General features: G+C 45.7%; 7 protein-coding genes across 10 annotated transcripts; 4 read left to right on the top strand and 3 right to left on the bottom strand.

Annotated features, from left to right (window-relative positions):
- Positions 1-1143: 1143 nt before the first annotated feature.
- fadd (Fas (tnfrsf6)-associated via death domain) lies at positions 1144-5016 on the top strand. 2 transcript variants are annotated; one of them, XM_080489840.1, is made up of 2 exons: positions 1144-2216; positions 3908-5016. In XM_080489840.1, the coding sequence occupies exons 1-2, from the start codon at positions 1919-1921 to the stop codon at positions 4177-4179; spliced, it is 570 nt and encodes a 189-aa protein (XP_080345966.1). In that variant the 5' UTR covers positions 1144-1918; the 3' UTR covers positions 4180-5016. The 2 variants fall into 2 exon arrangements, with proteins under 2 accessions (XP_080345966.1, XP_080345965.1); XM_080489839.1 differs by having other exon boundaries at positions 3863-5016.
- A 121-nt stretch (positions 5017-5137) lies between these two features.
- LOC308125820 (hatching enzyme 1.2-like) lies at positions 5138-8113 on the bottom strand. The gene is made up of 9 exons (XM_080489821.1): positions 8102-8113; positions 7920-8001; positions 7752-7809; positions 6954-7109; positions 6599-6719; positions 6034-6212; positions 5872-5953; positions 5614-5738; positions 5138-5273 (listed from the first exon to the last, which is right to left on the bottom strand). Coding segments are annotated over exons 2-9 (792 nt in total). The 5' UTR covers positions 7989-8001; positions 8102-8113; the 3' UTR covers positions 5138-5271.
- An 11345-nt stretch (positions 8114-19458) lies between these two features.
- Positions 19459-28415, bottom strand: LOC308106397 (uncharacterized protein). Its single transcript, XM_080458095.1, has 18 exons — positions 28259-28415; positions 27107-27291; positions 26716-26749; positions 26572-26637; positions 26307-26471; positions 25873-25990; positions 25606-25784; positions 25078-25159; positions 24863-24987; positions 24385-24407; positions 22118-22267; positions 21724-21787; positions 21455-21610; positions 21109-21229; positions 20837-21015; positions 20122-20203; positions 19820-19944; positions 19459-19658 (listed from the first exon to the last, which is right to left on the bottom strand). Coding segments are annotated over exons 2-18 (1734 nt in total). The 5' UTR covers positions 27170-27291; positions 28259-28415; the 3' UTR covers positions 19459-19656.
- Positions 28416-39896: 11481 nt separating this feature from the next.
- Positions 39897-42633, top strand: LOC308128543 (hatching enzyme 1.2-like). The gene is made up of 8 exons (XM_080493564.1): positions 39897-39982; positions 40313-40375; positions 40478-40633; positions 40866-40986; positions 41080-41258; positions 41892-41973; positions 42139-42263; positions 42425-42633. Coding segments are annotated over exons 1-8 (804 nt in total). The 5' UTR covers positions 39897-39906; the 3' UTR covers positions 42427-42633.
- Positions 42634-45225: 2592 nt separating this feature from the next.
- On the bottom strand, positions 45226-103032 carry kif13ba (kinesin family member 13Ba; the record flags this gene model as incomplete). Its single annotated transcript, XM_080493388.1, has 38 exons — positions 45226-51984; positions 53845-54406; positions 55303-55362; positions 55479-55576; positions 56926-57079; positions 57551-57601; positions 57702-57779; positions 58236-58388; positions 58461-58736; positions 59295-59419; positions 59506-59561; positions 59737-59863; positions 60129-60228; positions 60303-60458; positions 60948-61080; positions 61184-61341; positions 61936-62109; positions 62785-62910; positions 62988-63137; positions 64543-64698; positions 64812-64974; positions 65059-65329; positions 65403-65593; positions 65881-65967; positions 66057-66187; positions 66723-66857; positions 67933-68043; positions 68116-68328; positions 68990-69101; positions 69960-70072; positions 74006-74140; positions 74263-74350; positions 75379-75559; positions 78012-78104; positions 78358-78418; positions 78825-78837; positions 87846-87939; positions 102963-103032. The coding sequence occupies 38 exons, from the start codon at positions 103030-103032 to the stop codon at positions 51794-51796; spliced, it is 5346 nt and encodes a 1781-aa protein (XP_080349514.1). The 3' UTR covers positions 45226-51793.
- Positions 103033-113366: 10334 nt separating this feature from the next.
- On the top strand, positions 113367-124921 carry tdp1 (tyrosyl-DNA phosphodiesterase 1). Of its 2 annotated transcripts, XM_080491716.1 has the most exons (16): positions 113375-113501; positions 114111-114731; positions 117637-117680; positions 117871-117926; positions 118057-118153; positions 118242-118276; positions 119594-119686; positions 119773-119943; positions 120014-120092; positions 120174-120350; positions 120687-120735; positions 121205-121271; positions 122467-122574; positions 122782-122884; positions 123755-123860; positions 124654-124921. In XM_080491716.1, exons 2-16 carry the CDS (start codon positions 114113-114115, stop codon positions 124725-124727), a joined length of 1878 nt encoding a protein of 625 aa, XP_080347842.1. In that variant the 5' UTR covers positions 113375-113501; positions 114111-114112; the 3' UTR covers positions 124728-124921. The 2 variants fall into 2 exon arrangements, 1 of the variants encoding a protein (XP_080347842.1); XR_013936474.1 differs by lacking the exon at positions 122782-122884 and having other exon boundaries at positions 113367-113501; positions 124654-124881.
- Positions 124922-126987: 2066 nt separating this feature from the next.
- On the top strand, positions 126988-140832 carry LOC308128220 (homeobox-containing protein 1-like). 2 transcript variants are annotated; one of them, XM_080493419.1, is made up of 10 exons: positions 126988-127183; positions 135202-135666; positions 137103-137188; positions 137474-137584; positions 137890-138046; positions 138117-138199; positions 138296-138391; positions 139579-139670; positions 140274-140357; positions 140448-140832. In XM_080493419.1, the coding sequence occupies exons 2-10, from the start codon at positions 135203-135205 to the stop codon at positions 140769-140771; spliced, it is 1497 nt and encodes a 498-aa protein (XP_080349545.1). In that variant the 5' UTR covers positions 126988-127183; position 135202; the 3' UTR covers positions 140772-140832. The 2 variants fall into 2 exon arrangements, with proteins under 2 accessions (XP_080349545.1, XP_080349544.1); XM_080493418.1 differs by having other exon boundaries at positions 139576-139670.
- The last annotated feature ends 2359 nt before the right edge of the window (positions 140833-143191 follow it).

Below are 143191 nucleotides of genomic sequence, written 5' to 3'. Positions count from 1 at the left end.
CCCAGTCAGACGAGCTGAACGGCTCTACATACTGACCCAGTCAGAGGAGCTGAACGACTCTACGTACTGACCCTGTCAGAGGAGCTGAACGGCTCTACGTACTGACCCTGTCAGAGGAGCTGAACGGCTCTACGTACTGACCCTGTCAGAGGAGCTGAACGACTCTACGTACTGACCCTGTCAGAGGAGCTGAACGGCTCTACGTACTGACCCTGTCAGAGGAGCTGAACGGCTCTATGTACTGACCCAGAGGAGCTGAACGACTCTACGTACTGACCCTGTCAGAGGAGCTGAACGGCTCTACATACTGACCCAGAGGAGCTGAACGGCTCTACGTACTGACCCAGTCAGAGGAGCTAAACGACTCTACGTACTGACTCTGTCAGAGGAGCTGAACGACTCTACGTACTGACCCAGTCAGAGGAGCTGAACGACTCTGTCCTGTTTCAAGCTGAGTCGGGCATCGTGCCAGACGCCTCACATGAGCTGAAGGAGCAGGTGGAGGTACCAGATCTGTCCAGGGTGGGGTTTGCGCCTACCGATGACGTTGCACATTATCATTGGCTGAAAGTTTCTCCAGTGACCGTCTGGAAAAAGTTAGGAAGCTCGCGTGAGCTTTCCCAGAGGGCTTCGTAGCTTGGTGGAAACCTGGCGTGGCGGTGTGAAGGTGAAGAGGACGATACGAGTGGTTTATACCTCTGAATGCCACGAAGCAGTTCTCTGTCTGGTGGAACTTCAGGAGAGTGTAGACACTGAAGGTGGCTGGTAGAGCTTCAGGAGGGTGTAGACACTGAAGGTGGCTGGTAGAGCTTCAGGAGGGTGTAGACACTGAACGTCTCTGGTGGAACTTCGTCTGGTTGTTATGAATTGTCCCATTTTGCCTTTTTACTTTTACTTTTTCTTTCTTGTACAATTTAAAAAAAATTTGGCCCACTGTGTATTTGAGTTTGACACCCCTGCCTTAACCCGACTCAAGGGTTTTTGAGTCGTTCATCCAAGTGAGCTGGGTGTCTGAGTCATTTGAGTCAGTTGCACATGCACACCATATATATATATATATATATATATATATATATATATATATAAAATCAGATTAAAGTTACGTCTCCAAGTCACTGTGTGTTTCTGTTGTTTCTTGTCTGGAAAGCCGCTTTATTATTATACACAAGCTCCCGCCCCCTTCTCCACTCTCAGCCAATCACAGACCAGCTCACTCTAATGGTGCGTTCAGGTGACACAAAAGTATAGGAACTGACAAAGATGATCACAAAACCATAGCATTGAAACAAAAACACAACTGCAGAGATGTAACACTATTTCTGTACTTTACCCGAGTAAAAAGATATATTGGCGGGAGGCCACGCCTCTTTTTTCAGAGTTTTTAGCAAAACCCGTTTCTTTTTTTATGTTGACACAGTGGGGGGTCGGCAGCTGCTGAAAGTAATAAAAAGTTACTTGGATTCCAACTTAATTACTTTTAAAAACAAGTAATCTGTAAAGGAAACAAGTTACTTTTTAAAGGAGCAACTAGTAATCAGTAATCGAAGTACTTTTCCAAGGTAACAGTGGCAACTATATTGCATACGGATTGTAAATATAAGTATTGAGTGCCCCAGTTAGCTCAGTTGGTAGAGCATGAGACTTGCAAACTCCAGGTAGAGGGTTCATGTTCATGGGCGCCACCTTCCCGTGGGCTCTCCAGGAAGGTTCTTAATCGGTGATGGTGCTCAGACTGCCACCCCCGCGACCCGGAAACGGATAAGCGGGAGAGGATGGATGGATGGCTGGATGGAAGCAGTGAGTGGGAGCACATCCAGCAGGTGGCGGTAGAGCAGCTTCATGGTGGCAAACTGCCGTTAAGCCGAACGGAGAAGAAGCGAAAGTAAAAGTGTGTCTGGGCTCGGGGTGCCGTTCCATCATGGGCTCCTCAAACTTTAACAAAGTGCTGCTGGACATTTCCGGCGAGCTTTCCGTGGATGAGCTGGACCGGCTGAAGTTCCTGGTCGGAGACCAGGTCGGGAAGCGAGACCACGAGAGGATCAGCAGCGGACTGGTCCTGTTCCGGGTCCTGACAGAGAGAGGCTGCCTGGCGGCCGCCAACACCGGCTACCTGTCCGGTCTGCTGCGGGACATCCACAGACCCGACCTGTCCGATAAGCTGGTCAGCGGAGGCAGCGAGCCGCCGGAGACACCGGAGCCCCCGGAGCCCGAGAGAGGTGAGTGGGGGAGCCGCCGTTGCTGCCGTTACTCCCGTTACTCTCGTGATAGTACTCCTCTGGAAGAACTTAAGAATTTTCACGCTTGTTTCTGTCGTTTCGTATGCTGTTCTCTGTAGTTTACAGTTGTTTTGTGTAGTTTAAAGTGCTTTCACTCTCGAGGCGGCTGTGACTCGGTTGGTTGTTTCTCAGTCGAGCGACTCCGGTCAAGCAAGCCGGCAGTTTGAAATACGAAGTCCAGTGAGCCTGTCGGCCGCTGTCAATAATCAACTATGTAGTGTACTACTTCCGCCAACGGATTGCAAAATAAAAGCTCCAATCACATCGCCAGGAATGCTTGAGAACCTTTATAAAGAATGATTTATTCAAGCTAAAACCTACTTATTAAAGGTTTCGAATAGATTATTTTTAATTGATTGAAAGTTTATTTCAGGCGTGTGGGCACAAATTTGATTATTCAAAACAATAACCACAAAATTAAATAAAAAAAAACACAAAGCAAATGTAATGGAGCAAAGCAAAGCCAAAAATAAGTAATTAAATAAATGATGCCCAGCCATATGAGAAAAAGAGGAGGACGAACGGTTGATTTATTCAATGTATATGTGGAATATCAAATATTATTAAGTAAAACTTTATTTTTATTTCTTTTTTTGACAATATGATGTTGCATTTCAAAATAAAATACATTTAAAAGTTTAAACATAAACAAACACTCCCTCATTTCAAGGTGAAATAACTCCAAAATTCCTAGTTGTCCTGCAGTCATTCCACGTCACAGTGATAGTTTTGTCCCATGTCTTATGCTTTGAAGACAAACAAACAAACAAGGCAGGGTCGACTAGAACGAGACAAACTTGTGGCAAAAAGGGATGTTTGGGTGAAGTGGTGAAACGTTTACCTCTGCTTTACAATCCACACGGTTCATTGTGTGAGAATCATGAACGTGCTTCCCAAATTAGAACAAATTTGGATGATATGTTTTCAAGACACACCAATCGTGAAACCAAATGTTTGACCTGATGGTGAGGCTAAAGAAAAGGTCACATCATCACCAAAATCGACAGCATTCATACTTTTGTGGTCACTAAAGTTGTCAGTAAATTTGAGAAGATTTGGATAAAAAAATCTTCGGGATACATTAATTCTAATTAAAAGATTTGACCTGATGGTGGCGCTCAAGGACAAATTCTCTTAAAATCAGGTGAGAAGATGTCACATTAAAATTTCCCAAGTTGTTTTATTTTGAAATGATATATCAGAATGCCTTCATACGGACTGAGAGGCATCCTGGGATGGTCTACTATCACTGTGACGTGGAATGACCCCGTGACAACAAGGGACGCACCGATCCACCTTTTTTTCACTTTCGATCCGATCCCGATACCTGCGTTGGGATACCTGCGTTGGGATACCTGCGTTCGGATACCTGCCGATACGATACTATTCCGATACGAGCTCACAAGCACCCGAACCAGTGCAGTGAAGGTGGAGATTTGTGGCGGGGGTGTCGATTAAAGAAGAAAAAAGAGAAATTTGAAGGGGCATTTAGGAAGGACAGCCCCGGGTCCTGGTGTTTCTCTGGGGGTTGATGTTGGTAGGAGGCTGCTTCCCGCCAGATTCACCATGTTTCCATGTGATCACAGGAGCTCTCACTGAAACAGAACGTTCTCCTGGTTCTCCCTCTCCAGCCAAGCTGGACGCCGCCGTGCTGGTAGTTGCTGAGAATGTCGGACGGTCGTGGCGTCGGCTGGGCCGCCGGCTGGGCGTGAGCGAGGTGAAGCTGGAGTCCATCGCCCGGATGCATCCGTCGGACCTGGAGGAGACGACCATTGAGCTGCTGAAGGAGTGGAGGAAGAGTCGAGCAGCCCAGGCCCGAACGGAGGAGCTGATGGAGGCTCTGAGATACTGCCAGCTCAACCTGACCGCTGATAAAGTGGAGGACAGACTCTCGGCCCTCTGACTGAGAGCTCTGTGGACCCCACCCTGGAAAATCAGACACAGAATCATGCAGCCACAAAAATGTGGTCAAATCTACACCGGAGCTCATGATTGATGTTTACATCTAAAAAAAGAAACATGTCGCCGTATCAGAAAGTTGCACAATATAATGTTTGTTAAAGACTATGAGTATAGAGAACAAATGTTTACAGTTCTGCTGCATTAAAATGTAAATGTACAAAGTTCCTTTGTTCTTCTGCTGGTCTGGACCGCAGAGCCACCGTGACCTGGTCCTGCAGACTGGACCAGGATCTGGACCTGTGGATTTCACCACAGCAGAGTCAGTCGGGTTCTTTTGGTTCCAGTTTGAATGCAGTCCTGGCGTGGGTCAGCAAGGTTTCCCATCAAAACATCCTTTTTCTCACTTTCTCCCCAAATAAAGTCCTTCTGGAGCCACAAAACACGTTTAATCATCAAAGAGCTCGTGAAGATAAATGAAGTCAGGAGGTTTCACCGCTACAATTTACAATTAATTAGTTTTAGCTGTTGAAGTCATTTTTAGCCGACGTCAACTGATTCAGCTCGTTTTGGTTTTATCCATTTTCACCATATTTTGTTTAAGTCATTTTAGCCATTTTAAATGCTTGACCTGTTTTTGGTGCATTCTGACTGTCAAATCAGTTTCTTTTCATCGCCAATCAAGCTTTTTTTTTCTTTTGCCAATCTCAATACATGTGTTTTTGTTTTATTTAATTTCAGCTGTTTGAACCTTTTTTGTTAAACAGCAAACTGAGCAGTTTTAGCCTTTTTAACCATTTTTGTCTGGGGAGTCTTTTTTTTGAAAATAAACCAGGTATGCAAATAAAAAAAAATAAGGATAATAGGATGAAACTGGTTGTACATGTAATTTCCAGAAAGCCTCAGAGAGCCACTGCAGAGGAGCTGGGGAGGGTAAGTGGACCGATCAATACCCAGGACCTCCAATAGGAACTTTTAATGAAGACCAAATTTTAAGACGCATTATTATTCATTGCCATTTTATTGATGTGGGTCAACAATCGGCTTTCCATCCTGTCGGGTCCAAACTGCTGCAGACGTTCTGAACCGCCACCGATCCTGAGGAGGAAACAAACTCTGACCATGAGATTCATGAGAGGTTTACATTCCTGTCAGCCTTCCTCATCTTCTTCACTGCAGAGCTTTTTCTCTCATGGCTGTCAGGTTTCTGTAGATTCACTTCAGTGGAGGCTGACGGAGGGTGTGTTTCTCTGGACTGACGGAGTGTGTGTTTCTCTGTCGGACTGACGTAGTGCTGACCTGGACCCTGCGTGCACCTGCACTATCGCACTCACACTAATGTACACACTCTAATGCCCTCACACACACACACACACACACACACTAATGTACACATGAACCCTCCAGCATGCCACTCTGGCCTCAGCAGACGTCTTACAGCACTTGTAGAGCCTGTTCAGCCTGTCGATGTCGTTCCTGCTCATCTGAGTGGCCTGGCCGAAGGACACGTTGCTGTTGGGGATGGGGAGCATGGTGGGCTGGTTGTTCTTGGAGAAGGCGTACCTGAGGAGAGCAGAACCACAAGGTGAGTCCACCCCTCGAACCACTGCGTCTCACCATGGACGGGCTGCTAATAAACACTGGGAACATCCGCAGTTCCAGGAGGAAGTCCATCATGTGAAGATGCTGTTCTTACTTCTCGTACTGCATGACGGAGTTGTAGTCGTAAGGAGTTCCCTGGTTCAGAGTGCTGATCTTATTGAAGTTGTACCTCATGTCTGCAGTGGCGAAAGAGCAAAGAAACATGAATCCAAACACTTTCAGTCGCTTCACACCGACATCCAGAGCCTGGTCTCACCATCGATGATGTTCTCCCAGTACACCCGGATGTGGTTGTCCCTGTCGGAGCGGGTCTGCTCGTGGTTGAAGCCGAGGGCATGGAGCAGCTCGTGCTGCACGGTGCTGTGGTACAGGCAGCCCTGACGGCTCAGAGACACCGTCTGGCCTCCACCCGTACGGCCCACGTAGGAGTAGCAGCTGTGTTCAGACATCCACATGCATTCAGAACTTTATCACAGATCTCCACCATGGACCTCCATCACAGAACTCCATCATGGACCTCCACCATGGACATCCATCATAGACCTCCATCATAGACCTCCATCATCGACCTCCATCATAGACCTCCATCATCGACCTCCATCATAGACCTCCATCATTGACCTCCACCATGTACCACTATCATGGACCTCCACCGTGGATCTCCTCCATCATGGACGGACCTCCATCATAGACCTCCCCATGAACCTCCATCATAGACCTCCACCATGAATCAAAGAGGATTCCCACTGCCAGCAGTGTGAACAGTCTTCATGATGAGCTCTGTTCATAAAAGGACTTTAAAGTGAGTCATGGAGTCTCACCCGCTTCTGGACTCGATGCTGATCCACTCGCGGTCACCCTGCTGGTAGGGCCGGAAGCGAATGCAGGAGATGGAGGAGAAGGACTCCAGGCCGCGGACAATGATGGACTTCTCTCGGGAGGCTGACGGGATGAGAACAGTATTTAAACATTTCTATCTGTAAGTCAGTGAGTCTAGCGCTCGGCCTCTGGATCCTCCCATGTTCTTCACACAAGGTCAGACATTTGAGGAAATCAGATATCAATGAAGTTCAGCTGGAGGTGAGACGACTCAGCAGCAAGAGACATGGAAGGACTGATGGTTTTAATGAGTAATGAGAGCACACCTCTGCAGGTAGGAGTGTTAAACAGACTCACAGTAGTGGTTAGCGATGTAGTAAGGGATGTAGACTTTTCCGTCGGAGTTCTTGAGCCACATGCAGCCTCTGGAGGTGCAGGGGTCGGCGTTTCTGTCGGCCTCAGACTGGATGGCGATGTCTCCTCCAATCAGTTCAGGCTCATCGAAGTCAGGGACTGCAACACAGGTTCTCGTTACTCAAACCCCCCCGGACATCCTCATGTTTTCACTTCACGTCACCACTGACCTGACGTCATGACGTCATGACTTCATGACTTCATGACGTCATGAGTTCATGAGTTCATGAGACCAGAACGGACCAAGGTTCCTATTGATACGTTTTAGGTTTTGATAAGTGAGATGATCTCATTCAACAATTCAACGCTCTGAGCTTGGTTTTTCACTCCTCATACATCCACGTGTCGTGATCACATTAACTCTTCAAAACAGAGATTCAACTAAATTTCAAGACTTTTAAAATTTAAACGGTCTTATTTGCCATATATTGCCAATTGTCATATAACTTGTCAAAAAGCATTAAACTGAACGCAATCCAGCATGTGTAGCTTCAAATTGACCTAAAATGGTGACATTTCTTCCCGTGGGTCAGTAAAATATTCTGTAGTTCATCACTGTAAAGCTCCATAATGGATTTTTTAAAATAAGGGACTTTCTGGAGGCGTCGACCTTCATATGAGAAGAACTAGGGTTTTATGTACTCAAGAATATCTGTTCAGTACGATGCATCAAACGGGTGCAGCGACTATCTACTATGACTATTTGGTCATTTTGTGTGATTGATTGATTGATTGACTCACTGCGGCCTCTGTTGGCTCTCTCCAGCAACTCTCCAACAGAAAGGTCCCTGGAGGTGTCCTGTTGAGATATGAGTCACGTTGGTAGATTTGCCAGGACTCACTGGTTTCTGCAGATATTTGTGAAAACATTTACTCTGGTTCTGTATATTCAGTCAGTGATGAATTTACCTCAGACACCTCAGCCCAGGAGGACGACACCAGCAGCAGAGCTGCAAAACTCCAGTAGAAAAGCTTCATGGCTGAAACGCACCTGGAAGAGGTTCACACAGTTAAAACGTCTTCACACAGTTAAAACGTGAATGTGACGTGCAGGAAGGACTGTGGATTCAGCAGCAGCTCTTTGGTTTTACCTGCAATCCAGAGGACTCGGTGAACGTCTGACACTTCTGTGTTTTTATAGAGGTCCAGTCAACGAATCCTCAAATACTGAATAACACGATAAGAGTTTATCTCTGTGTGACCAACCTGTGGGAAACTACATCTGGCACATGAGCTTTATTAACACACACACACACACAGAGCATTTCAGAGGAAATCTACAATTTTGATTCTTGTTATCAACACGGCTCATGTCAGTCTTTTTGTTCTCCCTGAGCCCTGCGATGGAAACCTGACGTGCGTGCGTGCGTGCGTGCGTGCGTGTGTGTGTGTGTGTGTGTGTGTGTGTGTGTGTGTGTGTGTGTGTGTGTGCGTGCGTGCGTGCGTGCGTGCGTGCGTGCGTGCGTGCGTGCGTGCGTGCGTGCGTGTGTGTGTGGGCGCGTGCGTGCGTGCGTGGAGGAACATCTTGTTCAGTTCTAATCAGTGTGGGACGTTGGACACGCCACTCAGCGTCTCACCATCGGTCAGAAGAGGTTCATTCCAGTCTGATGGAGGTCATGTCTGCCTGAACAGTAAAGTCCATGTTTACCTTAATCTCTGATCCATATTTGTATGAAAAGATGTTGACAAATCTGAACATATTGACATTAAAAAAAAAAAAAAAAAGAAGAAGTGAAATCTCACCATCATGGCCTCTTTAACAAGGCTTGAGTTGAATGTCTGAAAAGCTCCACTGACGGTGTGTATTTGTATTTCTTATTGTGATTATTGTCTTTATTGGAAACGTCAAGTAGGAAACAATGAAATATGATTTCTTTCCCCCCTTTTTTATCCTTCAAACACTCTTAACTCACACGTATATTGAGGGAGAATCTGAGCTTTTCCACTCCGATGGACAGTAAGTCACAGTCCACTGTTGGATCCAGACCAGAGTCTCTTCAACCACCTCCTAGGAAAGTAACTTCAGTCTGAACGCTCCTCTGAGCTCTGATCCAGATCTAGAACCCTGGTCCTCTTGGAAACCTGGGTCTCCGTTCTCATGCAAGGGGACTTTCCAGCCGGTGGGGTGAGAGGACGGGATGTAGTGAGGAGGAAGTAGAGATCAAGTAGTGAGGAGGGAGTAGAGAGGGGGAAATAGAGATGAAGTAGTAGAGTGGAGGATGTAGAGTGGAGGATGTAGAGAGGGGGGGGGGGGGGGGGGGGGGCATAATAATAAGAATGACAAGAACAACAGCAATTAAATATTAATAGTAATTATTATTGTTGTTATCATATTGTGTTGTTAAATGAACACAGTGCCTAACAAAGCTACAGAAGCTGTAATCAACAAACTGTTTTCCAGTCTGAGCATGTTGAGGCTCCATGAGGAACCGGCTGCTCCCACTGCCACAGGACTGACCTGAGTCCTCGGCTCTCAGCGGGACTGTAACTGTAACTGTAACTGTAACTTGCTTTAGAAAATACCAGCACCTTCAGGATGATTTTTTTCTCCACTGACATATTGTTTACATAAAAGTCGATACACCAAATAGTACATGTGACTGTGTCTTAAAACTGGGAATCCTCCCTCCTGTCTGGGTCGTATGTTACATCTGTGTTTGTCCTGGAAGCTTCACGTCCCAGACAGGACAGACGTAGAGCGAAAACACAGACTGACTCATCGTGTCGCTCTCTCATTGGCTGAGGCGGCAGGTGTGACCTGACACACCTTCCCTTCATCGTCAGCGAAGTTTTTTTTCCAGGGTATTGTTCACGGGGGGGTCTCGCTCAGGGGGAGCTGGCCGGTTGGTTGCAGGATCTAGTTTGCGGGTGGTTTGTCTAAAAGTTAAGACATTTTAGGATACATGGCAATTACATGTGCACTTTTTGGAAACCTGTTATCAGTGAAGAACTGGGGCACCAACCTGCAGCTCGCTTGCCCGTCAGGGCAGCTCTTCAGACCATTAATGCAGTAGGAGGATTCTGAGATTCCATGTCCATGTCCATGTCCCTCATTTTGTTCAAATGCATCAAACTTTGGCCCGAGTGGTGGCGTGTCGCCCTTTAATAACTCTAACAGGTGGAATTGGGGCGAGCAAGAGAGACTGCAGGGCAGGTGAGAGGACCCATGGTCCCGCAGGGCAGTACTGCAGTTTATCTATCCAAGTTGGTGTGTAATTTATGTGTGGACGCCTCAAACACTCCAATCAGTACTGCAGTTTATCTATCTGGGTTGGTGTGATAGTATAACACCTGCTCCTGATGTTTAAAACTAAGAATCTCTGGATAAAAGCTCAGATTGTCAAAAAGTGCTGACATAGAAGTTTTCAGTGCATACTGAAGAGTATTAAAAATAAAACACGCCTCTCTTCACTAATTTGTTTAATTTATTTAAAGTAAAAGTTAAAGCAACTGAAATACAATACAAACTAAAAATATAAAAATATGTATTTGTTTTTGGGCAAAGTGTTGTTCTCTGTTCTCTAATGTTCTCTATGGCAGTGGTCAGGTCCAGGTCCTGTAGTGGTCAGGTCCAGGTCTTGTAGTGGTCAGGTCCAGGTCCTGCAGTCTGAGTCTCCAATATCAAAATCTGATTGATTGAAGAAGTTTTCAAGAGATGCCAGTGGGGAAAACCAAGATGGCGGTGTTGCGGGCGCCGCCATATTTATTTCTTGGTTGCCGCCATCTTGAAATGGTGCTATGCGGAAGCATGGACGGAAAAGACACTAAATGACGCACCGGAAATGACGTATTTAGAAGCCGACCCACCAGAAGTGACGTAACCACCGAACATGCAGGAAGTTACGTAGACGACACGCACATGCAGGAAGTGACGTGGCGGGACCCACTCGCCGTAAATGAAATTGGCGCTGCGTTGTTCAAACACACATTTATTGTTTCCTCTTTGGTTTCTTCACACGTGTACTCGAAGCTCAACAGAGTAAAGGATTTTCTTCTGTTAAGGGAAACAATTACTTTCTTGTCTATGTAGAACATATCAGCCTGCACTGATAAGAATGAAATGGTAGCTGTAGTTATATCAGTATTAATGAGAGTAGGAATAGTTTTATAGTTATGTTAGGAGCAATGTAAGATCAGCTGGAAGTTTATGTTGCTCTTTCTATCTTTGTTCCATGTGTTGGTTTATTAAAAATGTGTAATTTATTGCCACAAGAAAACTTGCTAAAGTAAATGTGGGTTGAAAAGCTGTTTGTTGAAATTAAAAGAAGAGGCAAAAGGACCTTCTCACTCCTTCAACCGCATCACTCAGGCCTCCAGCATGGAGCCAGACTCTGCTCAGCCTTGTTGGCTTTTAGTTTGAACTAACAACATGTAACACACATGAACCATCACTCATCCACCTACATATCTACTGATAAAAAGATCACACCTAATCCATCTGATTCCTCAGCCTCTGCCTCGTGAAACGATGTTAGAGTATTGCTTTGTGTGTGTGTGTGTGTGTGTGTGTGTGTGTGTGTGTGTGTGTGTGTGTGTGTGTGTGTGTGTGTGTGTGTGTGTGTGTGTGTGTGTGTGTGTGTGTGTGTGTGTGTGTGTGTGTGTGTGGGATTCAGATCACTATAAAATTGTTCTTCTCTCCTTTTCATCCATTCATATTAAGTTGTTTTTTTTTTGTCTGTTTCTTTATCTATAAGACATAAAGAAAAAAAAATATATTTTTTAAATTACGTGAACACATCTTTTGTTTTGCAGGATTTTATATCCACATGTTGACATTCTGGAATGGGTGGAGAATGGGTGGAGAATGGGTGGAGGTCACAGTTTGCAGAGGCTGGCTGCATGTCGATTGTGCCGGAAAATCCACACATTTTCCCAATGCATCATTCAGCTGTGGATGCAACCCCCAAAAAGAGAGTACAGGTACTACAATAGTTGGTTCAGTGGTTCAATAGATGCAGGTGGTATGGCAGAAATGACTGAAACACCTGGCTGACATATTGAGCTGCACTCCTTTATGTTGAATAGAACAGTTTGATGATCACCTTGTGAAAGCAAAATGTCAGCTGATTCAACAGTGTGCTGATTCCTTTTGTTAAATGACAGGAACAAATAAAATCCAGTAGTTTTGACTTTAATCAAAGTGTAAATGTCACAGTTGGTGCTGCTTTTTTATCTCATTTTAATCTGCAGGATGATTGAGGTGTTGAAGGGGGGTGATCCTGACTGTATTCTCCAGAGAGCTGATCAAGGTGAGTGAAACAAACTGTGCTGTTAGTGGTTCTATTCTCTAGTGCTGCTATATGTTCTCTCTTTGCTCTTTGTCTTCAGATCTTACATGATGATCTCATGGAGTCGAGGGTCTGTTCAGACAGAATAAACCTCTGGAAGATGTCGTCAGCATCACTTTCCCTGAAGCAGCAGCTCAAACTGAGGATGTTTCCTTTCAGTGAGCAGCAGGTAAGAAAACATCTCATCAATCAAGTTTGAGAGTTTTTACATAACATAAGCTTGATTTGTTTACTTTTATTCCTCTGTATTGCAGAAGATCTTGGAGATGCTGAAGGAGATGGAGGAAGTTACAGGAATCCAGAAGGAGGACCTGAGACTCGTCCGTTACGTTTTGATGTTTTTCTCCCAGAAGTAAGACGATCAATGGAATGGAGGACATCATAGAAGTAGAGTGCTCAATATTTTGAGTTTTTGGAAAGCTATCTACATACACCTTGTCAATGTTTTTCAGATCATCATCAACATCCTGATGGCCGAAGGTCCTACAAGGCTTGAGGCAGAGGTCATCATAGCCAGAGGGAGAAAGTTCTAACATGCTCTCACAGGGGAACCAACCGGACATGATGAACAAGAGAGTCTGAACACATCCGGTGATGTAGTAGTAATCCTATATCTTCCTACTACATCCGGTGATATAGTAGTAATCCTATATCTTCCTACTACATCCGGTGATATAGTAGTAATCCTATATCTTCCTGTGTTCACCTGATAGTAGAGTGAAGCTGCACTGCTGTCGCTCATTACCATCTTATCTACTGGAATCTGTACATTATATTTGCATAATGTCTCTAAAATCAAGAATATATTGATAGAGTGACACTGAGAAGTTAATCCATGCATTTACTTCCAGAGTAACTATTGTACCTCCCTATTATCAGGGGGTCCAAGTCACTGCTTAAAAAGTCTTCAACTAATTCAAAAGATCTTAAAGAACTGCTGGTCCCATATCTCCCCAGAAGAACACTTGGTTCTCAGAGTGCAGGCTTACTGGAGGTTCCTAGGTTTTCTAAAAGTAGAATGGAGGCAGAGCTTTCAGCTTCCAGGTTCCTCTGATGTGGAACCAGATCCCAGTTTCAGTTAAAGAGTCTGACACAGCCTCTAATGTGAAGGTTAGGATGAAGACTTTTCTATTAAAGTTTACAGTGAGAGCTGCTTCAGGACACCTGAGACCATTTTCTAGTGAAGCTGCCAGAGATTCAGACTGCTGGAGGACCTAAACTGAGCTTCTTTCCTTTTTTATTCACCACTGTTACATGTCACTATTACATGTCACTAACATTTACCTTTCTCTCCTGTAGTCTGTCTCTCAACCTCCCTGCCGGATGTCTGACAGTGGAGCTGAAGGTGGATTGAAGCCTCCTGTCCTGATCAGTCTTCCGGGTGGATCTCTCTCTTATCTATCTGTCTGTCCTCTCCTCTGTCCTCTGTCCTCTCCTCTGTCCTCTGTCCCCTCACCCCACCCGGCCAGCAGGAAGCCTCCACCTCTGAGTCTGCTTTCTGCAGGTCTCTTACTGTTAGAGGGAGTTCTTCCTTTCCACAGTCGCTCACGCTTGCTCATGTGGATTTGTTGGGTTTTTTCTGTTAAAGTGCCCAGTGATTGTATATATAATAAAGAACAATGACATGATTTATGATAGTTTTATTCTTTTAAAGGTGTCATAGGTGTTTGTTGAAGGTTTGTCATGGACATTTCCTCCTTTCCTGCTGAAGAAACTTCAGTTATTCTCCATTCTTGTCGTTTGTTTTGCTTCATGCAGCCACACATTGTCACTGGATGAATGAAGGAGACAGATCAGTTTGGTAGCTGACCTCTGACCTCTGACCCTGAGCTTCACTGTGGTTACAGCTGCAGTGTGTTGCTGAAATAGGCTCAGAGAGAGTTAGACAACTTAGTCAATCATGTACGCAGCAGGTGCATACAGAATAAACTTATGTTACATGGCTCGCCGACAATTTGGGATATAAAATGACACAGGTGAAGTGAAATGTAAATGTAAAGCAGAATTTAGAATAGAGCAGAGTGGAGTTAGATGGGACACTTTTCTTATTTTGTACTGAAGGTAAGGAAATATGACAAATAGACATCCTGAAATAATTCTACCTTGTTTCATTGTCAATAATTCATTTCTAGTCATACATTATTGCCTCAAATAGCAATGTTTTCATTTCTTTTCAGAAAGTTTGTAGTTATTCCATCTGAGCCTGGAGATCAGAGGCTGTTTTCATGATGATACTTCAATTTAAATCCTCCTCACATAAAGGTTTCATCATTTACAGTAATAAATGATTTAAAGTAATTCAGCATTTTGTTTAGAATAAGAAGAATCATACAGGTATCTAAAGAAATTCAAGATCTCCTTCACTATACTTTTTGGTTCTAAGTATTCTTCCCCATTCATCATGAGACTGAATCTTTTCTTTCTAGGCTGTTTTTATAAATTGAATGTGGAATATGATGGTTTTTTCTCCTTCCACAATCCACTTGGCTCTGGACCTTATAAATACCCTCTGAGTTTTATTCAGATACAATCTACCTGGATGTACCTTCCAGTGTACTTGTGCTTCCCAGAACTGAACATGACCCATGAAGCCATGACGTAACTTTAGCCACTGACGTCATTCTGCCTTTTAAATATGGCGGTGACCACATACAAGTATGGCGGCACCCATACACCGCCATTATTTGATACCGCACTGGTGGGGTTTCAATTCTGAGAATAGTATAGCGCTGACCGTGAGCAATTTTGGCGGCGACCGCTAACAACTATGTCAGTGCCCGCAAACAAGTATGTCAGCGCCCGTAAGCCACCATCTTGATACCGCACTGGCGGGGTTTCAATTCTGGAGAAGCAAGGTCGCACTGCGGATCATGTACTCTTGCCTCCCACCGACGGTGGCGCTGTGATTGTGCTTTTGAACAAAATGGCGGCGACCTGCAGGAAGCAGCCATATTTCATGTACTACCGCCTCCCACCGAGAGTGGCGCTGTGGTGGTGATTCGGAACAAAATGGCGGAACAATATGGCGGCGATCGCAAGGGAGCAGCCATATTGTCGGCCATTTTGGATTCCCCACTGGCAGCCTCTCCTTGGTTTACACTGCCTCAGGTAGATTTCTTTACCCCCGGCAACAGGTGATGGCTGAACTGTGATTGGTTAAAAGCTTTAATATGGAAGCAGCGCAGCCGGCCGGGACAGAAGCTATGAGAAGAAGCGGACAGACAGTGTGGTATTATTTTATAAGTATTCATGGACAAAATATAATCAACATCAGTCTGTGATTCAGATCTTTTTCTGAGGCCTTCAGGCCCTGACGGCCCACCACTGACCATAACTCATTTAACTTCAGATCGATAGTAGGCCAGATCAGGATATGGACTATAGAAATAAGAGCCATCTGAAAGCACATCTGGGCTTGGATGGCTCTGATTTCAGAGTGATATTAAAAGGAAATTCCCTGTTATCATTCATCTATTCCGTATCAGACGGCTAGTATTGCACCTCGGGATGTCACTCACCAAGTATCCGCCCTATCTGATGTGGCATTACAAAATAAGAGCCCTTTGAAATAGCACCTCTGAGCTCCATTCACACTGACTTCATACTGATATTAAAAGGAATTTCCCTGTTATCGTTGAACCATTCCATGTCAGACTGATAGTAGGCCACCTCAGGATGTCTCCCACCAAGTATCAGCCCAATCTGATGTGGCATTTCAAAATAAGAGCCCTTTGAAATGGTACATCTGAGCACCTATCGCTCTAACTTTGAACTGATATTAAAAAGAAATTCCTTGTTATCATTGAACCATTCAATGTCAGACTGATAATAGGCCACCTCGGGATGTCACTCACCAAGTATCAACCCAATCTGATGTGGCATTTCAAAATAAAAGCCTTTTGAACTAGTACATCTGATCACCTATCGCTCTAACATTGAACGGATATTAAAAAGAAATTCCCTGTTATCATTTCACTATTCTATATCAAACTGATAGTACGCCACCTCAGGATCTCACTAACCAAGTATCAGCCCAATCCGAAGTGGCATATCAAAATAAGAGCCCACTGAACTAGCACATCTGAGCAACTATCACTATAAAATCAGACTGATAGTAAATGGAAATTCCCTGTTCTCATTGAACCATTCCATATCAGACTGACAGTAGGCCACCTCGGGATGTCACTCAACAAGTATCAGCCCAATCTGATGCGCCATATCAAAATAAGAGCCCTTTGAAAATCAGAATTCAATGATATTAACTGAGCGGTACCCTGAGATGGTTCTCTATCACTACCATGTGGAATTGTTTCATGATAACTAGGACATTTGGAGGTAATCCAATTTTAAATCAAAAGATGTTACGTTGAGTGTTTGGTTATATTGAAACTTTCAATTGGCTTTTATTTTGACATGACATATCAGGTTCAACTAGGACTTTGTGAGTAACATCCTGAAGTGGTCTACTAGTTATCTGACATGGAATGGTTCAATGATAAGAGGGAAATTGTTTTTAATATCAGTCTGAAGTTCGCGTGAATGGAGCTCAGCTGTGCTATTTTAAAGAGCTCTTATTTTGTAATGTTACATCAGATATGGTGTGACATCTACAAGTGACCTACTATCAGTCTCACGTTGAATGGTTCATTGATAACAGGGAAATTCTTTTTAATATCAGTCTGTAGTTAGAGCAATAGGTAATCAACTGTGCTAATTCAGTGGTCTCTAATTTTGAAATACCACATCAGATTGAGCTGATACTTGGTGAGTGACATTCTGAGGTGACCTAGTATCAGTCTGATGTAGAAAAACTGAATGATAACAGGGATATTCCTGTTATGAGTTTTAATTTATATCAATGAGAGCCCAGATGTGCTATTTCAGAGGGCTCTTATTTCAATATGACACATAATGAACAGCTCAATCCGTCTTAAATTAAATTGGTTTATGGCAGCAGAGGGATTTAATTTAATATTAATCAGATTTTTTTTCATAGATAGTCTGTTTTGTTGGGCTTTTAATTTGAAAGACGTCATCAGAATGGGCACATGGATATTGTATTATAGTAATAATAATACACCACAGACAGAAAATTTGTTTTCTATTTATCTTTATTTTTTTTGTTGCTTTTCCATGCCGCAAGTTGTATATGCATTGATCTATTGGCTTTTTTGTTTCCTATTATTAGCCATAGCATTAATTTATGTTTTATTAACTATCTTAATGAAGGCGAAATTTCGTTCATGGAAACGTCACTTTTATTTTGAAATCTATTTGCGTACGCTCTTACAGTAATGCATAGTGTATAGGCGCACCGCTAAACAGATTGTCGGGTTCAGAAAGGCTGGAATAACGAGAACTGATGCTGAGTCTGACGACAGCCTCGCAGAAGAAGAGACAGCTCTTCATCTTCCTCCCGAGTTGGCGGAATTGTTCAAAAGTGAAACAGAGGATGCAGATTTTGATGATTCATTAATGTGAGATGAGATCAGTAGCTTACGTATTGAATTTTGAAATACATTTCCACAATAAAAGCGACTTATAGTCCAGAATGATTTATGTGTTTTTTCCTCTTCATTCTTTGACTGATGCGACCTATACTCTGGAGCCACTTATAGGATGGAAAGTACAGTATGTTCTTTTTACATGGCAGCATTTTTCAAGTGACTGTCCAGAAGAAGTCAGAAGTAAACTACATTTTAGAATAAATGACTTTTAGAGTCATCACTCCCCCCCCCCCGTTCCGTGTGTGTGTGTGTGTGTGTGTGTGTGTGTGTGTGTGTGTGTGTGTGTGTGTGGGTGTGGGGGTGTGGGTGTGGGGGTGTGGGTGTGGGTGTGGGTGTGTGCGGGGTGGGTCATGGGTTGGGTTTCCCAATCAAGACCCGGGGGGAGGGGTTATAGGGCGGGTGGATTATGAGGCTCCTGGGGGTGTAGAGTTGACTGTTCTCCGACCGGGGCCTGCGCCGGGCTTCTCTTTCCTGGGTCTGGGGGCGGGGCTGGTCCGGGGCGCGGCGGCTGGGGCCGTCTCTGCCTTGCCGGGTTGGGGGGGGGCGGTGGGTGGGCCTGTTCCCGGGGGTGCGGTGGGACTCGCCGCCGGGGTTGGGGGGGCTCTCGGCCCGCTCGGCCCGGGGGCCCTGCTCCGGCCTTTTCTCGGCTTGGCAGCTTGGGTCGGGGCCTGGGGCCCTGTGCCCTTTGTCCTTCTCTTGTGGGCCCCTCTTGCCTGGGGGGGATTCCTCTCTGCATTCTCCGTCGGGTGCTTTTTGGGCGGGGGCGGGGCTCTCTGGGGTGGTTCGCTGGGGTCTCCCCGGGCCTGGGGGGCTTCTGTCTGCCGGGGTGGCGGTGTCCGGGCGCGGTGGCCTCGGACCCCGGGGTGTCACCACGGGTCCCCCCACAACAGTTCCGGCCACACCCAGTGGACAAGCCACACACACTCACATACACGCACACACACACACACACACTTTCACTCCTCACGAAAGGTGCTTCTGAAGTTGCTTGTTGTCTGTCATCATTTGCTCAAACTTTAAAAATCATGTTCCTCTTTTGTTGTTGCCTCTTTGTTATTTCATGTTCCTGCTTCACGTTACTGTCTAGATAGAGCTGCTCAGGCTGGTTAAATCTAGGAAATCATCTTACTGTCTAGATAGAGCTGCTCAGGCTGGTTAAATCTAGGAAATCATCTTACTGTCTAGATAGAGCTGCTCAGGCTGGTTCAATCTAATAACAGTTGGAAAGTATTTGGATGAGTGTGATTATTGCAAATAATATATGTAGCACAACAAGGACATTGTATGTTATCCCCTTCCCCCCACCCCCCTCCCCCCTCCCCCCTCGACTTTCTTCTCTCTCTTCTCTTCTCTCTCTCTTTGTGCGTTCCCCCCCGGTCGTGTACGGCAGCCATGCCAGCTTCTGACGGAGGAGGCAACAGGAGGAGACTCCAGGTCTCTCCCTGTTGCAAGACCAAAAACTGTTCTGACTCCGAAGGCTCTCAATCACATCATATTGTTGGCCCAAGCTGCCGAACAGGACAAGGGCGAAAAAGAAAAAAAAAAAAAAAAAAAAAAAAAAAAAAAAAAAAAAAGAATAAATGACTTTTCAGTTGGTGTGAAATTCCTGGTAAATGTTCTAGAGTGAACAGACAGACCGTGACGTAGTAGTGACACTGCTTTTATTAAACAAGTGAGTCCTTTTTGGTTCTCTAGGAAGGAAGCTCCAAGTCTTCTGGTAGGATGTAGATTTATATCAGGCTGCCAGTTTCCCATCAAGGTGATGCAACAATGATGAATCTTCTTGTTGTCAGAGAAACAATCTGTTGTTTCCTCTTCCTCTGCAGCACATCCAAGCACCCAACACCGCTCCTCTGGAACCCAGAAACAGTAGGTCAGAGCTGTGTGTGTGTGTGTGTGTGTGTGTGTGTGTGTGTGTGTGTGTGTGTGTGTGTGTGTGTGTGTGTGTGTGTGTGTGTGTGTGTGTGTGTGTGTGTGTGTGTGTGTGTGTGTGTGTGTGTGTGTGTGCACTCACAACACTTGTAGAGTGTGTTGAGTCTGGCGATGTCAGCGCGGCTCATCTCCTTAGCGTTGCCAAAAGAGACGTTGGAGTTGGGGATAGGAAGCATGGTGGGCTGGTTGTTCTTGGAGAAGGCGTACCTACCAAGGATAAAGAGAGCTTAGACTGAACACACACACAAACACACACACACACACACACACACACACACACACACACACACACACACACACACACACACACACACACACACACACACACACACACACACACACACACACACACACACACACACACACACACACACACTCACTCACTTGTGGTACTGCATGACAGAGTTGTAATCGTAGGAAGTGCCCTGGTTGAGGGTGGCGATCTTCCTGAAGTTGTGCTCCATTCCTGCAAATGAGAATCAAACATGAAAGTCTGCTGCTGTTCTGATCTGCTCCTCCTGGCGCTGTGCTGGTCACACTGGATCATCTGAACTCCTCCCACTGTTTCAGCTCCAAGAGATTACAGAGTAAAGTGCAGCTTGAAGGAATCCCTCAAGACGTCTGTTCCTAAAATCAGACCTGATGCAACAACACATCATCAGTAGGGTCAAACTAATCCGTCTCACAACGGTCTAACCCCAGCTCATGTTCCCTATCAGTGGGTGAACAATCCAACGCTTGGTGAATTCTGCTTCACAATGATAGGAAGATCCTACAATCAGCTGGATCACACTAAAAGAAGAGCAGGCTTCAGTTCAGGACAGATTTCCAGCTTCTTCATCAGCTCCACATCAGTCTCTGTTTCAACACTCCCTCTTCAGTGTCATGCAGACAGTTTAACAGAAGGAGATCCTACCAGCTGTGATGGTGGTGTGAATGTTCCTGTTCCTGCCAGGGCCTGGACTTTCATCTACACTGTGTTTCTTTAAAGGTCCGTCAAGACTTCAGGAGGAACCAATCTGCTCTGAACAGGACTGTGTGCAGACCACTTTGCTGCTTCTCTGGTGAGCGGCTGTGGATGTGTACGTGCTTCATTTACCAGACTGAACGTTCTGCAGCAGGACTCTGATGTGGTTGTCCCTGTCATTGCGGGTCTGCTCGTGGTTGAATCCCAGAGCGTGCAGCAGCTCGTGCTGCACGGTGCCGTGGTAAAGACATCCACTACGAGCCAGAGACACCACCTGCTTTCCACCGCGACGACCAACGTAGGAGTAACAGCTGGAGAGGAGCACAGAGAAGATGGAGACACTGAAGCATGAAGGCTGGATCACAGCTTGGAGCTCCTGCTCCTCCACAGTCTCAGCTTCTCACCCATTCTGGGACTCGATGCTCAGCCAGTCGCGGTCGCTGCTTCTGCTGGGCCTGAAGCGAATGCAGGAGAAGGAGGAGAAGGACTCCAGCCCACGAGTGATGATGGCCTTCTCACGAGAGGCTGGAACAGTGACAACAGCAACGTTGAGCTTCCTGCCATCCAGAAACTTTCAATGCTGCTCATGATCAGAGAACAGCAGCTCAAAGCTCTGATGTGGCTTCATTCAGGGCTTTGCTCATCTCCTGGAGTTTCTCTCTACACTTGCTGTCATTTCATTGTCAGAGCGAGCAGCAACTGTCTACGTAGAATCACGTCAACACGTTTCCGAGTCAAGCCGGAACTCACAGAAGTGGTTGGTGATGTAGTACGGAATGTAGACCTTCCCATCAGTCCACCTGCCCCACATGCAGCCTCTGCTGGTGCAGGGATCAGCGTTCCTCTCAGCGTCACCATCGATGGCGATGTCTCCTTCTATCAGGGTGGGCTCGTCCACAGAACGCACTGAAACACAGCAAACAGCAAACAGCCACTCAGACTTGGACCGACGTTTCTGCTCCGAGGAGAGCAGCCACTCAGCCTGGAGGGTGGCAGTGGAGTCAGCAGCTCCCACTTACCCAGATTCCTGTTGGCTCTCTCCAGAAGTTCAGAGACGGAAAGCTCCTCTGCACCATCCTCTGCTCAGGGACAAGAACAACAGGAGCGTTTCAGCTCAGAGCACAGCCTCATGACACTCTGATCCGCACACTACATACCTGCCTGCACCTTGAGCCGGCCACCAGGGGGCAGAAAGACACACGTTACCACTCCTTAGGAAATCACACACACACTCATCAAGTTAACACACGTCTTCAGTCACACTGACAAGCTGTAATGTTGAGGACACACTGAAGACACTACGGCACAAAACCTAACAGGACTGACTGTCCCACTCAGAGTGTGATGTAGAGTGGGGTGCAGTGAGAAGACATGGGAGATGTAGAAAGAGCGCCTGTCCCACTGGGACCCCACCTCACTATCAGCCCAACAGCTGACAGCCAGCAGCAGCAGCAGAGAGACAGCCCACAACCTGCAGATTACAGCCATGGCAGCAGACCTGCAGAACCAGACAGGAATCAGAGCCAGGCACCGAGCAGTGACAGACACCAGACTTCTCCACACCTGCAGCTCCACTCACCTTCAAGTCTTTGTGCACAAGTTTAGCAGACGCTGGACTTCAGTGTTTATACAGGTTCACCTGCATCAGTCCGCCCAAATCTGGATTATCTGAGGTTGAAGAAAAGCAGAGAATCAGCAGAACCTGCTGCCTTATCACTCACATGTGCTTCTCGGACATATGTGTGGGAAATATGCCATTTGTCACATTTACAGTGATACTACAGGAAACACAGAAACCTGACCTTGAGTGTGTTTCTCTGGATTGACAGTATGGTCTCAGGACTGTGCAGAGGATGAAGAGGGAACTTCATGACCAGCGTTGGGTTGGGAAACTGTTATTGAGTTTATAACGCTTCAGGGACTTTCATTCATATAAACCCTCTCTCTCTCTCTCTCTCTCTCTCTCTCTCTCTCTCTCTCTCTCTCTCTCTCTCTCTCTCTCACACACACACACACACACACACACACACACACACACACACACACACACACACACACACACACACACACACACACACACACACACACACACACACACACACACACACACACACACAGGTGGCTGAGTGAGTGAGAGTGAGAGAGAGTGTGTATATTCCAGTATATTATTGTCACTTTGTACATGTAATAAATTCACAACTTTGTTTCTAGAAATACTCAAATTGTCAAAGTAGTGGACCTGCACTCTAACAAAACTCAGACTTATGTTAGATGTTTATTAATTCATTTATTTGTTTTTATTATTTTGCTGATCTTAGAGAGAAACAGTTTCACGCCAAGCTAAAAGGACGTTATAAAAATAGTTTTTGCATTTAAATATTGTCTCTGTGTGTTGAGTCGACATTAATTCCGTGCTCCACCTGCTCCACCTGCTGAAACCGACCTTTACTCCATAGCCAGAGCAACCTGCTCCACCTGCATGCTCCACCTGCATGCTCCACCTACTGTAACCAACCTTTCCCCCCCAACCAGAGCAACCTGCTCCACCTGCATGCTCCACCTGCATGCTCCACCTACTGTAACCAACCTTTCCCCCCCAACCAGAGCAACCTGCTCCACGCTGCGGGGGAAAGGTGCAGAGATGTGGATCCCGTGTTTGCCGGTGACCTTCCTGACAAAACGCCTTCCGCTCACACAAACTCCAGCCCTTCCTCACTCCCAGCATACAATGAGAGAGATAGTGAGAGAGACAGAGAGAGACAGAGAGAGAGAGAGAGAGAGAGAGAGAGAGAGAGAGAGAGAGAGAGAGAGAGAGAGAGAGAGAGAGAGAGAGAGAGAGAGAGAGTGAGACAAAGACAGATAGAGCGAGACAGAGACAGAGACAGAGAGAGACAGAAAGAGACAGAGAAAGACAGAGAGAGAGAGAGAGAGAGAGAGAAAGAGAGATCGAGACACAGATAGAGACAGACAGAGACAGGGAGAGAGAGAGAGAGAGAGAGACAGACAGACAGACAGACAGACAGACAGACAGACAGACAGACAGATAGACAGATAGATAGAGGGAGACAGAAACAGAGAGAGAGACAGAGACAAAGAGAGAGAGAGAGAGAGAGAGACAGAGACAGAGAGACAGAGACAGAGACAGAGAGACAGAGACACACTCTGCTGTAAAGTCAGATAAAAGCATCTCTTTATTGAGATATTGATAAATGATGGAGATACGGTCAGACTTCAATAAGTCTTTATTTTATTTTTATTTTCATTTTGTTCAGCCAGAAAGCAATTAGTCATGACAACATCAGTAGACACTGCTCGTAACATCCATGTCTGTGTATCAGCACATCATTTGATCCAGACACATTTAAAAGTGGAGACAAACACAATCCAAAGATCCGGGTTCAGATTTGCATGTGGATTAAAAAAACAGCTTCAGCTGGTTTTCTGTGTGGAAACAAGAGGAAGGAATGAGCAGAGATACTGTTTTACATTCAGGTGACAACACTCAGACATAAATACATATTTTATTTCAAAAATCATACAGAGAGAAGAAATACTGTAAATATTGTAAATAATATATACTTTATATGAGCTAGGATAACGCTACAGCACATTTATGTAGAGCAAAACACAAACACTCACTTTGATATTCAGAGGATGTTGTTGTTCTTCATGAGCTTCACTTCAGGTGAGAAAGCAGTTGAGTCTGTAATTGATGAGAAAGCAAGTCCTGATTGTATTAAAGAAGCTGCTGAAGTGATCACTGCTCATCAGGAATGGCTGCAGAACATCAGAGGCCAGGCGGGACGGAAACAGGAAACAATCCTGAGATCACGTCTCCTGAACCAGCTCATGTTCTCAGTTCTCAGATAAATCTTCATCACAGTCCACTCGTCTTCATTAACATCTGCAGTAACTACTCTGTGCACAAATTGTTTAGTCTGTCAGACAAACTGCAGGAACCTTTAATAACTGGTGTCATGTTGAGGATTCATCAGCCGGCTAAAGTCCCCGACCAGGACTGAGCTGCTGCAGCTCACGACAGTCTACAAATACGCCAAGAAGACGTGATTAACAGTGAGGTGTGTGTCGTGTCTGCGTGATTTCTGGAACCGGAACCACTGCAGGTAAAAGGCTACAACCAGATAGAAGTGAACGTACTGCAACGATAAAGGCGATTGACGCGAAGGATGTCTATGCGACTCATCTCCGAGGCTCTGCCGATGACCGCGTTGGCGTCGGGGATGGGAATGATTGTTGGTTGCCTGTTTCTGGAGAAAGCAAACCTGTGGTGCAGACAGACCGCGGGAATGAGGAGTCTTCATCGGCTGCAGAAAACAATCTGCAGCTGATGAAGACGGACGATCTGGAGTCACCTTCCGTAGTGCATGACAGAGCTGTAGTCGTAGGGAGTTCCCAGGTTATTGGTCTGAATCTTCCTGAAGTTATGCTCCATTCCTGCGGGAGAAAAGTCACACCTCGGTCAAACCCTCCTTCTCAGTCACTACAAAGGTCAGAGGTTGTATATGTGCAGGTTCATCAGAGTGTGAACGACGAGCCGCTCTTCAAAGAACAACATCGGCTGCAGGTTTCATGAAAACGTGGCTATTGTTCCTGACCTGCACTGGCCGAGTGATAGAAGAGGCTTAATGCAGCAGCTGCACCCAGAACAGACCAGCGGCTGGTCGTCAAACAGCATTCACATCAAAGATGAGCTCGCTTGTGAAAACATCCGTCACATTTTGGTTATTGCGATCAAACTGAGCTGACATGACGCCTCTGTTCAAGCACATGAGCACTAATTCTCGGAGACCAACTGTGGCGCAGCACGTTTCTCCAGTCTCGGTCGGTGTGACGGCGGAAGCTGCTGGAAAAGCCTGGGAGTGGAGGACGCTGCTGCTCACCTCGCATGACGTTCTGCAGCAGGATGCGGACGTGCTGGTCCCTGTCGGAGCGGGTTTGCTCGTGGTTGAACCCCAGCGCATGGAGCAGCTCGTGCTGGATGACCTGTTTGAAAACACAGCCCTGGCGACTCAGCGACACCACCTGACCTCGGCCACGCCGCCCAACGAAGGAGAAACACCTGAGAGAGCGCGGGGAACCAAGAACTGAGCACAGAACAGGAACCGTTCATTCATTCATTCACAAGTACAGAGTGTGTAGCTTTTTACCCCGATCGAGACTGGATGTCAACAAAGTCCCTCTGTCCATTCAGCGGCATGAAGCGAATGCAGGTTGACTGGGCGAATGACTGCAGACCTTGGACAATGGTGTTTCTTTCTCTTTGGGCTGGACAGAGAAAAGTGAAGTAATTTATCTCCACATATTGACATTAATAAGTGTTATCACTATGAAACAAGAATGAATTGAGTCAAATCAGCATTTTATTGGATGGAATGTCCCAGATGGTTCAACACTGTGTCTCCGGCTGCAGCGGACAAAGCATAAAGACTGAACCTATTCAGCAGTAAGCACTACAGAAGTAGTTGTAGTATCCCTGCTCCTAGACGACGTGTCCATTGATGCTATAGGTATGAGTATTGGGTCTCCTACCACGGTTTCATGTGTCATGTCAGGGCACTGGAGAAGCTAGAAGAAGACTCACAGTACTGGTTGGCGATGCGAAAGGGGACATAGACGTTGCCATCTCTGGATTTGGGCCAGAGGCACCCTCTGTTCCCGGGTCGACTTGTGCAGGGATCAGCGTTCTGGAGGCCAGTGGGCACGGCTATGTCTCCAAACATCACCAGAGGGTCCTCAAAGTTCTTTCCTGCAAAGGCCACGTGGACAACATGCTTCTCTTTATCTGGTTGTAACGTTCGGAATATGAATGATGAATAAGTGAATCATTTCGGTGGAAAGGAACATACCGACATTAACATTGGCTTTCTCCAGCAGTGTAGAGACACTGAACTCATCGTCTTCAATATTGTTACCTGTGGACCAATAACAGGTTCAGGTTATAGGACGGACGGACGGACGGACAGACGGGTGGACGGACGGACGTTTCTTACCAGAGTTCTCCTCATCCTTTTCACCGTAGGTGTCCTGTAGTGAAAGAGGTGAAGTAATGAATGCTGAGATGATTACAAACTAGTATTTTCTTCAAAGCTTACACGTGATGAAAAAAAAAGACTTGATGATTGTAAACCAATGAAATTACAGTCATACCAACATTTTGTTGCACCAGAATCACATTCTGAATGATATTTAATGAAAACTTTAAATTTTTCCCATACAGTCAATTTTTGCTGGTGCAAAACTTCAAATCTTCAAACTTTAAATCTTTAAACTTTAAATCTGAATTCAGTTCAACCTGTATGTGAAAGTGTTGGCGGTTGTTATGTTGAAGTGAGGCGGAGTCCCTAACTGCTGCCGGAGCAGCTTGAAGAAGCGAGACTGTACCTGCAGAGTGAAGGCGTGAGCAGAGCAGAGCAGCACACTGAGCACAGCGGTCTGAAGCATCATGGCCACTTTCTGGACAGTCGCACGAGGGCTTGCCCACACAACACAAGTGTCCAAACTTATATAGGAGGGAAAGTCAACGGTCCTTCATCCTAATATGGCATTTTGCTCAAAAGACTGGGCACCTGAAGAGGAAGTGATGGTTATTACTCAAAACGACTGCTACATATGTCAACATCCCTGTGGGATTGGACTGGTAGGAAGTTACCACCCGTTACTCGTAGGTGTTAACATTTCTTAAGTAAATAATATTGTCATCATTTTTATTCAAAAGTAATGAAAAATGTAGAGGGATAGCATATCTCAACTTCAAGAAAGAACTAAAAACATTTCCATTTGCAAAGGCCTGTGATCTTTAACTGTTTAACTCTTTAACTGTTTAACTGTTTAACTGTTTAACTGTTTATCTGTTTAACTGTTTAACTGTTTAACTCTTTAACTGTTTATCTGTTTAACTGTTTAACTGTTTAACTCTTTAACTAACTCTTCTACCACTTTGTTGATGCCTGATTTTATCTCTCACACACACACACACACACACACACACACACACACACACACACACACACACACACACACACACACACACACACACACACACACACACACACATATTTGCATACATTATATGACATACATAGATATGTATTCATGTAATAATAATAAAAACATACATACACAGAGGCTAATGTCTTTTTGAAGAATGTGAATGTTTTGAAGTTCCCTGACCTCCGAGCATTACAGGACTAATTACTGTCATCAGCAGTTCAGTGATGCCCTGCCTGACTTCCTCTGTCTCTTCAACATTAAAACTCATCTAATTTGATCAGTTCAGAGTCATTAATATATACATTTTAATAACGATAAATCAAACTAGTACAGCCTTTTTTGGGGGGCACTCATAGACACTTTAATTAAAGAAACACAAATTGAAGAAAACTAAAATAAAGAGTTTATGGAAAAGCTCGTTGATGTATTTTGCCAACGACATGACAATAACTTCAATATGCTTCAATATAAAACCCTCGAATGAACAAATGTTATCAGTGGTACCTACAGGAATGTTTTACTGGTTATTTTTCATGTACTCACACATGAAACGTGATGGATGAACCTGCGAAAAGTGATTTGTTCTGCCAACTTCACTATCTTGTCCTGCCGAATGTTGTTTTGCCGCTGCGGACGAGCTCACTGAGCCTCTGGTCTGGAGTTATGAACACGTCTATGGGACTGATAGTCTTTAACAGATGACAGAGCGGCTTGTTGAAGGTTCTTGTACTAATGTGGTGTTTACATTACTTCTTCATTTTGTGGCCAGAGTTGCAGTTTGTTTTGTTTTGTCACACAGTCTTGGAAAACAGGAAGAAATGCGGTTAAAAGAAAAAAATACAATTCTAACTTGCATGACAAGATAGTTTTTATTGTTTTTCAGAGTAAAATTATACAGAATGTTTCCGTTTACATTTAAAATGTCTGAAGTGGTCCTGAGGAAACTATAACAGCTGGGATTCATTTCAGCCAAATTTAAACTGACCGCTTATCAGATGGATTCCTCCACACAGACCAGCAGACATGTCTGTGTATGCTCACAGAAATATTCTATCTAAGATCTGCTATCAACCTGTCGAGACCGAGTGACACCCCTACATATCAGTAGAGGCCCATAGTGTGAGTTTGAACGACTGTGACTATGATATTAAGGTTTTAGGACCCTCATTGTTATAATCATGTCAAGGTGGAACATTTACAGTCAGAAGTAACAGACATAGAACCGGACCACTCACCTGTACAACTAAACCTTGCACTCTCTCTTAAAACAATAATGATTGGACAAATCTTCACTTTAGGACGGCACCTTGTGGAATTTCATGTCTGAAAAATACATTTTATAGAAGTTAATTTAAAAAGGGAGAATAAACAGTGCGTGACCGGCTAGCTCAGTTGGTAGAGCATGAGACTCATAACCTCAAGGTAGAGAGTTCATGTCCTACGCTGAGCGCCACCTTCCCGTGGGCTCACCACCTGCAGGAAAGGTTCTTAATGCAATGTGATCTGGGTGACGGTGCTCAGACTGACACCCCCGGGAAATGCTAAGCGGGAGAAAATGGATGGATGAATCAACAGTTTGGTCAGTTTTTTGATATGTCTGCTGTGCGTTGACCATGACTATATAAGGTAATAAGTTTAAGCAAATGTGTTGCAGTGCCGCGTAAGCTTGCTTTACTAATAATTAAAGCTGCAAGACTTGATCTGGACCTCGCACTCTTGCCTCTGGCCTGTCGGTGTTGGCCCAATCATGGCCTCCAGCCCCTTTAAATATTGATCAAATATACGTACATTTTGAAGATTTTCACAAAAAAATTACTTTTATTTTGAAAGCCAATTTACCTCTAATGTAGCTAATCCCTAAAGATCAACTTTTTAGGGTTTCTGAATCATTTTTAATAAACAAGGACTTTTATTTCGAAAAAAATTGGAGGGCTATTATTTTGAAGGCCAGTTCATCCCTAGCTAATCACTTAATATCCAGTTTGAAGTCAAATTGTAATATTTTACCAACAAGTAATTTTGTTTGGGAAAGATTTGGGCTTTTATTTTGAAAGTCAGGACATGCAGCTTAAGTGGTCACAGTCTGACATGATATTACCGAATTCTTGGTGTGAATGATCAGCTGCAGTTAGTGATGTCATCAGAGGATGGATTTTATCCACATATTTTGGAAACAACTCCTCAGAATCCACAGTTTTCAGGCAAATATTTTCATAAAATTATCATTTCTTGGGAGGAAAATTTGTTGTCTTTCAGTCTGTGTGGGTTTTGAAGCAGTCAGATGTAAACTTTAGACACTAGGAGGCGCAGTTTGACGCAGATGCACGATTTTGCTCCATCTGACTCGATTAAAATCGCAGGAACAAAAAAAATGACAGCGTTGTTTTCTCTCGTCAAAAAGTCATGTTTTATGGAATTTCTCCCACGTGTGTTACATCGTCTTGTTCGGCAGGTTCCTGTCGCGCTTCTGATCTGCTCCTTTAGTCACTCGGAGTCACGGTTTAGCCACAGCCGCCACTTGTTCGAGGTGTTCTGTAACGGCTGTTTTTGAGGAGACATTCTGGTTTTTGTATTTGATGTATGTATTTGAATGAGCGGCGGGAGGCGGCGGGAGGCGGCGGGAGGCGGCGGGAGAGGCGGCGGGAGAGGCGGCTAATAAAAATGAAACCACTCGACTAATCAAAAAGTTGAACAGAATTATTGAGCAGAACCGTCTCCTCTGTCATTGAATCGTATTTTAAAGCCGATACAATATTCGCCCTCAGAGGAGATAGCGTTTGCCCTTTTTTTGGTGGAAAATCTCATTTTGAAAGGCAAATTGCAGACTTCCTGTTGAATTTAGGTCAGGGGTGTCAGCAGGTGAGTTTTTGGTCTTGATGAGATGAATAATTGAGTTATGGTTTGATCTCCCTACGACATTCCTAGGGGCCATGGTGGCTATTTTAGTGTTTCTAGGTGGCGATAGAGAGCACATTTTGGAACTCTGGGGGTTCATTTTTACATTTTCTTAAATTTTTCACCAGTCTTGATCAGTGATGTCGGTAACGCTTTACTCTCATATGAACACTTTTTTCAGTAACGAGTAATCCAACGTGTTACTATTTGTAATCCAGTAATCAGATTAAAGTCATTCTGCGTCACTATTGCAGCGTCCGGCAGGACCAGTTTCTTATCTGTAAAGCCGCTTTATTATTAAACAGAACCGGGCCGCTGCTCAGTTCTCCTCCAGACGGACACACACACACACACACACACACACACACACACACACACACACACACACACACACACACACACACACACACACACACGCACACACACACACACACACACACACACACACACACACACACGCACACACACACACACACACACACACACAGAGGTAGTTTCTGCCATAGACATATACACTAGACACCTCACCGACTGGCAGGAACATACGTCAGTGCGTCCGCCATCTTGGGAGGGGCATTTGTCAGGACTTCAGCAACGATACTGCATCACTGCTCTGCTTTTGGTTGTACAAACATACAAAATAAGGACAATGGACAGCGTGGGATTACCTCCCACAGGTAGAAAAAACATATTTATTGTTGTTGTCGTTGTGTTTAGCTCATATAACATTAACTTGGGACATAGATGAGCTGGAGCCGTGGGAAATGCTCTCTATTCCCTGGCTTAAGCTCGCCCTCAAACAACAACAACAATATCAACGTCTATTCAGTTCATCTAACGGAGACTATTTTAGTTGCAGTGGGTAGAATCATACATTTCAAAAGAAATGAGTTGCTTTCAACTGAACTGTGGTCATATATGACAGCTGTCTGGTTGTGCTCAAACAGCTGTGAGCAACATGTCACACCTCACTCCTTTTAGACATACTGACATGTACACAAACATTATTATTATATATATTGATTAGGATAGCAGATCAATTGATTGCACGTTGCACAAGCAGTGAATTAATGTGATAACAGAGGACTCTGAACATGTAAATCTTTTTTTTTTCCCCACTAGGACCTCTCCTATGCACTGCCCACATGTCCTGATGCTTTGACAGCCAGACTCAGTGAAGCCATGGCCGAGGTGGAGAGTCTGAGAAGAGAGAAGAGGAATGAAAAGATGGAGAACGGAGGGCAAAGAGCACAGTGGGGGGTCTTCTGGAGGAACTGAGAGAGAAAAATCTAATAAATGAAGTGCTGAAAGAGAATATGTCATATAATATGGAATAATAGATAAATGTGTAACAATAAATAAATATGTAATGGGTGAATATCTAACAATTATTTTCTATGTAATATTAAAGGTAAATATGTAAAAATAAATGAAATTATAATAGGTAAATATGTTATTGTGTGTAAATATGTTAAAAAAAATCTAAATTTGTTCCACAAAAAAGTTATAACTTGTGCCCTAATGTACATCTTCATTGTACATAAATGTCACACTGTGTCTAAATAAACGCTTTTGTATATTTTTGTCATGGGCTCCATCATGTTGCTGCTCTAAAAAGAGAGTACAGCGTCCCAATGTCCCATCTGCAAACTTCTTCCATTTCCTCTCAATACTTTCTATAAGTATGCTACATTAAATAAATAAATAAATAAATGAAATAACTTTTAATTTAATAAATAAAAATTAAAGCAGTGATTCTTCACAGTCATGTAAATGTATATTTGAGTGGTTTTCTTCAGAAAACACATCACAGTCACATAGACTTGTTTAGGCTGGTCAGACTTGCCCCTCACAAGATGGCCGCTGCTCTGACGTATCGGCACGGTGGGCGGAGACAGGCTGCGCGGCGTCGAGTGTATAAAGCCCCGTTTAAACAACAACGAATTTGAGTGCAAAACTTTCTTCACTTTTGGGGGGTCCGTTTACACGATCAGTCCACGCGGATGTCAGGTTCTCTCCATTTTCTTCACGTTTATAGTGTATTGTTCTCTGCACACATCTGTGTAGTTTCGTAACAAAATCATGCAACAGCGCCCTCCAGTGGCCCGGCATACTAACTACATCGTTGTCTCTGTGTCCGCTGCTGCAGTAAACGCCCCCACTTTTATTTTTGCTGATTAGGTGTTGTCACGTGAAACGTTGTCGTGTAAACAGGGTCTCAGTCTATGGTTTCCGCACCATGCTTTGCAAGCTCACCTGACCCGCCCCCTTCTCCACTCTCAGCCAATCAACTTGCTCTAATGGTGCATTCAGGTGACACAAAAGAATCGGAACTAACAAATATCATCAATAAAACTTGTCATTGCAACAAGAACACAACTGCAGAGATGTTACACTAGTTTTGTAATTTTCCTGAGTAAAAGGATATATTGTGGCAGGAAGCCCCCCCTTTTATCAATCAATCAATCAATCAATCAATCAATCAATCAATCAATCAATCAATCAATCAATCAATGACTTAATTTGTCCCCGGGGGAAATTAAATGGTAGCTGAGAGCAGGCAGTGCAAATAAATAAATAGACAAATAATGCAACAACAGACAACAACTACATCACCGGGTAAGTAAAAACCAATAATTGTATAAATCTGATAATAAAACCGTGAGTCAGATATAAATACAACAAAGAATGAAGGTCAAAAGTTAAAATAGGTATAAACATGGTGCAGAAGGCAGGGATCAGCAGAGGTTTTTAATTTTTATGTTCAGACGATGGAGGGTGTCGGAGGCAGCTGCTGAAAGTAACTTAAAAAGTAACTCAGAATCTAACTTAGTTACTTTTAAAAACAAGTAATCAGCAAAGTAACTAAGGTACTTTTTAGTAACTAGTATTCAGTAATCGGATTGCTTTTTTCAAGGTAACTGTGGCAACACTGGTCTTGATGAATTTGGTCAAATTTGGGCTCAATGCCACGTAAGTATGAGAAAAATGTGTAATGAGAAATATTACAAAAACAATAGGGTCCTTGTGTGTGTATGTGTGTGTGTGTGTGTGTGTGTGTGTGTGTGTGTGTGTGTGTGTGTGTGTGTGTGTGTGTGTGTGTGTGTGTGTGTGTGCTGAACACTGAATATACGTTACGTTCCACAGATGTACACAACCTCTGTTGCTTGGTATCTATTTCTCTAAACTGTGGCTGGATTGCAGCGAGTCGTTTCCACACCGTCTTACAAGAACAGAAACTTTGCTTTGTTTTCAACTTGTTTTGTTGCAACATGATTTTTTTGTATTTCGTGATACTATCAGGTCCATCTCCACCCTCAGTCAGTGAGTTTCTTCTGATGAGCTGGAATGACGCCGCAATCAGTTTGTGGCACGAGACTGATTCAACTTCAATAGGGATAGGGAACTTTAAAGTAGGTGAAAGTTTTGAGTTTAGTCTTCTGATGAAAAACACAAACAGCTGGTTTCACAAGCCTGGCGCCTTGTTTAGTAATCAGGTATTCAACCTCAACGACGCCTGCCTTCTTACGCGAATCTGAGGGAAACTGCAGAGGAAGTTCTGAAGAAGAATCAGTCTGACCGACGGCATGTTGAAAACACACATATTTCAGATAATCAGGGATGTTTTCTGTTTCTCCTCCTCTTCCTCTGGTTCTGTTGGTTTCTCCTCCTCCTCTTCCTCTGGTTCTGTAGATTTCTCCTCCTCCTCCTCTGGTTCTACAGGCTTCTCTTCCTCCCTCTGGTTCTGCAGGTTTCTCTTCCTCCCTCTGGTTCTGCAGGTTTCTCCTCCTCCTCCTCTGGTTCTGTAGGTTTCTCTTCCTCCCCTCTGGTACTGTAGGTTTCTCCTCCTCCCCTCTGGTTCTGTAGGTTTCTCCTCCTCCCCTCTGGTTCTGTAGATTTCTCCTCCTCCTCCTCTGGTTCTACAGGCTTCTCTTCCTCCCTCTGGTTCTGCAGGTTTCTCTTCCTCCCTCTGGTTCTGCAGGTTTCTCTTCCTCCCCTCTGGTACTGTAGGTTTCTCTTCCTCCCCTCTGGTTCTGTAGGTTTCTCCACCTCTCCTCTGGTTCTGCAGGTTTCTCTTCCTCCCCTCTGGTTCTGTAGGTTTCTCCTCCTGCCCTCTGGTTCTGTAGGTTTCTCATCCCCTACTCTGGTACTGTAGGTTTCTCCTCCTCTTCCTCTGGTTCTGCAGGTTTCTCTTCCTCCCCTCTGGTTCTGTAGGTTTCTCCTCCTGCCCTCTGGTTCTGTAGGTTTCTCATCCTCCTCCTCTGGTTCTGTAGGTTTATCCTCCTCTTCCTCTGATTCTGCAGGTTTCTCTTCTCCCCTCTGGTTCTGTAGGTTTCTCCTCCTCCCCTCTGGTTCTGTAGGTTTCCCACCCCCCCTCTGGTTCTGCAGGTTTCTCCTCCTCTCCTCTGGTTCTGCAGGTTTCTCCTCCTCTTCCTCTGGTTCTGTAGGTCAGTGATTTTCAACTAGTGTGCCGTGAGAGATCGTCAGGTGTGCCGTGGGAAATTATCTAATATCACCTAATTAACCATTGTCGTGTGTCTGTGCTGTAATAAAGTGTGGCAGATAATGTAATACTCTTCTATTTCAGTGGGTGGCAGCAGAGGGCGATACATGCCTGTAAAGACAATAGAGTTAGCGCTGCGCGACACGTGACAGTGACAGTGACAGTGACAGTTTGGGATCACAGCAAGACGAGGCGAGCAAGTGACAGTGATGGAGAAGTTTTTGAGAAGGGGAAATGCAAATGAACAGGGTCCTGGACAAAATTCTGACCCAGATGAAGGCCCTAGTATGAGTGGTCGACAAAAGAAAAAAGACAAGATGGTGAGCTCGAGGCAATACAGCAAAAGCTATCTTTCATTTGGATTTCCTTTCACCGGGGATGCGACAGCACCGACTCCGCTGTGCTTGGTGTGTGGTGAGAAGCTATCCAATAGCGCCATGGTGCCAAGCAAGCTCAAACGCCATCTCCAAACGAAACACCCTTCCGTTCAAAACAAGCCGATGGACTATTTTGTACGCTTACGTACAAACAACGAGAAACAGGCAACTTTTCTGAGAAAAACCACAAAGGTAAACGAGAGAGCCCTCAAAGCTAGCTACCTTGTTGCTGAACTCGTAGCTAAATCAAAAAAGTCGCACACTGTGGCAGAAACATTAATCCTGCCAGCTTGTAAAGCCATTGTAAATGAGATGCTCGGCCCTGACGCGGCCAAAGAGATAGCTAAAGTGCCTCTCTCAGATAACACAATTGCCAGACGTATTGATGGCATGTCTGCGGACATCGAAACTGTTGTTTTGGAAAAGATGCGCATCAGTAAGAAATTTGCTTTGCAACTTGATGAGTCGATGGATATTAGTGGACATTGTCAGCTCTTGGCCAACGTGCGTTTTGTGGATGGAGAAGCCATTAGAGAAAACTTCCTATTTTGGCAAGGCACTGCCAGAAAAATCAACAGGAGAGGAAATATTCCGGGTCACGTCGGAATATCTTGACAAAAGCGGGCTTACGTGGGAGAACTGCACACAGTTGTCTGCACTGATGGAGCCGCAGCCACGGTCGGGCGCATCAAAGGCTTCGTAAGTAGAGTCAAAGAAAGAAACCCAGATGTGATTGTTACGCACTGTTTTTTGCACCGTGAGGCCCTCGTTGCAAAGACCTTACCAGCAGATCTAGCTCCTGTGTTGGATGATGTTGTGTGCATAGTGAACTTTGTGAAGACGCGACCCTTTGAAATGTCGCTTATTTGCGTCTTTGTGTGAGGAAATGGGAGCGGTCCGGTGGCTGTCACGCGGCAAAGTGCTGGCCCGTGTGCACGAGCTGCGAGAGGAACTTAAAGTATTTCTGACGAATGAGAGGTCTGATTACTCAAAGCTGCTTGCAAGTAATGAGTGGTGTGCAAAGCTGGCATACCTGGCTGATATATTTCATCATCTGAATGAACTAAACACACGGATGCAAGGCCGAAATGAAAACCTGCTGACAAGCACTGATAAAATGAATGGATTCCGTTTAAAGGTGCAGCTCTGGCAAGAACATGTGCAGCGTGGCAACCTGGAGATGTTCCCACTCACCGAGAAACTGCATGATGGCAACACTGCTGCAATGTGCCAGGTGATTGGCACACATTTGAAAACTCTTGAGGAGAAGTTGTCATTTTATTTCTCTTCAGCCTTCACAGAATGCCTTGACTGGGTTAGGGACCCGTTGACTGGGTTAGGGACCCGTACAGCTCAGCACCCCTTGCTGGGAAAGGACATGACTTTAAAGGAGCAAGAGGAACCCATTGAACTGAAACAAGATCGTGGTTTAAAGCTAAACTTTGCTGATCTTCCTTTGGACAGTTTTTGGTTATCTGTTGCCAAGGAGTTCCCCATTCTGGCCAACAAAGCCATTTTGATATTGCTGCCGTTTTCAACCACCATGTGAGCTGAGCTTCTCAAGCTTGACTGCGATAAAAACTAAAAACAGAGAGAGACTGAGAGCTGTTGAGGAAGAGCTTCGTGTGTGTCTTTCTACCATTCCTGCCAGGATATCCATTTTGTGTTCATCGAAACAGGCCCAGGTTTCACACTGAGTATAAATACATTTAGAAACTATATCATTAACTATATGTATTATATGTACTGTGTTAGAGTGTCATTTTGGTTGGTGGTGTGCCCCAGGATTTTGTAAATGTAAAAAATGTGCCGCGGCTCAAAAAAGGTTGAAAATCACTGCTGTAGGTTTCTCCTCCTCCTCCTCTGATTCTGCAGGTTTCTCTTCCAATCATCTGGTTCTGTAGATATCGCCACCTCCTCCTCTGGTTCTGCCAGTTTCTCTTCCTCCCCTCTGGTTCTGTAGGTTTCTTTTCCTCTCCTCTGGTTCTGTAGGTTTCTCCTCCTCTTTCTCTGGTTCTGCAGGTTTCTGCTCCTCTTCCTCTGGTTCTGCAAGCTTCTCCCCCTCCCCTCTGGTTCTGCAGGATTTGGGTTTTTCTCTGGTTGATCAACACAATTCAAAATGAGTTCACTGTAATGAGCTGAACATGAGTGGCTGCTCCAGCCTGAATATCTTGTTGGGATTTATGGTCGGTTATTAACATTAAATTACTGTAAGTAATAGATTACTGAAAGTAATAAATCACTGGAAGTAATTTATGAAAAATTGAAATCATTAATGGAAGTAAACGGTCATTTACTCATTAACAACCCCTGAAGTAATTGAGTAATTACTTAAAATAAATAAATAAATAAATAAATTATCAAAAATAATTTATTAATAAAAAAAATTGTAATTTGCATAAATTTGTTATTTATGTATTACTAATAAATTGGGGCACCACCAGATAAACTGGAAATAGCTAATACCAAAATATCAGTCTCGTTTGTAAAAAGTTTATTTAAGTTAGTTAATATTTCTGCATAAAATATAACAATCTTAACTAAAATGGAAGGTGTGAGATTCGAGCACAGACTGTTACAAACCAGTGAATTATCAACAATAAATACACAATAATCACCAAGAAGCGTACAATTCAGCTAACAGGCGTTTATTAATAAAAATGCATTAATTCATAAATAATTCTAGATAAATAATTCTGAAATCATTTCATAAATCAACACATTCAAATAGCAAACGACATCTAACATGGAGATCTAATCTATTAAACAGCAAACACTATGTACAAAGAGTGTGTGTGTGTGTGTGTGTGTGTGTGTGTGTGTGTGTGTGTGTGTGTGTGTGTGTGTGTGTGTGTGTGTGTGTGTGTGTGTGTGTGTGTGTGTGTGTGTGTGACCTTATCTGATCTGATAAGGGGGGCGCATGGCTGCGAGCAGATCACAGGCAGATCCGGGTTAGTAGGAGGAGGGGGGTGAATGAGAGAGAAAGACAGAGAATTCTGGCGACGCTCGGTTCTGAACCCTGGTTCCTCCACACAGAACTTCCAGTGGACTGGAGCTCACTTGGACCTCTGGTTCTGAGTTGGAAAACCCGATTCCTGGACTTGGTTGGTGCGCGTGAACGCACGTACACAAACATACGAGATGCTGCGGCCTTCTGAGCGGCACATTGAAACACATTGCTTGTTAGCTTCACGCTAATCTAACAATATATCTTCTACCTATTCTGCCCAGACAAAAGCTCTCACCGTCCGGTTCTGCTGTTGTTGGACAGCACCGTCCGTGGTGCTGTTGGTTCTGTGAGGCTGTGGTAACTGGTTGTTACCGGGTCTGAATTCAGCGTCCTGAATCCAGAGGTCTGGCTTCAGCTGCAGGAGTGGACAGCGAGGCAGATGATTTTGGAGAGGAGACGCTGGCTCTGGTCTCCAGAATCCCCCCAAAAAAAGGAAAAATAGAGGAAACAGAAGAAGTAGTCCAAACTGGGTCCTGCTCGTCCAGCGGGCTGGTGTTGGTGTTTCTTTTGTTCCTACTTGATGCTCTCTATACCATCCTGAGGCAGAGACGTGTGTCTCCCTTGATGGTCAGATTGTGAAGCAGAGAGAGTTGGTAGGAAAAGTTTCACCAAGCTTGAATTTCGGACACCTGTGGTGTTCAGGTCGGGTTCGAACATCCCCATTGGTCGTCAGCCTGGGGGGGTTGTAAAACTTCCTCGGTCTCTGGCTCGCTCCCCTGCTGCTTTATGGCCTGTTCATTGTTGCTGGTGATTCTCCTCTGGGGGAGAATCTCTGGAGGAGTTCAGTGGAATCTTCAGCCCAACACTCTCAACTAGAATAGTGTCAAGTAAAGTCGCCACGTTGGAAGTGCAGAGATGAAACTTCATAGACGTTTGTGAACGTGTGTCTTCATGTCCTGACGGACTGGGGCCTGTACCCTGCAGGAAAATGTGATCAACAAAACAGACATGGAAACGTTCAGAGAAGCAGAATGACTTGAAACAGTCAGGCTCATCTCTACAATTTACACAGTAGGTTAGTAACTTTGAATTGATCCTGGATTATCTGACAGTGGCACAGAGTTCGTCGGTCGCTCTACTGTTGTGGGAAATAGTCCAGTGGAAGTATTTACACACCCAACAACTGGTTATTTCCCACCAGCACATCAGTTCTTGCTCGTTGTGAAGCACATGTGAGCGATAAGGCAGCAGGTTCTGCTGATTCTCTGCTTTTCTTCAACCTCAGATAATCCAGATTTGGGCGGACTGATGCAGGTGAAGCTATATAAACACTGAAGTCCAGCGTCTGCTAAACTTGTGCACAAAGACTTGAAGGTGAGTGGAGCTGCAGGTGTGGAGAAGTCTGGTGTCTGTCACTGCTCGGTGCCTGGCTCTGATTCCTGTCTGGTTCTGCAGGTCTGCTGCCATGGCTGTAATCTGCAGGTTGTGGGCTGTCTCTCTGCTGCTGCTGCTGGCTGTCAGCTGTTGGGCTGATAGTGAGGTGGGGTCCCAGTGGGACAGGCGCTCTTTCTACATCTCCCATGTCTTCTCACTGCACCCCACTCTACATCACACTCTGAGTGGGACAGTCAGTCCTGTTAGGTTTTGTGCCGTAGTGTCTTCAGTGTGTCCTCAACATTACAGCTTGTCAGTGTGACTGAAGACGTGTGTTAACTTGATGAGTGTGTGTGTGATTTCCTAAGAAGTGGTAACGTGTGTCTTTCTGCCCCCTGGTGGCCGGCTCAAGGTGCAGGCAGGTATGTAGTGTGCGGATCAGAGTGTCATGAGGCTGTGCTCTGAGCTGAAACGCTCCTGTTGTTCTTGTCACTGAGCAGAGGATGGTGCAGAGGAGCTTTCCGTCTCTGAACTTCTGGAGAGAGCCAACAGGAATCTGGGTGAGTGGGAGCTGCTGACTCCACTGCCACCCTCCAGGCTGAGTGGCTGCTCTCCTCGGAGCAGCACGTCTGAGTGGCTGTTTGCTGTTTGCTGTGTTTCAGTGCGTTCTGTGGACGAGCCCACCCTGATAGAAGGAGACATCGCCATCGATGGTGACGCTGAGAGGAACGCTGATCCCTGCACCAGCAGAGGCTGCATGTGGGGCAGGTGGACTGATGGGAAGGTCTACATTCCGTACTACATCACCAACCACTTCTGTGAGTTCCGGCTTGACTCGGAAACGTGTAGACGTGATTCTACGTAGACAGAGGCCTGTTGCTGCTCGCTCTGACAATGAAATGACAGCAAGTGTAGAGAGAAACTCCAGGAGATGAGCAAAGCCCTGAATGAAGCCACATCAGAGCTTTGAGCTGCTGTTCTCTGATCATGAGCAGCATTGAAAGTTTCTGGATGGCAGGAAGCTCAACGTTGCTGTTGTCACTGTTCCAGCCTCTCGTGAGAAGGCCATCATCACTCGTGGGCTGGAGTCCTTCTCCTCCTTCTCCTGCATTCGCTTCAGGCCCAGCAGAAGCAGCGACCGCGACTGGCTGAGCATCGAGTCCCAGAATGGGTGAGAAGCTGAGACTGTGGAGGAGCAGGAGCTCCAAGCTGTGATCCAGCCTTCATGCTTCAGTGTCTCCATCTTCTCTGTGCTCCTCTCCAGCTGTTACTCCTACGTTGGTCGTCGCGGTGGAAAGCAGGTGGTGTCTCTGGCTCGTAGTGGATGTCTTTACCACGGCACCGTGCAGCACGAGCTGCTGCACGCTCTGGGATTCAACCACGAGCAGACCCGCAATGACAGGGACAACCACATCAGAGTCCTGCTGCAGAACGTTCAGTCTGGTAAATGAAGCACGTACACATCCACAGCCGCTCACCAGAGAAGCAGCAAAGTGGTCTGCACACAGTCCTGTTCAGAGCAGATTGGTTCCTCCTGAAGTCTTGACGGACCTTTAAAGAAACACAGTGTAGATGAAAGTCCAGGCCCTGGCAGGAACAGGAACATTCACACCACCATCACAGCTGGTAGGATCTCCTTCTGTTAAACTGTCTGCATGACACTGAGGAGGGAGTGTTGAAACAGTGATTGATGTGGAGCTGATGAAGAAGCTGGAAATCTGTCCTGAACTGAAGCCTGCTCTTCTTTTAGTGTGATCCAGCTGATTGTAGGATCTTCCTATCATTGTGAAGCAGAATTCACCAAGCGTTGGATTGTTCACCCACTGATAGGGAACATGAGCTGGGGTTAGACCGTTGTGAGACGGATTAGTTTGACCCTACTGATGTTGTGTTGTTGCATCAGGTCTGATTTTAGGAACAGACGTCTCGAGGGATTCCTTCAAGCTGCACTTTACTCTGTAATCTCTTGGAGCTGAAACAGTGGGAGGAGTTCAGATGATCCAGTGTGACCAGCACAGCGCCAGGAGGAGCAGATCAGAACAGCAGCAGACTTTCATGTTTGATTCTCATTTGCAGGAATGGAGCACAACTTCAGGAAGATCGCCACCCTCAACCAGGGCACTTCCTACGATTACAACTCTGTCATGCAGTACCACAAGTGAGTGTGTGTGTGTGTGTGTGTGTGTGTGTGTGTGTGTGTGTGTGTGTGTGTGTGTGTGTGTGTGTGTGTGTGTGTGTGTGTGTGTGTGTGTGTGTGTGTGTGTGTGTGTGTGTGTGTGTGTGTGTGTGTGTGTTCAGTCTAAGCTCTCTTTATCCTTGGTAGGTACGCCTTCTCCAAGAACAACCAGCCCACCATGCTTCCTATCCCCAACTCCAACGTCTCTTTTGGCAACGCTAAGGAGATGAGCCGCGCTGACATCGCCAGACTCAACACACTCTACAAGTGTTGTGAGTGCACACACACACACACACACACACACACACACACACACACACACACACACACACACACACACACACACACACACACACACACACACACACACACACACACACACACACACACACACACACACACACAGCTCTGACCTACTGTTTCTGGGTTCCAGAGGAGCGGTGTTGGGTGCTTGGATGTGCTGCAGAGGAAGAGGAAACAACAGATTGTTTCTCTGACAACAAGATGACTCATCATTGTTGCATCACCTTGATGGGAAACTGGCAGCCTGATATAAATCTACATCCTACCAGAAGACTTGGAGCTTCCTTCCTAGAGAACCAAAAAGGACTCACTTGTTTAATAAAAGCAGTGTCACTACTACGTCACGGTCTGTCTGTTCACTCTAGAACATTTACCAGGAATTTCACACCAACTGAAAAGTCATTTATTCTAAAATGTAGTTTACTTCTGACTTCTTCTGGACAGTCACTTGAAAAATGCTGCCATGTAAAAAGAACATACTGTACTTTCCATACTATAAGTGGCTCCAGAGTATAGGTCGCATCAGTCAAAGAATGAAGAGGAAAAAACACATAAATCATTCTGGACTATAAGTCGCTTTTATTGTGGAAATGTATTTCACAATTCAATCCATTACTCAGCAACACAACAGCACACAGAGCTTGAATGGTTGACTTTCACCGTTCATGAGGTGTTTCTTATCACACAGAACAGCTGGTTGAATACATACGTGTATGGTACGTTAACGTAACACAGTCACCATGAACCAGCCGCACGACAGAACACAGAACAACAGGCTGAAGACGTAAGCTACTGATCTCATCTCACATTAATGAATCATCAAAATCTGCGTCCTCCGTTTCACTTTTGAACAATTCCGCCAACTCGGGAGGAAGATGAAGAGGTGTCTCTTCTTCTGCGAGGCTGTCGTCAGACTCACTGTTCCCTGACATGGTGCTTTCACCAACTAAAAAAGAGTGTGGGAAAAGACGACAGTGGCTCAGTGTGTGGATTTCAATCCTGGTTACACGAACATCTAAAACCAGATGTTTCCCCACATGTCAGTTTCTGAGCCGGCTGAGCGCTCGAGAGGAGATCCTCCATCACAGTTTAAGACAAAGTAAAGATCCAGACGGCCCAGGAGTGAAACAGAAACGACTTCCGGAAAGGAAGAGAACGCTGCCACCAGAAGTGGAGATGTTTTTGGGATCGTTCCGTTATGGAAAGCACGGGGAAGTGAAGCAGCAGCAGCTCCTTTCTCTTCCTCTCAGGCGTTTCTTCAGCTATCCTGTTTGAGATGATTTGAGCGCTGGTGAGTTGGAGGGTGAACACCATGCTGAGATAAGACCAGCTTCTGAAGGCTCCTCTTCTACATCCACGGCGTTCTGCTTCAGCTCCATCAGCGTCACAGACGACTCCGTCACCTGGGGCCTCGTTTATTAAAGGGGGCTTACTCACAAAACAGGTCCTGAAAGGTGCGTACGCCACTTCTCACGCAAAGTTTGTGATTAAAAAAAAACAAACTCTGCAGCAGAATGTGCCGGTACGCCAACTTTGGACCTTGCGCACGCACAGTTTGGAGACGGGGATCCTGGCGGCGCTGATGGTGAGGTGGAGCATTGAAGCGAGATTCATCTCATATATTTAGTATCTTCGCATATCAGACTTATTGATCCACGTGATCATAAACAGCCAAGCTGCAGTGGTATAGATGTTTTAGTGAGCCGTTACTGCTGAATCAGCAGCACCATGATCATATGTCACATTTTCACCCTCAAACGATGCAGAGCGACGGACTGAACTGATTATCGATTGTGACCAGGGTTGCCACAGTTACCTTGAAAAAGTAATCTGATGACTAGTTACTTCCTTAAACGTAACTGAGTTACTTTACTAATTAATAAAAGTAGTTACTCTAGAAGTAACTAAGTTAGATTACAAGTAACTTTTTGCTGTAAATCTTCAACATAAAAATGACAACCGGTTTTACCAAGAACTCAGTTCTGATCCTGCCTGGCCTCCTGCTGATCCCTATTTAACCTTTGACCTTCATTCTTTCTTCTATTTATATCTGACTCATGGTTTTATTATCAGACTTTTACTATTACTGGTATTTATTTACCCAGAGATGTAGTTGTAGTCTGTTGTTGCACTATTTATCTATTTATTTATTTGCACTACCTACCTGCTCCATGCAACCTTTCTCTGGCCTCCACCTTCAGATCAGACTCTTCTTCTCCACCTCTGCAGTCACTGATCTCTCTGAGACTCTCGCACTATTTTCAGCGGCGACGACGCGCTGCTGATCACTTTGTTTTTCTTTTATTCGTGATTCCACCACTGTGACACCAAATAATATCATTTTCCTGACCTCCACCTCCTCCATGACTGTTGCACTCTCCGTAAAGTTCCTTTTCCTCGTCTTTTCAGTCAGGATTTAGCATCAAATGCTATCGATCAAAAAGCTGATTGAGAATCAAAAATATTGACGAAACACTTTGCATTGACCATTTATGGTAGAAAGTCGGCGTGTTGAGGGCGGGATCTGAACCGCCAACCTTCAAGGTGGACTGGGATCTATAAAGGGAAAGTACGTGCAGATGTGCGTACGCACCGTTTTACCGATCCGAATTTTGTTTGGTACACGTACATTTTCAGTAAGAATCCCAACAAAGTTTTATAGATGAGTCTGGATGAAGCGTTTCTCTTAAAGAAAGTTCGACAGTTTGAGACTCCATGATGTCTACACGCTGGCCCGGTTCATCCAGGAGCTCCGGGACGGCGTCTGGACATTCGGTCCAAACCAACGCTTTCCACAGAGGACTAATGAACTGCGAACATAAAAGAAACCGTCAATCAATAAACCTGCTTCTTCGGCTGCACGACGGCCTGGAAAGTCATCGAATTACTTCCATTAATGTCTGGACACATTAAGAGATCAGATTGTGAGATTTAATTATTTATTGCACAATAATTCACAACTATGAAATCATTTTGTAGGACTTGAAATATGTTGCCGTTAATAAATCGTCCAAAATGTAAATTTGTCCGACTGAACTTTTCCACCACAAACCGCTGAGCTCAGCACATTCACAACATTTATGTACATGATGCTTGTGGTTCTTGTCAAATAAATTAAATTCAACTGGTTTGGCATTGACAAACAAAACCTCCCATAATGTTCCTCATCATTTTCCTTTCACAACCGTTGAGACACTCAAACAATGAAATGATGAATGAACGGTTACACACATTTATTCTTTGGATTGCAGCATCGAATTACAGGATGAAAACAAATACTTCAGTCATCAAACCCAAACTTGTGCTCAGATCTGGTTTTTAAGTTTGAACACACACACACACACACACACACACACACACACACACACACACACACACACACACACACACACACACACACACACACACACACACACACACACACACACACACACACACACACACACACACACACACACACACACACACACACACACACACAGAGAGGGTGCTATATGTGGGGACCCTCTCTTAGGTCTTTTCCACCAAAAGGAACCAGGTGCTAGTTCAGGCCCGGTGCCATTGCCAGTTCTTAAACGAGCACCTCCAAAGAACTGGTTGTTCTTCCATTGTCAAGGGAGCCGAGTGAGAGCCACGTCATTGCATCACTCCAAGACGTCGTGCGTCACTGCATATGTAGCCCCAAGCACTTCTGTGGAAAACCTCAGAGGCAGCAATGTACCGACAGTCATCCGAACTGCCGGGAAAGAACGCGGAATACGAAGAAGCAGCTCCCGCTTCTTGGTCCCGGTACTCCCTTTTTAATTGTTTAAGTTGATTCCGGAGCTGCTTGACGGTCCTAACGTTCCCCGCCACTGCCATGTCCCGATGTCTTCCCAGATACATCGGTTTAGTTGGATGCAGACCAAAGAGCGAGAAAACACTGCGCCTCCTCGTCGCTCTATTGTTGGTTTTTTCACCTGCATCTTGCTTTGGCAACGTTCGCTGTAGATTTCAGAAAGCCAGTACAGCGTCTCGTCCGCCTCGTAGGTGGCGACGACTCCAGCGATAACTCCGCCCCCAGCTGATGACGTGTCTGGCCCCGCTCTGGCCCAGCAACCATTGTGGGGCCAGATTTAGCACCTGGCCCTGGCTCCGAACTAGCACCTGGTTCTTACTGGTGGAAAAGATCTGTGTCTTGTCTCGTCAGCTGAAGATGTCAGGACTTCGGGGGGGGGGGGGGGGGGGGGGGTATCTGGAGGGCTGCAATTGTGGGGGGGGGGACCTCTTGGATCTGGGTGGTTTCAACAGGTGACTGATCAGCAGAGCGGGTGTGACTCCAACCAGGTGTAGAAAACAGCCTCCAGCAGCAGGGTGGAGGACAGAGAACACCTTCCAGCAGCAGGGTGGACAGAGAAAAGCACTGTCATGCTGCTGACAACGGCCCTGATGAGGACCCAAGGGCCCTGATGAGGATCCAACGGCCCTGATGAGGACCCAAGGGCCCTGATGAGGATCCAACGGCCCTGATGAGGACCCAACGGCCCTGATGACGTCTTCATGCTGAGTCACTCAGATGAAAATCATTTTCACTCAGCGCTTCTCCACACTTTCTGAAGATGTTTGTCATTTTGAACCAGAAGCTAGCTGAAGCAGTGGACTCCTCCTCCTCCACCTGCAGCTGAGACGAGTTAGTGGAGTTGAGCAAAGCGGACAACTTGTGGTTGTAATAATGTAGTTTCCGCTCCAGTTCCCAGTAGAAGTTCCCTGAAGGGGGAACAGCAGGCGTTTTAAAGGGACCTGCTTGTCTGAGGGGTCCTGCTGAGACCTGGTCTGGCTGCAGTCTGAAGGCCACATTAAGGCAGGGGGGTTCCGACCAGGACTCTGTCACTGAGGGAAAAAAGCACCGACTACATGAAGACTGAATGTGACTGTGATCCTGACGCTGGAACTAGAAACACCTGCTGAACTTCAGGGGAGGAGTTCAGACACTGGACCTCACTGGCGAGGAGCTCCAGTGAGTCTCCACTGATGAGGACGCGTCGAGAGGGAGAACTTTGGTTTATAATCCGGGACATTGTGGACGAGGTGTCAACCGTCGGACCGCAGTAGGAGCCAGTCCAGACACAGCAACTGGTTTCACAATAGGCTGCTGAAGAACTTTTGTTTGGGCTGCGAGGTGACGGCAGAGGTCTGCAGAGACAGAAGGTCTGCAGAGACAGAAGGTCTGCAGAGACAGAAGGTCTGCAGAGACAGGAGGTCTGCAGAGACAGGAGGTCTGCAGAGACAGAAGGTCTGCAGAGACAGAAGGTCTGCAGAGACAGGAGGTCTGCAGAGACAGGAGGTCGCCATCTGCATCATCACTGAACATCTGACTTTTAAGACTTGTGGGATCTTTTCATATTTGATGGATCACAGCACATCACAAGCTTTCTTCTCATTGGAAAAGTAAACGCGGGACCCTGAGCTGCTTCACACACGATTTCAGTCGGAAGCATTGAGCTGACGGGTTGAAGGTTTGGACTGCAGAGGAGTCCAGTAGCTTGGGCTCCACATCCACTCCCACACGGCTCCACAGGGGGTCCTGTTTCCCACCGGAACGTCGCTCAGGGTTCCTCTGTCATGATGAGGCCCAGACGTCTGCACAGGCTCTGTTCCTGTGACACACTGAAGTTTGCTTTGCCCGGACGACCAGGACTGTGCTGAGAAAACAAAAACATCCTTCCTGCTGCGCTCCATCAGAACTATATTGCTCCAAAATCATGGAATGAAAGAAAAACATTGAATCATATTAAAGTTTGTATTTCAACACATACAAGAGTCCCAGAGAGGAACCTTTCAGTTCCTCCCCTTGTGCAAAGGAGTCGAAGTGCTGATATGAGACACGGTGTGTGGAAGATATGAGTGAATGAATTAATTTTTAGAAGATACATGGTCACATAGTTTCTGAGGCACAAGAACATTAAAGGACATATCGAAGATTGAAGTGATCTCAGACCAACAAACCATGGACACACACACACACACACACACACACACACACACACACACACACACACACACACACACACACACACACACACACACACACACACACACACACACACACACACACACACACACCCTTTATTACTATCAAACTACTACAAACCACAATGTTCACATCCTGCCAGTTAACACTATAGCCAACAGCCAACCAGCGAACAACTAATTGGCTGATCAACCAACCAACTAACCAACCCAAAGACCAACCAACCAATGTGGACCCAACAACCAACTATCTGGCTGATCAACCGACCGACCGACCAACCAACCAACCAACCAACCAACCAACCAACTGACCCAACAACCAACTAACTGGCTGATCGACCGACCGACCAACCAACCAACTGACCCAACAACCAACCAACCAACCAACCGAATGACCCAACAACCAACGAACTGACCCAACAACCAACTAACTGGCTGATCAACCGATCGACCAACCAACCAACTGACCCAACAACCAACCAACCAATCGAATGACCCAACAACCAACCAACTCATTCAACAACCAACTAATCAACTGACCCAGCAACCAACCGACCGACTGACCAACCAACCAACCAACCAACCGACCCAAAGACCAACCCAACAATCAACCGACCGACCCAAAGACCAACCCAGCAACCAAATAACCGACCAACCCAACAACCAACCAGCCAACTGACCCAACAACCGACCAACTGTTCAAACAACCGACTAATCAACTGACCCAACAACGAACCGACTGACTGACTGACCCAACAACCAACCAACCAACCAATTGACTGACCCAACAACCAACCCAACAATCAACTGACCCAACAACCAACCGAACAACCGACTGACCCAACAACCAACCGACTGACTCAACAACCAACTGAACAACCAACTGATATAAAATCCAACCCAACAACCAATGGACCGAACAACCAACCAACCAACCGACTGACCCAACAACCAAACGAACAACCAACTGACCAAACAACCAACCGAACAACCAACTGAACCGACTGACCCATGTCAACCAACTGAACAACCGACTGACCCAACAACCAACCTAACAAAATCAAGCGACTGACCGGCAAAGCGACCGACCAGTCACAGGACTCCTCTGTGCCAGGCTTTAACAAATCACAGATAATAAAATTACAGGATGATGACGGTGATTTACAATATATTGTAGTTTCATCAAACACTATTGTGAACTATTTGCTGTTAAAATTAATTTTCTCCCAAAACAAAAATCCCAAACATCTCATTTCCTGATCTGGAGATTAACTGTATTTTAAAATATATATATGTTATTTGAATCAAAAATGCAGCTTTTAATCATTTTAGGATTTAAAAACATTACATGAAAATACAATGGATGTTTTAACAATCCATTTACAAATGTATATGGTAATAGCAGCAATTTTACTCAAATCACTTGTGCAATAATACTTGAAATTAAAAGGCTTTACAAGTGTTCATGTGATAAAGGCATGTGTACTAGCATTCAAATATAAATAGTAAATCCATGAAAATACAAATGAAAAGTAGAAAAAGAGTTTCCAGATAATGTTTTGTCATACACAGTTCTACAGCCTGGATATGTTCTGCAGACAAGATGGGTTATGGGTTACCTGGGCTCGCCCTAACCTAACCTTTATCACCTAACCTAACCTAACCTAACCTAACCTAACCTAACCTAACCTAATGATACTCCAACCCTCCCAACTCGTCTTCCACTGACACTTCACTGGAAGTACTAACAGACTTGAAGTACTGACGGACTGGAGGTACAAACGGACTGGAAGTACTAACAGACTGGAAGTACTAACCATCCAGTCCCGTGACGGCCACAGCGTCTCCCTCCGGAACCTTCAATAACAAAATGGTTGAAATGAATCCGACAGCCTGGAACACCGATGAGTCTTCACACTGCTGTCCTCTGGTTTAACCCTTTCCCAGATGTATTCAGAGCAGTCGCTGGACACAAACCAAAGATATGAAGGACATTAAAGCCAAATGATATGCTCTGCTCACATCTGAAGCGTCTCTCTTCACGCACACTTCTCTTCATGCTACTAAAACAGCTGCAGCAGCAGCAGAGAGCTGCTCACACACAGAAATACACACACCACCTGGCAGAGCTGCTCAGCAGGAAACTTCTGCTCATGCAACATGCAAAAGATCCTCGTCCAACACCTCCAGTGCAAAACCAACACACGCACTTGCACACACACACACACACACATACACACACACACTTCGCCGCTGCAGTCCCTGAGATCACCTCACACTGAACACAAGGCTTTCTCCACAATACAAACAGCTCAGAGATCACACACAGGAAATCAAGACGAGGTGAAGGCACTTTTTGGGAGGATCCATCTTCAACTCAGCGGGAGGCTCCAGCCATCACAGAAGGCTCCTGGGAGGTGAAGTGTGAGGCCAGCCGGGATCAGCAGGGAGCGCTGTGAGTTTCAAGTCACTCCTCTTTCACACACAGAAAACACCATGAACAGATCTTCCACTTTGGCACAGTGGGTGGCAGTAGTGAGGTACTCCAGAGTCCAGTCTGTCCTGGTTTGGGAGTTCACTGTTCTTCAGAGCATGGACAGGGTGCCATCATGTGGTACAAAGTGGACCTGACAGGTAAACCAGACGTCTGCCACCTAAAGATCTGACACGTCACCCAAAGGAATCGCAGTTAAAAACTGCTGACACGTCATGACTGGTTCATAGTTTGAGCTGTTTCCAGGCTCTTTATCATTTAACTAGTTTAGCTTGTTCAGCGGGAATTGGAGTTGTTTGGTGATGTGGTAACGTCTGATCTATATTTTCTTCAAGAGACACATTTGTCACCTCAAAATGTGAAATAGCAAAGGACCTGCAGGCTGAAGAGATCTGACCTGAACACGCAAACATCTCAGAGGACATCAACATACTTCACTCTTCACATTATTTTAGTTGATTGGGGATTTTTGGAATGTTTTCAACTAAAACTACCTTTGAAAACAATTCAGAAGTGTAGTTTATGCTGGCGTGCCGACGTAAAAACACCTTCCTATGTGGTGCAGAAGCTGGGAAACACCATCAATACGGAATCATTAATATTTTAAATGAAAAGCAACTCATCAAAATGAAGCAGCAGCTTTTCATTCACTCCAACCAGAAGAGGGATGCGAGGCGTTAGCGTTCCTGGACGTCTCTTCAGCCTCAGGTTCCCCGCCTGCTCCCATCCAGAGCCGTTCATAAAGCAGGATCCGTCCTCCACCCAGCAGCACTCTGCTGTCTCTCCTTAGCTCACCTGCATTTTACAGGTTTCTTCATTGTCTTCATTTCATTTGCATCCATGTTCTGAGTGGATGTAGTGAGTGTAGTTTCCAACTACTAGAGGTTCGGCAGTGGGTCAGTTCTGATGTGTGGCCTGTTGCATAGCTGAGAGGAGCAGGAGGAGGAGCAGGACCTTATGGAGTTCATCTCCCCCTCAGCTCCAGGCTCTCCTCTTTTAGCTGCTCCATGACTTGCGGTTCTCCGCCCGCCGTGCAGCCAAGGCTTCTCCTCGCAGCACAGGGACATGCTGGCCGGGAGGCAGGAGGTCTGCGCTCCGGAGAGACAGGCGGTCTGGACGGACCAACACCCCGTGGCCTGGTTTACAGTGGAAATACCGCCGACCTCCCACAGAGCCATCGTTCTTACCTGCAGGGGAAAAGTACAGGGAGACACTTCAGTACAAAATCAACAGCAGTGATTCGCTCAACATGGTAGAGCTCCGTTAAAACCACGAGACAGGCTTTCTTTTTACATTTGTGGGTTTTCAAAACACGTGATATACAGAAAAAGGAATAATAATAATAATAATAATAATAATAATAATAATAATAATAGGCCCCCGGCGAGCTCAGTTGGTAGAGCATTAGACTCGCTATCTCAAGGTAGAGGGTTCATGTCCCACGCCCAGCACCACCTTCCTGTGGACTCACCACCCGCAGGAAGGTTCTTAATCGATGCAATGTGATCTGGGTGACAGTGCTCAGACTGCCACTCCCGCGACCTGGAAACGGATAAGCCGGAGAAAATGGATGGATAATAATAATAATAATCAAACATGACGCTGGGGGCCAAACCTGGACAGAGCGCACCAGTATACCATCAAAAGAGTCTGAAAGGTATATTGTTTTAGTGAGACTAGTGGACATAAACCGGGCGCTGAGCTGAGAGATGACTGGAAGCTATCAAAGCGTCATTAGGAATTGCTGTGTCCTTCATATCGGGACAAAACTGAAGACTTGATTGATTTCCCTGATGTTTTCGCAGCTCGTCGCACTACGTTCTAGAGGTGTGATGGTTCATTTAACTGGAGTGTGAGTGACAGCTCTGACTGAGGAAATGTTTGGATGTCTTCACTGCTGCATCTGATCCAGAGAGCTGGACAATGTGAGGCCATAAGACCACAGCATGTCCAATGAGCAGGACAATACAGTAGAGAGCCCAGTGAGGAAATGTGTAGGCAGCAGGTTTAAATACCTCCTGAACATCTGAAAGTGCGTCACTCTTAGGCCCTGTTTACACGACAACGTTTCACGTGACAACACCTAATCCGCTAAAAAAAAGGAGTGCGTTTAAACTGCAGCAGCGGACACTGGAGGGCGCTGTTGCTTGATTTTGGAATGAAACTACACAGACGTGTGTGCAGAGAACAATACACTATGAACGTGAAGAAAATGGAGAGAACCTGACATCCGCATGGACTGATGATACATCGGATGCTATCAGGGAGAGTCTTATCTATTAAACTACTGATCTGGATGATAAAACTAGAATATGGACCGCAAGTCGTACCATTACGCCGCCGCCATGTGACATGTAAGGCCCCGTTTACACAACAAAGAATTTGAGTGTATCTGCAAAACTTTCTTCACTTTGGGGGGGGTCCGTTTACACGGCACCAGTTTGCGGATGCACTGGAACCGCAAAGTTTTTAATGCGGCTCCCAAGGTGGAAAGATTCTTTCATGGCTCAAATCCCTCCTGCGGAGACTGATGGAGGCTACAGAGCCTGTTACTGCGAATGTACATCTCTCCCCCTCCCTCCTGCTCATTCAGTTGTAAACAAACATGGCGGCCGCGTAGTGGTACGAACCGCGGTCCATATTCTAGTTTTATCTTCCAGATCAGTAGTTTAATGGTTGAGACTCTCCCTGATATCATCCGATGTGTCATCAGTCAGGTTTCTCTCCATTTTCTTCACGTTTATAGTGTTTTGTTCTCTGCACACACGTCTGTGTAGTTGCATTTCAAAATTAAGCAACAGCGCCCTCCAGTGGCCCGGCATACTAACTACATCTTTGTCTCTGTGTCCGCTGCTGCAGTGTAAACGCACTCCTTTTTTTTTAGCGGATTAGGTGTTGTCACGTGAAAAGTTGTCGTGTAAACAGGGCCTTAAAGAAATAACATTACAGCCTCCGATAAGTGATGGCTCGACCAGGGGGTGAAAATCAGTCTTGTGTTTTCAGAAGGTCTACACAGGTTGCATGGGTGATGTGGACGGTGTACCTACCCACAGGAGAGTCCAGCTCCACTCCCACCCACAATCCCTCAGCAAACTGTGTGGTTCCCACGTAGCGCACGGTTCCCGCCTTGCTGCCGCCCACCGTAACGCTCGCCCCCCCCGTCAGCCACTCAGGCAGGAGGAGGCTGCTTCCCTCCTCAGTGTCCAAACAAATCTCCAGCTTCCCCGATCCTCTGTCTCCTCCTCCGGGTGAGTTCAGCTTGGGATCAGAGCAGGACATATCTTCGAGGATGTCGTCGTGATTGGCTGAGGTGTGTGAGGCCAGTGGAGTGATGGCTGCCATTTTGGTGGCACACTGGGAAGGAGAGGTGACAATATTGTTCCCGTCAGGACCCTGCTGCTGTGGGATTGTGGAGCACGAGGTGTCGGCAGCCAGGAGGGAGGAGGACGACAAGGAGGGCTGGAGGACGTCAGACAGCGTAACCGTAGAAACACTAGTGGAGAAGTAGCCGCTGGACGACTGGCTGAGGGGGCTGAGGGGGGCGGTGTCATGCGGGTCATGCACAGGAGGAGGAGGGACTTCTTTGGCTGGAGGCCGTAGAACAGCAGTCTACACCAGAGGTTTCCACGCCAGCAGAGGGACAGAAGAAAGCATGCAGACAGGGCAAAACAAGAAACAGTCAGCAACAATCAGCAACTTCCAACAATCTTCCATCAGTTTTCAGAGAGACCACATCTCTGACGGGTCCCATCATCCTTCACCTGCACTGAGAAGCTGTGGAACTCTGGCTTGATGACAGTGCTGAAGCTGTTCTGGACGAGGTCAGCAGCTCGTCATCATCAATTCAACGTAATAATTTAACCTTTCATCACCTTCAGATTTATTTCCCTCCGTGAAAAAGTGTTGTTACAGGTCAAAGTGTCACTGACTTCTCCAGGACTCCCAACCTGACTGGACTAATGGTTGCGGCAACAACATTTAAAGGGACCCGCTCATCCGAGCGTTCAGGGAAACTCCCGATGTCGGAAAAAGGGAGCAGATCATGTAAGTTACCAAAGTAATAATCTGCCTTGAACAACTTTAAATCACTAACTTGTGCCGCCGTCGCATTATTATGACATCACTAAGAGAAAGTGCGGTCCGACTGCCACACTATCGTGATCGCCTTTCACTAACTCCTTTAGGAAGCCTCCTAACACCTTTTCTTAACCCTGTGACGTCATCCACGGGGTTAAGGTAAAGTCCATAGATAAGGAGTTAGGAGGGACAATTCGGAAGTACCCTAAATCTTCTCAACCTGGAACTTCTCCACCTTCACCTCAAAGCTTTTGAACCTGCTGACAACAGGCAGTCTGAATGTCATCAAACTGCTCTGCTGCTGGAAACTGCGGTGACTTGCAGTCCTCCACATCATCACCAACTCAACACTTCCCCCCCGCAGGCTGGAAGCTCCCTGTGCTCAGGCAGCTTCCAGATAAAACCCGAAACAACAAACACAATCTCACCGTGTCGCTCTTGACTCGGGCGTCGTCCCCTCCTGATGATGTCACAATGCGAGGCACATGCTGCGGAGGGACGAATCGATGTGACCTCACGGCTCAAACATCATTTTAGACATTTTGATTTAATATTTGAATACAAGTGGAGGAAGTGCTCAGTTCAGACTTCAGACTGTGCTGACCTGCTGGTTCTGAGGCGACGGCCTCAGCTCCTTCTTGTCGTCTCGCGCCGGGAACAGAGACTTCAGCAGTTTGGGCATCTGAGGGACCAGCGCCTTCACTGAAAGATAAGAGGCAGCAAGTCCTGAACGACCTGGGGGGGGTGAGGAGGAGGAGCAGGAGTAGGAAGAGGAGGATGAGGAAAAGAAGAGGAGCATGAGAAGGAGGAAGAGGAGGACAAAGAGGAGGAGGTGGAGAAGAGGAGCATGAAAAGGAGGAGGAGTTGGAAGAGGAGGAGCAGGAGAAAGAGGAGGAGGAAGAAAAGGTCCGGGAGGTGGAGGACATGTGGAAGATTAAGACAGGAAGTTCAAAGTCCAGAAAATGTCCAAAGTCAAAGCCACAGAGTGACGAGACAAGCTGGTGAGTAAAAACTGCAGATCATGAGACAGAAAGTGAGAAACCAGGATTCATTCAGTGCTGCTGAAACTGAACTCATGCAGAAGATTGAACAGCCACAGGAGGTCAGCCTTCGCTGTACAGTAAAGGCTGAGTGATGAGGAGGAAATGAGGAGCAGAAGGAGAGCCGTTGGCTCTGCCGGGCAGCCAGAGAAGTTCAGCAGGAATCTTTACCTTTGACACTTAAGAACACACAATACAAATAAATGGAACGTAAAACTGATGACTTTGTTAAAACACAGTTAATACTAAGTTTCACAAACGTCATGACTTGAAAGAGAAGAGCTCCTCCTTCTCCTCCTCCTTAACTCCTCTGTTCATTAATTCATCCTTAGTTAAGCCGTGACGACAGGAATAGTTCTGCGTTCAATAAATTCATGTTTCTGCAGTTTTGTCAGCGTGACCATTATTATTAATCTCATTATTCCAGATCAACTCTTGTGGAGGTAAACAGAGTTGGAACAAGTGAAGAACAAGAACAAAAACATCCTTCAAAACCTCAGTGACCAGGATTTATTTTATTATGTCAAAAAGATTGTTCTAAAACCCCGTCTCCGTGATTTATCCTGGTAAGAAGTGAATCTGTCTTGCATTTTGGAAAACCCAGGGTTAATCCTGAAGTTACCTTGATAAGAGGAAACCCAGAGTCATCTGTCTTTTGTGATTATCAAGTGTGAGAAGGTCTGAAGAATTCTGTGGCGTGTACCAGCCTTTACTTTCAGCATCAGGTGAACTGATGCAGGAAGCAGAGGTCAAGTCTTCTGGATGATAAAAGCTCAGTGACTCTTTATTCTTCCGCAGTGAAAGATGATCGCGGATTGTTTAGAATTCACTGATCAAAAAGACACAGGAACATCAATCCAACCACCTCTTTCAGGATTTACCTCCACAGAGGCACAAAGTGCTGAGCCATTATTCAAGAAAGTGTGACTTAAAGTTAGACTGCAGGAGCACGACGGGGAGGAAGCGAGGGAGGACAGATACAGAGACAGAGAACAATGAAGAGAGGTTCACCTTGTTCTGGGTCCTGGCTGTGTGGGGGGATGGCGAAGGGAGACGGGCTAGAAGAGGGGGAGGTGGAGTAGGTGGAAGGGGAGGAGGCGGGTCGAGGCAGAGTACGCTGGAACTGCGATGGCATGAAGATATCCTGTTGGCTCTCCCATCGACCCTGAGCAGCACAGAGGAAGACAAGAACACTCAGGCCCCGTTTACACAACAACGTTTCACGTGACACCTAATCCGTTAACAAAAACATGGTGCGTTTACACTGCAGCTGCGGAGACACTGACAGCGATGTCGTTAGTATGCCGGGCCACGGGAGGGCGCTGTTGCTTGTTATGTGTGTAATGAAACCACACAGACACAAGTGCAGAGAACATTACAATCTAAACGTGAACAAAATCGAGAATACCCAACATCCGTATGGACAGATGACAAACTGGATGCTATCAGGGGTGAGTCACTATAAAACTGCTGATATGGACGATACAGTGGATCTGACCACTGGTGTCGTGTCAACAGACCCCCCCCCCCAAAAGTGAAGAAAGTTTTGCGGATACACTCGTATGCGTAGTCGTTGAAACGGGGCCTCAGACATGAAAGAAGAGTCCCTCCTCTCAGCCTGCAGTGGAACAGTTACCTTGTCATCCAGCAGGCAGGTGGAGGAAACGTCCTGTCTGCTGCCAGAGAGCTGAGGTCAGAGGAGACAAGGAGGAGACAGAGGAGACAGAGGGTCAGCAGACATGGAGGAGATCTGAACATGATACATGACCAGTGAGTGTCTCATTTACTCTGTGAACTGAAGGAGAGCTGACACTCCTCCTGCTGCTCCTTCCTCTGCCAGCCAGCTGCTCCTTCACCGCCACTTCCTGACACACACACACACACACACACACACACACACACACACACACACACACACACACACACACACACACACACACACACACACACACACACACACACACACACACACACACACACACACACACACACACACACACACACACACACACACACACACACACACACACACACACACACACACACACACACACACACACATCAAACATTAGATCATCTGGACTGAATATTGACTGATGTGTTACATGAAAACTGAACTGTAAACGTAGAATATAACAATAAAGTCTGAGGACAGGACAGAATGCTGAGAGATGAAGATTTATTGGCGTGAATCAAAGGGTGAATCGCAGTGACTGCTGCTTTGTTTTGCTGTTTCTGATTGGAAATCTATTTTTGCTGAATATTAGTTGTACAAGCTGAAATGCTGACAGGGTCAAAGGTTGAAGTGAACTGGGTTTAACCTGTCGGAGTCGGTCCAGAGTCAGGATGTTCTCCAGACTGAGAACACTGCGCAGGTATTTCTCAATGGCCTCCTTGTTATCAGCTGACTGGCTGTTGTGAGCGTTGGCGGCGAGTCGAGCCAGCATCTCCCTGTCCTCTGAACCCGGGGAATCCTAGGGACAGAGTTCTGTTCAATCATCTGTGCTGACGTCACGAGAAGAAGCGGCTTTTTGTCCGAGCCTTACCCCGGGGATGTTGGACACCACCTCGAATGTGACCCCGCAGCCTGGGATGGTGCTGCGGGTGGACATCCTCCTCAGAAAGCTGTGTGCGAAGCCCTGGCGCCCGGGGTTAACGTTCACACAGATCCTCTTCCGCAGCACCAGCTGCATGTCGGCGGGGTGGCTGAGCTGGACCACCGCCCGGACCGTCAGGTACACGCGCTGCTCGGGCCACGACCCCCCGCGACTGAGCTGGGGACACTCGTGGACCGTCGAGTCCCACGACGCCTCGGCTTTCACCTGCGAGCAAACAAGCGGGGTTTAACAGCAGGCCACTAGCAGAATGGGACTCTCACTGCCCACCCACTCCCAGGAGAACAAGAACAAAGTTTTGACGTCAGCCAGCTGCCGAAAAAAATTCTTGTTCGGCAGGAGGGTTCATACTCTGAGAAGAAGCTGTCAAACTTGCAGGCAACGCAATTGCATGGCTTATTTCTCACTTCAAAGGTTTCCAGAAATAGATTTGGCTGAACAGTTTCAGTAATAAAAGAGAAAGTTTGTGTTTGAGCCGCCATGCTGGTTTTAACTGCAGGAGCATGACTGATACAGTAAATAGCGAGCTGGAACATGTGTGTGCAGCGTAAATACGAAACGCACAGCCCTGCCGTGAACTTGTGGCGGAATGTGGAAGTTAACAAGTAAAGTCTGACCAATAACACAAGATTTTGCGGACCACCGAGAAACTTTGGCCCGGACGGTTTGCCCAGCCAAACAGCTTTTCTTTCGCCAGAAGGAGCTTGGGCCAGAACCTGGAGTGTCAGAGCTTTCTTCTTGTTGTGATGGAGCTGTTATCCTCACCTCTCCGTCGTAGTGCTTAACAATCTGCAGGTCGAAGAAGTCGTCCTCGTCTTCTCCACTTAAAGTGGCGTCCCAGCCTCCAGCCTCTGGCACCTCAAACTGGTCCTGAGAGCTGAGATCATCCGCTGCAGACAAACAGAGATGTGAATTGAGAACAAACCCGTGTGCAGGAATTCCATGTGAGTGGGCATGTTGAGGTCGGTCTACGTACGCTTGAGGTTGAGGAAGAGGACGGGGATGTGAGTCTCCATGCCTGGGAGCGGAACCCTGTCAACAAACACATTGATGTCAACATGCAGTGGATGACATGAAGACCTTCATCAAATCCTTCCTGTGGCTCACTGGATGTTTTTTAACCAACGTGTGGAAGAAGCGCCCTCTCTTCTCACATTTATTTATTAAGCTCCATTAAACTATCAGGGACCCTGTGTGTGCTCTGTACCATTCAGCCGGCGCTCCGGGGATGCCACTGCCAGCAGAGGGCACCATGACGGCATTTCTCTCCTCAGTGAGAGTCAGGCGCCACTCCAGCAGCTGAGCCTCCCTCTCCATGTCGTCCTCTGTCTTCTCTGGACAAACAGCCAATCACAGAACACTGAGTAACTCTGAGTCATGGGAACGTGTGTGTGTGTGTGTGTGTGTGTGTGTGTGTGTGTGTGTGTGTGTGTGTGTGTGTGTGTGTGTGTGTGTGTGTGTGTGTGTGTGTGTGTGTGTGTGTGTGTGTGTGTGTGTGTGTGTGTGTGTGTGTGTGTGTGTGTGTGTGTGTGTGTGTGTGTGTGTGTGTGTGTGTGTGTGTGTGTGTGTGTGTGTGTGTGTGTGTGTGTGTGTGTGTACCTGTTTTGCTGAGCAGGCTCTGGAGGTGCTGGTCCAGGTACTCCTGTCTCTTGGTGAGAGCAGCGAGCCACTGCCTGCGGAGTCGTTCCAGATCTCTATCCTGTCCAACAGAGCACTGGGTTCATTGAGTTCATTTCTCACCGGGTGAAACAGGAGAGTCTCGAGCAGGTCTACCTGATAGCTGTCCATCTCATCTGCTTCCTGATTGGCTGTGGAGTTTCTGATCTCCACACAGCCTACGGACACAGCCAGCAGGACCTCTGCTATCAGAGGCATGGTGCCCGAGTCCTGCACCGAGTGCACATCCACCTGGATCCTCCTGGACTGGCCCTGGAGCCCCGGAGCATAACAACAGGAGAGAACAGGATGTTTACCGTCTTTTTTTTTCCGTTGTTGTTTTGTTTTTGTTTTTTTAACAAAAAACAAAACAATATAAACACAGAACTTTTACATCAATTTCTTAATAACCCCCCCCCCCCCCCCCCCCACACACACACACACACACACACACACACACACACACACACACACACACACACACACACACACACACACACACACACAGTTATTGAACCATCTGTAAGCTTACTAAGCACATTTTTAAACATATTGACAACAAAAGGGAAAATAAAAGGTACATAATCACTTATGTAGGTTATATATCAGTGTTGGCAGCTGCCATGTTTTCTACAAAAGCGATAAATGGCTGCCAGGTAACAGAGAATTTACCTGTACAGGACCCGGTATATACCACCTGAATATGACACTTGACTTCTTCCTCTGAGGTTTGACTACAGGTGAGATTGAAAGTGTGTTCACCTGTCGGAGCTGAAAGATGCCCCCGGTGGACACATCCTTAGCAGGAACCACCTCCACCGGCATAAAGTCTCCGTTCTCGTTTATCTCCAAGATGTGGATCCACAGCTCCAGACGGCGCGTCACCTCACTCCACCTGCCAGAGGAGAGAGCGTCAGGACCCCGGAGTATGGTACTGCGTGTGTGTGTGTGTGTGTGTGTGTGTGTGTGTGTGTGTGTGTGTGTGTGTGTGTGTGTACCGGTCTCGTAGTGTGCGTGTTTTGGCCTGGATGATGCTGAGGTCCCACAGAGCAGGATGTCTTCCTGTGTCAGCCTGTCTGTGTCCGTACACCTCAATGGCCACGGCTCCTTCTGTCAGGTACTCAATGAAATCTTCACTGACCGATACCGCCAGCTCCTACAACACACACAGGGTGAGCACAGTGTTACCACAGGGTGACCACACAGGGTGACCACACAGGGTGACCACACAGGGTGAGCACACAGTGACTACAGTGTGACGACAATGTTACCACAGCGTAACCACACAGTATAACCACAGTGTGACCACAGCCTGACCACACAGTCCAAACACAGCCTGACCACACAGTGTAACCACAGTGTGACCACTCAGTGTAGCTACAGTGTGACCACAGCATGACCACACAGTGTGACCACACAGGGTGACCACACAGTGACTAGAGTGTGACTACAATGTTACCACAGCGTGACCACACAGTATAACCACAGTGTGACCACAGCCTGACCACACAGTCCAAACACAGTGTGACCACACAGGGTGACCACAACGTGACCACAGCATGACCACACAGTGTGACCACAACGTGACCACAGCATGACCACACAGTGTGACCACACAGTCCAAACACAGTGTGACCACAGTGTGACCACAGTGTGACCCCACAGTGATCACAGCCTGACCACAGTGTGACCACACAGGGCACGGTGGACCTGCGGTGGAGCTGCAGTGGTTAGACTCCTCCCAGCTCACCTTGCAGCAGTCGAACACCACCATGCAGTGAGGGTCTTTGGAGCTGGGCGAGGAAGATGACGGGTCCACCTCAGGAGCCACGATGATAGGCTCAGACTGGTCCCAGAAGGAATACTGACAGAAGACAAAGTTGGACAGGTACTGGGGAAGACCTGTGGCTTGCAGGATCTTGATCTATGGAGGGTTCAAAGGTCAAGAGTCATTTCAAGTACAATGCTATGATTTCAAAGCACAATAAGTCATTATCACAGTACCAACAAGTACAATAGACATTTTGCAGTGTGACTGAAGTGCAACACTTCATGTTTCCTGCTCTGTACCTTCAAAATAATAAACCCTTCAAACATAAAAAGAAAATGTTGTGTGGTTAATAACAAAAGATTGTTGTCATTATTTTATATAGAACAGAAGCACAAAAACCAAGACAACAATATCGAAAATAACAAAGTCACCACACTGCTCCACATGAGAAAGAACACCATAAACTGAGGTGGATGGTGTTGTTTTGTGAATACACTTTATTATGGCAGGTCACACTGCACCAGTTGTCATGCAGTGTGGATTACACTCGGGGTTAGTACGCAGGACTGTCAACAGGACCTCGTCAGCAGGGTGAAATACCTGGGAAACAACCTGCGGACCCGGCTCACGCTCCCCATCACAGACAAGGAGGAGGAGGAGGAGGTGTAGAAGAAGGATGAGGAGGAAGAGGAAGAGGAGGTGTAGAAGAAGGAGGAGGAGGAAGAGGAGGATGTGTAGAAGAAGCAGGAGGAGGAGGTGTAGAAGACAGACGATGAGGAAGAGGAGGAGGAGGTGCAGAAGAAGGAGGAGGAGGAAGAGACGTCTCACCATGCAGACCAGCTTTCGGTCCTGAATGTCCGTGTCCTGGTTGTTGTCAGGTTCATCTCCTCCTGCCATGCTCTCCTCCAAACCTCCTCCAACCCTCACCACCTCCACGTGCAGACGCCCTGCAACCTGCGCACACACACAGCCTGTTACCCCACAGAGAGCTGTGAGCATGTGTGCGTGTGCTTGCGCGTGTGTGTATATACCTCCCCCTTCTGGTTGATGATGGGAACAGCGTACTGCAGCTTGACGTCGTAGAAGAGGCAGGACAGGAAAACGTTGGCAACGCCGATCAAACTGTGGTTCTCCTGCTCGTCAAAGAATGGATCTGCTCGTCGGAAATACGAGCGCATGACCTGTACAGAGGAGGAGGAGTGTGTGTGAGACGAAGGACTCAAAGTAATCTTCATCATGACCATGTGAAGGTTTAGGGTTCAGGGTGAGAGAGTCTTAGTCTGGCTTGTTGTAAAACCCTGTGAGTTCAGAAGATTCTTAAATCATGTTGCATCGTGAGCCTGAGCATCATCTGGTCTTTCCTGTTTTCCACCGAGTCGGTTCCAGGTGTGCTTCAGATCCAGATCCTGACTCAGCACCAGTTCTCCAGACTCTCTAAACTGCTGCTTAGCAGCACCAACGGTCTGCTGGTTCAGAGGGCGGGTTTATCCAGACCGCAGCCGAGTGTCTTCATTTGGTTTTTTATTGTCAATGGAAGCGACATAAAAGCAGCAGTGGACTCAGAGCCAGAGCTTCCCGGAGTTCTGCTCTCAGCCCAGACAAGCTGGAGGGAGCCTCTGGGACACAGTGGGACAGGAAGTCCAGCAGGCTGCAGCACCGGCTCCACCTGCGGAGCCTCCACCAGTGGAGCATAACCTCCACCAGCAGAGCCTCCATCAGCAGAGCCTCCGCCTGCGAAGCTTCCACCAACAGAGCCTCCACCAGGAAAGCCTCCACCAACAGAGCCTTCACCTGCGGTGCCTCCACCAGGTCAACCAGGAAAGCCTCCACCAGCAAAGCCTCCACCAGCAGAGCCTACCCTGTGGAGCCTCCGCCAGCAGAGCCTCCGCCAACAGAGCCTCCACCAGCAGAGCCTCCACCTTCGGAGCATAACCTCCACCAGCGGAGCCTCCACCAGGTCCACCAGGAAAGCCTCCACCTGCGGAGCCTCCACCAGCAGAGCCTCCACCACTGGAGCATAACCTCAATCAGCAGAGCCTCCACCAGGAGAGCCTCCACCAGGAGAGCCTCCACGAGATCAAGTACTTGATTATAGAGAGCTGGTTTGGCAAATGCCTGCGTCTTTAAAACAAACTAAACATATGTTGAAAGATCTGTTGACATGACAGGTCTCGAACCGGGTCACCTGCATGGACGCAAGAGTTTTACCCGTGAGCCACGGCAGCTTCGTCCATGATGCGGGTTCATAGCTGGATTTATATGATGGACGCAGTGACGTGCTGGAGTTTTATGGAAACACAGTGACGTGAATCTCACTCTGCTCCTTGACGATGGGAAAACAACCGGTTCTTAGGAGGAGCCCGATTGGAACCAACTAAGCACGGGCACCAGCACCAAACTAGAACCTGGTTCGTCTTCCGGTGGAGAAGAGATACCAACGAAGAAGACATGTGAAAGATCAAAGAGGCAGAACAGAGGAAGTCTGGGTAAAGTTTGGGTGTTGTGAATGAGAGGACAGGTGGTGAACAGCGTGGTCAACACACAGGTGTGATTGTGCAGAGGAAAGAGACGTTAACCCCAACCCACCGGGTCGTCTGGATGGTGATGGTGGTAGTCCTGCCACTCCTGGTACAGCTCCCTCATGTCCACCAGACGGTTCTCCATCTTCTCCAAACTCCAGATCTGCTTCCCCCGACACCTCCGACGCAACTGAATGGCTGGTTCGCTCAGCACCGCATCTCTCTGTACACACACACACACACACACTATGGGCTGTGGGGAAGTGTCTCTGTCTCTCTCTCTCTCTCTCTCTCTCTCTGTCTCTCTCTCTCTCTCTCTCCCTCCCTCCCTCAGACCTTGCGGTTGGCGTTGAGGTTGTCCGCTGGGATCTGCAGAGTGACTCTGTACTCGGTGTGTCGTTCCAGCTCGTCAGAGATGAAGCAGGCCTCCTGTACCAGGGTGTTGGCCCTGACGATCTGCTCCCTCAGCCTGCGCAGGCTCCTGACGAACACCGCTTCCCTGCAGGCGAGGAGTGGAGTGGAGGGGGCGTGTTCAGCGGCTCACAGTGCTCACCACTTTAGAAGCTCTTGTTCTGCTGCTCACCTGTCCTCGCTCCATTGCCTCAGCCGGCTCTGAGCGCTGGTGGAATGGCTCATTCCTCCCATGCTGAGTCTCTCCAGGCTGCGGTATTGAGCCTGCTGCCCCGGACCCTGCTGCATGGACGTGGATCCTCCACAGGACAGACGGTCGGGGTTGAGTTTCTTTCGGAGCTGCTGTAGCTCCTGCTCGTACATCTGCCTCTGCCGCTCCAGAGCAGACCTCTTCTCCTCCTCGTGCTGCCTCTCCAGAGACTGCAGCACGGCCTGCATGGGGTCTGAGCACAGCACAGGCAGTCAGCGGCAGGAAGCGGGTTAGACTCACACCCCACCACAGCGCCACAGCTTTACCGTTACTGCCCAGGGCCTTCATCATGACCTCGGTCTGGGCAAACTCGTAGGAGAAGCTGACTTCACTGGACACTTCACTGGCCGTGTCACCGTCTGCATCCAGCTGCTCACTGCTGCCGCTCTTCTTCATCACTTCACCTTCACCTTCCTCATCTTCTGCCACACGAGAGCACCGCTTCGGCAGGTTGATCCTTCAAGTGAGATAATATCAGTCAACACCGTCAGAAAAATAAATCTGTTACAAAGACTGCACCAATGATTTTTCTTTCCATTACTCAGATCCAGGCATGTACTAGTGAAACTCATCAACGAGTTGGAATAACATCATCCACACCACTGACAGTTAAGATGAAAACATCTAAATATGGGAGAATCAAATTAAGGTGGAAAAAGAACCTGCTGTCGTAGCGGCTGAGAGCACAGAAGGCTTTGAAAGAAAAAGACAACCTGAGAAATGATAGGTGTGACATGTGCTTACCTGAAAAAGTGGTTGTTTCCCCACAGGATGCGGTCTCCGTGGTGCAGCTGGAGAGCACTGCTCACTGGAGAACCGTTGACACAAGTCCTGCAACATGACAGACAGCACTGCCTTGAAACAGCAGGGTGAACACATGAATCAGGTGGGTCTGTCTGCCGGGGCCCGGCCGTCCTTACCGGGCGTTGCGGACGGGGCTGAGTATGACGGCGGCCTCAGCCGTGATGTCGATGATGCAATGCTCGGCCTGGATCCCCATTCCACACAGCTGGATGTCCTGAGAGTCTGCAGAGCCCACTTTGGTGTGGTCCTTAAACACGCCACAGACATGAGGACAAAACTGTCAGGAAGTGACCTGAACGTCCTCTGAGGTACTAACAAACAGCAGTGTGGTTCTGTACTGAAGGATTAGATCACAACCATCAACACTGGAACTCCTGCTTGGATTAAAAAGACTTTTAGTCTTAATGACCCACACTGCAATAAAAACCTCCACACCTTTAATTTCACAGTGTATTTTAGACAAAAAGCACAAAGAAGAGAATGTGGCTCACTGATTGGTCAGGACTCAAAATATGGAAAAACATGGTGACAAACAATAGGATCTAAAGTCATGTGACCACGTCTGGAAGCCCATCTACCAAGTTTCCCTACTTTCTGATCCTTTTCTTCAGCTTCCTGAGGCTACCTGCTAGCAACCCATAATGCACCACTGTAGTTTACTTCCTGTATTTAAGAATTACGAGTTGTTTTAAACACTTTGCTTCAATCCTGCTTAGTAGAAATTAACAATACACTTTAATGACTGTGTGTGTGTGTGTGTGTGTGTGTGTGTGTGTGTGTACCTTCAAGTAGTACACGAGCAGCTCATTAAGGGCGGGGTCAGCATTCAGGTTAACGAGAAAACTTTTGTCGTCTCCTACTTTGATCCCCGACGACTGCAGAGAAATCCCCAAACTCTCCAGCTGCTTCTGACGCTCCTGCAGACAAAGCACATGAACTGTGTGTGAGTGTGTCTGTGGGAGTGCATGAGTGAGTGTGTGTGTGTGTGTGTGTGTGTGTGTGTGTGTGTGTGTGTGTGTGTGTGTGTGTGTGTGTGTGTGTGTGTGTGTGTGTGTGTGTGTGTGTGTGTGTGTGTGTGTGTGTGTGTGTGTGTGTGTGTGTCACAGGCCGCCACACTGCATGAAATCAACTAAGCCAGGACATGAAGTTTGCTGTGTGCAGACTGTACGATGAAAACACAAGCAGAATGGCAGCCGACGTGTTGCGCAACAATAAGACGTCCTAAACATGAACAGGAACGCAGCCTCAGGGTTGTGGATGTATGTGTTTGGGAAGAAATCCCACAAAGAGAGAAGGAGGAAAGTCTGTACTACCTGGAGAGTAAAGTTACTACCTGGAGAGTAAAGTTACTACATGGAGGGAAAAGTTACTATCTGGAGGGTAACGTTACTACATGGAGGGTAAAGTTACTACCTGGAGAGTAAAGTTACTACATGGAGGGTAAAGTTACTACCTGGAGAGTAAAGTTACTACATGGAGGGTAAAGTTACTACCTGGAGAGTAAAGTTACTTCCTGGAGAGTAACGTTACTACATGGAGGGTAAAGTTACTATCTGGAGGGTAAAGTTACTACATGGAGGGTAAAGTTACAACCTGGAGAGTAAAGTTACTATCTGGAGAGTAAAGTTACTACATGGAGGGTAAAGTTACTACCTGGGGGGTAACGTTACTACATGGAGGGTAAAGTTACTACATGGAGGGTAAAGTTACTATCTGGAGGGTAACGTTACTACATGGAGGGTAAAGTTACTATCTGGAGAGTAAAGTTACTACATGGAGGGTAAAGTTACTATCTGGAGGGTAAACTTACTACATGGAGGGTAAAGTTACTACCTGGAGAGTAAAGTTACTACATGGAGGGTAAAGCTACTATCTAGAGGGTACAGTTACTACATGGAGGGTAAAGCCACGATGTCCTGGACCCGCCTCACAGTGTCACGTTAGGACCACCCATTAGAGCCACTACAATAGCACAGTGTGTGGAAGCTTTACTTGTGCGATCTCCTCTGTTTTGCGGAGCTTCTCCTCCCAGCTGATGGTCATCTCTTGAATCAACTTCTCCGATTCTTCCAGACGCTCCTTCAGCTCCGGGGCTTTCAGCGACTGAACATGAGGAGCAGAGAGAGTTAGAGGAGCCGAGCGGGACTTCATCTCCGCTCTGGGAGGATCGCTCACCTCTGCCTGGGTGAGCTGCACCCGGAGCTTCTCCACCTCCTCGCGGAGCTCCCGAATGATGCGAGCGTTGGGGTCTTCGTTGACAATAGCGTGGTTCACAATGCTCTTTGCCCGGTCAGCGTAGCGCAGCGTGGACAGCGTCTCCTCATAGTTATCGGCTGCTGGACTGATGGTGGCCACCATGGCAGTGCGACTGTTGCCCCCCAGGCAGTCCTGACCACAGACAGGAAACAGAAGATGAAACGATGAGCATGAGTGTCCAGTTGAACACAAGATGGACTGTCAGCAGCTCAGGCAGCACCACAACAGCTGATCGTCACGTTTGGATTCATTCTCATCAGACCTGTTGGACTTCCTCTGATATCAAATGTTCCCCTGAACTGCTGAGAAAGAAATCCCCACACAATCACCTTGTTTTATTCTCTATTTTACATTTAAACTGCCCCCTGAAATACGCAACGTAACCGACTTTGGCCTCTTCAAATCCAGGTTGAAAACCTATTTACTCAGACTGGCTTTTAATACACAGTATTATGGTGACATTTTATCTCATTCTGATTTGATTTGATTTAATTTTACTCTTGTTCTCTTTTAATTCTTTTCTTTCTCATTTTTATTGTCTGTTACTTACTGTGAAGCACTTTGGTCACCTTGAGTGTTGTAAAGGACTGTATAAATAAATGTTGACTGATTTGAATTTGTATCTTAAAAATCCAATTTCAGGAGGTAGAAAAATGGAGAGATGAGATTATGAAGCAGTAAAGGAAGTCCTGACCAGGAGCTGAAAGTGTTATTCTCTGTCTGTGGTTCAAGTGACGAGCTGCTGACTGTCACACCATCGACAGTGCTGAACAACTGCTTTAGCTCCGCCTACCTTCAACAGCCAGGTCAGAACCGAGTCTCTGTACGGAACAAACTTTGTCTTGTTCTTCGCTGTTCCTTTGTCAGCCAGAGCAGAGATCACCAGACCCAACGTGGTGAGGGACCTGATACACACACACACACACACACACACACACACACACACACACACACACACACACACACACACACACACACACACACACACACACACACACACACACACACACACACACACACACACACACACACACACACACACACACACACACACACACACACACACACACACACACACACACACACACAGAGTTAATTATAATGCTTCATTCATGAAATAAATGAAGTTCAGAGAGTAAAATGACAGAATATGTTCTTGAGAGTAATTTTCCAAACAGGAGTTCCCTTAGATGTGTTTTAGTAAACTGGTTTTAGTCAGAGTAGAGTAGAGTAGAGTAGAGTACAGTAGAGTAGGGTAGAGTAAGTTACGGTGAGGTAGGGTAGATTGTCACAGTGTCCAGAAGCTCACAGTGTAATGATCAATGATAAATCATCACACTTCTAATACAAGTTCACATCATGACGGCAGTAAAAGATATTTAAATATCAAAGATTCAGTAATAAGTTAAATAAGTGATTTAAGTCTCATAAAAACAAGTGAGGCAGCACAGGTAGCTATAAGTTGCTCATCAGGATGTCAGCGGTTCTTCTCGTATCTGAAGGCCGGGGGGAAAAGATCTCCTGAACCTCTCCGTCCAAGGTTCAGTTAAAAGCTTGTCCATAACAATGTTTGTACTAGGATGTGTCCAGAGAGCGACTGTCATGTGAGTCTCAGGGAACACAGGAAGTCCTTGAGCTGTGGTGTGTGTGAAGGAAATGCCTCCACTGTCATGACTGAACACTCCTCCTGGCGGAGTTCAAATGCTCTGTGGTGAGGAGGATGAAATAAAAGAGCCTTTGTATGTTCCTCTGCTTCTGCTCACTTGTTGATGTTGCTTCCCTCCTTCAGGCGCTCCCCAGCTGCTCCCGTCTTGGCTGCTCGCTCACTTCCAGCCAAGTCCACCAGACTCAACCTGCTCACCTTCTCTCCGCTGGTCTGCAGACACAAACAGGAAGTCCTGAGTACGTCTGCTGAGGCCAAAGGAGAAGAACCTCCAGGGGATTAGAAGAACTGCAGCTTCTCTCAAGGAGCATTCACTAGTTTCACCACTGCCCCAGTCCTGAAGCAGTGCTTCACCACTGCACCAGTCCTGAAGCAGTGACCGAGCTTCTTATCAGGCCATTCCAGCTCCTGGTGAGTCCTGCACTGAGAATCTTTGTTTTGAAGCCAACAGATGAGCAAGAGGTGAGAAACTTTAATATGTGACATTAATGGATGAAAAGAGGCATGTGGATGGGCTGATGTGGCTCCTGTGCTGCTAACAGGTGAGTAACACTGGATCCATCACCACATCAAGCTCTCCCTGATCTGAACCACACACCCCTCATTTCTAAAGCAGAAGCCTGGAGACACTGACATGTCGCAAGATGATTATTAAGTTGGCTATGATGAAAATATACAACATGGCTGTAAAATTTGGTTCAGTAACTAAATAACTGAGTAACACCACAGACACAAATTCAGAGATAGTTTTGATCGGTTGATTAACGTGCTTCATAATCTCTAAAATACTCCCTGTTAAAACATAACCAAGAAAAATCTTAAAATAAAAACAACAGCTGTTCCAAGACTTCCAGCCTCCGTTCGTCCAGAGCAGGAAGGTCAAGAGGAAACTCCTCAGAAAAGCTGCACTGGAATTGTTTTCCTGTCGAACACCAGTCGATGTGGCTGCAGGTTTAATACTGTGGATAGTCATGAAATAAGAATGTGAACCAGGACGTTTGGTCTCAATTCATGTGAAGAGTCCAAACTGGAACCTGCACACCCTGGTCACCTCAAGCCCACAGATCTGTCCAGCAGCGAGTCGGGGCGTGACGACACTCCGGAGTGTGACAACACTCCAGGGTACAATGACACTCCAATGTGTGACGACACTCCAGTGTGTGACGACACTACAGTGTGTGACGACACTCTGGCGCGTGACGACACTCTGGCGTGTGACGACACAGGGGTGTGACGACACTCTGGCGCGTGACGACACTCTGGCGTGTGACGACACAGGGGTGTGACGACACTCTGGCGTGTGACAACACACCAGGGTTTGACAACAATCCCGGGTGTGACGTCACTCCGAAGTGTGACGGCGCTCCGAGGTGTGACGGCGCTCCGGGGTGTGACTACACTCCGGGGTGTGACTACACTCCGGGGTGTGATGCCACTCCGGAGTGACAGAATAAATTGTGGTCATTTGAACCGGTCTCTTTTCCAGCAGGAGGCCACATGTTTTAATCCACGACGAAACACGGATATTTCACCTGAGATGTTAAAAACCTGCTCTTATCCCTCCACCGTTACTGCAGAGTGAAACCACACATGAGGTGAATCAATAAACTGAAACCCTGAGGAAACATGACATAAAGATCCAGCTCAGATAGAGATCACACCCCCTGCAGTCGGACTAATATCAATGCAAACTTGTTCACCCACACGTCCCAGCGCTGCAGGAGATCCACCGAGAACTTCCAAGTGTGTAAATACCACAGGACTGATATTTTGTCTTGTCGCCGCTGCTACGCCTCATCAAAAAAGTTGTGAAAAGTCCAGTTTTTGGTGCTACCTGAACAGAATAGATCTGACTCAGTATTTTGAGAGAAATGTGGCTCATTCAGTTCTGTTCAGTGACAAAAAGTTCCTCACAACCAGAACAAACAATAACGAGGCTCATATAATTTAAAAACAAATAATAAAAAATGACTCCACATACTGTACTTTTCAATAGTTTTACCGTATTTAACGTACTGTGCAGAGGCGTGGGCCAATACATACAGAAATATAACACATTCATTAGCTACTCTGCAAAAGAAAGCAACAAGGATCATTAATGGAGGAGGATATAGGGATCACACAAATTCAGCATTTTCAGGGTAAAATAAATCCTACAATTTCTTTAAATTCTGAAACCATTTAATAATCAATTTGTCCATCAGCACTTCATTTCAAGCTCTCATCACTAGCGTCAAATATTCAACTCTGCAGATTTGCATAGGATGCAACTCAGCAGACCTGTTGAAATGATTTTTATTGCTTTAAATGTATGTTAACATGTTCAATGTCACTGGGTGTCATGAAAGGTGCTGACAAATCAAATGTATTACTAATTATTACTGTTATTGTTATTAGCATTATTATCTGATCTGGTAGTATCACAGACAGCACAAAAAACACTCAAAGCAAAAAAACAACCTGCTACCAGGAAATATTTCTTATATGGTGTGAAACTCTGAAACAGTCTGAAACACCTGAAAGGAGTTTAAATGTAAAACAGTTTTAAAAAAGAAATAAAGACATGATTTGTAGACGGTAGATCAGTCAGTATGAAGTCACTGCGAGTTCAGGACTGTGGGCACATGTTGGCCCATCATGGGTTGATGAAGACAAAAAGAGAATTATTTTGTCTATTCTGATACAATAAATGTAGAAGAATTTATTTTGTGATATTTTGAATAATGTCCTTCGATAATAATGATTACAATTTATTTTATTTTTCAGATATTATATATCATTACATTATTTTTAAAAACATGGAAACGCAGCAGCCTGTATCGGCTGACCAGCTCACACTCATGCTTGTGAATTATTAAAGGACTTGTTACTTGTAACCTGGCCTGGAAATAAGAGCTGCAGAGTGACGTCTACTTCCTCCTGCTCATGAAGCTTTCCCACAGCCTCCTCCACCTCAGAGGCTGAGCAGTGTGGAGGTCAGTCAGTTGGCGCCTGGCTCATCACACTGCACCAGCCTGTTCGTGGCCTTTCCGGCTCCAATGATGATATCGGTCTCCGAACTGATATCAAACTCTCCTCATCTTCAGAAACAAAGCGCTATTTTTGTCTACCGTGAGGAAATAACGTGAACGAACGTCTCTTTCAAACGGCTCCGTCTCACTGCCAAGAGGGAAAAGACAACTTCTATAACTCTGCACACGAGCAGCAGGTGGACCTGCAATGCTGACGGCTAAATGACGGTAACGTGACGGTAACGTGACGGTAATATGACGGTAATATGACGTTAACATGACTGACATGATGGTAACATGACGATAACGTGACGTTAACATGACTGTAACATGACTGTAACATGATGGTAACATGACAGTAGCGTGACTGTAATGTGACGTTAACATGACTGTAACATGATAGTCACGTGACGTTAACATGACTGTAACATGATGGTAACATGACAGTAGCGTGACGGTAATGTGACGTTAACATGACTGTAACAGGACGTTAACATGACGTTAACATGACGTTAACATGATTGTAACATGACAGTAGCGTGACGGTAATGTGACGTTAACATGCCTGTAATGTGATGGTAACACAACGGTAATGTGACGTTATTATGATAGTAATATGACGTTAATGTGACAGTAACATGATGGTAACATGACTGCAAGACGATGTTAACGTGACAGTAAAGTGATGTTAACATGACTGTAACATGACATTAACATGATGGTAACATGACAGTAGCCTAACTGTAACGTGACGGTAACATGACGTTAATTTAAGACAAGTTTGTTTCGTTTTCATTGAGTTCATGTATCAGTTAGTTGAGGTTTCAGTTAGTTGAGGTTTCTTCCTGGTTGCTGGTGTTCTAGTTTGAGCTGATTGACTTCTGAGCTCTCAGAGAAACTGAACTTACGTGGAGCCTGATTTTTCTCTCCATTGCACAAGAATGTCACTCAAGCACCGTGTTAGAATAAAGATGAAAAGCCCTGTGGACTTGTGTCCTTCGTGTTTCTGATGGTGGATTTCAGCATGTGTTCAGGCCTCCACCAGTTCCTCCTCCTTCACCATGTTCACCACACTCAATCAAACGCTCAGCTGTGTGTGCACATGCACGTGTGGTTGCGTGCGCTCTCATCTCACCCCAGACTGCAGGTCTTTCAACGTGTGTGTGAGGATAATGTTGAAGACGGCGTGCGATCGGCTGCTCTCCTCATTCATGTTGGTTGCAGCGACCGTTCGAGATTTATTCCCCTCCGACATCAGAGACTCGATGTCCTGAGGACGACAGTCATAGGAAGCTCAGAAACGCTCCACAGTGCTTTACAGGAGGAGCTCTGGAGGACGGCCGGCGGGTCATTCAATGATGTGAAAATGGAAGCAGGTGGAGAGGTGTTCACCTTGTAGCAGGCCACCGCCAGTCGAGACAGGCCGTCCACGTAGGGACCCAGGACTTTGTGTTCTCTCACCTTCAGCGTCTGTCTTCCCCTGGAACAAACACACAGACCTGGGAGCTGCAGCAGGACCCACAACCACATCATTACTGACCCACAGCTCAGCACATATGGCTCTCAGATGGTCTGCTCTCCTCTCACTGAGGTTAAAGGTCAGGCAGTGAATCGGAGGCAGACATGAGGCAGGGCTGATTTACTGCTGGACACGGCCTGGCCTCCTCACTGCCTGCATGGAAATGGGACCACAGCAGCTCCCACAACTCCAGAGTTCAGCTGCAGGTTGGGTTGTTAAACGCACACGATCGTCACGCAAAAGATTTTTCTTTGCTGAAAATGTTGGAGGTCTGAGGTCTGAGGATGTTTTGTACGGTGAGGCATTTAAACTTAAAATCTTACAATGATCCCAAAAAACCTTCCCACTTCCCACAAAAGTCCAGACATCATCCTCCTCAATGACTTTTAATTGTACTTCAGCAACAAAAAGCGTCACCAAGTTATATTTTTCTACAGTTTTCATGAGAAGAAACCGCATTTTGACACCATGGAAAGATTTTTTTCTTTTGTACTTGCAGGCTATCATGCATCACTGCGCTTCATCTGCATTGTTATTATTAGCTTATTTTCATAAAAATGTCCATAATAAAAATTTAAATCCTGGCTCTCAAACAAAGCCCAGCTTGTGAGCTGAATGACTGGATGAGAAATGTAGTTTAGAATGGGAGTAAATGAGCATTTTTAACTGTGAAAAGTCTGTTGATTTATATGTTTGCAACAAGCTGATTTTAGCAGCTCTGAATTTCAAAATTATTGGAAAATAAAAATCTACAAATTTTGAAATCCTTGCTAATAGAACTAATGTATAACTATATTACTTAATTCCACAAAGTGCACCTGGACAGTTTGAGGTAATTTTCATTGAAGAAAGAGTAAAACACTCAGTGGAATGGAGGCTCAGCAGACTTGGAGATGATGTGTTCACTTCCTGCTGCTTCTCTGAGGTCGACTCATCGGGACAAACGGCTTGTTGTATTTTGAAGAGCTGCAGGTGCAGGGAGGTCGTACCCTTTGGGGTCCAGCAGGTCCCGGACCTTCTCGTTGTAGATCTCCATGAAGGACACCTCCACAGTGAAGCACTCCTCCTCCCCCTGCTCCTTCTGCGTTCGATCAAACAGAGCACTGCACAGGCGAGGAATCAGCCCGGGCTGGTCTCCTGAACCCATCATGGTGTACGACTTCCCCGAGCCTGCACACACACACACACACACACACACACACACACACACACACACACACACACACACACACACACACACACACACACACACACACACACACACACACACACACACACACACACACACACACACACACACACACACACACACACACACACACACACACGATCAATCAGCACATTGTCCACATTTCTAGGGATGGAACCTTTCACATTAGAACCGGTACCTAGGAATCGGTATCAGTACTCAATGGGACCAACATTCAGCATGTTTGTGTGTTTACGTGGTAATAAATGTTAATTGATTTAATAATAAAATCTCCAAAGTTTTCATTTTAACATATTTAATTCTCAATATATAAACTTTAACAAATATATCAAAACAACATCCAACTGCTTGGATTGTAACGTCACAGTTGTTTCACAAATTTCTTCAACATGAAAACCCTGAACTACAACTAGAAGCGTTTTTTTCTTAATAATGCATAAATGAAAACCAGTTTGAAATATTAAGCTTTCTCTCCGCCATGTTGCTCCGTTGTCCGGCTTGTAAAATCTCCTACTCGGTCAAAAGGATGCGTTTAGGTAACAAAACATGGTACTGATTGGTTTTACATGAATCGGTACTCGGTTGTACCTATGGAATTCAGTCGGTTCCTATAAAGACCTTTTGGACGGGGCGGGATCGTTTTCTGTGGGTCTCCACTGACAAAAGTTGTGGATGGTACAGGAGAAACCGTAACCAACAATTTTCGTCACTCCTCCGTTGAGGTACCGAGCACTGAGGAACGGGTCTCATAAAGCAGAGCTACAATGCAGCTGTTTGCTGATTGGTCAGTGACGATCGTCACTCTGGACAAGCGGCAATATTTAAATATCTCCTCGCCTATAAACCCGTTGTTGTTCTCATACGCTTCTTTGTGGTCACTGGTTGTTTAGTGAACTGGTTTATTGAAATTTAGCTCTACACTGCCCCCTGGTGTTCCGACAAGGTTCAGACGCTCCTCTCAGTAAGGAGAGGAGGAGCTTCAGCAGGAGTTGGACAGCTGCTGTTCACAGTAAGAGTTTTCACTGTGTAACAGAAAACGGAGGCCCATCTCCATCTCAGACTCCATCTCCTGGAGCTGCGGCCTGCCACGCCATTGTAAGATTGTAAATGGACCCCCTTATAGAATATAACCCCCCCCCCCCCCCCCTATAGAATATGGACCCCGTAATAGTTGCACTGAAATGTTAATATATTTTAACCACATAAATAAATGTGAACATAAAAAACAAAATACAATAGGCTGTTAATATGTTTTATTATAGATACTCTATTATAGAGGAAGAGCAGGTTCAAAAGGCTCAACCAAAGAATGCGGCTCTGCCCGCTGGTGCAAATGGAGATGAACATCTGGCAGCGAGGAGCAGAACATCGTTGGTGACTTTGTTGACCAAGTTTTTGCGTCATCACTTTGTTTATTTGTGGAATGCAAAAATAACCCTTGATAATGAAAACTATGAGTGAGTTGACCTGTCCTCTAGCACCACCATCAGGTCAAACCTTCTCATTAGAATTGATGTATCTTGAAAAGTTTTAATTCAAATCTTGTAAGATACAATGACATTACTGGCCACTAGAGTGTGGTGTTGGTGAGGATGCGTTCATTCTTTCTTCAGTTTATATTGTTCATAGAGGACCTGTTTGAATGTGAAGACATTTAGAAATCTTTTCCAGACTTTTCAGAATTGTGTGAAATCCAAACTTAAGATTACATGATGTATTTTATTACATACCAGAGTAACTAAATCCTTTGGGAACGTAATTAAGAACTTTAGATCCTTGTTGGCCTGGAAGAATTAAAACTGTACATTTGTTGGCGTGTCTGACGGAGTTGACACAAATCACGTTTGAAATTGAAACATATTTATTGACCAAAATAACCTGTGTAAAGGGTTAAAATGTGACTGGATGAGAGATTCTGCTCCATGATTTTAATCTATATCTGACTACTGAGCAGCTCAGAGTCTTTTAACAACCACGAGGTTAGAAAAGTCTGAGACTTTAATCAGACGGTCGACTGCAAATGTCCTGCATGTGCACATCGCTTCTGAATTTACTATGAATGTTTGAGCATGAAAAGGAGGCAAATCAGAACCTGTCTACAGAAAGACAACAGGAATAACAGAAGTCTTTTTTAACATACACTGGGTAGAAAAGTGGGTGACGTATAATTTCTTTTCAAATTGTATTTGAAAGAACCAATGATGTGGTGGAGGAACAACAAGACAAAGGTAAAGTGTTAAACAACAGTTTGTGCTGAAGAAAAGTCACCACAACCACACTGACACTCCTCTTTGACACTCTGACATTCTGATTTTGGAGCTTCAAGGTGATTAGCTATAAAAACGTAGAGAAAATCTTTATTCACTACATCCAATAGAGAAGCAGCTGCTCCTGTGTATGTGTGTGAATTACCGGTTTGTCCGTAGGCAAAGATACAGGCGTTGTAGCCCTGGAAGGCATTGTGGAGAAGACTTTCTCCAAGGCACTGAAACACCACCTCCTGACCTGCAGTCCACACACACACACACACACACACACACACACACACACACACACACACACACACACACACACACACACACACACACACACACACACACACACACACACACACACACACACACACACACACACACACACACACACACACACACACACACACACACACACACACACACACACACACACACGCATAAACAACACATCCTGCAGAACTCTTCTTTTATTCATTTATAAACAAACCCAAACGGAAGCTGACCTGCAAAGTTTTCCTGGTCCGTTTCATCCATGGACCAGAAGCAGTAATCGTAGGCAAAGACCTGCAGAGACGGGGGGGGGGGGGGGGTTACACCTCATCACTCTGCGCTGTGATTCACACTGATAGACACTGATTACTACACTCGCGACATATTCAGAGCTTTTGAGGAGCAGCCATGCTGGACGTTGCTTCACACCCTTAAATTAAATAGCCTGCTATTTTCCTTCCTCTGAAGAATATTGTGAAGGACACATGGTAGCACAACCCTGATGATTCAAGCTACACAATAAATACTCCCCTTAACCATGACTGTGTGTGTGTGTGTGTGTGTGTGTGTGTGTGTGTGTGTGTGTGTGTGTGTGTGTGTGTGTGTGTGTGTGTGTGTGTGTGTGTGTGTGTGTGTGTGTGTGTGTGTGTGTGTGTGTGTGTGTGTGTGTGTGTGTGTGTGTGTGTGTGTGTGTCTTTACCTTGGACTGACTCCTGATGATGGTGGAGAGTCAGGACGAGCATGTGGAAAGTAACAGAAAATTTAGTGCACATGACAACATATTTATACACGCACGCGGCTTTAAGGCCTGCAGACGAGCAGGGTCAACCATGTATGCCCACTGAAGAAGCGCGGGACTCCCTTTGACCAATGGAAGTGGAGGAAGAGGCTGTCAGGAGAGCACTGAGCCCGCCTCCTCACTCTCGCGTCACTTTTATTGGTCTGCTCCTCCGCAGCTCTTCCTCCGCTCCCATCGCTGTCATTTTAACATAACTTCATGCATGGCCCCACCACTCCCTTCATCTGCTGCCCCCGACTCTCCCTCCCTCCACATCTGTGTGGACAGGACAGAGCGGAGGCAGAGCGGAGACAGAGGGACAGAGCAGAGGCAGAGCGGAGACAGAGTGAAGACAGAGGGGCAGAGTGGAGACAGTGTGGAGGCAGAGCAGAGACATAGGGACAGAGCAGAGGCAGAGCGGAGACAGAGTGAAGACAGAGAGGCAGAGTGGAGGCAGAGCGGAGACAGAGCGGAGGCAAAGCGGAGACAGTGTGGAGGCAGAATGGAGACAGAGGGACAGAGCAGAGGCAGAGCGTCGACAGAGCGAAGACAGAGGGCAGAGTGGAGGCAGAGCGGAGACAGAGCAGAGGCAAAGCGGAGACAGTGTGGAGGCAGAGTGGAGACAGAGCTGAGACAGAAGGGCAGCACGGAGGCAAAGCAGAGGAATAGCGGAGGCAGAGCGCAGGGCTGTAGGTAGCCGGAGGTTGAAGAACTCCAGAGCAGCTGCAGCTCTGCAGCCCATCAACCTCCACTGTCGCTCTAGGAATAGGTTCCAGTTGACTGAACTGATCTTTGATTCAGTGTGAGAGAAGAGTAACAGCACACATCCAGAGAGTCACTCTGGAGGCTGGAGTCACTCCAGAGGAGTCGCTGCTCCAAATGAAGAGTCACTCCAGATGAGGAGTCACTCCAGAGGAGGAGTCACTCCAGAGGAGCCACACGCAGCTCCAACACACTGCACCCTGTCGCACACTGCAGCCTGTCAGGCCGGGTCAAAAGTCAGACCAGGTCACGACCTTCAGGTTTTGTCAAAACCAGAGAGAAATAATAATCCTGCTCCAGAAGACCCAGCTTGAAGCAAGGCAGCACAGAAGAGACCCTTGGAATGTTTATTATTAGAGCCGTTGTCAAATGATTTTCCTCATTAACTCACAGATTCCTGACATTCAGCCTCGGAATCCCAGTGGAACCGACTCCTTCAGGGCTTCTCTAGAGCGTCACACCAATTGGACCCCTGCTGCCTGAAAACCACTTTTCCATCTTGACATTAGGGATGCACCGATCCACATTTTTTCATTTCCGATCCGATGCCGATACCTGAATTTGGACATCTGCAGATACCTATACTATTCCCATACCAAAGCCCTGTTTGCTTTAATATTGTTATCATCATTATTGTTGATCTGAAATGAGGCTCTAATAAACTCCTCTCTAAAGGGAAGGGAATCTCTTGTGGCTTCATTAACACACAGTATGTGGAAACACACAGACATGGCTCATGGATCGGAAATCTCCGCAGGTTGGACTCAGTGTGGTTCTGCCCCATCACTCAGAGTGACTCTGCCCCAACAGACCCAGTACGACTCCGCCCCATCAGACTCAGTGCGACTCCGCCCCGCTCGCAGCAGGAAAGCTGTTTGCATGGAAGAGATGAATTGTTTCTCTTTCTGTCTCTCAGGCAGGAATCCCAACCTGATGAGGAGAACTGAGGGCTGTATTTAACCAATCCTGTACTTATGAAATACAGTTCACAGAAAAATGACAAAATGAACAGCTTGAACATGAAAATTTATGTGATTTCCACTGTAATTAATTCTAATAGTAATGAAATCGGCCAGCAACTCCTCTACCTGAAGAAGTGAGACTCATAATGGTCTTCAACAGCATCAACAAAACGGTCCAAGCTCCAAACACAGTGTTGAAAAAGCTGTGGATTTAATGAATTATCAGTGTTGGGACTGGCAGGCTGCAGCAGACCTCCACATTTCACAACAGGTTATATGAGGCCGACCTCACAGCGACCAGCAACACCTTCCTGTCCTCAACAGTCCAGCCTCGATTCGATTTGAGAACTGAGAGAAACCTTGAGAACGCTGCAGTTTGCATGCCAGGCCACTAGTTGGCGCTGTGTTTTGTAACTTCTCTGTCATCCTCATGGAGTAGATCCCCTCAGTGTGTCTAAGAAGAAATGTGTGAGCATGTGGAGGAGGAAATGTTCACTTTGTTCAAGAACTGTTTTTGTTGTGGATGTGCAGAACATAGAGCTCATAACTCTAGACCAGGGGTCCTCAATAGGCGGCCCGCCGGAGCCAACTGTCTGGCCCGCGCCGGCCCAAAAGCTGCACATCAACGTGAAATAAAGTGGGATTTGTGGGGGAAAGTGCGCTGCTCTAACTTGTTTGGACCTCATCCCACACCGTAGTCGGAGCCGGAGTCTGTGCGCGTCCGACGTAATTACGTCAATGCGCACGCGCTCTCCTTGGACGTATTTTTCTATCATTAATCTGTCAGGAATGTGGCGAATCGGGAGAATTATATAGTTATATTTAGTTGTGGATTTTGCTATAGAGATGTGTCCAGCTGCCAGGGCGCATCGCACATCAGTGGAAATGAGTCTCAGGTGAGTCTCGTGGGGTGTTCGCCCAGAGTGTAATACAAGTCAGGTCCACAACTGGGTATATATATATATATATATATATATATATATATATATATGACTCCACACACACCTCAGTTATTCTACCAACAGCTACTGAACAGTTCACACACTCTAGCTCGCTCAGCATTCAGAGAAATTCCATGGATTTGATCAGAGAGGAGGATGCTGCAGGGAGCGAATGCTGTATAACACATCAACACACATCACAACTAATCCACATGCTCAGTTACAAACTTCACCAATACAGGTGATTCTTGATATTCTTGTAAGATTTATTGGAGCCATAAAGATGTTCCAGGGATATCAGGAATGTCAGGCACATTTAAGAACTATATTCAGAAGCATTAGGTCACATTAAGAATGTCAGGAATGTAGCTGGAATGACAGGAAAATGATATTGGTAACTGTCAGATAATACTGCGACAAGAAGGGTGGAGGATTTAGTGGAGGAGTGTTCTTCACCTCTGATCACTGACTTAAAGAAACAGAATCCAGAAACAGACTTTCTGATGAACATCTTGACCTCAGGATTGAGACGACAGGATACATCAGAGGGATTTCCTCATCCCGTCACTTTTCTCACTGATTGGTGAGTGAACTCATTTGTTTTTGTTTATATGGCATCTAACTGGTGTATTATAACAAAATTACAACAACAATAGTAATAATAAGTTCATTTATATAGCAGTTTTTATACTTCATATGCAACCGAGCACAATTAAAAACAATAGATGAATGAAATGAGAACAGAAACAAAAGCAGCACTGAAACAACAATTATGGAATTTAAAATGTAACAAACTGTAAATCTCTCCCTGTATTTCTGTCTCTGTCTTTCTGTGTGTGAAAATAATTAGATAGTTGGTTTTGCACTTCCTTTAATGGTCTTACACTTACTTTTTCCAGGAGTGCTTTATTATGTGACCCTCAACACAATCTTTGAAAATCCCAGACTTAAATTATTACTACAACCACCTTGACTACTACTAATCATAATAATAATGATAACTGCAATAATAACAGTAAAAATGGTAACATCATTACAAATAAAATAACTTTTACTGACATAGTGCAAAAAACCTGCAACGGTTCCGGCCCTGGTTTGGCATTCTGGTCTGATTCTGGCCCTCAGGGGGAAATAATTAAGGACCCCTGCGAGAGACTCTGACCCTAAGATAGACCTCTCTAACTTGAGACCCTGACCCTAACATAGACCTCTCTAACTTGAGACCCTGACCCTAACATAGACCTCTCTAACTTGAGACTCTGACCCTAACATAGACCTCTCTAACTTGAGACCCTGACCCTAACATAGACCTCTCTAACTTGAGACTCTGACCCTAACATAGACCTCTCTAACTTGAGAGCCTGACCCTAAGATAGACCTCCATAATTACAGACTCTGACCCTAACATAGACCTCTCTAACTTGAGACTCTGACCCTAAGATAGACCTCCATAATTACAGACTCTGACCCTAACATAGACCTCTCTAACTTGAGACTCTGACCCTAAGATAGACCTCCATAATTACAGACTCTGACCCTAACAGACCATAGTGTCCTATATATATTTTAGCTCCTTTAATTGTCATAAAGGCAATAAATGCATTTATTTGTAAGGTACCATGTTATTCCTTTATTATTGTTTATGTGTTAAATAGCAGTTACTGTGACAACAGTAAGAGTGAGAAGTTGAATCCTAATTGTACTTCACACCTTTAACCTGAGCTTATGGTTCATGTTGGATGAATGAACAGAGAGTCAAGAGCCAGATTGTTGTAAAGACTCGGTGTAGCTGAACTTTCTCACATTGTAACACTGCCCCTTCCTGGCTTTTTAACACAACCGGAAGTCTTTCTCTCATTGTAATGCTGCCCCCTGCTGGCTTTCTGACACTACCGGAAGTCAGTGCCTATTGGCCATTGTGGCGCCACCAGGAGCACTGGACGAGCACTCTAGAGTTACAGGTCTATAGTGTAGACTGTCGCCGGAGTGCACATGTGCGGGACTACTTGGTTTTGAAAAATGGTCATTTACTTGAAAAGAGACGGCGTCATTTTCAAAGACTCACGACAACAAAGGTTCAGCGATTCCACCTGAAACATAGTCTGATAAACAGAGCCTTAACTTGACTCACCCATTTAATGTACAGCACTTTGTGATTTTTTTATCTGTGAAAAGCGCTTTATAAATAAACCTTACTTACTTACTTACTTGACTATCAGCGGGCGAATAGACGAAGTGTGGAGTGCAGCTCTGGTTCCACCTGCTTCATTGGAATGTGTTATAGTGCACTGACCAAATGCTCCTCATCGCTCATGCGACGCTCCTTAATGTATGATGGCTTTGTGTAGACTTTCATGAATCTGCCTCTCTTCCTGCTGTGCCGTGGCTCAAGAATAATGCCGTGACACACTGTCAGGCTCTTTTGATCCAGCAATGAAGTGATGCTTTCTTTTCCACACAGAGCTGCAGTTGGTCAGGAAGAAGAATTAGGTAAAGAAAACCAACTTAATCCTGTAGCCTCACCCTCACATGACAGTACACACCAGGCTTCATCCCTGCAGCCACAGCTCCAGCTACACTGGCCTCAAGTGAAAAACAAGTGATAACATGCATGATAACATAAAACGTGCTCTATCTGCTTCTTCAGGCCAAGGGTCACATGATCTGTGAACCGGGACATTGTACCTGCAGCTTATTTGCGTAGCAGGCAAATATCCTACCTGAGCCAGAATCCAGCCCTTGTTCTCCAGCCTGCTCTCACCTCGTCACATCGGCCGCAGTCCCCACTGCAGACCACAATGGCTTCAATTCACAACAGGGTCAACATTTCAAATGCAATAAACACTGAAAGAAGTCATTAAACAACATATTGACCTATATTAGAAATTGTCACGTCGGAAATATTTCTCTGTAGACTGAGTGTAAACATGCATTCTGCTGCAAAGCTGCAGACAGACCAGCAGCTGAAGCACATGACCCAGAGAACTTCCTGCTGTTCTGAATGTATTGTCTGGTCCTGCCACGGGGGATCCTGGCGCTTCAGTTCAACCAACACATTACACACCTGCAACCAGTGATGCCGGTCTCATTCTATATAGAATTCTGACCTGCAGGTCACTTTTCTAGTAGGGAAAAATGACCCGCCCAGTAGAACTTTGACCCCTATTATGAAACTTTACCTTTTGCTAATAAGAATGTTCTAATGTAGACATTTAATATAAATGCTATTTGTTACATGTCATAAGCCACTGCTTTTGTGTATTATTTGATCTTTCCTTTCATATATACAATGTAAAAATAAGGCACTACTAAATCCCATCACATGCACAGAAATGATGTTTCCAAGTCTGTGCATACAAAATAGAAATATAATTATTTTTTTAATTAATTCCTGAAATGAAACTTCCAAGACTAAACAATGCTAAAGGTGTATTACTTAGATTACACATGTGAGAGGTACATTTTAATAATTTATATGTATTTATTATTTTTATAACTAAATAGGAGACATAGGTGACTTTTCCATGCTGTAGAATATTGACCCATGCTTATTTTAATGTTATATCATCTATTTAATAGTGTGTATGTAAGGTGTTGAGACATAGGTCACCTTTCCTTGACTTAATAGAAGTGGGTCACTTTTCCATGAGGTGGGTCACAATTCTACAATAGAAAAGTGACCCGCGGGTCACTATCTGACACTGGTAACATGTTACTCTCATATGACCACTTTTTTCAGTCACGAGTAATCTAACAAGTTACTATTTCTAAACCAGTAATCAGATTAATGTTACTTCTACAAGTCACTGTGCGTCACTATTGCTGCATTCAGCAGGACCAGTTTCTTGTTTGTAAAGCCGCTTTATTATTAAACAGAACCGGGCCGCTGCTTAGTTCTCCTCCAAATGGACACACACACACACTCGCACACTCGCACACACACACTCACTCACACTCACACACTCACACACTCACACTGGTAGTTTCCGCACCATGCTGCGCAAGCTCACCTGACCCGCCCCCTTCTCCACTCTCAGCCAATCAACTCGCTCTAATGGTGCATTCAGGTGACACAAAAGAATCGGAACTAACAAATATTATCAATAAAACTTGTCATTGCAACAAGAACACAACTGCAGAGATGTTACACTAGTTTTGTAATTTTCCTGAGTAAAAGGATATATTGAGGCAGGAAGCCCCCCCTTTTATCAATCAATCAATCAATCAATCAATCAATCAATCAATCAATCAAAGAATTAATTTGTCCCCGGGGGAAATTAAATGGTAGCTGAGAGCAGGCAGTGCAAATAAATAAATAGACAAATAATGCAACAACAGACAACAACTACATCGCTGGGTAAGTAAAAACCAGTAATTGTATAAATCTGATAATAAAACTGTGAGTCAGATATAAATACAACAAAGAATGAAGGTCAAAAGTTAAAATAGGTATAAACATGGTGCAGAAGGCAGGGATCAGCAGAGGTTTTTCATTTTTATGTTCAGACGATGGAGGGTGTCGGAGGCAGCTGCTGAAAGTAACTTAAAAAGTAACTTGGAATCTAAGTTACTTTTAAAAAGAAGTAATCAGTAAAGTAACTAAGTTACTTTTAAAAGGAGTAACCAGTAATCAGTAACCGGATCACTTTTTCAAGGTAACTGTGGCAACACTGCCTGCAACAGCCCGACTTTGTAGCACCTCCAATCACAGACTCCAGACATTATCAGAGCTTAACTCCTCAGCAAATTACCAACCAAAAGATAGGGCTGCAATGCAAACACTATGTAAAGTAGGCTGGACCCGAAAAGACGAATACAAACAGTGAGAGCAGCGTGAGGGGAGCGGCAAGGCCGTCAGACTGCCGCGCTGACAGCCGGAGAGAGGAACTGCTGCTGCGCTCTTGTTCAGGCCTCCATAAATGTCGTCAGGAGAAGTTTATGGTCGACAGATGCTCCAGTAAATGACCTTCTTCCCCCTTTTCCAGCTTCTCCTCTCTCAAGGAAGGCTCTTCACGGTCACTGGTGACGACCCAGAGTTCACCTCCCTCTGTGTTGCCACAGAAACGGAAGCAGCGGTGGGAGTTACAGCCTGATACACAGTCTGTGTTTTCCTGTCAATCTGTCTCACAGAAACACCCACAGTCACAAGAGGAGCTTTCTTCACACACAGCCAGGAGCTGCTGGTCCAACAGCTGAGGTTCAACCTGATTCAATACAGCCACAAGTTCATCCTCTTCTTCTCCTAAAGTATTGTTGCAACAGGCAGACACTCAGTTGTGATCCTCACATTCACGTTTTCAATCCAACGACACACACTGCAGTCTTCTCAGGAATAAAATCCGACACGTCTAAGCCCGTCTCAACACCGTATTCACTGGGTACATAATGCCAGTTAAAATCCACCTGCAGGTGGTCGGTCAGCTTCCTACCAAAAACTCCAGCCTGTCGACGAATGAAGAGTCCAAACCCAGCTGAGAAGCCTGCTCCAACAGGATCTATTTGTCAGGGCGGCCGGCAGAGAGATCTGCAACCCAGCTGATTACCTGAGAGCCTGAGACATCTGAAGCTTCCTCAACTGACCACCTCAAGCCTTTTCACCAGCTGGACCTGCAACGTAATTGGAAGGACCATGGTCCAAAAGTGATGGTAATGCTAGTGGTAATCACTCTGGCCAGTGATCACCATCTGTCTGCAGCTGTTCGATGGAGCACAGCACACATTACTCCCATGTATACCGTGCCTTAGGGTGGTCCAAAATATAGGCAAAATCTAAAGCTGCTAATATCGATGATAGTGGAGTCAATCAGCAGGATAACTGGGGGCAAACACTGACAATCAAAGTGGTACAAGCAGAGTGATCAAAAGTGAAATTAAAATACGTCTGTGCAGAATCACATGTGCAGACAGACTAAGTGTGAGAGGAGAAGAAGAAAGAGTCAGTTGGGAGGGTTTTTAAGCTGTTGAAAAAGTAAACAAAAGGTTATCATATCTCCAGTTAGAGCTCACTGGATCCTCCCACTGTCGTTTTTCTTAGAGCCAGTTTACAACAGTCTGCTGTGATCCAGTCCTCAGCTCAACCACACACTTTCAAAAACAACCAAAAACTGCAAACAACAACTGTAATGGATAAAGTAAAATACTTCTTCCTTCTTGGACAAAAACTATACAAACTGTGTGCTGCCAGACAAAACTACATGAACAAAGATGTTCAGCAGCTGGATCAGTTATGTGAAAGGATCAACGTGAGCTGTGGACTGGAACTTGGTCCCAGTGTTTACCTGGAATCTGTTTTTCCAAGGTTGGTGCCGGAAGGGTGGAGGATCGTCTGATTCTTCATCATTTCCACAACACATTTAGTGTTCAGCTCCTTCTCTGTGGATCAGATGACAAAACAGTGTTATGGCCACAGCTCAGACACACAAAAACTAGTGACAGGTAAACAGAACAAGAAACAACGCTGGAGATGGTCTGATTCCTGTCTCGATTATTTCCTGAGGAACATCTCCTCAAAGCCCTGAGCTGGTTCTTGGAGGTGGCACACTGGTTCAGCAGTGACTCTGACACACACCAACGAAGATCCCATTGTGGCCCCGACATGTTTTTGTCACGATGCAGCACTGAACACTCTGGCTGATCTATTAGTCACTCAGCATCAGGACTGGTCCTCGTGCTCCACTCATTCAAGGGTCAAAGGTACAATGCTGCGCCACAGACAGCTGCAACAACCCTTCCTCAGGCCCTGGCAGAAGTCCAGAGGAAATGCTTATTGGTCAGAGGTTCAAAGTCTGTGGATACACTGTCAGAATAGATGTCTTAAATGTGAAGGCTGGTCCAGAGACGACTGCTAACTCCAGGTCCTCCTGAGCAGAAACAACCCTGCAGGATATTAGCAGTGTCTCATTACACATTTCTCCTGAAGGAAAAAGTGACACTATGTTGGATAAAATCAAATATATAAATATAATCGCAAAGGGCGTGGCCATGGCGCTCCAATGAATATCCAATGGTTCGCCATGAAACAGGAAGTGATGTAACGCTGCTCTACATTCTGATATCTGCCTGAAGCTTCACGCGTGTCATCACAGTGCTGGTCTGAGCACATCCATGTGCTAATGTCCATTCACAGTCATAACTGGGGATGGGAATTGATAAGAGTTTTCCGATTCCGATTCCATTTTCGATTCTGTTTAACAATTTAATTCTTAATCGGTTCTCTTATAGATTATTTTTTTTTTTTTTTTTTTTAAAGGAGAATAAGCAGGTAGATTAGTAGGGGTGGGAATTGATAAGATTTAATCAATATCAATGCCATTGTCAATTCTGCTTTTCAATCCAATTCCTTATCAGTTCTCCGAACGATTCCTGAGTATGCTTTTGAGGGGGGAAAAAAGTAGTTTTACACAGTCTTCTGCACCAAAAAGAACTAATAAAATTTTTCCAAACATGAAACTTGAATTATAATTTTTCACTTAAAAAAGAACAGTCAAATGTGTATTTGCCTTCATTGAATGCCCCCTGGAATTTCCACTTTTCAAATTTCGTGTTGTTGACAAGCTAACCCTCTCTGGGAGGTCGGAGACTGGAGAGGAATGTGGAAGTGACATACAAGGAGGAACTCGTTCTCTCGGTCTGCAGGGAATGCTGAGTTTTCATATTGTGTTGGTGCTTTTTTTGAGGTGATATTCAACACAGAATAATCTAATACAGAGACATACAGTAGTAGGCCTCTACTAGATTGTGTATGTCTACATAGTAGACATACTCTAGTAGATCGTTTACTATGTGGTGTGTAAACTAGGAGCTCACACATATAGTGAAGGATCTACTAGCATATATCTACTCTGTCGGCTCGTTGGAGCAGACATTCACTACACAGGACAGATTGATGGCAGAGTTCATTTAGTAAAAGTCCCTCATTAGTCCGCAGACACGAAATTTCTTCACCAAATGGACCGTCTTCAGCAGCCACACAGCGCAGCGCTCCGGAGGAGGTGATGGAGGCCGGGGGTGTAGCTCAGGGTGTCACGGTGCAGGTTGTTTTGACTATCGGCGTAAACCGGAGTACCGGAGGAAAACCAGCACACATGGAGAGAACATGAACACTTCATACAGAAAGGCTCCTGCCAGGATTTGGGGGACCTTTTTTTTTTTTCTTTTTTACTGGGACTTTCTGGCTGTGAGGCCAGAAAGTCCCAGTGGTAGTGTTTTTTGTATTTGGTAGTGTTTTCTCTATTTGCAAGTGTTTTTTGTATTTGGTAGTTTTTTTGTATTTGGTAGTGTTTTCTCTATTTGGTAGTGTTTGTTCTATTTGTAAGTGTTTTTGTATTTGGTAGTGTTTTTTGTATTTGGTAGTGTTTTTTGTATTTGGTAGTGTTTTGCACTTCCAGGCCACGCGTAAAAACCTCTCCATGCACGACCATGTGTCCGCTCTTACCTGGTACCCTCGTCCGAGGTTTGACTGTAGCGTGTACACATATGTAAGACGGCTTTGAGCAGCTGTTCGCTATTTTTTGGGGCGTCTTTTCCAAAAATTGACCGTCCAAATGACGGCTGGAGTGAAAACTGCACTGAAATGGAGCTGCTGCTACTTTAACTGGCTTTAGCAGCCAAAGTACTGCCTGCACGTTCCTGCCCCCCTATCGGAGGAGGAGCTCAGGATTACCCTACCCAGTGAGTGCAGGACTCTGCTGTGAAGGTGGAGACTTGCAGCGGTGGTGTATTTGTGTAAACTAAAAAAGAAAAGAAAAAGGAAAGCAATTTGAAGGAGCGGCGTAAGGATTTAGGAATGGCGGCCCGCCACTACTAAATGAATGTAGAGGAAACACTTCTGGTTTCTGTCAGTTCAGTGAGCCTGAGCAGATCACTGAGACAGAATCGTGGAAATCAGCTTCCAGAAGAGCCGCTCTATGACTAAAAGATACTCTCCTGTAGCCTACAATACCCATGAGCCCCTGCTGCTGCAGCTGCACTTCCTCCTGGGTGGAGAGGAAAGACTTACGCAGCATGGCAGAAAGGATAAATGTACCCATTGTTGTCCATCTCTCATTGCTCCATGACCAGTTCCCCATTCCCAATTTCCACCCCCCCTCCACCCCCACCCCCCCAAGCTACCAGTGCTGAGGTTTGGCACCGCTGTCGGGACATTAGTCGGCACAAATGATAGGCCCGCCGTGTTGCCATCGCCTACGCCTGAGGTTGCTCTGTTCTTCGAAGGCCACAGCCATGGGAACATGGAACATTATGCAATGTTAGCAAATACTCATTCAGACTCACTCCCTTCCTGCCTTTGTCCAGCGAGCAGCCACGCCACCTCTCCTCAGAACCTGGGATACCAGCTAAAAGAAGCCTGATGACTTTTTCCAAGTCTGAGTCACCACAGCCAACGGGGGAAGTGCGAGCAGGGACACTGCCCTCCCTCGTGTCCAACAGCCTGAGATCTGCCCGGAGACGTTTCATGAAAGCCATTTAGAAACAGATCCGCAGGCCTCTTCCTGTCGGTTCAGTGCTAAATAGTTGTTTGAGTCTGCAGTTAATTAAATGTACTGCACAACACACTTCTTAAAAACTGAAACAAGCCAGGGAGAGAGAGGACAGACTTTCTTCACTTCTGGGGCGTCATTACGGGTATCGGGACGATTATTACTGTTGGAAAACTATTAGAAAGTTAATTTAGCATAATATGAGCCCTTCAATCACCTGACACCTTGCTCTTAATAAAGTTTTCAATTGGTACACTTTTAATTGGCCTTAAAGTCAAAAGTATGATGAGAAATCCTGATTGGTGAGCTCTGTGAGCAGCTGAGGCTGTCCTCTCCTGCTACTGCACAAGTAAAGGTAGAAATAAAGTCACCTTGACCAATATGGGTGCGAGAGGTTGGTATCTTCTTTGTACATTAACACCTCATGTGATCCAGTGGAGTCACACCTGCTGAGCAACTCAGTGAGCTCCATGAAACACTGCTCAGACCAGGAGGAGGAGCAGCGTGTGCAGACGTATGGTCAGAAACACAGAAAATAAGCAAGAACACATCAAATTACTTTACAGCAGCTTTCTGATCAGAGAAATGTCTGTACCAATGCTCCCTCCTTAGTTCAACATCGACCAAGCAACAATCTTGTCAACTTAAAATATAATGTGGCCTCTTGTTCAGGACAATTGTTGACAATGATTGTTGTTTTGTGTTGTTTTATTTTTTGTTTGAATAACTGGCTTTTATTCTTATATTCTGACTGTTCATATTTCTTGTTTCACGTAACGTCACCTGGTAACGTCACCTGGTAACGTCACCTGGTAACGTCACCTGGTAACGTCACCTGGTAACGCTTAGCGATGCTGTTTCGAGACAAATGTGTCTGTTAAAGGGGACATATCATGCTAAATCCACTTTTTTAGCCCTTAAATGCATTTTGTTGTATATTTAGAGTGTTTAGAAGTACAGAAAAGTTCAAAGTAGTCTCTTCAGGTGCTCCGTTGATATCTTTATATTCTGTTTTGGTCATATTTTGCAATCTGTTTTGATTTTTCTATTCTCTATTACGTTTTTTGAACAATGACGTCACAGTATTCGCAGCGGAACTGCCAAATTAGGACATCGACTCCAGGCCCAACACTTCGAGCAATCCGCCATTTTTGTTTCTCGCTGCGATTTTGTAGTCCAACCTCAAGGATGCCGAAGTTACGAGAGGATAAGTCGAAATGTTCGGTTGTTGGATGTAGTAACCCACAAGCTTCGTTACACCGTCTCCCAGCATCAGAACCTTTTCCAAGTGCCTGGTTGAGTTTTATTTTTCACAGAAATGTACCCACATCTGTGGGTAAGGTCATTTTTGTGTGCGCGAAGCACTTTAAGGACGACTGCTTCAGCAACCTCCGCCAGTATAAAGAAGGATTTGCCGAAAGACTTGGTCTGATTGAGCGGTCAGTTCCTTCTATCTATGGAGATGACGAACAGAGCACTTCGGTAAGCTGTATATAACGCTAAAAAGTGTGATGATAAGACGTCCCTGTCATTGTTTTGTTAGCATTAGCAGTTGCACCGTCTTCATATGTTAGCGCTCTGTGCTCGTTTTAGATCCTATGATCCTATGATATGGCCTATGTGATTTAATTTAGTGTAAATATAGTAACACACTATTGCGTTACATCCATATGAAGACGTTGTTCTGCAGCTGCATCATCGTCATTTTCATCTCGCTCCGCCGGGTCCGACTCTGGCTCCAACATGTATGGCTGGATGGACAAATCTTCCGTTGTTGACATTTTGTAAATAATGTGTGAACATAAAGTTTCTGCGCCGCTAGATAATTGTATCTGTTCTATCAAACTACAAAGATGGCCGAACAGGGTGGCATTGAACCGAGTGTCACCTCTGCAACCTGGAGAGGAGGCGGGGTATGAAGTGTCTCATTTGCATTTGAAGAGACCGCCCCAAAACGAGTTGCTCTCAGAAGCACATCAGAAAAGGGGTAGAAAAGGGGCCTGTGGAGCTCTAATAATGAGGAATCCAGACCCAAGCATTGCAGTTCCGCTTTATATAGACCACAACTGTATGATTTATCTGTAAAAAGGAAGGATTTAAAAGCATGATATGTCTCCTTTAAAGCTGAAGTGAGAACAAACACTGGTCTGTTTTCCTGATCAGACTCTGAACAAGGAGAAAGTTTCTGTTTCTGTTTCACTTTCTAAAGTAACCCAACCAGCAAACAAATCCTCTTCATCAGTTCCTGCTGCAGCTGATCATGTCACAAGCATAGTAATTTTGTCACGATACCAACATTTTGGTATCGATACCGATACCACCATGTAGATTTGAAACTTTTCCAAATAAAAAGAGAACACAAAAAATGTGATTAGATACAGCCTGTCTTAAGTAGGACCAATGTCTTTAAATGGTATGTTACTATGCAGTAATCTCTATAACATTAAATGGCTAAAATAAAATTTTTCACATTATATTCTTTTATATTATTTATTATATTATATTTATAATACTAATATTTTACCTGTTTTACCGAAGTTATTACCTGTCGTTCTTTGAACTCCTTATGCAGGTCTGGGTGTTTGTCCTTCAGGTGTTTAGCAGGTTAGTAGTGTTTCCACCCTTGGCCAGACATGTTCTCAAACACTGTTTGCACAGTAGAGCTTCAGTGTTGATGGAGACAACGTGCTCATTTGTTTTGAAGCCAAAGTACTTCCATATAGCTCTCTCTCTCTCTCTCTCTCTCTCTCTCTCTCTCTCTCTCTCTCTCTCTCTCTCTCTCTCTCTCTCTCTCTCTCTCTCTCTCTCTCTCTCTCTCTCTCTCTCTCTCTCTCTCTCTCTCTCTCTCTCTCTCTCTCTCTCTCTCTCTCTCTCTCTCTCTCTCTCTCTCTCTCTCTCTCTCTCTCTCTCTCTCTCTCTCTCTCTCTCTCTCTCTCTCTCTCTCTCTCTCTCTCTCTCTCTCTCTCGAGTTTCCACGAGTCGTTTGAGTCAGTTACGCATGCGCACTCTCACATGGACGCAAACGCCATGTCATTTACACATGAGCATCCGGAATTCTTTTCAAAGTACAAGCTCGGTGGGGGAAGATTGTTTGAAAATACGTTGTTTTGACTTTTATTTTGAAGTTGTGTAGGTCGAGTATGAAGCGCTTATTCAGTTGCGGATCTCGGGTCACGGGAGCGCTCGCGCACCCCGTCTCGGAGAAACCAGAGTGCAAGAAAAAAAGAAATGAAAAGAAACAAGTCAGAAAGCGGAGCAGCCCGCCGATGCTTCCCCCACAGAGAGACTGACGACTCTCCTCGGTGCGAATTACAACAAAGTGAAGCTACCGATACCGGTACCAGCCGGGCCCAGTATAGTATCGTTTTAAAGGCGTCAGTACCGCGATACCAATGCAGTACCCGGTGTACCGAAAAACCCTAAAGCATAGTGAGATTGATCCACTGACTGAATTGGAGAATATCTGATCAATCTGATCACTTGATTCAGTTTTCATGTCAGTCTTCAACGGGACAATCTGACCTGAAACTCTTCAGTCAGACTGATAAAAAGTGAGCATGTCAACAAACTGATATTGGGTTTGTCTCCCTTCCAGCTGAAGGTAAAACTCTGGAGCAGTGTGGTGGCCGGCTGGGGGAGGGGGCAGACTGACTTGTGATCCATTCTGCCCCCTCCTCCGGGAGCACATGGGATCCCACAGTACAAACACCACTTGGCAGCCGACCAGGAAATGTCATCTGTGTTTTTCTGAGAGTAGCACTAGAAAATCTGAGTGATAATTAACTGAAGCATTTGACCGTGCACAACGATTTGTGTGACACTGTCCCTTTGTTAACCCGGCGGTTCCCAAACCGGGAAGCAAGGAGCAGTAATGTGCACAGGGAGTGCTCCAGGGAGGACGGGGCAGTGGCAAGTCATACTACAGGAAAAATCAAAGAAATCACTATTTCATTTCAAATTCATTTCACTCCAACAAAACTGCTCCTGCCTACTGACTCTGCCAAGGCCTTCATCAAGTGAGGAAGTCTCCATCAGCGGACATAGCAGAGCTTCTGGACTCCTGAACAGCAGCTCTCACACACTGAACCAGCTGGAAAACTCCTGGATGGCAGGCAGCTATCCGTCGCGTGGCAGCGCTCTTCAGACATGTGCCATCAAGACCAGCTTTCTTTTAACTGCAGCAGCTCATTCCACTAATGGCTGTTGATTTCTTACGGCCATCACATTACCCAGGAAATCAAACAAAGAGTACTCCAATCAGACCAGCCGCCTGTGAACTCTGAGCTGCAGTTTGTTTGTCGAATGAAACCGGCTGCAGCTAATACACCTTCACATTGTAACAGGGCGTGCAGAGACTTTTGAAGGGTCAGGTGCTCGAATTTAACAAAAGGGCACATACTACCAGGCGTATTTGTATAGATATATATATATATATATATATATATATATGTATATATATATATATATATATAACTGAGAGCAATTTCATGTTAGGACAACATATAAAACAAACCATCTTCAGCAAATATTTTAGGCAAAATGTTTTAATTCAATAGGAATTGAGAGCTGCTCTTTGGATTAGAAGGTCTTACCTCTTTACCACTATTCACCATCTGATACTGGAGGGCGTTTTGAACTAGATTGCCTTCTACATTGCTTAGTTAGAACAGTAAAGCTGACCAGGGCTTTATGATGTGTTCAAGACACCTCAGTTAATTTTTTTGTTCTTATAGTCATTTGTTGAAATACACACAACTGTCATTACTGTCTCTTAATATCGTTCACTACATATAATTGTTCTACATGCCTCCAGGAAATTTTGTTAATTGTAAAAAAAAAATCATAACAAAATCTAATTGTTTTTCAGTAAATTGAACCATATTCTTGTTCTATAGGCCCCCAGGTACTTCTCAGTCAGTTTTCATGGAGATTCACTGTATTAACCTTTTGTTACACATTTGAATTACACCCAATACTACGGTGGCCTGGAAGTACAAAACACTACAAACTTCAGAAAACACTTCCAAATCCAAAAAAACACTTCCAATAGAGAAAACACTTCCAAATTCAAAAAACACTTCCCAATCTAAAAAACACATCCCAATTCAAAAAACATTGGGAAGTGTTTTTTGAAGTTTGGAGTGTTTTGCACTTCCAGGCCACCGTACAATACATATATTGCTGTACAGGCAGAGCTTGAGAATTTCAGAAAAAAAATCTAATTATTTTCAGCAAACACCACCAAATTCTTGTTCTACGTGCCCCCAGGGAGCTCATTTTTTAAGTAGATCCACTGTAGCATTTTTTCACAATTACACATTTGAAGACCACCCAATAAATACACTATGTATTACGTAATTGTGAATAAATGCTGCAGTGAATCTACTTAAAAAGATGAGGTACACAGAGGTACCTGGGGGCATGTACAACAATAATATGTAGTAAAAGAACAAGACAGTAATGACAGTTGTATGTATTTCAACAAATGAATATTTTTTTAAAAAAGGGAACTGAGGTGTCTTGAACGCACCATGAAGCCCCTGTCGTCTTCTTGCACGGTTCACTGCGACATCATTTAACAAAGCTGTCTGTCTGGTAAGTAAAACAACTTATTTAGCAGCTTTTCACCTACCCACACCAACATTAAAGTTGTTGAATTAGGGGACAAAAGCGACCTGAGCTCTCCCGTGTGTCCACAGCAGGCTGCCTGGCTCTGAGTGAGCAGGAGGAGGGGAAGGGGCGGGGCTTGTGGTCACCGAGGTCTTCTGACGCGACGGTCAAAATATGTTACGCTATTTATTTCAAAATATTTATTTTTTAAATCGTTTATTGCATATACGGGGCCAGGGAAATAACTAATTGTTTAAAAAAATCTATACATATGTATAAAAGAACATCTTGCCAAAAAGGGCACTTACTGGATTTGGGCAAAAGGGCAGGGCATTTCATCCATATTATACAGCCTCAGTTACTGTATAGAGCAGGACATTAAAGTGGTCCTATTATCCAGCTTTTCAACACTTCCACATGGTCTCGTTGGTCCAGAGAACTTGTACTCAAAGTTTCTTGCTTTTAGATTTTCCTCCATTTGAATATTGGATAATATGAGCTGCATTCAGAATCTGCTGTGTATGTGTGAGCTGGACTGGCTCCGCCCACAAATGCCCATCTTGAGAAGAGAAGGAAGTACTTCCTCTCGTGGTGCCATGTGCCAGAGCAGAGCTGCCTCATTGTGTGAGAGTCAAAGGGAGGGCCTACTTTGCTTAGGATTGGCTAAACCCTTGATGACACTATATAGGGCAGAGGTCCTCAATAGGCGGTTGGTCACCTGTCTGGCATGGTCGGCCCATTAGCTGCACATCAATGTGAAATAAAGTGGAATTTGTGAAGGAAAAAAATGTGCTGCCCAAACTTGTTTGTACCTCATCGCACACCGTAGTCGGAGCCGGAGTTTGAGCGCATCTGACGTAATTACGTCAATGTGTGCTCCGCTCGGACGTCCACGGATTTCAATTTCATAACCCGCGACACCACCCGTCATCGAGCACTAAGTCAAAATTAAACAAAGAAACATCATGACCTGCAGCGTGAAAAAGCGCAAAGTCAACCAGGAAAACTGTCAGTTCATCTCTGACTGGACTGAACAGTTTAGTTTTAGATTACCGACCCATGCTTGATAAGCACGCAGACCGGAGCTGTCAGCAACGTGGATCATTTAAAGTGGAACTTTACCCTCCAAAATCCCAAAGCTGCAAAACAGAAAACCTAACGTCATACAAACACTACGAAGTGTCTACGATATGTCGGCATTGGCACAAGAGAGCAACATTGGCATCATTGCTTGTTTCATGGAACCTTGCCAAAGCTAAGAAACCATTTACTGATGCTGAGATGAATAAAAAATGTGCAATTAATATGGTTGATGTAGTTTTAACTCACGACGAGAAAAGCAAGAAAACGGTTGTGGAGCTGTTAAAGGTGCGTTCACACAGAACGACGATAAGTTTGGCCCGAATCTCAATTCCTGACCGTGGATCACGATTTTGACCTGAATTCTATGATTCAGGGCCGAGGCGTCACGCGCCGTCACGGACAGTCGCCACCTTTTATCATGAGTCACAAGTAAGAGCAGGAAACGGTGGCGGATCATCACGAGTCATTACACACCGTCAGCATTATTGTTCTGCGGTGTTTCAAACTAATGCACAAAGCTGCACGCTGTGGCGAGCTGCTCTGCGCCGTTTTGATCGTCACTTTCTATTATTAATCTGTCGGGAATGTGGAGAATCAGGAGAATTTGGTATATATATTGTGGATTTTGCTATGAGAGATGTGTCCAGCCGGCCGCGCATGAGAGGAAATGAGACTCACTGTCTCAGGTGCGTCTCGTGGGGTGTTCGCCCAGGGTGTAATACAAGTCAGGTCCACAACTGGGTATATATATATATGACTCCACACACACCTCAGTTATTCTACCAACAGCTACTGAACAGTTCACACACTCCAGATCGCTCAGCATTCAGAGAACTTCCATTGAGTTGATCAGAGAGGAGGATGCTGCAGGGAGCGAATGCTGTATAACACATCAACACACATCACAACTAATCCACATGCTCAGTTACAAACTTCACCAATACAGGTGATTCTTGATATTCTTGTAAGATTTATTGGAGCCATAAAGATGTTCCAGGGATATCAGGAATGTCAGGCCCATTTAAGAACTATATTCAGAAGCATTAGGTCACATTAAGAATGTCAGGAATGTGGCAGGAATGACGGGAAAATGATATTGGTGACTGTCAGATAATACTGCAACAAGAAGAGTGGAGGATTTAGTGGAGGAGTGTTCTTCACCTCTGATCACTGACTTAAAGAAACAGAATCCAGAAACAGACTTTCTGATGCAACATCTTGACCTCAGGATTGAGACGACAGGATACATCAGAGGGATTTCCTCATCCCGTCACTTTTCTCACTGATTGGTGAGTGAATTCATTCATTTTTGTTTATTTTGCATCTGACTGGTGTATTATAACAAAATTACAACGATAGTAATAATAAGTTGGTTTATATAGCAGTTTTTATACTTCAAATACAACAGGCCACAATTAAAAACAGTAAATGGACGAAATGAGAACAGAAACAAAAGCCAGTCTTTATGAGCGTGCCAAATTTGGTGAGTTTTTGAGCAAGTTTAGGGGTTTTTTATACAAGTTTTGTGCAAAAAACTAATAATAAGAAGAAACATTACAAATACAATAGGGTCCTGGCCTCCAGGCATCAGGCCTTTCTGCTCTAACAATGGTAACATCAGCTAAAACATCTGCAATTAAAACAACTTTTGCTGACACCATGCAAAAAACCCGGCCCTTGGTTTGGCATGCTGGTCATATTTTGGCCCTTGGGGGAATCTATTTGAGGACCGCTGATATAGGGTTTGATTTCTGATCGGCTCGTTGGAACACACATTTTTTTAAAAACTGAAACAAGCCTGAGAGAGAAATGACAGACTTTCTTCACTTCTGTCACGTCATTGCAGGTATGGGGACGATTATTACTGTTGGAAAACCATTAGAAAGTAAATTCTGCATAATATGAGCTCTTTACAATCCTTCTTAACAAGCAGCTCCATCGTCTGTTAAAGACTCTTAGTCCATCTGACCCAGAACACTTGGTTCTCAGAGTGCCGCCCCCTGGAGGTTCCCAGGTTTTCTACCAGTAAAATGGAGGCGGAGCTTTCAGCTCTCAGGCTCCTCCCATGAGGAACCGGCTCCCAGGGTCAGTAGGGAGGAGAACAGTCTCTACTGGGAAGGTTTTCTATTTAATGAAGCTCCAGTGAAGCTGCTTCAGGACCCTGGAAAATGTTCTACTCCAGCTGATGGAGGTTTACTGATGGAGGTTTAGATTGAAAGAGGTTTAGACTGATAGAGGTTAAGACTGATGGAGGTTTAGACTGATGGAGATTAAGACTGATGGAGGTTTAGACTGAAGGAGGTTTAGACTGAAGGAGGTTTAGACTGATGGAGATTTAGACTGAAGGAGGTTTAGACTGAAGGAGGTTTAGACTGATGGAGATTTAGACTGATGGAGGTTTAGACTGATGGAGGTTTAGACTGATGGAGGTTAAGACTGAAGGAGGTTTAGACTGAAGGAGGTTTAGACTGATGGAGGTTAAGACTGAAGGAGGTTTAGACTGATGGAGGTTTAGACTGATGGAGGTTTAGATTGATGGTTTAGATTGATGGTTTAGATTGATGGTTTAGATTGATGGAGGTTTAGATTGAAGCAAGTTTACACCGATGGAGGTTTAGATTGATGGAGGTTTAGATTGATGGTTTAGATTGATGGAGGTTTAGATTGAAGCAAGTTTACACCGACTGAGGTTTGGATTGAAGGTTTAATCTGATGGAGGTTTAGACTGATGGATGTTTACTGATGGAGGACCTACACGGAGCTTCTTTCCTTTCTACTTCCTCTCACCGTGTCACTACTACGTGTCACTAACATGTCTCTAACATGTCATCCCGTGTCACTACATGTCACTAATGTGCCACTAGCAGATCAATAATGTGTCACTACTACATGTAACTAACGTGTCCCTAACATGTCACCAACACGACACCTTCTGTCAGAAACATCTCACCCCATGTCCCTAACATGTGACTAACAATTTCATCAACACGTCAATAACGTGTCACTAACATGTTCATGTTACTAACATGTCACTAATGCGCCACTAACACATCACTTACATGAAGTGATGCCAGAAACGCACTACTTAGTAACGTGTTACTCTCATTTGACCACTTTTTTCAGTAACGAGTAATCTAATGCGTTACTATTTCCAAACCAGTAATCAGATAAAGTTACTTATCCAAGTCACTGTGCGTTACTATTGTAACATCCAACAGGACAAGTTTCTTGTCTGCAAAGCTGCTTTATTATTAAACAGAACCGACCGCTCCTCCAAACTGACACACACAGTGCATGCAGTGTGTCAGCACGCCCACCTAAATGCGCCCCATTGTCCACTCTCAGCCAATCACAGACCAGCTCACTCTAATGGTGCGTTCAGGTGATACAAAAGAATAGGAACTAACAAACATTATCAATAAACCTTGTCATTGCAACAAAAACACAACTGCAGAGATGTTACACTATTTTTGTAATTTTCCTGATTAGAAAGATATATTGTGGCAGGAAGCCCCCATTTTTTTCAGATTTTAGCAAAACCGGTTTCCATTTTTATGTTGAGACTGTGGGGGGTGTTGTTGGTAGCTGCTGAAAGCAACTAAAAAGTTACCCGTATTCTCACTTAGTTACTTTTAAAAACAAGTGTCACTACTCCATGCCACAAACACGTCACAAAATTCACTAACATGTCACTAACAGGTCATCCACATGTCATTCACTAACATGTCACTAATACATTACTAATGTGTCACTAACATGTCACTTATGTCACTAACACATTAATAATGTGTCACTAACGCGTCACTAACATCTCACTAACTTTGTGTAACTAACATGTCACTAATATTCACTTAGGTGTCACTAACATGTCAATAACATAGAACTAACATGTCAATAACATGTAACTAACGCATCACTAACATGCAACTAGCATGTCACCAATATTCACCAATGTGTCACCAATATTCACTAATGTGTCACTAACATATCACTAATGAGTCACTAACATGTCAATAACATGTAACTAACATATCACTAACGTGTCACTAACATGTAACTAACATGTTACCAATATTCAATAATGTGTCACTAATGCCTCACTAACATGTCACTAATGCATCACTAAAATGTCACTAACGTGTCACTGAAATTCACTAACGCGTCTCTACCGCGTCACTAACGCATCACTAACGCGTCACTAACATGTCACCCATGTATCACTAACATGTCACTAACACCTCACTAATGTGTCAGTACTACATGTCACATGTCACTAACAGGTCATCCACTAGCATGTCACTACTAACATGTCACGAATGCGTCAATAACATGTCACTATTACATGTCACAAACATGTCACTAACAGGTCATCCACGAGTCATTCACTAGCATGTCACTACTAACACGTCACGAATGCGTCAATAACATGTCACTATTACATGTCACTTACATGTGACGAACATCTCACCCCATGTTACTATCATGTCACTAATATTCACAAACATGTAACTAACATGTCACCCTGTGTTACTCACATGTCACTAATATGTCACCCCATGTTACTAACATGTCACTAATATTCACCAACCTGTCACTAACATCTCACCCCGTGTTTCTATCATGTCACTAATATTCACAAACATGTAACTAACATGTCACTCCGTGTTACTCACATGTCACTAATATTCACCAACATGTCACTAACATGTCACCCCATGTTACTAACATGTTACTAATATTCACCAACATGTCACTAATATTCACTAATGCATCACTACCTTGTCACCCCATGTCACTCATATGTCACCAATGCATCCCTAACGCGTCACTAATATGCACTAACGCATCACTAACATGTCACTAATATTTACTAGCGTGTCACTAACATGTCACTAATATTTACTAATGTGTCAATAACATGTCACTATCGCCACACTAATATTCACTAACGTGTCACTAACGTGTCTCTGTACCTTCCTGCAGGATCTACAACCAGTTCCTGATGGAGCTCAGGTCTCCATACAGACTCTGGTTCTGCGGGGCCTGGTTCTGCAGGCTCTGTGTTTGCAGGGTCTGGTTCTGCAGGCTCTATGTCTGCAGGGTCTGGTTCTGCACGACTAGTTCTGCAGGCTCTATCTCTGTAGGGTCTGGTTCTGCAGAGCCTGGTTCTGCAGCAGTGTTTTAGGATGACATGTTGTTGTAAAACGTGACTGTAGACCTCACCTCTCCGGTTCATGGGCCGGACCCGGACAGCCACCTTGACATTGGAGTCGTCCAGGCCGGGCTCCTCCATGCTGGCTCCGGGGAGAGCACCGCAGCGCCGCTCCGGAACCAATCAGTGGCGCAGCCCAGAAATCTTCCGCAATCCTGGAAGAGCTGCGCTAACGGAGCGTCTGCCGACTAGCGGATCCCCGCTCCGACCCACAGAGCAGCCCTGTCCTTGGAAAACGAGCCCCGGGAGGTCCTCCGGGTCATCAGGCGGGCCGGGCCGGCCGGGGGGAGGGGGAGCACGGACCAGAGCAGACCCCGGAGCCTTCACACTGAGAAAACACCCGGTCCCGGCAGGCGGAAGATTCGGGCCGGCCGGACGATAACGTCCCCGAGATGAAGGAGGCGACAGTAGAAAGTCACCCGGTCCTCCGGGACAATTCCAGCCGTCTGACAGTACCGAGCCGAGGCCCTGCGGACCGAAGGGGGCTCATACCGGGGCTGGCACCCTGGACCTGCGGCTACAACGGACACGGAGGCTCGGAGAAGCGGCTCCAGTCCGCCGTGAGGGTCCACCCTGTCACAGATCTGTCCGGGCTACCAGATCTGACCGGGGCGGGGCTAGCGCATGCGCCTGAGCTGCCAGAGCTGTCCAGGGCGAGGCTTAAACCCGCGCCTTCTGATGACGTTGCACATTATGATTGGCTGGAATGACGTTTCGTTTATTACTGGCTGCAATTTTCCCCCATAATAGTGTTAATAACTTAGGACGCAAATGTTAGCTTTCATAGATAGCTTCGCAGCTTCTTGGAAAGCTGGAATGGCGGTTTGAGGTGAAAAGGACGATACGAGTGGTTTTATGCCTCTGAATGCCCCAAAGCGGCAGTTCTCTGTCTGGTGGAACTTCAGGAGAGTGTAGACAGTGAAGGCGGCTGGTGGAACTTCGTCTGATTATTATGAAGCAACCCAGTCTCACTCCAAATTGTGTAATACCTACGTTGGTCCACTGCACACACGTCGTCATTTTACAAAAAGCCCTCTGTGCTTTTTTGCCCCTCTTCCTTTTAGTTTTTCCTTCCAAGTACTTTCCAAGTGTTTTTTGAACATGTGAGCACATTTACTCAACATAAACTATTTATTTTACTTGTGGAATTTTTTTTTGGGGGGGGGGGTAAAGGGCTTTCAATTGCCCCTTGTATGAAATCTGCGATATAAAAAAACCTGCCTGGCCTTATAAATTCCTACAGAACAAGCAATAATTAGCAGCCACCAGTAGTCAATTAATTTTCTTCACTTCTATCTATCTATCTATCTATCTATCTGTCTATCTATCTATCTATCTATCTATCTATCTATCTATCTATCTAATTATCCGTCCCTTATTGTAGTTTGTCCATGTAGAGTTGCCGTAGTTCATATTGCGTGTGATGTGATAGGCTGCCAGTGGGGAATCCAAAATGGCCGACAATATGGCTGCTTCCTTATGATCGCCGCCACATTGTTCCGCCATTTTGTTCTGAATCACCACCACAGCGCCACTGTCAGTGGGAGGCGGTAGTACATGAAATATGGCCGCTTCCTGCAGGTCGCCGCCATTTTGTTCCAAAGCACAATCACAGCGCCACCGTCGGTGGGAGGCAAGAGTACATGATCCGCAGTGCGACCTTGCTTCTCCAGAATTGAAACCCCGCCAGTGCGGTATCAAGATGGTGGCTTACGGGCGCTGACATACTTGTTTGCGGGCGCTGACATAGTTGTTAGCGGTCGCCGCCATAATGGCACACGGTCAGCGCCATACTATTCTCAAAATTGAAACCCCACCAGTGCGGTATCAAATAATGGCGGCGTCATACTTGTTTGTGGTTGCCAACATACTTGTTTATGGTCCCCGCCATATTTAAAAGGCAGAATGACATCAGTGGCTAAAGTTGCTTCATGGGTCATGTCCAGTTCTGGGAAGCACTGGGTGACAGTTTGAGCACTGTCACCCAGATCACATCGCACCAATTAAGAACCTTCCTGCAGCTGGTGAGCCCACGGGAAGGTGGCGCCTGGCGTGGGACACGAACCCACTACCTAGAGAACGTTAGTCTCATGCGCTACCAACTGAGCTAGCCGGGCAACCATCATGTTCCACATTCAGCCTAGAAAGAAAAGATTCAGTCTCATGATGAATGGGGAAGAATACTTAGAACCAAAAAGTATAGTAAAGGAGATCTTGAATTTCTTTAGATACCTGTATGATTCTTCTTATTCTAAACAAAATGCTGAATTACTTTAAATCATTTATTACTGTAAATGATGAAACCTTTATGTGAGGAGGATTTAAATTGAAGTATCATCATGAAAACAGCCTCTGATCTCCAGGCTCAGATGGAATAACTACAAACTTTCTGAAAAGAAATGAAAACATTGCTATTTGAGGCAATAATGTATGACTAGAAATGAATTGACAATGAAACAAGGTAGAATTATTTCAGGATGTCTATTTGTCATATTTCCTTACCTTCAGTACAAAATAAGAAAAGTGTCCCATCTAACTCCACTCTGCTCTATTCTAAATTCTGCTTTACATTTACATTTCACTTCACCTGTGTCATTTTATATCCCAAATTGTCGGCAAGCCATGTAACATAAGTTTATTCTGTATGCACCTGCTGCGTACATGATTGACTAAGTTGTCTAACTCTCTCTGAGCCTATTTCAGCAACACACTGCAGCTGTAAGCACAGTGAAGCTCAGGGTCAGAGGTCAGCTGTAACCACAGTGAAGCTCAGGGTCAGAGGTCAGAGGTCAGAGGTCAGCTACCAAACTGATCTGCCTCCTTCATTCATCCAGTGACAATGTGTGGCTGCATGAAGCAAAACAAACGACATGAATGGAGAATAACTGAAGTTTCTTCAGCAGGAAAGGAGGAAATGTCCATGACAAACCTTCAACAAACACCTATGACACCTTTAAAAGAATAAAACCATCATAAAGCATGTCATTGTTCTTTATTATATATACAATCACTGGGCACTGTAACAGAGAAAACCCAACAAATCCACATGAGCAAGCGTGAGCGACTGTGGAAAGGAAGAACTCCCTCTAACAGGAAGAGACCTGCAGAAAGCAGACTCAGAGGTGGAGGCTTCCTGCTGGCCGGGTGGGGTGAGGGGACAGAGGACAGAGGAGAGGACAGAGGACAGAGGAGAGGACAGACAGATAGATAAGAGAGAGATCCACCCGGAAGACTGATCAGGACAGGAGGCTTCAATCCACCTTCAGCTCCACTGTCAGACATCCGGCAGGGAGGTTGAGAGACAGACTACAGGAGAGAAAGGCAAATGATAGTGACATGTAGTAGTGACATGTAACAGTGGTGAATAAAAAAGGAAAGAAGCTCAGTTTAGGTCTTCCAGCAGTCTGAATCTCTGGCAGCTTCACTAGAAAATGGTCTCAGGTGTCCTGAAGCAGCTCTCACTGTAAACTTTAATAGAAAAGTCTTCATCCTAACCTGAACATGAGAGGCTGTGTCAGACTCTTTAACTGAAACTGTGATCTGGTTCCACATCAGAGGAACCTGAAAGCTGAAAGCTCCGCCTCCATTCTACTTTTAGAAAACCTAGGAACCTCCAGTAAGCCAGCACTCTGAGAACCAAGTGTTCTTCTGGGGAGATCTGGGACCAGCAGTTCTTTAAGATCTTTTGAATTAGTTGAAGACTTTTTAAGCAGTGACTTGGACCCTCTGATAATAGGGAGGTACAATAGTTACTCTGGAAGTAAATGCATGGATTAACTTCTCAGTGTCACTCTATCAATACATTCTTGATTTTAGAGACATTATGCAAATATAATGTACAGATTCCAGTAGATAAGATGGTAATGAGCGACAGCAGTGCAGCTTCACTCTACTATCAGGTGAACACAGGAAGATATAGGATTACTACAATATCACCGGATGTAGTAGGAAGATATAGGATTACTACTACATCACCGGATGTGTTCAGACTCTCTTGTTCATCATGTCCGGTTGGTTCCCCTGTGAGAGCATGTTAGAACTTTCTCCCTCTGGCTATGATGACCTCTGCCTCAAGCCTTGTAGGACCTTCGGCCATCAGGATGTTGATGATGATCTGAAAAACATTGACAAGGTGTATGTAGATAGCTTTCCAAAAACTCAAAATATTGAGCACTCTACTTCTATGATGTCCTCCATTCCATTGATCCTCTTACTTCTGGGAGCAAAACATCAAAACGTAACGGATGAGTCTCAGGTCCTCCTTCTTGATTCCTGTAACTTCCTCCATCTCCTTCAGCATCTCCAAGATCTTCTGCAATACAGAGGAATAAAAGTAAACAAATCAAGCTTATGTTATGTAAAAACTCTCAAACTTGATTGATGAGGTGTTTTCTTACCTGCTGCTCACTGAAAGGAAACATCCTCAGTTTGAGCTGCTGCTTCAGGGAAAGTGATGCTGACGACATCTTCCAGAGGTTTATTCTGTCTGAACAGACCCTCGACTCCATGAGATCATCATGTAAGATCTGAAGACAAAGAGCAAAGAGAGAACATATAGCAGCACTCGGGAATAGAACCACTAACAGCACAGTTTGTTTCACTCACCTTGATCAGCTCTCTGGAGAATACAGTCAGGATCACCCCCCTTCAACACCTCAATGATCCTGCAGATTAAAATGAGATAAAAAAGCAGCACCAACTGTGACATTTACACTTTGATTAAAGTCAAAACTACTGGATTTTATTTGTTCCTGTCATTTAACAAAAGGAATCAGCCAACTGTTTAGGTCCTATCTCGCAGACAGAACCATGTGCGTGAGCCTTATATGAGGTTCCACAGGGCTCAATTTTAGGGCCCCTGTTTTTTTTCCTGTAACTTCTGCCACTGGGCTCTGTGCTCAGGAGACACGGCATCTCTTTTCACTGCTATGCAGACGACAGCCAGATTTATGTCCCGCTTAATAAGAAAGATGCCTCCTCACCTCTTCTGTCATGCCTTGATGACATTAAAGCCTGGATGGCTTTTAACTTTTTAAGCTTTAACGAAAACAAGACTGAGGTGATGGTGTTCGGGCCCAGTGGCTCCTGTGAAGCCCCTCTTTTCAACCTGGGTCCCCTGGCCCCACATGTGAAGCCAGTGGTTTTAAACCTAGGTTTTACAATGGACAGTGATTTTAAAATGGACTCTCAGATGAGGGCAGTGGTTAAGTCCAGCTTCTTCCACCTTGCAAAGGTGAAGACCACACTGGCACAGCAGCACTTTGAAACAGTAATCCATGCTTTTATTACATCCCAGCTGGATTACTGTAACGCACTTTATGTTGGAGTCAGCCAGTCCTCCCTCACACGTCTCCAGTTAGTCCAGAACGCTGCAGCCCGCCTTCTACCTGGAGCAGGTAAAAGGGAGCACATAACGCCCATTCTGGCTTCTCTCCACTGGCTGCCTCTGCATTTTAGAATTCGTTTTAAGATTCTTTTATTTGTTTTTAAATATCTGAATGGTCTGGCCCCGCCCTACCTCTCTGAGCTGCTCCACCCCTACACCGCTGCTCGGTGCCTCCGGTCAGCTGATCAGCTTCTTCTGGAGGTACTGAGGTCCAAACCAAAGCTCAGAGGGGATAGGTCCTTTTCTGTTGCAGCCCCTCTGGTGTGGAATGAGCTACCACTGCCCGTCAGACAATCCCCCCACTGTCCACTTTTAAAACTAATCTTAAGACCTATTTTGATTCCTTGGCTTTTAACCATGTTTGAGACTCTGTGCCTGGTTTTATTGTTGTTAATCTTATTGTTTGTTTTACTGTATTTCACTGTTTTTACTCTTCTATTGTAATTTGTTTTTACTTTGTCTTTCACGTGAAGCACTTTGGCTTCAGCCACAGCTGTTTTGAAGTGCCGTATATATAAAGTTGACTTGGCTTGACTTGACTTTCCTGAACCCCGTGACATCATCCACGGGGTTAATGTAAGAGATAGGAGGGACTTTTCGGACGTACCCTTCATATATACGTTCCTTATCATGGCCGCCACTTAAACACTTCCGGAGTTTAAGGAAAATTCGATAGGAAAGGAGATGGGAGGTACTATTCAGATGCACCCAACCCCTTCGCCAGCCCTGCGCCCGGGCTGCTGGCTCTGCGGCCGGCCAAGGGGTCCCGGAGGAGACTCCCGGTGACCGCTTGAGACCAGCTGCCACAGTGTGGCTGCACTGACCATCAGTGTTGCCACAGCTACCTTGAAAAAGTAATCCGATTACACATTACTAGTTACTCCTTTAAAAGTAATGCCGTTACTTTACTGATTGCTGGTTTTTAAAAGTAACTAAGTTATAATACAGGTAACTTTTTAGTTACTTTCAGCAGCTGCCGACCCCCCCCCCCCACGCCTTTCCCGATCTCAACATAAAAATGACAACCAAGTCTTACCAAGAACTCAGTTCTGATCCTGCCTGGCCTCCTGCTGATCCCTATTTAACCTTTGACCTTCATTCTTTCTTCTATTTATATCTGACTCATGGCTTTATGATCAGATTTGTACTATTACTGGTGTTTATTTACCCGGAGATGTAGTTGTAGTCTGTTGTTGCTCTATTTATCAATTTATTCATTTACACTACCTGCTCTATGTGACCTTTTAACCCCCCCCCCCCCATTGATTGATTGATTGATTGATTGATTGATTGATTGATTGATTGATTGAAAAAAGGGGGGGCTGATTGCAACGTTAAGGTTAATTAATGACGTTGGTTTGTTCCCATTCTTTTGTGTCACCTGAACGTTAGAGTGAGTTGACCTGTGATTGGCTGAGAGTGGAGAAGTGGGCGGGTCAGGTGAGCGTGCAGACTGCATGCATGCGTGTCTGGGTCAGTTTTGAGGAGAATGGAGGAGCAGCTGGTTCTGTTTAATAATAAAGCGGCTTTGCAGACAAGAAACTCGTCCTGCTGGACGTTACAATAGTAACGCACAGTGACTTAGATAAGTAACTTTAATGTGATTACTGGTTACATTACGCGTTACATTACTCGTTACTCGCTGGTCATAACAGAGTAACACCGTTAGCGGCATAACTGCTGACCACTGGGCCTGATCTTCAGAAAGCTTAACGGCAGTGGGGTCGGTGTGTTCACACACTGTGAATGTTTCATTCCACACAGTGCATCAGGCCTAAAGTTTATGTGGCTGACCCTCGGCTCACTTGTTGGGAGTCCTGGGCACTGGTTTCTTATTGGATGTTGTTCGGACGAATGATTTTGTGTGTTTGAGAGAACTGATCCCTGCAGGTACCTGTAGCTTCCACTGGGCGTCAGGATTCCTTGTCGGAGCGCCTAAAGAGGGTTTAGGACCCCGCTACACTCTCACCTGTGCAGGGGGGATAAAGGGGGCGTCGACCTGCATGAGCAGCGTTTTTTCCGAGTATGGAAAGTAATGGGAGAAGCAGCTGCCAGAGGAGAGGGCGATCTATCAGCCACAGTGTTGTCTTCTGAGACACTAATCGGTGAGCGCTGGGGAGATCGAGCTGTCAAACGCAAACAGTGCTCAGAGGCAGCGTGATCTGTGAAGGTGGTGCGTCTACAGACAAGTCCTATGGAAGATTCCTTTTTTCTCACGCCCGGTGCGCGGAATGAGGTACGTTATGCAGTATTTTATTTGACCTCCTGCTGCAGGTGAAGCGGGTCGTGTTGTCTCATTTGTAAATACAGTTGTTGCATTTATTTACTCTGTTTATTTCTTTAATATTAAGGTTTAATAAATGGTACAATATTGAAGATTGACAGTTACTTGTGTCTGGTTTTTACGAAATTGAAATGATTAAATAAAGTATGTTTATGAATTGCTTTAAATTAAATAACTTGTATTTTGTATTGTCTTGTAGTTTTCACGGTGCTCAGCTATGCTCAACATCGAAATAAAAAGGGCATTGAGAAGCATCAGCCGAGACTCCAGCATCTTGTTCTTTCAACCCAAGGGCCGTAACAGTGTAAATGAAATCTTCTGCTCTGACCAGTCAACCTGATGACAACAGACTGACGGATTCACTCCGGATTCACTACGCAGTCCGACCGCCGTCCGGCCGGCTGCTGACAACCACTAGTGTGGAAGAGAAGCATCACTGCCAGTGTAGGTACCGGATGTATCCGGCTGCCGGATTGATCACCTGCCCAGGTCAACCTGTCTTCACCTGTCCAGGGGAAAAGCTCTTATGTTCTGGTGGTGGTGGTGCTAAATATCTTAGGTGGTGCTTCTCAATTTCAGCCAAAGTTAAGTTCATATACAATAAAGTGCTTTTTAAACCACATTACAACAATCTTTTTAGATTGAGAGAGCCCCCTAGTGGTGAAAATTATAGTACTTTTAAACAGCTTGTGAATAGAGATAAGGCTCTTTTATTAAAACAAATACAAGCAGATGCTTTATTAATCCTTTTTCAGAAAATGTATGAATTTTGGGGTTGATTTAATTGAAAGGACAGTTAGTCTGAGTTTAGGAGGAAAAAAATATGGGAAATCAGGTATATTTTCAAACAGCACTATATTGACCAGCCGCCACAGTGTTCTGGGAAACAGATTTCAGAGAAATCATATGTCTCTCATGTGTCCCTCGGTAGTGTTATATCACAAAAACAGAAACACAATTCACACACATAAACAAACTTTCACCAAAATAACGCAAAATGCACCATTGACTTGATGAACAGTGTTTGCACTCAGATGGAGACACTGAATACATCATGCACCCTGGAAGAAATTCACTGTTCATGACTGTACACTACTTTACTGTACCATTCACTTCTGTACACTACTGTTCACTAATGTATACTGCTGTTAACTAAAGTTAACGACTGTACTGTTCACTACTGTGCACTGCTGTTAACTACCGTGCACTACTGTTCACTACTGTACTCTTTACTACTATACACTGCTGTTAACTACTGTACTGTTCACTACTGTACACGACTGTTAACTACTATACACTACTGTACTGTTTACCACTACTGTACACTGCTGTTCACTATTGCGCTGTTCACTGCTGTACACTACTGTTCACTACTGTAAACTATCATTTACTACTGTAAACTAGCATTCACTACTGTACTATTCACTACTGTACAGTACTTCACACTACTGTACAGTTGACTACTGTGTTGTTCACGTCTGCGCTACTGTACTGTTCACTATTGCACTTTTCACTACTGTAAACTTGCATTCACTACAGTACTTCACACCACTGTATGGTACTTCACACTACTGTACTGTTTACTATTGTACAGTACAGTACAGTACTGTTCACTTCTGTGCGCGACTGTACTGTTCACTACTGCACGTTACTGTGCTGTTCACTACTGTACTGTACACTACTGCCCACTACTGTCCACTACCGCACACCACTGCACACTACCATACTGTTCAGTACTTTACTGCTCACCACTGTACTGTTCACCACTGTTCACTACCGCACTGTTCACCACTGTACACTACTGCGCGGTTCACCACTGTTCTGTTCACTACTGCATGCTACAGTACACTTTAGTACTATTCAGGAGTGTGGACTACTTTACACTACTTTACTGTTAACTACTGTACTGTACACTACGGTACTGTTCACTATTGTACTGTTCACCTCTATTCACTACTGTACTGCTCACTACTGCACACCTTTGTTCACCAATGTTCACGAATAATAACGATAATAATGGCTTGGATTTATATAGTGCTTTTTTCAAGCTGACTCAAAGTGCGTACAGAAACCATTATTCATTCACACCAGTCACACGAGTGGTGGTAATCTACAGTGTAGCCACAGCTGCCCTGGGGCATACTGACAGAGGCATGACAACGGCCCCTCCGACCACCACCAACATTCATGCACCATTCATACCCATTCATACAAGGCAATGTGGGTAAAGTGCCTTGACAACGACAATGACTTGGATAGAGTGGGATTCGGACCTCCAACCCTCCGGTTATTGGACTACCGACTCTACCACTGAGCCACGAAAGATGGATTCCAGAAGTGCAAAATAAACTGTGTGCTTTTTTAAGCTCTTAGATTTTCAGTCATTAATATGATCATATCTAAACATTTATAAATATTAACAAACCTGGATACATTTGATCAATTCTGAACACATTTCTGTTTATGTGCATTAAAAAATAACTATACTGGAGGAAGTTGAACCTGATTACCTCACCACACAGTGAGCCGGACATTCCGTCATTATAATCACACACATTTAACACCATCTGCTTTTTCGGGTGGTTTTTTAATCTGATCGATTAAACTGATCACAGCAGAGCAGACTGCTCAGCATGTGGCTCCTGTCTCCAGTATGTGTGTTACAGACAATGGGCACCAGGAGGCGCTGATGCCTCCTGGCAGGAACCGTCTCGAGGCGGAACCTTTGACAAGGACGCAGTTTCCAACCGAACAGTGTCGCTCGTTACTCTCCTGTTCATCGTGTGTGTCGCTGTTGTTGTGAAGTTTGACGAATGGAAACACTGAAGTGTGTGTATGTGTGTGTGTGTAACAGAGTGATCTTGCAGCGCCTCTGACTCGGTAAACTTTGATCTCTTCACACACCTCGAGCCGTTTCAACACTGCGGAGCGTGAACACACCTTCATCTTCACTCTTCATCATCTCCTCCCTTCTACATCATCTCCTCTCTTCATCTTCACTCCTTCATCATCTTTACTCTTCTTGTTCATCGTCACTCCTCTTCATCATCTTAACTCTTCATCATCCCCTCTCTTCTTCATCATCTTCACTCTTCATCATCTTTACTCTTCTTCAACATCTTAACTCTTCATCACCTTCACTCCTCTTCATCATCTTAACTCTTCATCATTCCCTCTCTTCTTCATCATCTTCACTCTTCATCATCTTTACTCTTCTTCAACATCTTAACTCTTCGTCATCTTCACTCCTCTTCATCATCTGAGTTTACTCTTTATCATCTCTCCTCTTCATCATCTCATCTCCTCTTCATCATCTTCACTCCTCTTCCTCCTCTCCACCATTAGAGCCAAGGCTCTGACAGGAAGTGGAAGTTGACATAAAGGCAGCAAAGTGACACAAACCAGTTCATGTGTCCGTGATGTGAAACGTCAGCGCTCTGCAGAGTGCAGCTGATCTTCATCACGCTTCCTCCTCTTGCTCCTGCTCAGGCATGTCTCAGGACAGTCAACATGGGAAGTGGGACATCTCCAGCAGTGACGATGACCAGGATGCTGGCCTTCCTCCATCGGGGATGAACAGTTTGGAGTCCCCTCGTCCGCCCCCAGCAGCAGGAGCCCGAGCCCCGGTGCAGGTGAAACCAGAGGTGGAGTCCCGTCAGGTGAAACCAAAGGTGGAGTCCCGGCAGGTGAAACCAGAGGTGGAGTCCCGTCAGGTGAAACCAGAGGTGGAGTCCCGGCAGGTGAAACCAGAGGTGGAGTCCTGGCAGGTGAAACCAGAGGTGGAGTCCAGAGCGTCTCCAGCCGGGAAGCGGAAGAAGGAGGCTTCAGATGGTGGCTGGATGCTGTCAGACAGTGAGGGTGATGATGATGAGGAGGTGAAGAGTGTCCCACCAAACCCACCAAAGAGAGCAGCTCCAACTCCCAAAGCCAAGAGGCTGAAGGTGGAGAAGGAGCGGCCCCCCAGCCCCCATGGCCGCCTCTACTACTTGGATGAGCCCAAGGACTTCTTTGAGTCGCGCCTCCCCAGTCTGAACGACACCTACCGCTTCTACCTGAACAAGGTGACGGGGTTAGACCAGAGCTACAACCGTGGAGCGCTGCACATCCGAGGTACGTCTGATGTGACATTTAGAACAGATTCCAGGCGCCAGGGAACTTCCTGTGGCGGTCAACAGCTGTGGAGTAGATCTGCTGGAATTTACAAACCATTTGTTTTGTTACCCAGCGTAATAATATAGTGAGGGTGAGAGGGGGCACCGCTGTCTGCAGCTCCTGCACACCAGAAACCATTGTTCACCGTGGCTGTTGGGCTGGAGTAGAGGGCTTTAATCATGTTAATGAAGTTAGTGCCGAGGCCAAACTGTTCAAAATACCAGAAACCAAAAAGCGCATTCCACTCGGTCGAAGGCCTTTTCAGCGTCAAGGGAGACTATTAAAGCTGAGTCAGCATTAGGGGCACGGCGGACATCGTCTGTGCCACATTTTGATTTTACAAATCCGGTCTGATCAGGGTTTAATATTTTGGGGAGAATATTCTCCAGTCTCCGGGTCAAAACCTTTGCAACAGTTTAATGGTCCACACTGAGGAGACTAATAGGCCTGCTTTAGGTTTTTGTTTGTCCTTTTCCAAGATAAGACTAATAGTCAGGCAGCTTAGCAGCTGGATGTGGACATGCTGGACAAAAGCACCAATTTTTTTTTTTTTACATACTGGCCTGGGTCCCAACTATTGATTTTTGATAGGAACCACCTCCCTCTAATAGGCTATGCCCGCCATATTGGATTTCAAAAATGTCAGTATGTGAAAAAAATGTGGTGCTTTTGTCCAGCACATCCATCCAAAATATGTTGCCAAGCTGCCTCACTGTGATGGAGGCGTACCTCCAGGGGGTGGTTGTTAATGGCAGGCATAAGAATTGGCTGAATCTCTGGTCAAAACTTTCAATAAAATTCCAATGGGAACCTGTCTGCACACTTCCTGTTTGGCATTGATTGAATTGTGGCCCAGACCTCCGGTCTCTAGACTGGAACGGCCCTCTTAGATTGCGGGTGAGGGAACGTCGTTCAAATATGAGGCGATATCGGAATCAGCCTTCTCTGCACTGTTCAAAGACGTCCTGAGAAGTCCTGAAATCTATTATTGAAAACCGCTGGGTCACAAGAGACGTCCCCATTCTGTGTTGATATTGTGTTACTGGAGCGATCACTGCTTTGGCTTTTTACTTGGTGTCAGCAGGCGACAGGACTTATTCCCATCTTCATAATATTTCTGAGTACAGAGTAGAGTAATAACTTCTGGGCATGACAAAGTATGGTCGATATGTAAGTTCAGTCCTAGCGGCTACAAGCGTCCTTAAGCTTGCTGATGTGGGTGATTGTTTATGTGTTTGCTCCAGCCTGATCACGTCCTTCTCCAGGTGCTTTCTGCTTTCCTCTGTAATGTTTTTCTGCTGAGAACTGGAAGAAGTGAGGCGTTAGAGGAGAAGCTTTAGCAGCATCCCAGGTCATGGCAGGAGAAGCTTTAGCAGCATCCCAGGTCACGGCGGTGGAAATAGGTGGTTTTGTTTTCCAGCCAGAATAGTGATGGTGGTTCCAGACAAAGGTGCAGAAAGAGTCATTGTTCAAAAATGACGTGTAGAATCTCCAAGTGGGGGTTCTAGGAATATTACATATTTGGTTGATGTATAAATGAACATTTACCGGCGGGGGGGGGGGGGGTCATGGTCTGACTGGGCAATAGGGTCTGAGCAGCAGGTTTGGACGGACTGCAGAAAGTTTTGGGGACTAAAGAAATAATCTCGTCTCGAATATGATTTGTGAGGATGTGAAATAAAACGTGTAGTCTTTTGTTTTAGGATTTAAGTGATCAGTCGTATCTGTACATGGATTCCTATGGACAGCAGCTGATCTGGGGATGGAGACGTCCTGAGAGACCTGAGAGCTGCAGAGCTGGAAAATGACTGAATGACAGATAATGAATGGAGAAAGATTGATCAGGATGTAAGCAGTGATATGGAGAAGTAAGCCTGATCTCCTGTCTACTGGCAAAAAGAAAATAATACATGTAGAGTCTGAACAGCAACGTTTATCCTCCCCTATCCTGTAACCAAACCACAGGATTAAAAACAAAAAAACAGATTCAGAGGAGAAACATGCAGAACCAGGCTCAAAGGAGGAGAACCCTGCAGAACCAGACTCAGAGGAGAAACGTGCAGAACGAGATTCAGAGGAGAAACATGCAGAACCAGACTCAAAGGAAGAGAAACCTGCAGAACCAGACTCAGAGGAGAAACGTGCAGAACCAGGCACAGAGGAGAAACATGCAGAACCAGGCTCAAAGGAGGAGAAACCTGCAGGACCAGACTCAGGAGAAACGTGCAGAACCAGGCTCAAAGGAGGAGAAAAATGCAGAACCAGGCTCAAAGGAGGAGAAACCTGCAGGACCAGACTCAGGAGAAACGTGCAGAACCAGGCTCAAAGGAGGAGAAACATGCAGAACCAGGCTCAAAGGAGGAGAAACCTGCAGAACCAGATTCAGAGGAGAAACATGCAGAACCAGGTTCAAAGTAGGAGAAACCTGCAGAACCAGATTCAGAGGAGAAACCTGCAGAACCAGACCCCCCACACACACCAGACTCCCTGACCAGACCTGTAGGCAACCTGTAGAGGTCCAGTAGGAGCAGACAGAACATGATAATCAGTCACTAGTATAGATTTTATATTGAATTTAGCTGCAATTCTTAGTGATGGTAGTTCAGTTACTAAAACAAACTCTGTTATTGACTAAATGTTAGAATCCACTGGGCTCAATGAGCTCCAGACAGATTAGTATGAATAATAAGTCTGAATAATCACTGCTGGTCTAAAGTGTGACGTTTGTCGTGTTGGTGGCCACTTCCATCAAGAAGTTGGACGGTTGTGTTTTCTCTCTGAATGCACCCTGAGGTGGCTGTGTGGTTTGTTGCTCTATAAATAAGGTTGGATTGAATGGCAATAACTTCTCTCCTCCCCACAGACATCCTCTCTCCGCTGTTCGGGACCCTGAAAGAATCTGTCCAGGTGACTCTTCAATCCTTGTTTGGTGCCAGCGAGAGGGTCCAGTGTGCTGTGCTATCAAACTATATGGATCCTCACAATCATTCTAGTTTTTAGCATGCAGAGACACAAACATAGCTGCTGGGTGTAATTTACATTATGATCGCTTAACACTTCTCAAGCTCATTGACACAATGATTATTTTCCTCCATAGTTCAACTACTGCTTCGACATTGCCTGGATGGTTGAGCAGTACCCTTCAGAGTTCAGGTCAGTTCTGCTGCGTCGCGTTCCGACTCTCACACGCCAACGTCTGCGGACGTGACGCTGCAACTCAACCCAGTCAGATGTTAGGAAACGAGAGGATGGCAGTACCTGCAGATGTTGTTTGGCTTTTCAGGGATCGTCCAGTTCTGATCGTCCACGGAGATAAGAGAGAGGCCAAAGCCCGTCTGGTCCAGCAAGCTCAGCCTTTTCCACATGTTCGCCTGTGCCAGGTAGGGTCTGCTCACCTGGAGGGGCGGGACTCCAGCCTCGGCTCTGCTGCTTTTCAATCACGTCCATCTGTGATCTGTGTTCCGACAGGCCCCGCTGGACATCGCGTTTGGAACTCACCACACGTAAGCTTTTCTGGATCTTTACAATCTTTATTGGGGATTTATTACCCGCAGCTCTACAGACACGTGGCTCGACAGCCTCTGTGTAAGAGCTCCATGAAGTATGAACTAAATCACGTCATCTGGACATCGGTCTATTTAACTCGGTTTAGGGTTGCCAACCGTCCCTTGAAAAACGGAATCGTCCCGTATTCGCAAACAAAAGTACGCGTCCCATATTGAGCTGAAAAGGTCCCGTATTACCGTGAGAATCAAAACTAGTCTGGTGACAGACTCTGATATTACATCTTCGACCAGCAATGCTCCTCCGAAACAACATAAAAAAGGTGCTGGAATACAGGGAGGAATGAGAAGAAGTCAACATCTGGGAGGGAAAAGTGCGTGATAACAATCTTCATGGTAAGTTTTCTGTTTTTTCAGTACTTCACTGCCTTGTCATGAAATAATGTGCCTGCTTTAATATTAGTTGACGTGTGTAAAGCTTTCCTAATGTTGAGGAGAAGTTTGGCTCATGTGATGTTTGGAGTATCTCGCTAAGAACTGTGCTTCGTTAGCAGCTTGCTTTACTGTAGGAAGAATCCTCATTAATGGTGAGTTTTTTAAAAAGAATATTCAAGTTACTTTATTGGCCGTTGACTTCCGCTGACCCACTGAAATGAATTACTTCCAATCTATTTGTAGGTAATATGAATTATGAGTTAAAATTGAGTCTGTTGTGTTAAAATACGTGCCCCATCTGTCATGCGGGCCTCAATTCATAGTAACTGCAGTGTGTATGAAGGTGTTTTTTCACCAGGCATCATTAAGTAGTATTTAAAATGATGGGCTTTGCACAGAAAACAGTTTCTCTGTGTTGTGTGTACTGGTAGATCAATTTAGGTTAAATTTGTATTATTCCATGTTGTGATGTATATTTTGCATTATGTTATTTAAGTAACATAGTAAAAAAGTACAAGTAAACTAACCAATACTTTTGGTACAGAGTCAATGTAATTATTTACTTTTACTCCTGATTATTTTTCATTTGTCCACGGTAAATTACACCTGCAGAATTAAATTGTTTTAATGTGTACTTGGTTGTTATGTTAAAGAAGTGAGACCACGTCCTGCTTTAGTTTTGAACCGGGTTATTTCAGATACTATAAGTGTAGAAATAACCGATGAACCGAGGCGCGTGTTGGCGGTGATGTGATGCTGTGGATGTGGCGGTCCTCTGAACCTCCAGAGGGGTCTCCGGTTCAGCCGAAGTCCTGAGAGTCTCCTGCTAGACCAGGACCCAGAGGTCTGGTGTGGGCTGAGACTCTGGTCTGCTCCTTCCAGGAAAATGATGCTGCTGTGGTACGAGGAAGGCTTCAGAGTCGTCATCCTGACCTCCAACCTGATCCGAGCAGACTGGTACCAGAAGACCCAGGGGTAGGTCTGCAGCGCAGCCCTGTAGGACCCGGGTCTGGTGCTCCAGAGAGAGACCGCAGTCAACAGGCCTGCGCTGCTGTGTGCAGGATGTGGATGAGCCCGTTGTTTCCACGGTTACCGGCGGGATGCGGTGCGAGCGCAGGCGAGTCGCCTACCTTCTTTAAGAGGGACCTGCTGGAGTACCTGTCCTCGTACCGAGCCCCAGACCTCCAGGACTGGATCCAGAGAGTCTCAGAGCATGACCTGTCTGAGACCAGGTAAACCCAGAGGGGGGCGGAGATCTGACCCTCCTGCGGTGCGGTTACCTTTCATCACGCTCTGTTTCAGGGTGTTTCTGGTGGCATCCACCCCGGGGAGGTACGTGGGGGCAGATATGGAGCGCTGGGGGCACCTGAGGCTCCGCAAGGTGAGTACTACACCCTGAGGTCTCTCCTGCTCACCAAAAGAAGAATGCCTCAGCGGCGCCCCCTGGTTCTGCTGTTTGCAGCTGCTGTGCCAGCACACGGACTCTGTTCCCGGCGAGGAGAAGTGGCCTGTGATTGGCCAGTTTTCCAGCATCGGCTCCCTGGGACTGGATAAGAGCAAGTGGTTGGAGGGGGAGTTCCAGCGCAGCCTGGGCACCCTGGGCAGGTCTTCTCCTGGCTCAGACCCCCCCATGCTCCTGGTGGGTTCTTCTCACTCACATTTGGTGTAAATGATGTGGTTTGCTGGCTGCTCGCTCAGACTTTCTGGGTTGTAGTGGAGGAAGAGGGGAATGTGAAGGGAGCCAGATCCCCAGCGAGATAAACAGGGTTTGTTCTTAATGTCACTTCATCATCCTCACACAGTTTGAAACCTGACCAGTCTACTGACCAGTCTCCACAGGTCTGGAAGGCAACTGAATGTGTGTGATGACAGCAGAAGAAAGAAATTCTATATTTCTGTGTATAAATTATTAAGTATGTTACAGTCTGAAGTGACGACTTGTGGTCTCAGTAACAATGAAGCTTTTATTTTCTAGCTGTATCCATCAGTGGAAGACGTGAGGACGAGTTTAGAAGGTTACCCAGGTCAGTAATGTCTCGCCCTTTTCAAGGATTCATATTTTCTGTACAAAGCCCGACAGGAAGAGCCTTCAGTCTGAGCTCAGGGCAAAGAACACCTGAGACACAGACAAATATAGTGTCACTAAGAGCAAAGTCCAGCTGATTTAGAGGTGAAACACACACACACACACACACACACACACTGTGTTTACATACCATTTGAATTACACACACACACATTGAGTTGCATACATACAGATCTAAATACGCATGTACAGATCAAAAAGTGCTGACACACACACAAATGGACATGTGCAGGAGTGTGTGTCTTATCTAACTGGCCAGCTGTGTGTGTGTGTGTGTGTGTGTGTGTGTGTGTGTGTGTGTGTGTGTGTGTGTGTGTGTGTGTGTGTGTGTGTGTGTGTGTGTGTGTGTGTGTGTGTGTGTGTGTGTGTGTGTGTGTGTGTGTGTGTGTGTGTGTGTGTCTCTGCAGCCGGAGGCTCCCTCCCCTACAGCATCCAGACGGCTCAGAAACAGCTCTGGCTGCACCAATACTTCCAGTGAGTTCACGACTACACACACTCCAAACTGCTGACAGCTTCAGAATAAACACAAACACACTTTTACCCATTTTCCATCTAAATATTTTCAGACTTCAAAATAAAGCTAACGCAAGTTTATGTACTGTGTCAGATCTGGAATATGTTGTGAAATGTAAGAACACTGACCACTGTTACTGCTTAGAGCCGTTGTAACTGGATTAACAGGTTAAACTTTCATTAACCAGTATTTAGTTGTTTTGAGTGTTCGAGCCTATTTTAGCCATATTTCACTCTTATTATCTTGTGTAGCTTATTTAACCAGCTGTTTCTATCCATTGACGCTATTCTATCAGTTCCACCCTGTCGTCAGTCCTGTAGGGATTTTTTGCTGTTTATTTTTTTTTCAAGCCCCTTTGTTGTTGTTGTTGTTGTTGTTGTCGTTAATTCCCCTTCCCAGTGTCATGTGTCCACAGAGAGCCACGTGTGGCAGCAGTTCAGGAGGCTCAGTCAGGCTGACAGTCCAGTTAAACACACTTTAACACAGAGGTCTCAAACTCAGATCCTCGAGAGCCACAGCCCTGCATGTTTTCCATGTCTCCCTCCCCTGATTGTCCTGATGGTTCATCACCACATTCAGCACAAAGCCAGAAAACGAGCTGCTCATTGCAATCAACTGTGTGGAAGCAGGGAGACATGGAAAACATGCAGGGCTGCGGCGCAGGCTGAGTTTGAGACCCCTGCTAACATGGACTACGTCATGGACCTGGAGTGTTCACAGGCTGCTGTGTGTGCTGATGTGTTGGATCTTTCTGATGCAGCCACACCACAGCATGCTAATGCTAGATTCCCAGATACCAGTGAAAACCTGTCTTACCCTCATACTGCTGTAAATGATGGCCACTAATGGTCTATTGTACAACAAGTGGCTCACTTGTAGACAGACTGCCCATCACTCCCTGTGGGTGTCACGTCCATTCTGAATATGATGGCTTTAACCGTGGAGTTCTGCATTCACAGCTGGAAACAGCAAGGCCATGGTGTAACATTACATTTGTGTGTGTGTGTGTGTGTGTGTGTGTGTGTGTGTGTGTGTGTGTGTGTGTGTGTGTGTGTGTGTGTGTGTGTGTGTGTGTGTGTGTGTGTGTGTGTGTGTGTGTGTGTGTGTGTGTGTGTGTGTGTGTGTGTGTGTGTGTGTGTGTGTGTGTTTTCTCAGCCGCTGGAAGGCGAATTGCACGGGGAGGAGTCACGCCATGCCACATATCAAGACATACATGAGGGCGTCTCCAGATTTCACTCAGCTGGCCTGGTTCCTGGTCACCAGGTGTGTGTGTGTGTGTGTGTGTGTGTGTGTGTGTGTGTGTGTGTGTGTGTGTGTGTGTGTGTGCGTGCGTGCGTGCGTGCGTGCGTGCGTGCGTGCGTGCGTGCGTGCGTGCGTGCGTGCGTGCGTGCGTGCGTGCGTGCGTGCGTGCGTGCGTGCGTGCGTGCGTGCGTGCGTGCGTGCGTGACGATGTCCTGTGGTGTGTTTCAGTGCTAACCTGTCAAAGGCAGCGTGGGGCGCTCTGGAGAAGAACCAGACTCAGATGATGGTCCGGTCGTACGAGCTGGGAGTCTTGTTTGTTCCCTCTGCATTTGTAAGGCTGTCAGTCCGTCCTTCAGCCAGCCAGTCAGTCAGTCCTACAATCAGTCAGTCAGTCCTACTGTCGTTTAGTCTGTCGGTCCTACAGTCGTTCAATCTGTACATTTTACAGTCAGTCTGTCAGTCTTACAGTCAGTCAGATGTTCAGTCAGTCCTACAGTCGTTCAGTCTTTCAGTCCTACAGTCAGTCGTTCAGTCAGTCAGTCAGTCTTAAGACTGTTTAATGCTTGACGCGCCCGCAAACTCCACACGGCTCCGTGTACCTCCATGTGGACCTGTTCACGTGGCCGTCACCAGTCTGTGCGCCGTAAGATTTTTCTGGCTACACGAAGGGAGACGTGTGAAAAAACAGGCAGAGCTGAAGAGGAGGAGGACTGAAGACTTGGTTTTATAGACACAAAAAGCATAAAGCTGCACTTCCACACTGAAAACACAAGATTTGATTCATAGATGCCAATTTGCTTCAGTGTCAGACTCCAACAGAGGGAAGATTTAATTCAAAACAATAGTTGCATGCTCTGGTCCGCTCTCCACTTGCAGGATCACCTGCTGGTGTCGAAGAGGTCTACTTCTTCTGCTCTAATTTAATACTGCGGTGGAAGTGTGTTTGCGATGCAGTGCCCCCTGCAGTTTGGGAGCGGAAGCCGCGTGTAATATAAATGGCACGCGTCAAGCATAAAACAGCCTTTACAGTCGGTCAGTCCTACAGTCAGTCAATCAGTCAGTCCAACAGTCTTTCAGTCAGTCCTACACTCAGTCAGTCCTACACTCACTCAGTCAGTCAGTCCTACAGTCGTTCAGTCAGTCATTCCATTAATCAGTCCGTCCTACAGTGTGTCACTGTGCTGGTTGTCTTCTCTTACAGGACTTAAAGAGCTTCCCCATAGACTCACATCCTTTTCCTGTGTCCTCGTCCTCGACTGGATTTCCTGTGCCCTTTGACCTCCCTCCGACCTGCTACTCTCCTAAAGGTGCCCTGACGTGTGTGTGTGTGTGTGTGTGTGTGTGTGTGTGTGTGTGTGTGTGTGTGTGTGTGTGTGTGTGTGTGTGTGTGTGTGTGTGTGTGTGTGTGTGTGTGTGTGTGTGTGTGTGTGTGTGTGTGTGTGTGTGTGTGTGTGTGTGTGTGTGTGTGTGTGTGTGTGTGTGTGTGTGTGTGTGTACTTGAAGTTCCACTGTGATTTTGATTCAGCAGAGGAAACATAATGCTCTTATGTTGGTGAGTTCTACTTTAAAATACCAAATGAAGACCAGAGCCAGTGGAAGTAGTGAAGTGTGACACGTGTCCAGGTCAAACCAGGCTGCTCTGTGTGAGGGTCACTGAGCTTCTATCATGACAGAACAGTCAGAAGCATTCATATGTCAGATTATTGCTGTTAAAAAGACACTGAGACGAGCTGTCTCCAGACATCACTGCCCCGGCATGAGGAGCGTTTACTTTTTATATGTTCGTCACTGATCACAGCTGGAAGAAGAGGAGTACTGCCAGCCAGCAGTAAACAGCACATGAATATCTTTAACTCTGAGTAGAAAGCCTCGTGTTTATCCAAGAGTATCATGTAAACCTCCATGAAGTGAAACAGAAGTATGGATATTTTGGCTTCATTAAAGCTCGGCTAGTGTTGTGATCGCCCCCCTGCTGGCTGAGTCCCAAAATCAATCGAAATGTTAGCCCAACTTCTCCAGATGGTTTTAACTTCAAGTTTCCTTCACTGTCCTGGAATCCTCTGATCAAAACGATCAATCTTTTTCTTTCCAACCTTTCAGATCAGCCTTGGATCTGGAACATTCCCTACAACCAGGCCCCCGACACACACGGCAACGTCTGGGTCCCCTCCTGAACACTCACGCACACTGTAGTTCTATGTAGTTTTTTGTAATTCTGTGTAGTCCTGTGTATTAGAAATGTTAGTTACCAGTAACTCTGTTTTGTATTTTTTTTTTTACTGCAGATTGACATATTTCCTACAAATAAATAAAACACTGTTATCTCCTGTTTCCTTCTTTTTTTTTAGAAATAAAAAGATCTGCTTCATAGAGTTGTTTGTATTTCTAGAAATCTTTATATCAGGCAGGTTCACTGATAAAACTTCTGGTACACAGTTTTTAATGGACAATTGTTGAGTGTGTAGATGTTTCATTGTATCGTTGCTTCATCATGTGTCAGTGGTTTTCTGTGTGTTGTGGTCTGCCACCCACTGGATTCTAACACTGCCCGTTCACTGGACTCTGTAAACACCATCCACTGGACTCAGTAACACCACCTGTCGACTGGAATCTCAAACTACACTTACTGGACTCTAACACCACCTGTACACTGGACTCTGTAAATACCACCAACGAGACTATGTAACTCCACTAACTGGACTCTAACACCACCCATCCAATGGAATCTAACACCATCTACTGGACTCTAACACCACCTACTGGACTCTGTAACATCACCTGTAGATGGGAATTTGTAAACACCACCCATACATGGGAATCTGTAAACATCACCAACGAGACTATGTAACTCCACTAACTGGACTCTAACACCACCCATCCAGTGGAATCTAACACCACCTACTGGACTCTGTAACATCACCTGTAGATGGGAATCTGTAAACACCACCCATACATGGGAATCTGTAAACACCATCCACTGGACTCTATCGCCACCTACTGGACTGTAACATTCTCTTGTTGGTCTGGTGGTGATGACCTCTCTGGGTTGAACCGTCAGTTGTTTTCACGCTGCTGTTCGAGATGGACTTTCCTTGTCAAAGTGATGATTGGATCTAAGGATACTTGCCTGCTAGAAAAAGTAGAATAACTAGAAGAATGAGTCATCAGATGGTGCAGGTCGTTCGCTGGACCTGAGATCAGCCACCAGAAGAAGAAAGCAGTTTCTATTGAAGAGGAGTCAGTTCGTCTTGTTTTCACTCTGCTCAAGTTTCAGGAGATTGAAGGAAATGCAGTCATTAATGTGTTCTTTAAATTGATGAAGGAACAGAAAGATATTGTTCACAATGGGTTTATTGATAATTACCTTCAGGCAGAATACATGGAATACAGCGAGATCTCGGGCTCAACCATCAGACTGTCCGGGAGGACCAGGCATCAGAGTGGAAGAGCCCCGAGTGCCCAAAAACATTGGCTTATAAACATTTCTTTCACCCCTCCCTGCACATATGGTGTGGATGCCACAAGTTGTTTTTACCGAAATTGAACACATCTCTATTGTTCTGTCCCGGGAAGATTTGTGATCTCATAATAGTACCAGGCTTTACATCTTCCCGGCTTTAAATTAGCGACTTCTTGATTTACTTCCTTCTCCAGCTTGCTTTCCACTAGATAAGATTCCCTCACTCCCTTCTCCAGCATGGCGTTATCTGCCTGGGAACCAAGGTCAATGGTCTGCTTATTCCTAAGACTCAATAGTTCAATTGTTCTGCCTCACACACCGGATTTATTCTTACATATATGGTCATGGTATTAACAGTTCTGGGCAGAAGAGATACAAACGGATTATACTGCTATGCAAACTAATGTGTCGATCACTCATAACACTGGTTTCTTCCTTTAAGATCCATCACACCACTGGGTGATACGGACAAAGTGAAACAGAAAGGCTGCTGGGTGGAGAAGCAGGTGGAGCACACAGCGACCACACTGCAACATCTGAGTGGAGAAAGGACAGGAAGTGACTCTTCCCAGCAGGGGGTGGTGTGGAAGCATACTCAACCAAACCAGCATCCACCATTCTATCATCTCTTCTCCATCACTCCTCCACCTGTCCTCATCCATCCTCCATGACTCATCCATCACTCCTCCACCCATTCTCCATCACTCCAGCCATCCTCCATGGCTCATCCACCCATCCTCTATCCATCCTTCATCACTCCTTCACCCGTCCTTCATGACTCATCCAGGTGAAAGCAGGTGGAGTCCAGGTGTTTCCAGGTGTATCTCAGGAGGTGGAGGTGAAAGCAGGTGGAGTCCAGGTGTTTCCAGGTGTAGTTCAGGAGGTGGAGGTGAAAGCAAGTGGAGTCCAGGTGTTTCCAGGTGGTGTTCAGACGTTTCAGGCGGTGATGCTAGATTGACAGTAGAAACTACGACTCCCAGCGTCCTTTGCGGCTCGTGTCAACATGGCGGCTGTCTGCCGGACAAAAGGAGAATGAGTGTGACGGCGGGCTGAAGCCAGGAGGAGCAGAGGAGACATTTTGGGAAAGTGGGATTCGGAGTGTCGCTGCGCCCCGAGGCCGCGGGTTTATGGTGAGACTCCGTCTGCCGAGGAGCCGAGCCGGAGAGAAAGGTAGGAACCGTCACGCCGCCCGACGACAAAACTCCTGAACGTTCAGTCCGTTAAGTTGCTGAGAGGCCCGGAGCCGGTCTCCAGGGTCCCCTAGGACCCGAGCTACACAGGAGCCAGTCTCCAGGGTCCTCCAGGACCCGGTCTGCACAGTAGCCGGTCTCCAGGGCCCTCCAGCACCCGGTCTACTCAGGAGCTTGACTCCAGGGTCCTCCAGGACCGGGTCTAGACAGGGACCGGTCTCCAGGGTCCTCCAGGAGCCGGTCTACACAGGATCCAGTCTTCAGGGTCCTCCAGCACCCAGTCTATTCAGGAATTTGACTCCAGTGTCCTCCAGGACCGGGTCTAGACAGGAGCCAGTCTCTAGGGTCCTCCAGGACCCGGTCTACACAGGTGCCGGTCTCCAGGGTCCTCCAGGACCCGGTCTACACAGGAGCCGGTCTCCAGGGTCCTCCAGTACTCGGTCTACACAGGAGCCGGTCTCCAGGGTCCTCCAGGACCCGGTCGACACAGGAGCCGGTCTCCAGTTTCCTCCAGGACTGGGTCTACACAGGAACTAGTCTCCAGGGTCTGCGACGACCTGGTCTACATTTCTGCTGCTCTGCTTTGTGTGTCTGTCTTGGGTTTCATAACAAAAACAACCAACAGCAACAACTAGTGGACCAACATGTAAACTACATAAACAACTACAGCCCAGTGGTGTTAGTGTTCGTACAATAGTTTTCAAATGGTGGTTTTAGCGTGGTGTTGTTGGCACAGTGGTGTTGGCACAGTGTCTTTAGTTTGGTGGTTTTAGCGCAGTGGTTTTAGCGTGGTGGTGTTGGCACAGTGGTTTTAGCGTGGTGGTGTTAGCGCAGTGGTTTTAGCGTGGTGGTGTTGGCACAGTGGTTTTAGTGTGGTAGTGTTAGAACACTTGTTTTAGCGTGGTGGTGTTAGCACACTGGTTTTAGCGTGGTGGTGTTAGCGCAGTGGTTTTAGCATGGTGGTCTTAGCACAGTGGTTTTAGTGTGGTGGCGTTAGCACACTGGTTTTAGCGTGGTGGTGTTAGCGCAGTGGTTTTAGCATGGTGGTCTTAGCACAGTGGTTTTAGTGTGGTGGCGTTAGCGCAGTGATTTTAGAGTGGTGATTTTAGCGTGGTGGTGTTAGCACAGTGATTTTATTGTGGTGATGTTAGCGCAGGGGTTTTAGCGTGGTGGTGTTGGCACAGTGGTGTTGGCACAGTGTTTTTAGTGTGGTGGTGTTGGCACTGGAGTTTTAGTGTGGTAGGGTTAGCACACTGGTTTTAGCTAGGTGGTGTTAGCGCAGTGGTTTTGGCGTGGTGGTCTTAGCACAGTGGTTTTAGTGTAGTGGCGTTAGCACAGTGATTTTAGCGTAGTCATGTTAGCGCAGTGGTTTAAGCGTGGTGGTGTTAGCACAGTGGTTTTAGCATGGTGGTGTTGGTGCGGTGGTGTTAGCAATGGTGGAGGAGGTTTGCGTTCGTTGTGACGTTTGGGGAGTTGACGTGTCTCCAGGACCTGAGCTGACGATCGTCTGCCTCCAGTCGACTGTGATGCTGAAGTGAAGGCCATGTTGGTTATTCTGTGGTTAAGCCTGTTTGCCTCGTTCCACCAGGGGAGTTTTCAGAGCATGAATTCCTGTTAATTTATTTATTATTGCCTCGCTATTGTTTTCAAGTTATTGTTGTTGTCACTTCTCATTACTCATTGATGCTTGGAAATTTGTTTCCTGAAGCGGCTGTTTTAGTCGATGCGCAGATAAAAAAAACCAAACTCTGGGTTACCTGCTGGAGCAAACTGTTGATCTCAGCATCAGCAAATGGTTTCTTAGCTTTGGCAAGGTTCCATGAAACAAGCGACGACGCGCTGTAGCTCTGTTGTGCCAATGCCGACATATCGTAGACACTACCTAGTGCTTGTTTGACGCTATGCTTTCAATTTCTGTTTTGCAGCTGTGGGATTTTAGAGGGTAGTTGGCATTAAAGCTGGCGGCATGCAGAGTTGAAGTGTTGCTGTAGATGACCCACTTTGCTGACTGCTCTGGTCTGCGTTAGGGATGGGTCCAATCCAGTGTTGGTATCGGGTTCCGATACCAACATTTTTCACAGATCGGAAATATCCGATCCAACCTGCGGAGATTTCCGATCCATGAAGCCTCGTCTGTGCTTTACCGCTGCAGAAATGAGGTCTCAATGAGACGTGGAGTAATGAGTCAGGAAATCCACTCCACAGTTTGCAGCCAGCTAGCAGGCTAACGTAGCACTGTGGCTATCCAACTTATCTCGACAACATGTTGCTGGTTGAACGTATTTTACGCTCAAAACACGGCAAAGCAACAGAAACATACAACGTTTGCAAAGCAGTTGGACAGCGAGGCGCCGCTCTGCAGCCAGACGTTTTAAAACGCCAGCTCGACGAGGAGAACGGCACTGACAGCAGAATCAAAACAATGAACTGCAGCTCCTCCACGGACCTCCGTGATGGCGCGTCCTACTCCACGTAAAACTCTGTGAGATTTGTCCCAATCGTTTGTGCTGCGTTAGTGCTGGAATCATTGCTGTTTGTGCTGCGTTGCTAAAGAATTTCCCCGGGGATTAATAAAGTTATTCTGAGGGTTTAAAGATATAACAAGTTTATTATGATATGATGACGCCACGCAGACCCCCACATTGTCCAAATTGAACAAAAACAGTTTGTACTTCTTCCTTTTCTGACCTTGTACTGACCTCAAATTGCATTTTGGGAGAATACATACATTCATCTGTACATTTCAAACTTGCCTGTAGAGAGGAGTTTATTACAGCCTTTATATAAAGTCAACAAAAATGATAATAATAATATTAAAGCAAACCAGGCTCTGGTATATGAATGGTATCGGTAGATATCCAAATCCAGGTATAGGGATCGGATCAGAAGTGAACAAACGTGGATCGTGTGTCCCTGGTCTGCGTGCTTATCAAGCATGGGCCAGTAATGTAAAACTAAACTGTTCAGTCCAGTCAGAGTTGAACTGACGGTTTTCCTGGTTGACTTGGCGTTTTGTCATGCCTGGGTCATGTTGTTTCTTTGTTTAATTTTGACTTATTGCTCGATGACGGGTGGTGTTATGGGTTGTGAAATTGAAATCCATGAACATCCGAGCGGAGCACGCATTGACGTAATTACGTCGGATGCACTCCGGCTCCGATTACGGTGTGGGATGAGGTGCAAACAAGGTAGAGCAGCGCATTATTTCCCCACGAATTCCACTTTATTTCACATTGATGTGCAGCTCATGGGCCAACGCGGACCAGACAGCCGCCTATTGAGGACCTCTGATCTATATCAACAAAATACATGGGTAGAATTGGCCTGTTATGACACTGACCGCCACTGTTCTGGAAACATTCTGTCTGCGTGTAGACGGAGGAAAGGACTCTTCTGGAAACACTCGGACTCCGTCTGCGTGTAGACAGAAGTGGAGTGTATCTAGAGTTGTTCCTTCCGTCTCCACGCAGACAGAGGAAACAACTCTGGAGACATTCGGGCCAGTCTGCTTGAAGACACGATTCTTTCTGAAAACACTCCGAAACGACTAGAAACAATCCGACTCTGTCTGCATGTAGACGGAGGAACCGACTCTTTCTTGAAATACTAGGGGATCGCTGTTACTGCGTACCATGGTAGTAACTAGTTCCGCTTCGAGCTTCACCCCGTTGAAAAGCTCACAGATGAACTCCATCACCTTTCTTCATCATGCTCATTCTCAGTTTGACCTTCAGCCGCTCCTCTTCATCACATCAGACTGGAGGAGTTGACACGGGACTTACAGAATTTACAGACATAAATGGCAAATGGAGAATTAATACACTCACCTAAGCGGCGTCACTCCCGCTGGCGCCAGGCTGAGTTAAAGAGCGCGCTTCTTCCTGTTGCAGTTGTCAAGTGACCAACAGAGCGTACCTTGATCGGATGTTGGGTGAATGAGACAGGGATCGATTGCATCCTCCTGATGGCACAGATAAACTGGCTGTGTTGCAGCTGAAATTTTAGACACATTGAATTTTTATACACTGAATATTTTTAGATGTTGAAAAAAAATCTGAAGCTAAAAAACGTATGTGCTTGAAATTCTACAGCTTTTATAATTCAAAGTCTGATTTTCATGGTAAAAAGAAATTCAGAGTTATAAATTCGAATTCAGATGCTGATGGCACAGATATACTTCCATACGAGTCCAGCAGTTTCACATTTCGTTGGGTTTTTTTCCACGTGACTTTTGCTACACTTCTGCCATCTGAAGGATTTGAAGTTGTAAAGTCTGGGTTTTTCTGCCCTGAGCTCAGGCTCCCAGGCACCTTCATTCTGTCTGCACACCGCTGTTACACCCCGAGAAGGGAACAAACATATTATGAAGGACACAGGGAACCGGTTAGGATTTTTACAATTTTTATTTGCTTAATTTTCTTTTAGTTTGCGCATTGTTTTTACTTCGAAAAAGTTGTGGAGCCTGAAAAGAAAGCGGGTTAAGCAAAAACCAGAACACGACAAAAACCCATAACCACCCCGTGTCCTAAACTAATAAAATACCAAAACAGGCTGGCAAAACAAAACAAACAGATGCGGTACCGGGGCCAACACCCAATCTAAGAAAAGAAAATCCCAACCTAATTCTGATGGGAGAAATAAAAAGCGAAAACAGGACCACCGGTCCCACCAGGGAAAAAGGATCTAACCTAACCCCAAACAAGACGAAGGCGGAAGAGCCGAGGAGGGCAGCCGTCCGGCTGCGCGTCCGAAGGGGAGTGAGCGAGAGACGGAGCCATCAGACAACGCCTATTTATAGGCGGAGAGCCGGCTTTAAAGAAGTCTACAAAAAATAAATATCAAAAATACAGAAATAATCCCTCAAGAAACTAATAAGGGAATATAGAGATGAATTTATCTCAGATAAAAAAACATGACTTTATATACAAAAAAAACTAAATAAGGAAACAATCATCTTGAAGTCTCAACGGAAGTAGAATAATAAGAAATAGGAAAAACCTTCCCTCATACCAAACACGGCTCTTGTGCCTTGTACCTCAGTAGGTGCAGGCAAGTGTACAGGGCAGGTGGCGCTATGAGTCAGCGCTTTTGAGCATACGCCACATTGTGGGGCAGGATGTAGACAAGTTTAGCCTCTAGAAACAATCTGCACATATCTTAAAATAAACTGTGTTTGATACACTACCAGTGACAATATATGACAATGAGTGTCATGAGTGATAGATAAGGCATCCTCTTAAAAACACCACATTCACAAATAATTACTCTCGCCCTAATACAGTGGTAACAAACAGCCCACTGGATTTCTGTTTCTATTACCTTGCTGCAATTATAGGAATGTTGTCGCCTCATAGCTGATGAAATTGATTTATTACCCAAATGCTTTACTTTCAATGTAAGTCAGCATGTACGTATGAATACTGTGACTTTCACCGGAACCGTCTGTGTGTTGGTGGACTGCTAGAATAATGGTGCCTGTGAGCCTCAGCTCAGGGCAGCTGAATCCAGGTTTTACAATTTTGAATCCTTCAGATGTCAGAACTGTAGAAAAGTCGCGTGTAAAAAAAAAAAAAAATAAAACCACTTCCAATTGTGAAACTGTTGGACTTGTAACTGGTGAGTTGTCTGTATTTTCAGGATTTGAAGCTGAAAACAGACTTTTCAATTACACATATCTTTGTACGTATTGACAAATCTTATTACATGTACAAATTGTTATACAGATGAGCAGATTTGTTACACATTTAAATACCTAATTACAGACAGACAAATTACGAGACGACTTTTGCAGATTCAGATTCATATGAACAAATTCTTTTACACATTGACAACTCTGACTTTGGACAGACGGATTGAGATACAGACAGACAACTCTCTATACACATTGATAAATAGTTAAGCTATAATAATGCCCCCATATTCCTGTCCTATGTCCATAGATGTTCATATGTCTGCTGACTTTCATTTTCCATTTCTCTGCTCTGCACCAGGAAAGAAATGCATGAACAATGGGTTTTATTATTTCTGCTCCAGGAGTTCAGCTTTCTGTTAAAATGACTCCTTTTATTTCACTTCTTAATATAGACGTGCCACAAATATGCTGCATTTCAAAAACATGCAACATATTCACACTGCAGATGTTCTGAATCCCCTCTGGGGGTGCGTTTGATTTATAGTGGCTGAGCACGATGGAACATAGTGTACTGTGTCACACATTTACATAAAACTGCATGAAAACAAGGCCTGAAGAGAATGTGTGTTTGTGTGCTCGCACCAGCTGTAGCTCAGTTCATAGAGCAGGTCGTATCTCAAAAAGAAGGTTGTAGGTTCGTTCCCCAGCTGTCACAGTGTCCTTGAGCAAAACGCTGAAGTCCACACTGACGGACTGAGCTCCTTGCAGCCACCTCCATTGTAGGTAACATTGTAAAGTGCTTTGGCAGCTGTTAAATCAGTGCAAAATTCCTTTAAGTGAACTCCCATCATAATTCTGCGCTGCTGTCAACAAACAAAATGTACAATAAATGTACATCAATAATACGTTGACTTTTGTCCTTTTTATTGTTTCTGTCTCATTTTTGAAAACTGAAACTTCAAGTTTGATTTATTCAAAACCTCAAAAGTTTTTATTGCTTCTAAAATAGATAAGTGAGTGAATTGCTCTTAATAGAAAGTCAGTGTTTTCTAATAAGTTTAATTAAAATTATAACAGCAGCTGTTGTGTGACAGTGCGGCTCAGACATCAGCAGGTAGAAAATGAGAAATGTTTCAGGACAGTGTTTGAGGAGGAGCTCTGTTCAGTCCGGCCAGTCTGAGATGTAAGAAGGAAACGCGCAGTACAACAGTCCACTGAAACTACAGAAGAAAAGAAAGCCCTGGACATTCAGATGGAGGAAAACATCACAGACGATGGTTGAATTCATCATTCAGTTTGTGGTGATTTCTTAGATTCAGTTTATGCTGCGGCTGTTCAGAGCACTCAGGTTGTGGGTGGAGCCAGAAACCGATCCAGCCCGGCACACGCTCCACTGTGAGGCCCAAACCAAGGCCCCGTTGACACAACAACGAATTAGAGTGTATCCGCAAAACTTTCTTCACTTTTGGGGGGGTCCGTTTACACGGCACCAGTTTGCGGATGCACTGTATACGCAGAGTTTTTAATCCGGCTCCCAAGGTGGAAAGATTCTTTCACGGCACAAATCCCTCCTGCGGAGACTGATGGAGGCTACAGAGCCTGTTACTGCGCATGTACATCTCTCCCCCTCCCTCCTGCTCATTCAGTTGTAAACAAACATGGCGGCCGTGTAGTGGTACGACCCGCGGTCCATATTCTAGTTTTATCGTCCAGATCAGTAGTTTAATAGTTGAGACTCTCCCTGATATCATCCGATGTGTCATCAGTCTATGCGGATGTCGGGTTCTCTCCATTTTCTTCACGTCTATAGTGAATTGTTCTCTGCACACACGTCTGTGTAGTTTCATTCCAAAATCAAGCAACAGCGCCCTCCAGTGGCCCGGCATACTAACTCCATCGATGTCTGTGTCCGCTGCTGCAGTGGAAACGCACTCCTTTTTTTTTAACGGATTAGGTGTTGTCACGTGAAACGTTGTCGTGTAAACAGGGCCTAACATTACCATCACAGCATCAACTGACGACACCTCCAGCTGAGCGGCCCATTTGGCATTCACACGCTATAACACTTCACATCCTGTTCACACATCATTTATAATGAGACTCCTTTAAACAATCATCAAATTAAGAGCTTTGTAATTAATAAATGTTTCAGATACGCGCCATTTTTCATTACAAACATAGTCTGGTAACTGAATGAATTAGTTTTGATTGTGTGCATGTTAATACCCCAGTAGCTAGTTAATATTGGCTACCGTTAGCTGGTGGCTACATGGTTAGCACTGAGGCTCACCTCAGGTGACTTGTTGGCTGCACATGGACGCCGGGTTCTTCTGGATTTACTCTCTCATGATTGTGGTTGTGTGCAGGATGTTCCAGCAGGAGCCTCGCTTCACCATCGAACAGATCGACCTCCTCCAGAGACTCCGGAGGACCGGCATCACGCAGGCAGAAGTCTTCCATGCACTGGACACCTTGGACCACCTGGACCGCCAGCATGGACACAAGCTGGCCCACAAGCGCTCCTACAGGCCGCCTCCGTCTTCCACGTCTTCTGCCAACGCTGCCTCGTCTTCCGTGACCTCCACTGCCACGCAGACCAGCTTCCCCGACACGCGGCTGTCGCTGTCGCCGAACGCCGCCTTCGACACCACCTCCCCGCCTCTGTCAGTTCCCGTGGCACAGAACGGTCTGGTGGCTGTAACCAACGGGAAGTTTTCCCCACCCCGGTTTCCTCTGGGTGTGGTGAGCGGCAGTGTGGCTGCACCGGGGTATGGCTTCGAGGCCAGCGAAGAGGACTTGGACGTGGATGAGAAGGTGGAGGACTTGATGAGGTAACAGCAGACCGGACAGTCGGGTGAGAAGCATGATGGCAACCAAGCAAACGAGCAGATCAACAGAATGTTGCGGCCACTTTTTCAGTTGATTCTGGATAAGTAAATATATGAACATGATGCCCACACACTCACAGCCACAATACAACACACTGCTCACACAGAGCAAAATGAATGGATTCAACATGTGATAATATACACAAGTGGAAATGACATAATGGAGGTTTGTTGAACTAAGGGTGACATTATTCTGAATTCCAAACAAAGGATACAAAGACGTCTCTACTGTGTGGATAGAAAACCGGATTCTCCTCGTGCCTAAAATAATCTATTGTCAACAGTCAATAATACAAACATAACTTAAAGATGTAGACATAAAGTTTGGAAATAATATTAGAAATAAAACTTTTCTGTAAAGCCAATCAAATCCAACAACAAAATAGCATCTGTCTATCAAAGTCTAACTGTTCATCTCTGTTTTTTGTTATTAAAGTCTTTATTTCTTTAAACATGCAGACAGTATTACTGTTAATTACAAGACGGCTAAAGGCCTGTGATAAATGCTTACACACAAAACAACCAGCGTCGATATCCAATGCAGCAATTAGATCCTCGCAGTGTCACAGCAGTTCCAAGCAAGAAAACTGTCCCACAACCTGTTAAAGTTCTGATCATCATCATTGATCTGAGCTAGCATGTGGTCATGTGATACAATCTCTGAACTCCATTCATTGTTTTAATGTCTGCATAGGATGTACTGTTCAGCAGGCACTGCTCTGACCTTTGCCACTGCAACCTCATACTTCAGTATGTTGGGTTTTTCTGTTTAATCTCCCAGTCGGCAGTCTTGGCGATACGGGCGGTGGGTGAACTTGCCCTTTTCCACATGTTTTCATCTTCCGGTTTTTCCAGTGCTATATCACTTTAGCCTGGAATATCCAGAGGTTGAGTCCCGTCTTAGAGGCTCTTTTGTGTGGAGTCTGCATGTTCTCCTGAGTGTTTCATCCCACAGTCTGAGAACCTGTGTGACTGTCCTGTGTGTCACCTCTCAGAGCGGTGTGATGGATGAAGATGAAACATGAGCTGCTCATTGTCTCACATTATCTCACGGTTATGTCAGGATCACCACAACAGCGAATCAGCTCCAGTTTTTATTTTTTATTTTTTCACACTGTGGTGATAACCTGCTAATATTGTCCGACAGACACACACACACACACACACACACACACACACACACACACACACACACACACACACACACACACACACACACACACACACACACACACACACACACACACTTCTGTAGTCTGGTGCGAGTAGCTCCAATCAGACCTCTGTTGATTTGAGATGTGAAAGTGAAATGAAGCTGGTTGACAGGGTGAACCTTGTGATTCCTGCTGCCGGGATAATGACTGGATCTCTGCTTGTAGGAGGGACAGTGCTGTGATCAAAGAGGAGATCAAGTCCTTCCTGGCAAACAGGCGGATATCACAGGCTGTGGTTGCTCAGGTAACAGGTGAGTTCAATTGAAAGATGCATCCAGCTCCTATCTCCAATCTGGTTAATTCACAATCTGTATTGGTTATTGGTTTCATAGGAATTGTTCAGATGATTTTCATTTTACACACATTTGAACTCTTTATCATTCAAATGAATGGGCTGCTTGTTGTGCTATGTGTTTTTTCCAGGTAATGATTAGAAATAAGGGCTGAGTTCAGGAAGTGTTTTCGGAGAGATGCACGTTCTGAGCTGCTTCACGCTGGAGGAGGTTGTAGAAACGAGTTCCTTCTTTTTGTTCCAGGTATCAGCCAGAGTCGGATCTCCCACTGGCTCCTCCAGCAGGGCTCAGACCTCAGCGAGCAGAAGAAACGGGCATTTTTCCGCTGGTATCAGCTGGAGAAGACCAATCCTGGTAAGAAAGCCATTGGTCGTGCACAACGAAGCAGGAGGAGGATATCGGTGATGAGCTGTGTGCTGCTCTCAGGGTGGATAGCTAGGAGGAGGAACGCTCCATCTGCAGTAATTCTTCTTGGGTCTGTGGAGTCGGATGTTAACAAAGATGGTTTTAAAAGAAGAGAATTTCTTGTAATGTGTGCGTTTTGACGGGGACTTTTGAGAGCATGATGAGACCGGAGAGTGACTAAGTGGTCTGGTTTGTTCAGTATGAAAACCCCACCTGGAGCCTTGAACCTAGAAACCCAATGTGTGTGACTCCAGGGGCCACCCTGGCCATGCGTGCGGCCCCCTTGGCTCTGGAGGACGTGATGGACTGGCATCAAACTCCGCCTACTTTTGGTTCACCCCCTGGAGGCTTCCGTCTGCGGCGTGGGAGCAGGTTCACTTGGAGGAAGGAGTGCCTGGCCGTCATGGAGAGGTGAGGAGGAGGACCGGTGGATCAGCAGACCGCAGCAGGACGTGGAAACAACTGGTGTTTGTGTGTGCAGCTTTTTCAGCGATAACCAGTATCCTGATGAAGCTAAGAGAGAGGAGATCGCCACCGCCTGTAATGCTGTCATCCAGAAACCAGGTGGGACTTCACCTGCTGGGTGTGGGGGGGGTGGGGGGGAGTGGTTTAGATGTGCAGTGCTTGAAGTGAAACACGCCTGGTGTGTGTTCGTTACAGGGAAGAAGCTGTCTGATCTGGAGAGGGTGACATCTCTGAAGGTCTACAACTGGTTCGCCAACCGCCGCAAAGACATCAAGAGGCGTGCTAATATTGGTAATGTCTTCCTGTGTGTGTGTGTGTGTGTGTGTGTGTGTGTGTGTGTGTGTGTGTGTGTGTGTGTGTGTGTGTGTGTGTGTGTGTGTGTGTGTGTGTGTGTGTGTGTGTGTGTGTGTGTGTGTGTGTGTGTGTGTGTGTGTGTGGGTGTGGGTGTGGGTGGGTGGGTGGGTGGGTGGGTGGGTGGGTGGGGGTGTGTGTGTGTGTGTGTGTGTGTGTGTGTGTGTGTGTGTGTGTGTGTGTGTGTGTGTGTGTGTGTGTGTGTGTGTGTGTGTGTGTGTGTGTGTGTGTGTGTGTGTGTGTGGGTGGGTGGGTGGGTGGGTGGGTGGGTGGGTGGGTGGGTGGGTGGGTGGGTGGGTGGGTGGGTGGGTGGGTGGGTGGGTGGGTGGGTGTGAAATTATGTTTGAATGTCTCCCTCTGACTTTCCTAAAATAAGCTGTGATGCTTTTCCAGAAAATATTCTCATGGTTCCACCGAAAAACGGGTCGTTTGTGTTTTCTCTGTGTAACTCGCTGAAATAATGAGCTTACTGTGATTCTTGAAATAGCAGAGTTTACATAATCTCAGTGACTTCTAGTTTTGGGTGCGATCAGTAGCTACAGGTGGATTTTCTGCTGCAAATATTGATCTTTGAAGGCTGGCCTAACAAACATGGAGCCAGCGGACCAGATCCTGCTCATTATAGGCTTCAGTCTGGACCGTAGGATCATCTTATGATGTCACGTCACCTCGTCACGCAGTATTTCCCATGTTGCAGTGCAGAGATCTCGTGGTATTTCCCATGTTAGAGTGCAGAGATCTCGTGGTATTTCCCATGTTAGAATGCAGAGATCTCGTGGTATTTCCCATGTTAGAGTGCAGAGATCTCGTGGTATTTCCCACACTGAAGGCACCCGGGGCAGTGGCACTGTGATGGCTTGTCAGATGTGCGACAGGTGTCCATAGCAATGGAATGTTTGTAGCAGAGCAGCCAGCTTGGCTGATTGTGGAGGACTGGAGCCTCTATGAAGCAGCCAGGATGGGGTAGAAGTCCAAGGGCTCAAGTGATGGGGATGCCAAAGTCCATTCGTGGTTGTGGGGTTGAGTCAGCGGAGTAGAGAGCTGACCACGGTGGGATACTGCTGACCAGATAGCGTTGGCCCCGAGTACTATGATATGCTATGATGAGCTTTGTGTTTTTGAAGAAGCAGCCATCTTGGAGAGCCATGGCATCGAGGTTCAGAGTCCTGGCGCTCAGTCCAACAGTGATGAGGTGGATGGAAACGACTTCCCTGACCAGGCAAGTTTCCACTTTACGAAGCACACGACTTTTCACTGTGAGTTTGAAGTTGCAATAACTGCTGAGACATCATATGAGCTTGTGGTGTGAATTGATGAGAAATCTGATGGGGATTAATAAGGGAATAATATTCATCACGTGTGTTACCTTACAGTTCTGCAGTGGGGCGAGGACATCACAGACACCTTGTAGTTCAGCCTTGCTTGGCTCTCAGCATTGGAGCTAAATACATGACGTTTGAATATATTACTTGTGTTCCCTCTGTTGTAAGTTGTAATGGGTTTATACTGATCACAACCACTCCTTTTCTTTGTGATCCTTCCTCTTACTGTAGAAATGGAGTCACAGTGAGACCATGAAGAACTTTTGATAAGTTAAAGGAATAGAAGGATTAGAACCACCAGAACGAGAACCATGATAAATCCCTCATATGAAATCTCTTTGTGAGGGTTCTAATCAGCTGAGGCTTTCACATCAGGCCTCAATAGAAACATTGAGTCATGAAAAGAAGGACCGTGGACATGATGCGAGGTGTTCAGGGAGACTGAGAGAGAGGCTTCATTAGAAAACAGGACCTGAACCTGGTGTCTGCTGGTGTTGCAGGGCTGTGAGGTGGCTTTATTTGACAAGCGAGCCTCAGGAAGACCGTTTGGTTTCAGCCGGGCCGATCTGTCCTCTCCAACCCAGGTACAGAGTCTCCGTCCAAACAGCCGATCCAATCCTCTGATCATCATGTCCACTTGTCAAACCCTGTCTCTCGCTCTCGCTCTCTCTCAGGTTCCCACTCTGCTGCCCAGCTGGTTTTCTTCCCTGGGTCGAGGGGGTCTTGCTGGGCCGAGGGGGGGCTCCCTGATGGGCCGGTCTTTGGTTCCAGGGTTGGGTCCTCTGGCTGAAGGCGTGAGACTGAGCGGTGTGCCCTGGTCCCCCCCGTCCCCGTCTCTGCAGGATGACTCGGCCATCCACGCCGTGTTGTCAGAGCCGCCGGACCCCATCAGCTTGGAGAAAGCGGGCAACGGCAGCCCCCCCGCTGAGAGTCAGGCGGAGGGGGCGGGGTGTGGCGTGGAGAGCGACATCAAGACGGAGACGCTGGAAGACGACTGAAGCGGGAGGCACCATAAACAGGTGTTATTATATGCAAGCAGATTTTATAGGAATGTAAGTTAAAAAAAAAAAACAAAGACCAAAAGTCATGTAAAGTCCAACCCTGAGATACCTCCCAACCCTACCTCCAACCTCCACCCTGCTCTGCTACGCTCCGGAAGCATCAACAGTCACATGATCGTTTCACCAAACCTCCATGTAAAGATTCCCAGCTCATGGGAAACAACAAGCAAACCAACAGACAGTGAGAAGTGAGAAGTGAAGTGAACACTCCTCTGAGTGTTCACTTCACTTCTCTGTCCATTTGTTTGACTCGTCTGGGTTCTGAATCTTCCCCAGCAGGTTTAGGATGAGATGCCTCTCACACACCTCTGTCTCCACACAGTGGCACAACACTGTATTTCTAATAGTTTCAGGGTCTTACACTGTGAACACAACAGAACAGCCTCAAGAGATACTCGTCACCAGTTTAAGAAGTTAGTTTAGGTTTGTGATCTGAGCAGAGGGCAGGACGGAGAGCGACGCCGCACAGCGTGCCTCGTGTATCTCACTCTGATTTCACAAAGCTAAATAAGAAAGAGTTCCTCCCTTGTCAGATTGAGATAAGCTCAATTTATGGAGGCAGTGAAATTATTATGCCTCAAAAGTTCATTTTGAAAGTTCTTCATCACTGAACGCTTCACAGTGAACTCTAATCAGCACTGTTTCACAACATTTTCTCCTTTTTCATCATGAGAAGTCAGAATTTAAAAATGTTTTGGGTGTTTTTATAAATTTAACTTTCGTGTAATCCCTTTTAAAGACTACACTGAAAATGCCATGTTTATTTCATATTGGATGAATCTTTCAAATTCTGAAGAATGTGGTGTAATTTCTCCTTCACCGTTGTTTCGTAGAGATGACGTGTCCTGATCCAGTAGAGTGCCCGCCGTGTGACGGCGTGGTGACTGTCATATCTGCCACACACGACGAGGACATTCCTGCTTCTTCTGTACTTTTGTCGGCCGAGTGCTGATTTGCTTTCACAAACTGAAGAACTGTAGTTTGCTGTGCGGTCCTCACCTGGACTGTGAAACACATACCAAAGAGTGTAATGTGCTCAGCGTCATCCTGAGGCAGGAATCATGAACACGTGTGAAACTCGGCGATGTCGGCGCCCAGCTCTCAAGAAGAAATGAATGTAAAACATTCATTTTCGTGCCAAATGAGTTCACAAACGGCTGAATGGGCTTATCGCCACCAGTTCCATGTGTGTAAAAACCTCACACATTTTAAATTGTGAAAAAGGTTTGGAAAACCAGAATCAACCCCTAAAGTAGCGTTTTTCAGATTAAAACTTCACAGAAGCTGCACCAAGTGTAAAGCTATCGATGGTTTCTACTTTGAAACCCTGTGAACCTGAAAATTGATCGATGGCTCGACGGGGCGTCGCGGTGGGACCAAGAAGGACGGACATGCAGATTTGTATTCAGCACAACGTGTACAAAAGATAAAGCTCATTTAGTTTGTTTGCAGTGTTTTCACTGCTGTCCTTTGGGAGGGACTCGGCAGTGTCCTCAAACTGTTCAGATACTTACAGAACACAGTCAAGTGAAGACAACATGTTCGTGTGTGTGTGCACACACACACGCCTACTTCTACTCGGTATATGTACCCTCATTCATTTCTATATACAGTATATAGCTCCTATTAGCTTCAAATGAGAGAAACTATCAGTATGAGTCCGTGTTGTTGGTGAGAAGTGAGTGAAACGCTAGCCAAAGTATTACGTTTTAAGGTTTGTGTATTTTGGGAGTGTGGAAGGATCTATGTATTACAGATATGCTAATCAAAGACACATCAGATGTGTCGAGTAATCGCGATTGTTTTTGGTGTTTGTGCTGGTTTTCTCATGTGTTCTAAACACGGGCCGTCACATTAAGCTCCTGCTTTTGTTCTTTTGAAATGACACTTTATTGGATCAACACCGTGGTGCTTCGGGTCCCTGCTGGGTTCTGAGCATCTCCTCGGTCACTGAGCTGAAAGTTGAGGGATCGTGGAGATTTCTGCCCGTACAGCCATTGTAGAAGTCCGACCGGCTCCTCAGTTTGTCCTTTAACTCTGGGCTCCAGAGCATCAAAAATATACCCTGTATTATATTATACAAAAAAGCCGTGGCGCCGTGCTGTGGTGCAAAGCCCCGTGCACTCCGGGTCAGCGTGGCCCTGCAGCAGACCCCTCCCCTCTCCTGACCTCGCCGTTCTCTCTGCTTTTATGTTAAAGTGCCTTATTTGTTGCCGTGTGCTCGGACAGCGGGACTTCTACAAGGGCTGTACAGGCTGCCGCGGTTACACTCAACCTGCTTCATGGTTCCTCACCTGGTGCTTTTCAGGCCAAGCTACTAGTGAACCATTCACAACTCAACACTAATACCTCAGCCC

Source organism: Lipophrys pholis (genome assembly GCF_963383615.2).
Source record: "Lipophrys pholis genome assembly, chromosome: 2".
In the NCBI taxonomy this organism is placed as follows: Eukaryota; Metazoa; Chordata; class Actinopteri; order Blenniiformes; family Blenniidae; genus Lipophrys; species Lipophrys pholis.
The sequence above is the reverse complement of the archived record's forward strand: the minus strand, read 5'-3'. Positions and strand labels throughout refer to the sequence as shown.

Bases quoted from the DNA above. Each gene is read 5' to 3' on its own strand.
- fadd (XM_080489839.1), top strand. From the start codon at position 1,919: ATGGGCTCCTCAAACTTTAACAAAGTGCTGCTGGACATTTCCGGCGAG. The intron at 2,217-3,862 runs GTGAGTGGGGGA...ATGTGATCACAG, and splicing joins GCCCCCGGAGCCCGAGAGAG to GAGCTCTCACTGAAACAGAA.
- LOC308128220 (XM_080493418.1), top strand. From the start codon at position 135,203: ATGTTCCAGCAGGAGCCTCGCTTCACCATCGAACAGATCGACCTCCTC. The intron at 135,667-137,102 runs GTAACAGCAGAC...CTCTGCTTGTAG, and splicing joins AAGGTGGAGGACTTGATGAG to GAGGGACAGTGCTGTGATCA. The intron at 137,189-137,473 runs GTGAGTTCAATT...TTTTTGTTCCAG, and splicing joins TGTGGTTGCTCAGGTAACAG to GTATCAGCCAGAGTCGGATC.
- tdp1 (XM_080491716.1), top strand. From the start codon at position 114,113: ATGTCTCAGGACAGTCAACATGGGAAGTGGGACATCTCCAGCAGTGAC. The intron at 119,687-119,772 runs GTAGGTCTGCAG...TGCTGTGTGCAG, and splicing joins TGGTACCAGAAGACCCAGGG to GATGTGGATGAGCCCGTTGT. The intron at 121,272-122,466 runs GTGAGTTCACGA...GTGTTTTCTCAG, and splicing joins TGGCTGCACCAATACTTCCA to CCGCTGGAAGGCGAATTGCA.
- LOC308128543 (XM_080493564.1), top strand. From the start codon at position 39,907: ATGGCTGTAATCTGCAGGTTGTGGGCTGTCTCTCTGCTGCTGCTGCTG. The intron at 40,376-40,477 runs GTGAGTGGGAGC...GCTGTGTTTCAG, and splicing joins GAGAGCCAACAGGAATCTGG to TGCGTTCTGTGGACGAGCCC. The intron at 41,974-42,138 runs GTGAGTGTGTGT...TATCCTTGGTAG, and splicing joins TCTGTCATGCAGTACCACAA to GTACGCCTTCTCCAAGAACA.
- LOC308106397 (XM_080458095.1), bottom strand. From the start codon at position 27,169: ATGATGCTTCAGACCGCTGTGCTCAGTGTGCTGCTCTGCTCTGCTCAC. The intron at 26,638-26,715 runs GTAAGAAACGTC...ATTGGTCCACAG, and splicing joins AAAGGATGAGGAGAACTCTG to GTAACAATATTGAAGACGAT. The intron at 21,611-21,723 runs GTAAGTGGGAGC...GCTGTGTTTCAG, and splicing joins GAGAGCCAACAGGAATCTGG to TGCGTTCTGTGGACGAGCCC.
- LOC308125820 (XM_080489821.1), bottom strand. From the start codon at position 7,988: ATGAAGCTTTTCTACTGGAGTTTTGCAGCTCTGCTGCTGGTGTCGTCC. The intron at 7,810-7,919 runs GTAAATTCATCA...ATATCTCAACAG, and splicing joins CCTGGGCTGAGGTGTCTGAG to GACACCTCCAGGGACCTTTC. The intron at 6,720-6,953 runs GTGAGTCTGTTT...TCATCCCGTCAG, and splicing joins CTACATCGCTAACCACTACT to CCTCCCGAGAGAAGTCCATC.